This window comes from Ictalurus punctatus, chromosome 9 (genome assembly GCF_001660625.3).
Source record: "Ictalurus punctatus breed USDA103 chromosome 9, Coco_2.0, whole genome shotgun sequence".
Classification (NCBI taxonomy): Eukaryota; Metazoa; Chordata; class Actinopteri; order Siluriformes; family Ictaluridae; genus Ictalurus; species Ictalurus punctatus.
In genome coordinates this window covers 15,686,762-15,830,940 of record NC_030424.2, presented here as the reverse complement: position 1 = coordinate 15,830,940, position 144,179 = coordinate 15,686,762, and the positions used below count along the sequence as shown (strand labels likewise).

General features: G+C 38.6%; 8 protein-coding genes across 12 annotated transcripts in view; 4 read left to right on the top strand and 4 right to left on the bottom strand.

The window, feature by feature from the left end:
* si:ch211-163l21.10 (basal body-orientation factor 1) overlaps positions 1-5,843 on the bottom strand; it is a 20,179-nt gene extending 14,336 nt beyond the window's left edge. The window contains exons 1-3 of one of the 2 annotated variants that reach the window (XM_017476104.3): positions 5,210-5,843; positions 4,846-5,085; positions 4,438-4,690 (exon numbers count right to left, since the gene is read on the bottom strand). In XM_017476104.3, the coding sequence (XP_017331593.1) occupies positions 4,438-4,690; positions 4,846-4,889 (297 nt within the window). In that variant the 5' untranslated portion in view covers positions 4,890-5,085; positions 5,210-5,843. Of the gene's footprint in view, positions 1-4,437; positions 4,691-4,845 lie in introns of both variants that reach the window. The other variant, XM_047157648.2, reaches the window with a different exon arrangement.
* A 2,502-nt stretch (positions 5,844-8,345) lies between these two features.
* entpd5a (ectonucleoside triphosphate diphosphohydrolase 5a) lies at positions 8,346-19,196 on the top strand. The gene is made up of 13 exons (XM_017475353.3): positions 8,346-10,545; positions 11,446-11,525; positions 11,937-12,080; positions 12,544-12,619; positions 13,435-13,470; positions 13,912-14,000; positions 14,145-14,224; positions 14,317-14,378; positions 14,494-14,595; positions 15,369-15,512; positions 15,615-15,671; positions 16,676-16,791; positions 17,000-19,196. The coding sequence occupies exons 1-13, from the start codon at positions 10,263-10,265 to the stop codon at positions 17,081-17,083; spliced, it is 1,353 nt and encodes a 450-aa protein (XP_017330842.1). The 5' UTR covers positions 8,346-10,262; the 3' UTR covers positions 17,084-19,196.
* Positions 19,197-24,968: 5,772 nt separating this feature from the next.
* Positions 24,969-40,925, bottom strand: coq6 (coenzyme Q6 monooxygenase). Its single transcript, XM_017477026.3, has 12 exons — positions 40,462-40,925; positions 37,967-38,101; positions 34,908-34,966; positions 32,967-33,093; positions 28,743-28,873; positions 28,547-28,654; positions 28,348-28,410; positions 28,067-28,174; positions 27,005-27,207; positions 26,643-26,758; positions 25,763-25,929; positions 24,969-25,094 (listed from the first exon to the last, which is right to left on the bottom strand). Exons 1-12 carry the CDS (start codon positions 40,646-40,648, stop codon positions 25,065-25,067), a joined length of 1,434 nt encoding a protein of 477 aa, XP_017332515.1. The 5' UTR covers positions 40,649-40,925; the 3' UTR covers positions 24,969-25,064.
* Positions 40,926-41,042: 117 nt separating this feature from the next.
* On the top strand, positions 41,043-47,922 carry fam161b (FAM161 centrosomal protein B). Of its 2 annotated transcripts, XM_053682774.1 has the most exons (10): positions 41,211-41,519; positions 41,632-41,754; positions 42,497-42,816; positions 43,171-43,643; positions 43,921-44,258; positions 44,886-45,007; positions 45,185-45,352; positions 46,113-46,212; positions 46,336-46,514; positions 46,810-47,922. In XM_053682774.1, the coding sequence occupies exons 2-10, from the start codon at positions 41,725-41,727 to the stop codon at positions 46,892-46,894; spliced, it is 1,815 nt and encodes a 604-aa protein (XP_053538749.1). In that variant the 5' UTR covers positions 41,211-41,519; positions 41,632-41,724; the 3' UTR covers positions 46,895-47,922. The 2 variants fall into 2 exon arrangements, with proteins under 2 accessions (XP_017332512.1, XP_053538749.1); XM_017477023.3 differs by lacking the exons at positions 41,211-41,519; positions 41,632-41,754 and adding an exon at positions 41,043-41,201.
* A 1,685-nt stretch (positions 47,923-49,607) lies between these two features.
* ngb (neuroglobin) lies at positions 49,608-53,562 on the top strand. The gene is made up of 5 exons (XM_017475501.3): positions 49,608-49,940; positions 50,087-50,334; positions 50,908-51,016; positions 51,110-51,229; positions 51,379-53,562. Exons 2-5 carry the CDS (start codon positions 50,237-50,239, stop codon positions 51,529-51,531), a joined length of 480 nt encoding a protein of 159 aa, XP_017330990.1. The 5' UTR covers positions 49,608-49,940; positions 50,087-50,236; the 3' UTR covers positions 51,532-53,562.
* Positions 53,563-65,231: 11,669 nt separating this feature from the next.
* On the bottom strand, positions 65,232-96,888 carry tmem63c (transmembrane protein 63C). Its single transcript, XM_017475421.3, has 23 exons — positions 96,783-96,888; positions 82,813-83,080; positions 80,573-80,652; positions 78,579-78,666; positions 78,025-78,062; positions 77,357-77,499; positions 75,934-75,985; positions 75,707-75,815; positions 75,123-75,196; positions 74,894-74,974; positions 74,550-74,670; positions 74,229-74,362; positions 73,943-74,065; positions 72,737-72,890; positions 72,508-72,614; positions 71,416-71,502; positions 71,254-71,319; positions 70,984-71,146; positions 69,652-69,757; positions 68,705-68,872; positions 68,399-68,514; positions 68,151-68,225; positions 65,232-67,923 (listed from the first exon to the last, which is right to left on the bottom strand). The coding sequence occupies exons 2-23, from the start codon at positions 83,032-83,034 to the stop codon at positions 67,699-67,701; spliced, it is 2,532 nt and encodes an 843-aa protein (XP_017330910.1). The 5' UTR covers positions 83,035-83,080; positions 96,783-96,888; the 3' UTR covers positions 65,232-67,698.
* A 138-nt stretch (positions 96,889-97,026) lies between these two features.
* Positions 97,027-100,872, top strand: zdhhc22 (zinc finger DHHC-type palmitoyltransferase 22). 3 transcript variants are annotated; one of them, XM_017475508.3, is made up of 3 exons: positions 97,027-97,530; positions 98,577-99,134; positions 99,225-100,872. In XM_017475508.3, the coding sequence occupies exons 2-3, from the start codon at positions 98,591-98,593 to the stop codon at positions 99,509-99,511; spliced, it is 831 nt and encodes a 276-aa protein (XP_017330997.1). In that variant the 5' UTR covers positions 97,027-97,530; positions 98,577-98,590; the 3' UTR covers positions 99,512-100,872. The 3 variants fall into 3 exon arrangements, with proteins under 3 accessions (XP_017330997.1, XP_017330996.1, XP_053538810.1); XM_017475507.3 differs by having other exon boundaries at positions 98,577-100,872; XM_053682835.1 differs by lacking the exon at positions 97,027-97,530 and having other exon boundaries at positions 98,554-99,134.
* A 6,071-nt stretch (positions 100,873-106,943) lies between these two features.
* pgfb (placental growth factor b) lies at positions 106,944-131,253 on the bottom strand. The gene is made up of 7 exons (XM_017477225.3): positions 130,796-131,253; positions 119,247-119,283; positions 112,114-112,310; positions 109,136-109,215; positions 108,894-108,923; positions 108,735-108,797; positions 106,944-108,610 (listed from the first exon to the last, which is right to left on the bottom strand). The coding sequence occupies exons 1-7, from the start codon at positions 130,859-130,861 to the stop codon at positions 108,589-108,591; spliced, it is 495 nt and encodes a 164-aa protein (XP_017332714.1). The 5' UTR covers positions 130,862-131,253; the 3' UTR covers positions 106,944-108,588.
* Between the last annotated feature and the right edge of the window lie 12,926 nt (positions 131,254-144,179).

The window sequence follows — 144,179 nt, the reverse complement described above, 5'->3', positions numbered from 1 at the left end:
CTTTGCAAAGTTTTGCTCCATAATTGTGTCTGTGTGCTGCAAAATATATATATATCTTAGTAAGTGACGATATCTTTAATAAAGAACAATTTATCTAACATTTCTCATGATGAGATTATTATATAGCAAATATGTTTCAACCTAAATTTGTCTTAATTAATTAAGATCCTAAATTAATTTTTCTTCAACTGGCAGATATTTCTGCTTCTTTTTAGAAATTAATGCTTGAAATAAACGAATTAATCCACCAATAAAATAAAGCAAATTCCAGCTTGAACTGAGTAAAAATGTATATGTATAAATAGACTAAATAATGTTACATTTGTTTAAAAACAAATCTATTAAATATTAGTTGAAATTGTCTATATTCAAGATATTTTCTTGCTAAGATATAATTTTTTTTTGCAGTGTGACAAATCGTTAAGTCTAAGCCTTTGTTATCCTGTTTACAAAGTTAGCTTAGTCTGTTTACCAATCACCTGACCATTTGCCTGTCTCACGTTTCTGAGCATTACCTTCATGACAGAGAGTCTGTTGGCCTGTTATGATCATGCAATTCTAGTTGATAATTAATTGTTGTTAAAATACATTTAATGTCCTATCAATGGGATGATTTTCATATTATATACTATATGTAAAATCAACTACAATATATTACAAGTAAAGAAATTTTAATGGCATTTCATAGATGATTAGCTAAATATTAAGCAATCCGTAAGTGTCTAAAGTCGTTTAAAACTACGTGCAACCTGCACTGGCCATCAGCTAAATGGATGGATAGTGGGATGGACTGACTTTATTGATCTCCAAGGGGAAATTTGGGACTGTGAATAACATGAACATGTAAGAAAGCTTAAAGAGAAACAAAAGTACAACGTACTGTTAAGCGTAAGTTTCCATATTCAAATATGATAATTTGATTTTGTGCAAGTTCAGACAAACATCTACCCTGTTTGTGCTATATTTCTGTGCGGTATGGTAGTTTGTGTATGCAGTGTAAGTTGGTATTATTGCTGTTTTGTCAAAGGTATGAAAAAGAATCTATTATGCTAGATAATGGAAATTAAGCTGGCTGAGGTAGGTGTTGGTAATGATTTTGCAGGGTGAAGGAGTAGGTCAGATCCTTGTGCATAATACCTTATAATCTATTTTGTTCTGTGTATATAAAGTATATGGCTCACTATATTAGAGTGTAAACAAATAGCACCAGACAGCTGCTGTCTAAAATAAGCTGAATAATGAAAGCAAGTTCTACAAGACCCTGTAAGTTCATATAAGAGCATATCAAAATTGGACAATTTAATTGCCCTATAATGTATCTTTTTAATATAACTTTTTAAATGTCCCCCACTGCCTTTTTCCTCTTTAATTTAACAGTATGTTTAAATATTTTATCTATTTAATGATTCACTTGAATAACTGCCACATTACTAAATGATTTGTTGTATTTTTTGTTATTGAGTACACAAGATTGAGTACACTTCATTAAAGTGGTAGTATAACACATACCATAACTATGATACATCCATGTTTTGAAACCATGGTTATACTATGGTTACTATGTTGTAACTGTGGATTTGAAACCAAAGTTGTAAAACTATGGCTGTATTATAGCACACCCAGTTTCCATAATTTTTGGCATTGTGAAAAAACAAACAAACCTGGTTTTCAAACCATGGTAGCTATGGAACAAGCATTGTTTGCAGATTAGAGTTATAATCACACTAACCATGGTTAAACCATATTATCCATGTTAAATCCATGGATATTTCTTAAGGGTTACCACTAGCAATCTTAGCATAACTAACATTAACCACTATGTAATCAGGCTATTAATTTCCTAATCAATATTTACCACTAAAATTTAGCTATCGTTGTAAGTACATAAATAACATTAACCACTAGCTGAATTATAGTTAGTAAGATTACTTGGCTAATGTTAGCTAGCTAACTAGAACCAAAACACTAACTGGTGAGCTAACGTTAGATCACTAACTATATATAATGTAAATATTTATTGGACCACATTATATCTTCTGTGAATCTAATCAGCAAACATACCTAATATTAATGGATTATGACTGAATCATTTCCATCCCTTATACAGTGTAACGCCAACTTTATGGCATTTGCTCACGCCTCCATCCAACCTGTGGCTTGTCCAAACTGAGGTTTTGTACAGTACAGGGTGGTCATTTTTGAAGGGACACTTTGCTCTCAACACTTTTGCTTGTAGTAAACAGGCTTAAGTGTAGGTGAAGTCAAGTAAGAAACATATTTAGTAATATTAAATTAGACTTAAAAGGAATAAAACATCATTATATCAGATACAAATCCAACAAATGGCTGCTACTAAGATTGCTTTTACATATGTAGTGTTTAGTCTTTTGGAATCAAACCTTGGCGTGTTTCCCTCTCAATGCAGTTAATTTAGGGAGGTATGAACACAGCAATCACAGTCAGATACGGGCCAGAGCAATCCGAGAATGAGTGGTGATGCAGTTCGTTTGCAGTAAAAAAGCAATTACATGCTGTTAAACTGACTTGAGAGATAAACTGAGCCAAAGGACAGTGCTGTAATGCTGTAGAAATGTGGTGTACTGGATAATTGGACTAACAAACAAAAAGAGAAAATAAAATCTGGATGTGATACACAATGTTTAAAAGTAGTTTTATATAATTATCCAATCATTTATTTAGCACTGTTTCAGCATTCTCAATGCTCGTGTCATTTTGGTGAAAGGTTTGTTTACATTGTTCTGTCATCAATTTTGACCAGTTCATTAATGACAGTGTAAGTTTTTCAGCCCTACATGCCCCTTAATCTTCTTTTTGGTTAGTTTAAAGCCAATTTTAAACTTGTGAGTTGAGATTTGGTCTTAGAACATAGCATGCAACCAAAGGCAGCCAATGACAAAGTTCTGGCAGTGACAGATCTAATATAAAAGCCACAAATAGGAGAACGGCGTAGAATTGTGTGAGGCCCACAGCTACAAATACAGTAGTGGCAAAAACGTAAACACACACACAAAAATCATCTTTATGACCTCAAGCTCACGTTGAGGATTGTTACCCCATTTTATGCATGAGCCTGGATTGCGCTTTAATGGCAGGTTAGAGGATCTTCATCGTATAAGCTGACATGGAGAACACATGCTATTGCTCCTTTCCAATTGCTGGTTATTAAAGTGACAGTGATTGTGTGACAATAAAACACTTTTTTTGCCTTTCTAAAATTATGGAAGCACTAAGTGGCCATTATTATAATTTTTTTTACTCATGATCATGACAGATTTTTCGTGATCTTGACATAACAAACTGATTGTTTTCTTATTATATCAACCTAGAAAAATGAAGTCGTGATCACGAGAAAACAACGTTTGTTGTGTGCTCGACATGACATATGTTGTTTTTATTGTTCTGGAGGCAGCAAAAGCTTAGCGCAATCCCTCAGCATCATTGATGAACAAACTCATTTTTACATTGATCCAGAACTCACTCGAGCTGAAATAGCTCTATGTCTGTCAGTGATTGACGACTTCCATAATTAATGTCCGACACTTGAGAAGAGGACACCCCTCCCCCTTATTGCGGAGATAAAGTCCATCCCTACAGCAGCCAATTATTACATTTATGATAGTGATGCGAAGATGCCAACATTTATGCAACACTAGTCTCATTCACAAGGTGAAAGATTTTCTCGTAATTAAGTCGTAATCATGAGAAAACAAGAAAGAAAAATAATAATAATGGCTTCTGTATAAAATGACGCTCAATTACGTTCTTAAAGCATACCTATTAGGGTTTTGAAATGTGCCTAATTTTGTTTTAAAGGTCTCATACAATAGACCTACATGCATCCTAGGTAAAAAAAAAAACACTTTAATGTGCTCACAATATAAATTGCAGCATTACCTTTTTTTTTTTACTCTGCTCTGATTGGTCAGATGTCCCAGTCTGTTATGATTGGTCTACCTGTCAGCGTTTAAAAAAAAAAAAAAAGGAAACCTCCACTACCATAACGAGTATCAGCTCCATCTGTTCGGGAGAACCTCATGAAGACCAGAGCTGGGGCTTTTTGTTACAAACCTACGTAGGTTAGTACAGGAAGTGAAGTCTGGAATTACTAACTACTCGTTTCACCTGTTCAGAATCGCTTCCTTCTTTTGGGAGTTAATAAACCCGTTTGCCGTGCACTTTGATTTTTTAAACTTTGCAGACTTTTTACATTCACAAACAGCTCTATAACACACTACATGAAAGGTAATATTTGAAAAACCATAATAGGGTTTCGACCTCTATAGTGTGGACCCTTGGGCGTGCTCACGGTGAAGGGTGGAGCCTACAGAGGGAGTAGGGCACAGTCTTGATGGAGCAACCTCACGCACCTGTACACTGTATAAAGCGCGTGCGCTTATCTGCGTATCAGAAACTAACCTGTGCTTCTTTCTCGAGTTCTTTGTTTTTCAGAAAAGCCACGATGTCAGCAGTGGTCTTCTCGGCTCTGTACTGCTGGTTTGTGAGCTCTTCGTTTGCTCGGGCCAGTCTGCGAGCAGCTTCGCGATATTCCACCCGCGAGTTTTCCGTTAGCTCGAGCCGGGCCTCCCACAGAGCCGCGTTAGCTTTAGCTCTCTCAGTATCACATTCCTTATCCACAATGCAATTCGATTTGCTTTCCTTCTTTACTTTTCTAGACAAACAAGATTGGATATTACAAACTTAGAAACGGTACTTTTCAGGAAAAAAGGAAATATGTCAGAAAAGTTTGCTGTAACTGCAGTGTTTGATCACATTCAAGAGGGAAAAAAACGTCTTTAATGGACTTTTGCATCATTGCTCACTCACCCTTTTCCCTTCTTTCCTCCCTTCTTCGCTTTTTTCTTTGGCATACTTCTGCTTTAGTTTAGCTTTAGTTTATCACAGTAAACAGTGTAGGCTACACAGCACGTCTCAGCTTTTGTGCCTTGTTTCAAACTATTACCATGGAGACAGGGCAGGAGGCGCTAACCTGATCTCTGTTCCTCATGCCGTTTTCATGACCTCTTCTCATTATGTAATCGCAACAAATTGCAACCTGTTAGCAAACTTCAGATAAAAACAACATACAACTCTGTCATAATTTTTTCCCGTATTTTACACCTCAAAGGGAATTTTGAAATGCTTCTACAAAAAAAGAAAAAGAAAAAAAAGAGCGTAATATTCCACTCACTTCAAATGTCAGATCAGATTCTGTATTGTCCCATCGAGGGCGTATTCCCATCTCACACCCAGTGTTCCTGGGATATGGGCTCCTGATCCACTGTGACCCTGACCAGGATGAAGCGGTTACTGAAGTTGAAGGAATGAATGTCCATATTCCATAAATATATCCCTCAAACCACATGTAGTTCTTAAGTAATGTCATGCAGATGTGCTTCAGGAGCATAAAAATCGATTGAAATGCTTTATTGGGCCAGTCAACTAGGATTTCTAACCACATTCGTTCCCTAAGTGGTTTGTATTGGCGTTCCCTTATGTAGCTGGTATACTTCAGAACGAAATGTCTTTTCTTCAGGACCATAGTGCAACACAGAACAGTACGCAAGACTACATAAAATGCACTACACAACAGTGTGAGCTTAAATTTGGAATAGTGATTATCTCTGTTCGGGGGACATGGTGGCTTAGTCAGTCTGTACAGGATTTTGCAGAGTTTTTTTGTGCTTTTTTGCGGATTGCATAAAATTATTTTTCGCAGTGATATTTGTTGGTAAATGAAACCTTTTAGCTATGTTGATATTCGATGCACTTGAATCGAAGAGGGCTTTGACTGAATGCATGTTGCGATGACATCATGATGCATCTTGGCCCAAATCTGCTGAACATCTCCGGTAATTTAGAAAAATTGCAAGTTCCTCAGAATATTGTGGAGTTTGCTTCATTTTGTGTTCATTTCTGTGATCACAAAAACCTGGAACGGTCCAGGAGTGATTGCGGGTTCAAATCCAAAGACATAACTGCCATTATTCATAGTGTGTCAGTGGGTGAGCGATTGTGCCCTGCAATGGGTTGGCACCCCGTCCAGGTTGTCCCCCGAGTTCCCTGGGATAGATTCCAGGATCCCTTCAACCCTGAGTAGGATAAGCGGTATGGAAAATGGATGGATGTATTTATAACATAAATGGATGTTCATATTATCCAATATGAAAAGAAATGAGATATGAGATAATCTTGATTTATACCATTTTCTAAAGCATATATAGGAAGATTAGGGTATGAAGCAATGCTGAATTATTTCTATAATTTGTATTACATCTATGTGATTGTTTCTGTTATGTTGGCAAGATTTTGAAAGTGAAAAGAACTATAGTTTCATTTGAAAAAGGCTGGTGGATAAGAGGTTTATACAAGCAAGCTGGGTGAATCTCCCATCAGTGTCCTGAGAGGAACTCTGCTCAGTCAAGTGATAGATTGAGTCGTTGTGTAAAATGGAAATATAAAGAATGATTACATAAACTGTGGACTAGCCACAGAAGTTAAAACAAAATTGTAGTTGATTTAGCATTCTCAGAAAGCCAAGCCCTCTAAAATACAATATATACTTAGAGCCGAACATTGCTTTGAATCCGTCCAGCAGCACCCCGCCAGGCCTCACATGCCTGTACTCTTCCGGCCAGCCTCTGGACTACTCGATAATCTGTGCTTGTGCTCCTTTCTGACGTAACTGGAAGATGTCCATACAACATTCCACAAGCAGAAAAACCTAAACGAACATGTGGTAAAATGTTTGGGTGGAACTACTGTAAATGTATCGGGGCAGTAGCATTAGCACCGTGTATGCCATGAGGCAACTAAATTTAAAGCTAATTGCTATGATAGATGAAAGTGACCCATCCCCCCAGCCCCTTCTCCCTATAGACATAACTGTGAACATTTTCAAGCTGTCATTATCACCAAAATTGTAATTGCAACGTTTTGGTCTCTTCAATGGGAGTTCTTGGGTAGGACACCCACAAACTTGGCATTTCTGTGGCTGCCTATGTAGTATATTTATAATAGATTTCTGGTTTGGGAAGGATCAACTTATAAAGCAGGGTGGATGTATTATATGTTGTTTGGATTTTCACATTGAATCAAGGATGTACAGTAATATACAATGACCCATAACATAGTAGCGCTTTATTACAATGTTGAACATTACATAGGCTTACACTTTTTTGTGAGGTTCAACGAACATTATATTTCTAATTTGATTCTTTAAGAGCTACCATCCACTGTCATTTGTTTTGTGACAGCAGTGATGTGGCTAAGTAATTTCCACAATCTGTAATCAGTGTGGATATTAAAACATTAAGGTTATGATTTACTAACTATAATAGCTCCAGTTAACACATTTAAGTTCAGTGACACTGAAACATGACAACTGCATTTTCAAGCCAACGGCTTTATTACAGGTTTTGCACATCGGTTTGCCTGAATTTTTTTCCCCACCCCACCAAACTCTTCATTTTCCTTCTGATTGAAGTCATATTTCTTTCAATATTTAAAGTAGTGTTTTCACTGCAATGTAGATTACAGGATGCTTCTAGCTGAGCAACAAATTATTAAAATTGCGATTCTTTCTACGTGGCAAAATATTTGTCAGTCTGTAATGCCTAAATAGGTTTTTAAACTACTCAAGCTTTGTTTCTCTCATTCCAGCTCGTTTTTCATCACATCAGTTAGATAATGTGTAGCAATCCCTTGCTTCACTCTGTAAACACAATTTAAGATGTGAGAATCCACAAAATGCTTTGTCAGTAATTGTCTGCAGTGATGTGTACACATACAGTAATTACAACTATGCTTCTTAGTAAGCCGGTGTCAGAAAACAAGGTGAGCGTACAGTCTAGTATCACATGGTAAATTTTAATGCTTACATAATTCTCACACCATCGAGGACTGCGTGGGATTCTTTATGGGTCATGCAGTATAGACAGGATAGAATGGCTTTGTTCAAGAGAGTGTGAGTACATTTTCATGACACTCAAGTGTTAGTCAGCCACTTATTAAATTAAATGAGCTCATAGGACACAATGTTGTTACTATGGCACAACCAGGAGTGTCCTCTTAAATTGTCAGAAGTCAATGAGAGGTCCAGCGCATGCATGCTTGGCAAAGGAGAAAAGACCATAATGGGGTACCACAGAATAAAAAAAAAAGTAGTGAAAGAGGAAAGAAAATGCTATATTTTTAGTTCCAAATTACAACGTTGGAACAGTTGCCCTGCTCGAGCTGAGTGGCTCAGGACAGGAATGGCATGATGGGAGTGCAAACAGTGCCAAACTCCACCTTTGCTCCCCCCCCTTCTCTCTCTTTTCTGCCCTCTTCATGGCACTCCTCCCACCTCAAAATGTTAAAACACCAGCCTGGGATCCTCCTCAGTCCATTCCAGCTCTTCCCTTGCTTCAGTCAGTGCTCGCATCACAGCAGTGATGAGAGCCGATCTGAAGCCACACTGTGTGGTGAACCACATTCATTTGTTGCAAGGAAGAGAAGAGGAAGCTTGCGGTGGCCCAGCTTCTTCAGAGCTGAATTATGTACAAGTTCCACAAGACAATTCTTTTAACAGTGTATGCGGCTCCTGCCTGGGCAGTGGAATTTCATATTAACGGGGTGGAGAAAACCCCACGGTTCAGATAAGGTCTTCATCTATAGACGCTTCTGCCTTAAGCACTGCACAGCAACACTTTGCATGCAAATGTCTCACATCTGCACATGCTCAGTGCAAATGAAGAAAAATCTTATGAGAACTGCAAGGATGGTTAAAACTGTTTTTTTTCCACCCACCTAAAGAGGAGAGTCTAACCACTCATAGTTCTCATACTTCTTTTTAAGCAAGCCTGTAGATATTTTCTCCTCTTGCTGAAAATCCTGTGGTTGTTGAAGCAATGAGTGGGAGTTAAATGATTTTTCACATGCTTTTTACTGCTTATACCAGTTTAATGCTTAGGCTGTGTTCATACACCTCTCAATTCTCTTTTTGTGAAAATCACTTTATGCATTTTAGTTAAGAAATAAGAATTTGGTCATTTACATTCCAATAGTAAAACACAGAGCTATAACTTTTTATTTTACTTCTGAATGGTCCTTAAGTTCACTTGGTATAGAACCTACATGCACTCTTCAGTGAAGGCAGTGAATTAAAGTAAAATATCAAGAGATGGTAAATGAGAAAATACAAGTAACCCCCATTTCCCCACAAATACTCACAACCATGCATGCATCTGTCCAAGCTGTCTTGTTTTAATGTTTATAGTGCAATTTTATATCCTCATTTTAAAGTCCCGCAATGAATTTGATAATGTCTGCATTTCTTTGTTCTTCCTTTATGAACAACCAAGGACAGAAAAGCTCCACATTAAGAATTTATGAGCTGAAAAATGAAAATTAGTTGACTTCATTTGCTGTTGCTTTGTGTAAAGTCATTTATGATTCTTTAGTAGCAGATTTATGTCTGTACTACTACTACTACTATCTCTACATAAGGGAAAAACACAGAAAAGTCTGACTTAAAGTAATTTGAAGTTTGCAAGTGGACGGTGAAATGGTTGTCAACAGAGATAGTAGTTAAGTAACAAGATTGACTGTAAGTAGTAAGTAAGACCAAAGGTCTTAATTAAGTACACCCATAAAAGTGTATTTTAAGACCACTGCTCCTAGTCTTAGTAGTCTAACCTGTTTTGAAATCCTAATATATACTTCTTTTAACTTTATAGGAATCGTTCTAGCTGCCTTTAAGCCACTTCAGATGAGGATGCCATGGGTTGCTACAGCTATTTAGGAGAAAGAGGAAAAGAAATTGTGCTGTGTAGCAGGTATTCCACAAGTTGTTTTTTTTTTTTTTTAAGGGAGGGGAAGAGGATGGTGGGGGATGGCTCCTGGAGGACTTGAGATGGCAAGCCTCAGGATTGGTGGATGGCGTTGCTTGGCATGGCCCCCTGCCAAGCCCTTATGTCTTTATATACTGTTAACAGAAGACCATCCAGTCCTGAGTGTGTCTCTGTCTTCACCCCCCTCTCTTTCTCTCTATCTCTGCTACTGCTCTTCTCCTCTCTTCAGCTGCTCACCTCATCTGCTGACCTTCATCTGCATTTGCATGCTCCTCAGCTTCTTTCTCCACAAGAGCAAAACACATCTTCAAACGCTTTCCTCCTTTAGAAATCAGCTTAGGAGATATTAGAACAAATTTGAAAGAAATCCATCTCTGGTTGTTGATAGTACTTCCGTGCAAAAGAAAAACCATGCCACAGCAGATGTTTCTTCTGTCAGTGGTGTCCATGTGGCTTTTGGCTGGGTACTTCCCAGCTGAAGCAACATACTACAACCATCCCTTGTACAACCGCCATTTGTACAATTACCGCCACCGCATATTCAACCACCATGCCAGCATGGACAATCTACTGCCTCCAGAGGTACCAGCAGAGGCGGAGGTACTACCGCCTCGCACCTTTCATGGGATCATGTTTGACGCCGGCAGCACTGGCACCCGCATCCACATCTACAAGTTCATTCAGAAGGACCCAGGTGAGTGCGTATTCTCTCTATTCCCTTTCACCTCTGCTAATAAGTCCATACAGAACATCTGAACCTAGCAGCATGTAAGTGCCTTTGTCAGTCTTCTAGCTGTTTTAATATTCTCTTCTGCAGTGGCTCCATCGCTTCAGTCCAGTCACCTCCATTTTCAGGGCACAACATTACAGCATGAACTCCGAATGATCCTGTGTAGTCCTGCCTTGTAAACTCAGTTGACTCCTCTCTCTCTCTCTCTCTCTGCCTCTCTCACCGTGTCTCTCTTGCTTTCTCTCTCTCGTGCTAGAAAACCCAGTGCTGTCTCTCTGCAGTGTCTGGGTTTACTGCAGGATTATTCACTGTAAGGTGCTAAGGCAAATAGAAACATTCGGGTGGGAAGAGAAAGAGAGCTTTGCAGGCGGAGAAAGTGTGTGTGTGTGTGTGTGTGTGTGTGTGTGTGTGTGTGTGTGTGTGTGTGTGTGTGTGTGTGTGTGTGTGTGTGTGTGTGTGTGTGTGTGTGTGTGTGTGTGTGTGTGAGAGAGAGAGAGAGAGAGAGAGAGAGAAGTGTAAGAGTTTGCAGTTTTGACATTGAAGCAGTTTCAATCATCAAAATTGGGAAGTCTGTTCAAAATGAGTGGTAGAAGTAATTTTTAAAAATGTTCTTCATATTGAGACATAGCATCACCCGTCATGATGTAAACCTTGAGTCCGAAGGAACCGGTAATTTGTCTGTCTGGAAAAAACGTTGTGGTCACAATTTTATGGTTACAATAGCCATTTACAAAGTAGACAATGGCCAAAAATCTAAGTACAAGCACAGTTGACGTATACGAGTTGAAGAAGTTAACTTCGGTAGATACCTAATGGTCTTCTAAACCAATTGTTTCATCTGTCATCTGTCTCTGTGTGTCTCAGCTGGGCTGCCGGTGCTTGATAATGAAATGTATAATGCAGTGAAGCCTGGACTGTCAGCATATGGAGATAATCCTGAAGAGGTAAGCCTATATCATTCTCATCACATTTTTATGTGATAGACCTAATAGACCTCACTTTTTCCACCACAGTTTTAGCTCAAATTCCAGATGACATTTTTGTTATTTCCATTGATGGATCACTTGATGATGATAAGATGGTCAGTAGTAGAATTTGGATTCCAGACTTTCCACCAAAGTATTGCTTTACTCTGTGACAGCACAGTTATTTTCATAGTGATATATGTACTTTTCCAATCTGGTGTTAACCACAGGATGGGACAGGCTGATTTGCCTTATGCCAGTAATTATTCTGCCCTCTATTTCCACAATTGTGTCCAGTAGATAGATTTTGTTAACAGTTTTCTGTTGTTAAGATATTTGTTAACTGCTTCATGGTCAGTGGATTCACCTTGGTGAAATTGTTTGCTTCAGGGTGGAGAGACCATCAGACAGCTGCTGAAGGTGGCTAAAAAGACCATCCCCAAGGAGGAATGGTGGCAGACCCCCGTGTTACTGAAAGCCACCGCTGGCCTGCGGTTGATGCCCAAGGAGAAAGCCCAAGCTCTGTTGGACGAGGTAAGGCAAGCTGTCTTTTTCACTGCCTTGATTTGTTTCTCCCATCTCTCCTCTCCTCAGACAGTTTGGTGGAGAAACCAACTATTCCGCCAAAGACAGGGAGATGTTAACCACATTGTGTGTGTGATGGAGAGAAAAAGTAAGAAAAAAGGGATAGAGGCTGCTATTGCATAAAAACAGCTGTTTTGAGGCTGTCTGGAACATTGGGCTAAACTGGCCTTTGAATTATTTTACCAACACAGCAACCACAGACATGGTTTCAAATTCCCTCAGTTACAGACAATTTCAATTGATTCACTGCATTTCCTGCAGATAAAAGGATTTGGCATGAGGTTTATTTATTTTATTTTTTTTCATACAGAGTATATTTGAATAAATTGTTAATCATTTGAGATTATAGCTGTACAGCAGTTGCATTATGTGTTAAAGACTGAAATTATTATTCAAATTTTTATGTTCACAGGTGAAACATGTATTTGACGAATCTCCTTTCTATGTGCCAAAGAACAGTGTCACACTCATGAATGGCACAAATGAAGGTATTAAGGCTTCATTTTTCACTGCTTTTCCCATTTAGCCATTATTTTATTTTCCTCCAAAATAATGCAGCCCTAGATACTTAACTGTATGCCATGCTGTAATTTTAAATATGAAAGCCACATCATGGCAATATTCTTTAATGTTGAAAGCTTAATGAGTTTTTCATGTATTGTTAAATACAATTTCTTATTTTTTTAATTTAGCGTTACACATTTTTTTTTTTTTTTTTTTTGTTATTGCAAGCTCAGATGTACAAGTCATTACCTGCTTTTATGAGCTGTGAGTAATATCACTCAGACATGTCTGAATACCTGGGCTGAACCCTGATGGCCAAGAAATCAGGACACTCTTTATGAAATAAGATTTGACCTTAATGAAGAAACATGCAGTGCATGTACTTAAAATCCGTCTGAGCTATCTGGCAGAGCCTAAAACCACTAATAGCAGGTGGCAAAGTTATGGCAATGACTCAGTGGTGGCCCCGTATCCCAAAATAGGGCGTAGGCTGCCAGAATAAAGAAATCATACCTTGGTAACTTCAACTTTCAAGTAATAAACTGTTACTGCTTTCTTGAAATTAATGCTTAAGAGGATTATTCAAAGCAGTTCATACTAGAAGACGCTTTGTTCTAGTACAAAAGTCATGTTAAAAGGGGCTGATACTTAGTTCAGTGTATTAAAAGTGTTGAACCTGTCAAGTGTTATCTGCCCAGATGACTAATTCTGTAAAAAAAACAAAAAAAAAACAAAAAAACAACAACGCGACAACTCAGTATATATTATAATCCCATGGATTGTCTCTCTTGCTCTACAGGAGTGCTGGCCTGGGTTACAGTGAATTTCCTGACAGGTTAAGTATTGCTCATGTTTTGCTAAGGTGGTGTCAGAGGTGGATGGTGGCTGGTGGTCTGTGGTCGGTGTGGAGTCTCAGTGAATTTTTTAGAGAGATAAACTAATGGTGTCTCCTCTCTGCTGTACTGCCCATGACTCAGCTTCTACAATCCGCCTCTGACAGCCACAGTTCTCACTTTGGGGGAAAACTCCCATAGAATGAGTGATTTATATAGCTTAAAAAAAAGAAAGATACCCATAAACTATGACTTAAGCTCTCCTAACTATTTCTAATATGCCTTTATTGTCTGCCCTAGACAGAATGAGCTCTTGTGTTGTTTTATTAAAATATGGCCATAATTGAACAGTACTAAATGTCATGATAAACCTTACATCTGCCTATAATGTTGTGATCTTTAAATTGCATCCTTTATATAATTTCGCCATACTTCTGTTATAGGTCACTTGTATGCCAATACCAGAAAAACTGTAGGAATCTTGGATCTGGGTGGAGGTTCAACCCAGATCACATTTCTCCCAAAATCAAAGGTTTGTCTATGATCAACAGATTATGACAGAAATTATATATATATATATATATATATATATATATATATATATATATATATATATATATATATATACACACACACATAGGCACATCCTCATAATTATCTTTTTTTTCCTCTGCAGAAAACAGTGCAGAATGCTCCTCACGATTACATTGCGCGCATCAACATGTTCAACACTACTTACGAGCTTTACACCCACAGGTATTTTACTGGTGCAAAACTTGTTCTATGTTGTATTGATAGAACTAGAACTGAAAAATTCATCTATATACCAACGTTATTTCCTTATCTAGTTACCTTGGAAATGGACTTGTTGCAGCCCGACTGGCGACTCTCGGTGCGCTTGGAGCAGATGGTAATGGTTCCTGATGCTCCTTTAGATAATCAACACATTTATATTCAAACATTAATCTTTCAGGATCAGGATCCATTGATGGTTACAATACTGTACCAACATGTGTATCCTCCAGGTCTTGACTACAAGGTTTTCACAAGTTCTTGCCTACCTAAGAAGTTCAGAGAAGATTGGACCTTTGGTGGGATCACCTACAAAGTCAGTGGAATCCCAGATGGTAAGAGCTTAAGAAGTAACCTGCTTTTCTTCTTTTTCCCCAAATTCCACAACAGAAAAAAAGTATCAATGTCAATCCCAGGTCTCAGAGGAGATAACGATCTATTGTCAAGTAATTATTCAGTTCCAAAAATGTTCTTGATATGAGTAACTCATTACACAAGGCTGAGCAAAATTGAGTTTAAGACATTAATTTGACAGCATTTTAGTGAGGGTGTAATTGTGTAATTGAGGAGCCAAACAGCATATTCAGGGTTTTGCCAGTTCCGTGTAATTGTCCACCTCTCAGGCGTTTGAACAATAATAATACTGCAAACATTGTATTTAAGTGAAGAGAAAATTGTTAGTTGAGTCCTCAAATGATATAACCCTCCCTTACCGCAGTCATGTAGCCAAGGGATACTGGTTAGGTCACATGCTTGGTATTTTCCGTTTTACATAGCTTGCAGCTTTATCATGACCACTCCCAATTTCATAATATGAAATCGCTAACAAACTTGGCTTCTGCTCAAAGTGTAGACTCTGTCAGCACATGGCTTCCGCTCAATGAGCCCATACTCCTAGCTTAATTAAGTATGTAGCAAGTCTATTTTTAGCTTCTGAGGTAGGACCTCTTAAATCAAAGGTCATTTTGTAGTATTGTATTTTGCCTTGTTTTTTTTTGTATTTGGCAACATATAAAATGCACCCACTGAATGGTTGCATAACATGCATCTTCTGAGAAATGGTTCACTTAAAAAGCGCATCACATCTCATTGGATCTTGCCTCCACAGGTTATGCAGGATATAAACTGTGCTACCATGAAGTGATGCGTGTAGTGAAAGGGATCATACACCAGCCCTATGAAGTCAAGGGAAACAGTGTCTTCTATGCCTTCTCCTATTACTATGACAGAGCTGTGGAGTCTGGCCTTATTGGTAATAGACTGCTGCTTCTGTTCATTTAGACCACAGTGACACTGACGAGAATTTTAGGAGAATTTCTGTAGCCGATTTGTTCTCTTTCTGTCTCTGTCTTAGATGGCTCCAGAGGCGGTGTTGTTGAGGTCAGAGATTTCAAGAAGAAAGCCAAGGAAGGTAAGGCGCCAGCCTTTGGAAGTTTTCCTTCCTTCCCAGGCACATTCAGGTCAAAGCCTTACCGTACACACTGTACAAATATAAACTCTCAGTGCTTATTTGCATTTGAGACTCCCGACAATCGCACAACCTTCACAAAATGACAGCTTTGCCACCGCGTAAACACACCCTGTCCCTCTCCCACACAAATACCTGACCCTGTGTGTTCTACTACTTCTGTATCTGCACAGCCCACTACTGTACCGTGGCATATTTTAGTGCCCACCAAATAATGGCCTAGCTATTGTAATAATAATATTGTAATGTATGCTACTGCAAACACTGGGACGTTGACTATTACATGAAAGTCAGCCTTCCAAAAAAAGCACCAGACTCCTGAGATTGATTTATAGTCTTTGGCTTACTACCGAGAATCTGTCAAATAATAAATATCACCGAAGTGCTAGATTTATCTTGGGCGCAAATGAGTGGGTATTTTATCTAAGGATTTTATTTGTGTAGTGAGAACACTGTCGTGTAGTTCCTGACGAGCTACTTTAGGCACGTGGTGGACCTCCTCTTTCTCCTCCTCCTCTTTGACTGTCATGCACTCGTTGCCAGATGTCTAACAAGAGGAGCTATGACTTAATGATGTTCCCCATACAAGAACACTTGGCAACCAGTCACAACTTGCCCCTTGCGGCTTGCCACCTCTTTATAACATGCGCAACCTAAGCCATGAAACAATCTATCTTACACCTCAGCTCGAGAAAAAACGGTCAACATTGTACGTGCCTCTATTTCGCGGTGTTGTGGCAGACAGGCAAACGTGACTTCCATTAGTATTTTGGTGTGTTGCGTAATTCTTCACAATAACTTATGCTGCTTGGAGGGTGCGTAGCTTTCTAAAAGTAAATGAAAAATGACTGCCTATTTTGTTTTCTGTGTTTAATCCATTGATGAATATTTTATTTAATAGACATAGATTACAGTGTAAAATGTATCCTTTTCCCTCTTTTGTTAAGTTTGCAACAAGATGACTAAATACCGTCCTATCAGCCCTTTCTTGTGCATGGATATGACCTATATCACTGTCCTTCTGAAAGAGGGATTTGGCTTCAAGGATAACACTGTTCTGCAGGTGGGTATTTCACTCTCAGGTGTTTATGATGACTCAGCAACTTTCTTACTGTATAAAAATGCAAATTAGACGGTAGTTTAAAGTGTAGTTGTGACTGTAAAAAATTAATACAGTATATTTCTATTTATGGTTTATGAACTGCAGAAAATTAGGCAGTTTGAGCAATTTAATGCTAATTCTGTGTCTTCTGTCCATTTATCTCCTACAGCTTGCTAAAAAGGTGAACAATGTTGAAACGAGCTGGGCCTTAGGGGCAACTTTTGATTACTTTCACAACCTGAACATTCACTAAAGCCCGCAGACTTTTTGGTGCCACTGGGTGGGTAAACACAGGGTCAGAGTGAGGAACCTCGCCTACGCCTCACACTCCTCACTGAGCTTCAAGCAGCCCTGCACTGTAGCCGTGCTCTTCTCCTTCCCTACCATTCAAACACCTAGAGCGTTCTTTCCGCAACGAAATGACCTGTATTTCTGTAAAAATGGCCAGGCCAACCTCATATTCCTACTGTATGCTTAACCCAGGAGTAGTTTATTTTTGTAACTTGGGGCGTTTACATTTTTTTTCTCTCCTTCTTTCGTCTCACCTGAGGCGCTGTCTGTCTATTTTGGCAGTCTTTGAGTTTGTGATGGGTAGTGAGATTTAATACAACCATTCACAGCTTTTTAAGGACCTCGCCTTGTGCTGCGTACAGAAATTTTTTGCGGGGGGGGGGGGGGGGGGGGGGGGGGATTATGGAAATGAATTGGAAGTCCCAGTAAGAATGATCAGGTTTCTGTGCATTAACGATCTGTTAGTAATCGCCAGTCATGTGTTTACACATTACTAAAAATAAATGGATCCAATCTGTAAAACTTTTTAAATCATATTGCAGTACAAATTCTAAAAATACTAAACCCTATCACAGCACAAATAGTTTAGTTGTAGCAGTTTATTTACTGTTGTTTATGTTTGTAATTATTGGTGGAAAACAGGTCGAGATGGATACAAGTGTACAATCACCTCATCACTGAATTTGGTCAAGTGCATGAATGCTGTTGTATGAATTTATGTACGTGTGTATTTATGTATGTCTGTTCGTATGCTGAGAAGCTTTAACTTTAAATGTTGGACTGGAACGTCTAGTGCTACAACAGAAATCTTGCAGATATTTTGGACATGTAAGTATAAACTTGAGATATTGTGAAACTTGCCCAATTGTGAAAGCATTACTGATTTGTCTACTCATATGAACTCAGGTTTCTACCTAAATTACCCAGTCATCTAGTGATGTTAGAACACTGTTTGCATTAGCCACATTACAGGTACCCCAGCATAGAACATGAACACCTCTGTGGGAATGTGTGTTTTCAAAAAAACAAAAAACAAAACAAAAAGGCTTTTGGCTCAATGCACTTAATATGCAAAGTATCTTTTGTGAATTATTGTATAAATATAAATATTTATTACATATAGATATTGTTACTTAAATGCACAACAGTGCATATTCAACATTGTTATTAATTTGTATGTATTCTAGTCATGACCATTCCTACTTTTAACATGCCTATGTATATACACATTACCCATGACTGTATATATCAACTAATCATCAATAGGATTATTATTCATAATTATTTTGTGACAGAAATAACTGATGTGATCATGTGCATAAGTTATATGAAAAATGTTAATGATTATCCTTAATACTCTCTGCTAAACACAACAGATGCTATAAATATGCTTTAACCTGTTTCAGTCATTGTCGATTATGTACCGTGTGAATAAAAAAATAAACAAACACTCATTGTTAAAGGCTTTTAACCTTGTAGTTACATGACATGGTATACTTGTGGATTGTTTCTAAAAACAATTAATCATGCTTAATAGTTCTCTTGCGCTGGTAGATCATAAAGTAAAACCTCTTCATGCAAACTATGATCTATAAGGAGTGCCTCAAGGCTGCATTCCCGGTCCACTTGAAATTTTGCAGGGAATCTACAAATGTTTTTATTTAAGAACTCAATGAGCTTAGGAAGTTTGTCTATAAAATATGTGGTTTTCTGAGCCACAGAGACAAACAATTTACAACCATGCAAACACCACCAGCAGCTCAAACTAATTTCTGTTTATATGTACAACATACATATATACATGGTTTGTAATTTAGATGAAATCACTGGGTTTTGAGTTTATTTACAACTAGAAAATAACTACAGTAAGTCTTCAGAGATTCGCAAATCTTCACAGGGCTGGTGTAATTAAATCAGCATAATTGTTCAATAAACACTGGCAAAGCAAAAGAAAAGATAACAATGAACATCATGAATTGTTCAGCAAAAAGCTAACAAGAAATTGGATTATTTATTTCTACAAACTGAATACACTGCCAATTGTGAACTACTTTCATAGTCCCAGAATGATAATTTAATGAGCTTCTGAGCTTCATTTCAGTTGAACATTCTATAATATTTATCAGATGTCTTTGATTGGATGTGGTATAATATGTGATACAGACAAGGGATCAGATTTAATGGAGATGAATTCTAAAGATTAGGCAGCACTGCACTGGAGGAATGGCCACTCACAAAAGAAAGACCATTCACCGGCAGCAGATGATCTTAACTAATGTGTGTATGGGATGAACAGTTCAACTTCTTAACCTGGAGCATAATCATTTAAGGCTATGCAAGTGAACAGGAGGATTTTTTATTAAAGATGATTAGAGTTGGATAAACAAATGGAGAAAGTGGGCTGATAGTGCAAGTTTGGTCCTAGCCAAGTTCAGGTCTTCCTTAAAGGCATTGATTAACACAGATCAGGCATGTTAATTTAGGGAGGGAACTAACATTCCAGATAGCTAGGGTAGAAACATGAGACATTTACTTCTAGCAGTTGAATTTTGAATACATTCCAAATCTGTCACAATCAGAGGTCTGAATGCTCAGATATTAAAGATTTGGGACTAATCAGAGAAAAAAATATGGTAATACAAGCAGAAGCATTTAAACTGTGAAAAGGAATGGAATGGAACAAGTACAGAGTCCTGAGGGATACCTCACATAGCCAAAACAAACCATCCATCCATTTTCTGTATCTACACAGGGTCACTGGCACTCTGAAGCCTATCCCAGGGAACTCGGGGCACTAGGCGGGGGACACCCTGGACGAGGACCCAACCCATCGCAGGCGACACATTCACAGACACACTACGGACAATTTGGAAATGCCAATCAGCCTAAAACGCATGTCTTTGGACTGGGGGAGGAAAGCGGAATGCTTAGAGGAAGCCCCCAAAGCACAGGGAGAACATACAAACTGCACACACACAGGAACCCCCAACCCTGGAAGTGTGAGGCCAAAACAACCAAATTTGTTAAATGATGGACGTGAAATTGATCTGAAGAATTTTATTTCCTTTTTTAATAACACTGTTTGCATTATAATATTTCTTTTGTTCATTTTATTATTTGTGATTTTCCTTGCTATTCTTGTTAAAATAGTCACTTAACTTAATTTGTCTGTTTAAATGTTTGTTAGGAATTTTGTGATTACTTCTTCACATTTCTCAGGTGGATATAAACATAATATTCTGTGCAGACTGTAATACGTACTGATGTATTGCCAAAGTCTGATTTAATTGTGTAGAAGACTCTGCATTCTTTTTCAGTGACAGTGTTTACAGCCACACCAAATTTCCCTGCAAGTTAACCCATTATAAGTCTAAGATGTTCTCAGATCGAGTCTTCTATGCAGGGCAAAGTGATCCTTGTTTCAGTTTTTTTGTTGGTTTCTTTTCTGAAAACCATGTCTGGTAGTGTTTATGTAGGATGTACTGTAATTAAACGTGTTGGGATGGAGTGGCACTAAGTCATTTACACACAGCAGGAACTTAAATTAATATGATACAGAGGAAGAACAGGGCGTCATGCTCTTCCTGCACTAAGTTTAGTTTAGTAATGAAGCTACTGAATAAAGTTAAATAGCAGTCTTGTTTCATCCCACACTGTTGTCTGCAGAATTCTGTTCAATGTTCACTGTATAGCTACTGTCACATCAGAGTTTTTTTTTTTTTTTTCCTTCAAATGTTTGACAGTTATGTTAATAAGGGCATGGAGAGAAAAGATATAATGTGCAATTTTGATAGGAAGCCAGTCTGGTTCCTACTTAGGATGATATGTTTTAAAATAAAGGCAACAATATGCTTTTCTTTTTTGATTTGATAAAAACTGTTTTTAAAGCCACTTCAGTATTGCAGTCCAAGCGTTAATCATGATAATAATGATAATGAGTCTTCATTGGTCACATATACATATACAGTGAGGGAAAAAAGTATTTGATCCCCTGCTGATTTTGTACGTTTGCCCACTGACAATGAAATGATCATTCTATAATTTTAATGGTAGATTTATTTGAACAGTGAGAGACAGAATAACAACAAAAAAATCCAGAAAAACACGTGTCAAAAATGTTAAAAATTGATTTGCATTTTAATGAGGGAAATATGTATTTGACGCCTCTGCAAAACATGACTTAGTACTTGGTGGCAAAACCCTTGTTGGCAATCACAGAGGTCAGACGTTTCTTGTAGTTGGCCACCAGGTTTGCACACATCTCAGGTGGGATTTTGTCCCACTCCTCTTTGCAGATCTTCTCCAAGTCATTAAGGTTTCGAGGCTGACGTTTGGCAACTCGAACCTTCAGCTCCCTCCACAGATTTTCTATGGGATTAAGGTCTGGAGACTGGCTAGGCCTCTCCAGGACCTTAATGTGCTTCTTCTTGAGCCACTCCTTTGTTGCCTTGGCCGTTTGTTTTGGGTCATTGTCATGCTGGAATACCCATCCACGACCCATTTTCAATGCCCTGGCTGAGGGAAGGAGGTTCTCACCCAAGATTTGATGGTACATGGCCCCGTCCATTGATGCGGTGAAGTTGTCCTGTCCCCTTAGCAGAAAAACACCCCCAAAGCATAATGTTTCCACCTCCATGTTTGACGGTGGGGATGGTGTTCTTGGGGTCATAGGCAGCATTCCTCCTCCTCCAAACACGGCGAGTTGAGTTGATGCCAAAGAGCTCCATTTTGATCTCATCTGACCACAACACAGTTCACCCAGTTGTCCTCTGAATCATTCAGATGTTCATTGGCAAACTTCAGACGGGCATGTATATGTGCTTTCTTGAGCAGGGGGACCTTGCGGGCGCTGCAGGATTTCAGTCCTTCATGGCGTAGTGTGTTACCAATTGTTTTCTTGGTGACTATGGTCCCAGCTGCCTTGAGATCATTGACAAGATCCTCCCGTGTAGTTCTGGGCTGATTCCTCACTGTTCTCATGATCATTGCAACTCCACGAGGTGAGATCTTGCATGGAGCCCCAGGCCGAGGGAGATTGACAGTTCTTTTGTGTTTCTTCCATTTGCGAATAATCGCACCAACTGTTGTCACCTTCTCACCAAGCTGCTTGGCAATGGTCCAAGCCCATTCCAGACTTGTGTAGGTCTACAATCTTGTCCTTGACATCCTTGGAGAGCTCTTTGGTCTTGGCCATGGTGGAGAGTTTGGAATCTGATTGATTGACTGCTTCTGTGGACAGGTGTCTTTTATACAGGTAACGAGCTGAGATTAGGAGCACTCCCTTTAAGAGGTTGCTCCTAATCTCAGCTCGTTACCTGTATAAAAGACACCTGGGAGCCAGAAATCTTCCTGATTGAGAGGGGGTCAAATACTTATTTCCCTCATTAAAATGCAAATCAATTTATAACATTTCTGACATGCGTTCTTCTGGATTTTCTTTTTGTTATTCTGTCTCTCACTGTTCAAATAAATCTACCATTAAAATTATAGACTGATCATTTCTTTGCCAGTGTGGCAAACGTACAAAATCAGCAGGGGATCAAATACTTTTTTTCCCTCACTGTATACAGTGAAATTATTTTCTTCACATACCCCAGCATGTCAGAGCACAGGGTCTGCCATGATACATGGCCCCTCGAGCAGAGAAGGTTAAGGGTCTTGCTCAAGGGCCCAACAGTGGCAGCTTGGCAGTACTGGGGCTTGAACCCCTGACCTTCCGAACAGTAACCCAGAGCCTTAACCGCCAAGCCAACACTGCCCCAGTGTTGCTAAAGTTTGTCTTTGTGTACTTTTCCATTATATTCTTCTTAGGTGTTGTCTTCATGAAAGTCCTGTTAGAATTTGAGATTAGGAGTGACATTTTACGGCTTTATTTAACCGAATATGGACGTCATCCGAGAAAATACTTCAACATCACTTTTGTTAATGTTCAGTTGAATTTCTTGTAGCTTTGGTCAAATAACAGAGTTTAAGCACTGTAAGCAAGTGTCTTTGTATGTGTGTGAGGTATAGTATATTTAGCCAACTGTCAGAGAGGTTGTGACTTTATACAGTTGCGGTCGGGCGTTTACATACACTGATCATGAACATGAATGTCACAGCAAAATTGGGCTTTTTTCAATAATTTCTTTGAACGGTTCTTTTTCTGGGGCAGAATGATTGGACAACATACATCTTTAATGAAAATCAAAAACAAGAATATGGTTCACAAGTTTAAATTTATTTGGGGTTTTGTGTAGTCAACACAAGGTCAAAATTATACATACAGGGTCAAAATTATACATACAGCACATGTAATATTTAGCTGAATGTCCCTGAGCAAGTTTCACCTCGAGCAGACACTTTTGGTAGCCATCCACCAGCTTCTGGCAGAATTCTGGTTGGATATTTGATGGCTTTCCTTGACAGAATTGGCAAAGTTCAATGACATTTGTTGGTTTCCTGGCCCTGACTTGACTTTTAATCACAGTCCTCAAATTTTCGATAGGGTTGCGATCAGGATTTTGGGAAGGCCATTCCAAAAGCTTAATGTTAGCCTGCTTTATCCATTCCACAACCAGCTTTGATGTGTCATTGTCCTGCTGGAACACCCAATTGTGTCCAAGTTTCAACAGTCTGGCTAATGGTTTGAGATTATGCTGAACAATTATAAGGCAAGTCGTCCTTCTTCATTATTCCATCTACTTTGTGCAATGCACCAGTTCCTCTGACAGCAAAACAGCCTCGGAGCATACTGCTACCACCACCATGCTTAACAGTTGGTACAGTGTTCTTTACACCTCCAAACATACCTGTGGTCATTGTGGGCAAAGAACTCAATCTTTTCTCCTATGACAATAAAACTTTCCTCCAGGAGGCTTTTTCTTTGTTCATATGGGCAGCTGCAAACTTTACACAGGTTTGAAGGTGTCAATTTTGGAGCAGGGGCTTCTTTCTTGGACGGCAGCCTTTCAATCCATGGCGATGTAAAACACGCTTGACTGTAGGCAGTGACACTGATGTCCCAGCAGCTTCAAGTTCATGGCAGGCCTGTGCCTTGGTGGTTCCTCGGTTTTTCCCTGACCTTCCGAACCAATTTCCCCTCAGGGTGGACAGTTTGGGTCTTCTTCCAGGGACCTTGGAAGTGGAAGTGGCTACACTTCTCAATAACTTGTACTTACATACACTTGTTTGAACTGATAATCTTGGAAAGTGCAACTGTTTAGAAATGGCTAAGAGAGACATGCCTGACTTGTGTAAATCCACCATCCTCTTTTTCAGATTTGCACTGTACTACTTGAACTTTGCTACAGAATAGTACTGTGTGTTGGTCAATCCAATGAGTGCTGTCAAACAAACCCTTTTTATGTTGGAACAGAGAAGCTGCCATAGTCGATCATGATTACTAACAGGAAATTAAGAGGCCTTGGTCTTGGCACATTAATGGGCATTTGTGTATGTATGTATATTTTTGAACCTGTATGTATAATTCTGGTCCTGTGTTGATTACAGAAAACCCCAAATGAATTATTTTGTGAACCAAATTCTTGTTATTTTTTTTTTTAAATTAAAGATGTATGTTGTACAATCATTCTGTCCCAGAAAAAGATTAAAGAAATGATTGAAAGCCCACTATTGCCATGATATTCATGTCCATGATGAGTGTAAACTTCCAACTTCAACTGTTGTGTGAACTGCTTTGTCAGACCAAGCTGTACATCTGTAATTGTGCAAGCCTTGCTGGTGTGGTTATACATTAGCAGTACCTGCTTTGTAAAAGGTATAATGGGAAAAATATCATTTCATATCCTGAAATGAATAAAACTTCTACACTTGTGGCAAAAGTAAACATCCCATACAAAGATGCATATGACTTAAAATAGAATTTATTAATTTATACTTTTACATACATTCTGTAGACAAAATTTCCATGCCATCTTGACCCCCCAGCCTTTGCATGTCATTTACTTGCTGGCATATGCAATAATCTGCTCCTGTGGACATAAAAAACAAAATATATACCTAAAAATATATTATGATTATAAAATGAATCATTGGTCAGTCATACTGCACATGCAATTTACAAAACTAAGAATTTTTTTTCCCTGTTGGAAGTTGAAGGAAAATTATAGGTAGAAAAACAAAAACAAACAAAAACCCTTAAGCATCTACTATGTGTGAGATCGCCTCAAAGACTCCCAGGACAAGCCTTTACAAGAAGATATGGTCTTGTTGGTAGATTCTGCTTAGTAAAGGAATCGGGCTGTTTCATATGAGCAGCCTGTAATAAAAGGAGTGTGAAAACACAAGCCAATACCGCTTGTGTACAGGCGTGCAACCCCACCCACACTTTCAGTAACAGTAAATTTGATGCTAAACTTAGCTGTAGTAGTACCTCTTGACCATGTAAATTACAGACACAGTTCAGTGTATAAAAGCATGTAATCAGAGGACAAGATGGGGGACCGGGTCAGAGAGGCGGGGAGAGGGGGAGATCTCAGAGGAAGTAAAAAAATAAGGACCCCAATTTAACTGATCCAAAGTAGAATTTAGCTGCAGTGAGATGAGAGTCTGAGATAACAGCATCACCTTTCATATTAGAATCATTTTGAGACAATGTGCTGGACAGGAGAACACAAACAGCTGTGCAAGGGGTTCTTACTTTGAGAGGTGGCAGTGCGTTAGTGGCCTGGAGGCCAAAGGTTCTCAGCAGCACCAGCGGGGCAACATTAGTGGAGTAAAGTCTCTTCATGAGATCAACGGCTGCCATCATGGGTAGATTGTGCCGCTGGCGCTCAGTTTCATACACCAACAGGTGCTGCATCTCGCCTGGAGGCCAAAGCATAAAATACTAATGATGTAGTCTTGTATATGCAGTAAATATATAAATGTATATACAGTATGATGTATATACAGTATAAGATAATAATGTTGTTGTGCCTGAAACTGTGCAATAGCTATATATGTGCTACTTCGAAGGCAGTGAATGCATAGAAAAGCACAGATATCAAAACAAAACTTGACTTCAATATGTGGCTCTTTTTTTTTTTAATGATTTCCATTTTAGGTCTTGGCAGCAGTGTGAAATAAAAAAACATAAAATTAACTGGTTTGATATATAATAAAACTATGAAGACTTTTTCCTTGTTTGAGTAATGGAAAAGTGCTTAGGAAACCATGCACTGAGGATTATGTTTAGAAACATGCTGATCTCTCAAGTCTGAGGTCTAAGGTATGAGGTCTTAATATCAATTCAGTAAGATAGGGGCAGCATTTCCGACCACAAACCCTCAAATGTCTTAGAACTTTCCTACAAATTTAAATGGTTATTCCTTATGCAATGTGTATGTGAGATGTGGAATAGCATCCTTGGATTTTACCTCGTACGCAGTCAATTCACAAGGACATTTCTAGCTTGGTACTATTTGTTTATGCTTATTAAATAAAAACACTATATATTTGAAACTATGAATATGTGGCACATAAAAAATGAGGGTACACAAACTGACATCTATTCCAGCTATTTGTTTTGGAACACTTACCAAGGTCTTTGCCATTGAATGCTGCTTGGCTTAGCACCTGTGTCAAACAGACCACATCCCCAAATCCTAGATTGGCACCTTGGCCTGCCAGAGGGTGTACTCTGTGTGCAGCATCTCTAAAGGAAGAGAAATAAATAAATCATTGTGTAAATCACAGACTCAATAACTGGAACCTACTAACATTTAAATTAAAAAGAACAAACAAATAAATCATAAATTCATTGTGGCACACACATATCTCTAAATGGCCACAATGGAAAAAAAAAAAAAACTTTGTACACAGGCGGGTTTCAGCAAAATAATGTGGTTTGCAAAAAAACCCCCCACTAAACAGTTTTCACAAAGGTTTCAGATGCACGTACCCAATTAGGGCTACTCTGTGGCGGATGTACTCGGAGGCATGGCCCATTCCCAGAGGGAACATGACCCGGCTCTTAGGGCCAATAGCCGACACGCTGGGTGGAAGCTGGCGGCTGGAGGCGCCATTGGGCATGAGGACGGACAGGGCGTGGCGGAACAAAGAGCCGGCGGCCTCCACCAGGTCAGACTGGTTCTCATTACTCCACTGTAGAGAGTGAAAAAACAAAATCAAACAATTAGAATGGGAAGGGACCAATTGTACATCAAACATGGGTTTTGTGCTACACAGCTATCTGGCACAGAAATACTTATTGAGCATTTTATTCGTGTCCCTTTAATGAACAAAAAACCTTTGCATAGAGGACACTGCAAAGTTGAATACGGAGTAATGTGATTTGTTTGACACACAAAGTTAATTAATGGGCAGCAACAGAAGGGACATGACAAACAATGGACAAAGAGGGTGATGGGTTTCCTCCTAAACCCCAACAACTCTTTACCCTGTACAACCCTAGAATTACTCTAAAAATGTAGAGATAGTACTATTGTGAACGTATAATTGTTTCAACATCTATTCTTTTGCACTGCAACTCATCAGTCTTTTTGTAATTAAAAGGAAGACGCTGAACAGACCACAAAATTTTGTACATTTGGTCTAAAGAAATACAACAATGAACAACACTGGCAAGCTACAGGTTCAATTAGCAAAACCAGTCATAAGGGCAGGCACAACTCAAGCTCACGGGCTTATGACCAGTGGCCTCGGCAAAAATAGCCAGATTGGGAATAGAGATGCATTTCTGAACTATGAGGTGTGTATGCGCATGAGGACCAGGTTGAAGACGTTAAGCACTGAGGAACAGCCAAGCCATGACTACTCTAGCATTTTCCTTGAAAGGACAATCCAAAACCGTGAAACATGAAATGGAGAGAAAACTTAAAACAGACGTAGGCAAGACAACAATTCAAACTAAAGAACTCTGCTTACAGGGCTATACAAGAAATCTCCTTAACAAAGGATCCAAAGGATTCTCAAATGAACTTGGGGATGAGTGTGGACTCACAAATGCATTGTTAATAGCATCCACAAAACTCTCTTCGTCCATCTGAAGGAGATCCTCTGCATGGTGATGACTGGTGGACCAAACCAGAGAGCTCTGTGTGTCTGACAACTACATACCACACACACACACACACACACACACACACACAAAAAGAATGAAATCAATTAATGAATAAATGATTTTCTATTCAGCAGCTGTAAAATGCAGTTAGAACTATAATCCAGCTCCAACTGCCTGAACTCATATCAATCCACCTCATTCCACAGTCAGTAGCAGCTTACCGGCAACATTGCAATTGGCCCAGTTGGGAGGAACCTCTGCCACGCCACATTGTTTTCAGTAGGCTACACATATGAGAAAACATAAGATGACAGAGTCAACTCAGGCGAACTGAAATAGTTTAAACAAACCAAAGCACTCTGATTACAAACGAAGAACCGCACACACACAATGGAGTTTACATTCTTGCTCTCCACATACCTCGGATAAATGTAAAACTGCCACCACAGCAGACTGGTCATAATTCCACTTGATGGTGGGAATCCCTGCCTCTCTCCGTACCATGGAGTTGGGTCCATCTGCCCCAATCTGTCAGAGCAAGCAGCAAAGTACATTCTCTTTACAATACCTCACTTATAAGGCTAACACAAGCTAACGATCGCTGCATTATTCTCACCAGTAGCTTTGTCTGCAAGGTGCATCCATTGGCTAATGTCACCTGGACCCAAGGGATGGAGTCAGCCACCTGGAAAGGCCTGGGCCAAGTGTACTTCACCACCTTCGTTCTGTACTGCACTTTGACTTGATCTAGGCAAGAAAAGAAAGGAAATATATTAGAATGTTCAAGCACTTCAGAGAACATGGATCCCAAATAATGATTTACTTGTATAAACTACACCGATCAGCAATAACATTAAAAACCACCCGTTTAATACTGTGTAGGTCCCCCTTGTGCCGCCAAAACAGCTCCGACCCACTGAGGCACGAACTGCACAATACCTCTGAAGGTGTGCTGTGGTATCTGGCACCAAGTAGATCCTTTAAGTCCTGCAAGGTGCGAGGTGGGCTTCCATGGCTTGGACTTTTTTGTCCAGCACATCAAACAGAAGCTCGATCGGATTGAGATCTGGGGAATTTAGAAGCCAAGATAAACACATTAAGCTCTTTGTTCAGGAATGGTTTGAGGAAGATGACAATTTTTTGCAGTGTATTAGGGCGCATTATCCTGCTGAAAGAGGCCAATGCCATTAGGAAATACTGTCGCAATGAAGAGGTGTACTTGGTCTGCAACAATGATTAGGTAGGTGGTGCGTTTCAAAGTAACATCCACATGAATGGCAGGCCACAAGGTTTCCCAGAAGAACATTGCCCAGACCATCACACTTCCTCCACCGGCTTGCCTTCATCCCATAGTGCATCCGGGTACCATCTCTTCCCCAGGTAAGTCACACACACGCATCCGGCCGTCCATATAAAAGAAAACTTGATTCATCAGACCAGGCCATCTTCTTTTATCTCTGATGCTCATGTACCCATTGTAGCTGCTTTTGGCGGTGGATGGGGTCAGCATGGGCACTCAGCATGCGGCTATGTAGCCCCATACACAGCAAGCTGTGTTCTGACACCTTTCTATCATAGCTCTTCTGTGGGATCGAACCATACAGGCTTGCCTTCACTCCCCACACACATCATTGAGCCTTAGGCACCCCTGACCCTGTCACCGGTTCTCCGTGCTTGGACCACTGCATACCGGAAACACCCCACAAGACCTGCTGTTTTAGAGATTCTCGGATATCTTTAGATACTTACGCTTGCCCATGTTTCCTGCTTTCAACACACCAACTTTGAGAACTGACTGTTCACTTGCTGCCTAATATATCCCACCCCCTGACAGGTACCACTGTAACAAGACAGTCAATGTTATTCACTTCACCTGTCAGTAGTTTTAATGTTATGGCTGATCGGTGTATAGTCTGGGTTAAAAGAAAAGAAAGAGAGACAGATAGAGAGAGAGAGAGAGAACATAACACATTTCCCAAAACATAATTAAGCATCATGCAAAATACAAGACACAAACCCCAAAACCTTAAGGCAAACACATCAAAACCTTCTCTTCTCAAGCAGCAGAAAATAGAAAAACTAACAACCATTTGCATTTGGAGACTATCCGGTCCGCTAAACTGAACACTAGTGACAAATATTGGCTGCTTATTATGATTACAGAGAAGTCATCCAAAGCTAGTGGTGGCCAACAGAGCCAGGTTAAAACTAGGAAAAGTAGTCTATATACTGAAAAAGAAAGGTCCACTTGCACGTGAACAGACACGTGTTCCCACATCTACCGAGTGCAAAATATATATATACTTTTTAAAAGGCACGACAAAGCAGAGTGAAGATTTCATTTGCAGAGGCTGAGAGCTGCTTGGCTAATTGCAACAATTTGTTGCACCTAAATACCATCAGCGCTTAGAGCTTGCGAGATGCTCCAGTGTGAAATGTGGTTTTTGAATGGGTCAGTAGACTACTGCACGTGTCTGCATGTCTCGTGGAAACTCTATTTCTCATGGAAACTGTAACTCTAATCATGTGCTACATGATTGAAATAGCAGAGAAACATGAGCCCATCAAAGAGCCTAGGTTCTTAAAAAATCCAAAAGGAAAAAGTACAAATAAACAAAAGCACCGGGCAGGAAGGAGCAGTTTGCGGTGACTCCACGTGCCAGGGCAGCCGTAGAACCAACTGGATGCACTCCAGGCTCTGGTTCACAGGCCCCGTTAAGCACCACGGGAAGCTCTCGAGAGCAGAAGAAAAAAAAAACAGCAATAAACAACAAGCACCACCATGCAGTCAGTGGAAAACTACAGTGGAAAGGCTACAGAGTAACAGCAGCCACAAATCAAAAACCAAGTGGGAGAAAAACAATATTACAATATCAGTTTATAACTGATGTTGACAGGACACCAATTTTATTCTGAAGTGTTGGTTTATGTGCCTAATCAAATCCAAGGCTAAGCTGTCCATCTACAGTCCACTGCAAATCTACTCGAACGGCAGGGCCAATTCAATTGTTGCGCTATACACCAAAGACATTTGGGGATGTGTGAGATCAAAAGAAGGATATGAGAAGAGAGTTTAGAATTTAAGCTTTTATTTCCTGGTATTTACATCTTGACATGTTACACAACATGAAACACAGAACCCATTTATTAGTCAAGCAAAAGTATAGGGACAGATAAGTGTTGAAGTTAAAGTATTTAACACTTAATATTTGGTTGCATAACCCTTATTTGCAATAACTGCATCAAGCCTGCAACTCACTGACATCACCAAATTGTTGGTTTCTTATTAAGTGATGTTTTTCCAGGCTTTTAATGAAGCCTCATTCAGCTGTTTGTTTCTGGAGGTTTCTTCCTGCAGTCTCCTCTTCAGGAGGTGAAATGCATGCTCGGTTGGGTTAAAGTCTGGTGATTGACTTGGCATGGAAAAGTCATTTAACAGACCTAACCCCCCCCCCCCCCCCCCCCCCCATGAAGTCCTTTATTGTGTTGGCAGTGTGTTTTGAATCATTGTCTTGCTGCATGATGAAGTTCTTCCCAAATAATCTGGACACATTTCTCTGAATTGGCAGATAAAATGTTCCTGTAAACTTCTGAATTCATTCTGCTGCCACCATCATGAGTTACATCATCAATAAAGATTAGTGAGCCTGTTCCAGAAGCAGCCATGCAAATCCAAGCCATTACACAACCTCCACCATGTTTCACAAATGAGCTTGTATGTTTTGAATCATGAGCAAATCCTTTCTTTCTCCACACTTTGGCAGAGGTTAATCTTGGTTCCAGAACTTGTTACTGTATTGATTTGCAAATTCCAATCTGGCTTTTTGATTTGTACTGATGAATGGCTTGCATCTTGTGGTATGGCCTCTACATTTCTGTTCTCAAAGTCTTCTTCAAACGGTGGTTTGTGATACATCCATGCCCTGTGGAGGTTGTTGATGTTATTCACTGCTGTTTTGGGTTTTTTTTTTTTTTTCACAGCTCTCACAATGTTTCTGTCATCAGCTGTATTCCTTGGCCAACCCATTCTTTGGCTGTTGCCAAGTACTCCAGTGATTTCTTTCTTTTTCAAGACATTTCACATTGTTGTATTGTCTATGCTGTATGGCTGTTTGAGCAATGCCTCTGATTGATTTTCCCTCTTTTCTCATCTTCAAAATGGCTTGCTTTTCTCCTATAGACAGCTCTCTGATCTGCATGTTGGTCCAACATGAACAAATGCAGTCTTCACAGGTGAAACTGAGGGCTAAATCCAAGAGTAGATGTTCAAACCTATTTATTACTTAAACAATCAATCTAACAGGACACGCTTGGGTAACAAGAAACACCTGTCAGTCACATGTTCAAATATTTTTGCTCAACTACAAATCGGGTGGTCTGATACAAAACGTGCTACGTTCTACGTCATTTAACAGATCTAAATATTTAATACCGGGAAATAAAAGCTGAAATTCTAAACTCTCTTCTCATATTCATCTTTTGATATCAAACCCAAATGTTTTCAGTCTACAGCAAAAACAACTGATTTGGCCTTGGCGTTCCAATAGTTTCAGAGGGGACTGTATGTTACATTTGCTCATTTGGCTGACACTTTTATCCACAGCATTTTTTAAAACTGAGCCAGGATACAACACAGCAATTAAGCGCTAAGGGTCTTTGCTCAAGGACACAGTGGTAGCAGGTTGGCAGTGCCAGGAACTCTCAACCTTTGGCTCAGTAGCTTAAAGCCGTTAACCACTGAGCCAACACTTCCCCAAATTCACAAAACCAAACATAATTAACAGCAATTAATCAAAGATTTATACAAACAAACAAACAAACAAATAAATAAATAGGTTACCGGACAGTGTCTGCAGCTGCTTGGTAAGAGCGGCCACAATGACGTCATTCTCTACAATGTATGCCATCTCGTCCTGCAGATTCTCCTTATCGAACGTGATCAGGGCGTCAGAACAAGCATCCCAAACCTAAAGCAAAAGTCCAAATAGTTGTTATGCTAAATGTCACTCAGGTCCTATTTCTGGAATTCCAAAAGCATGGGCTACGCTAAACTAGAACACATCAAAGCTGTTCAACTACAGCCTAGAGTCCAGCCAAAAACACCAAGCATACGGGAATCTGAGTTTGGCAAAAAACCATCAACACCAAATAAGTTACTTGGTTAAATTGGAAAGTACTCTGAGGCAAAGAAATATCAAACAATTCTTTATGAGGGTTTACACCTATATTTATAGTCTGGCAGGTAGTAAATAATGAATATGTGAACATTGCTCTCAAGCTGACTTTTTTGTTTGCTGCAGTTTTTAAATGATGGATTGCTTTTTAGTCTGTAAAATATTATTTTTGCTTTTACACACACATGATTTAGGTGTTGAAACTGTTGCTCTTTTAAGACCTCAACAAACTTGTTACTAAGGTGGCAGTGAACGGATTTTTTTTTTTTTTTTGCAAAGGATTTTATCTTTTTAGTCATAAAGCACTTGGGATATGCCCATACTAAAACCACTAACAGTGTTGGGTTTGCACTTTTTCAAACACGGTTGGGTGGACGATTTAAAACGTGACCAAACCCAGAATTACAAGGATTTTACACATAGGAAAAACTCTGCTGTTGATAACTCTCATGCTGCTGTGTGTTGCTATGTACTTTTAGTCACTGCCATCGTTAACAACGAGCATTTTCAGCTATTGTTGCTCCAGAGATACCCAAAAAGGTACAAGACACTTTGGTTATCTGATAACTCCGGAGGGAACCTCCAAACCTTTAAAATACACTTTCTGGTAGCTGGCATTTCCCAAACCCATTTTGGTCTTTTTTTCCTCTAACCACTTGGTCTTAATTGGAGGGTGAAAGAGAATCTTGTTAGGTTGACCTCAGTCCATTGCAATTCTTTCCCTTGTTTGAACATAAACACATACACAAGACAGAAAAGAGTGAGGTTATGGGGTGCAGAAAAGGTACAGCGAGTGAGGGATACCATATAGTGGCCTCTTATGACAACCCTTCTCTTGCCCAGAAACCACAGGATTTCTTTTTGCCTGGAGGATGGCCACATCTTACGAGGTGGACCCGCATATCTAGAAGAGTGTAGAAACCAAGGGTGCTTTTCTGGTGACCTCTGGGCTCTCCGCAGCTTTTTTCCCCTCTAGACCCTGTTTTCCCAATGTAGTCTCCTAATTAGTAGACAGGGAACTAGTCACTAGCTTAATTTGCCATGATTTATTGTGACAGGACATTAAATGCACATTAAATGTAAGGCCTGCTGCATTAAGGCAATACAAATTTTGTGGACTATCTTATAATCACATTATAGTATATTTTACAAGAACTTCATACTTTGTTTTTGACTTGATGCCCAAACAGAAAACTTTGTGTGCCTTAATTTCATGTGAAGAGCATAAATGTGAAATAATTATGTTTATTTCAGCATAGCATTATTTTAATTGCAACTCCTGAAAATGTGTGTCATACCCTTTCAATTAATAACTCTTATTATTATAAGTACAGTAAGAGCACATTTATGTTCGGCCACATAATGCTGGCTCACTTCTTTGTCAAGTGGCTGATTTCAAAGTTGGAACAGGTGGAAAAAGAAGGGAAGAAGAAAAAACAAAACAAAAAAAACAAAACAAAAAAGAGTTTCTCACCACTGTAAGAACTCATTGCAAAGAACCCAGAATGTTTCATCAATATGGTATATATTGATTTAATTTTTTGTTAACATTTTCACACACTCACACTCATTTTGTTTACATTGATTCGGTCAGATCGTATACAAACCTGCATTTTTTGATAGGGTTTGCATCTCAGATTGACTATATGATCCCAAGCTCCAAGACCTGTTATATAAAAAGACATAAGCTGAGTCACTGCGTGAGTAAGAATTCACATGGTTTAGTAAAACAATCAGGCTTTGCCAAATGCTGACTCGATCACACCTACACATGTGAGTTAATCTGTTAAATGACTTTTCCATGCACTGTAGTTAAGCCACTGCTTTAAAATGAGATGACAAATCTGAGTTGGGGCAAGCCAGAAGGATTAAAACACAATGAGCCTGTTGTTTTTAGGTCAGAATGTAAAGAAGAAAAACACTGCATCATACCATCATTAATTATTGTCATTATGTGTTTCAACAAATTTAATCTGTATTTACGAGCATTTCCTAAATCAGTCATACTGATTTACAAATACAAACGCAATTTAAAAACCCTGTAATATGCTGTATTTCTGGTTTTAAAATGACTCTTACTTAAAGCAGACAAATCATACTGTCCACATATACCGCACATTCTCTCAAATTGCCACAAACAAGCCACTTTGAATATGGCAATGGAACAAAATGAATAGGCACAATGGACATCCAAATTTCAGAATGTGCTGTGTGCAAGTCTCCTTTATCCTTTGACCTACTTCCTGTTGAATCTTCTATCCACAAGCATTGCTGCAAATAGGCTTAATGACAGCGTCCTCTCTATGAGCTTTGCTATGATTGGAGCAGATGTACTTTCTTCCTGCTGGGAGCCCTTTCACTGTATAATGCCCCTCAATTAACCAGAGAGCTGCCTCTAAATGAACCCTTACATAGTTCATCATGCGCTAAGAAAGACACATGACCAGTTATGGTGCGGTGCAGGATGACTCAATTTAAGGCTTGCCGCTACGGCAAAAAATATCTGTATAATGTCATGATATGTAAAGAGACACTATACATGGCTATAGTTAGTTGTCCTGAGGTTTGCTGACGAGCTGAAAGCAACACAATGCATCAACAAAACAGCTGTACCACATTCTAAAACATCTACGGAAAAACTGAGTTCATTTTCTGTTTACAAAAAAATTTAACAAGGATTACATCATTCAGACCTGACGCACATCAGAAGACTCGTCTAAAGTTGTGCTTTCCGTCATTGTATGGCAAATTCAGCAATTTGGTCTCAATGCTTAGTATAAACTTATGTACATTTTTTAAAAAATATTTGTTTGACATTTTGTATAATTTTGAGTTATTTTGTCCGAGTCTGTTATGTCACTCAGGCAGGCAAGCCATGATGTGTACAGATACAGCTGTAAAACATCAGTGTGTGAAACAGACATGCACTTTACTTGACAAATCACATCATGCCAATCCATAGTATGCAATAATCAAAAAAAAAAATCAATTATTTCAACCATTTGATATTTATTATAAGTACCCAACTGAAATAAGAACATTTCTACTGAATAATATGAAGCTATTAAGCTGTCTGAATACTGACTATATAATATTAAATGTGCTGATAGTCTTGGTTACTATAAATTTTAGCTGGATCCATGGTTTGATTGGGGGCCTTGTTGTCCATCTCCTTTAGCATCTGCTGACTCATAAGTCAGCATAATTTGCATAGCATTTTTTAAACAACAAACACAAGGCTATGCACTACCGCACTCTGCAGGTCTGCTCTGTGAGTTTGCGTGGTCTACCTCTTCGTGGCTGAAATGTTCTTGCTCCTAGACGCTTCCATTTCTCAATAATAGCACTCACAGTTGACCGGTGCAGATCTAGCAGGGCAGAAATCTCATCAACTGACTTGTGGGAAAGGTGGCATCCTGTGAGATGACAGTGCCATGTTTAAAGTCCTGAGCTCTTCAGTACGACCCAATCTGCTGCCAATGTCTGTGTATGGACATTGCATGTCTATGTGGTTGATTTTATACACCTGTTAGTAATGGGCGTGGCTGAAACTCAATAATTAGGATGGGTTTCAACATACTTTTGGGCATATAGCGTATATTAAGACAAATGTCTAATCCTCACTCTAGTTTTACACATGCACATATCACTTAAAGAGCTTGCCAATCATCAAGCAATTTAAACTTAAACTCCTTGTACCATGGTATGAGAGTTCACAAGAATCTGCGCTTGGAGTTCAATCTGTTGTCTGTCTCCCTCTCTCGCTCGTTCTCCCTGTGACAAACACTCAACCCGAGTGAGATTTATTCAGACACCTCTGATCCACACTCGACATACTGAGAGTTCCAGTGCACTGCCAGGAACAGAACAAGCTTTAGATGTACTAACACACACCACAACAAAATGATGTCTATGATATAGTGAGCTTGCCATCATCCTGGACTGAACCTGGATTGCTGAAGATTGGAAAAAGACCAGTTGACCTTTTTCCAATCTTCAACTGTGCAGTTTCTGTGAACCTGTGCCAATTGTAGCCTTGGGTTCTTGTTCTTGGCTGACAGGAGTGGAACCTGATGTGGTCTTCTGCTGTTGTAGACAATCTGTCTCAAGGTAGGGTATGTTATGCATGCTGAGATGCTTTTCTGCTCCGAACAGGTGTAAAGCCTGGTTATTTTAGACATCATAGCATTCCAGTCATCACAAACCAGACTGGCCATTCTCCTTTGACCTCTCTCATCAATAAGGCAACTGTAGAACTGCTTCTCACTGGATGGGTTCCCCCCCAATCATTCTGTGTAAACTCTAGAGACTGTTCTGAGTGAAAATCCCAGCAGATCAGCAATCTCTGAAATATTTTAATCAGCCTTTCTGACGCCAACAACCATGCACAGAGTCAGTGAGATCACAATCCCTCCCTCGCCCCCCGATTCTGATGTGAACATAAACTGAAGCGCCGATAATTGCAGGTGTACAAGTGCTCCTATTAAAGTGGATGGTGAGTGACTGTAATGAGAGAATTACACAAAATTTTCTAACCCAGTCAAACTGAAATGAAGGAGATGTCTACTAGACTCATAGGTATGATCGATGTCTGCCCAAAACGGCCTGAACAGAGGATTTAATACCAACAAAGGTTTAAAACCAGGTGTGCTGAGGTGTAATATACCACTGAGGAGTGTTGCTGAGCCCGGGCTGATAGAGCTGACCCGTGTGCTGTAAACCTCTGGCACTTTGTCCATCTCTTTCTTGGGGCCAGCTTCCAGTAAAAGAATCTTTCTGCCTTGCAAATTCGGATCACAGCCTGAGGAAACAAAAACACAAAGAAAAAAAACCTTGTAAGATTCTACAGGGTGTCCCCAAAGTCTCCATACATAGGAGAAATTAACACACACAAACATACATACATACATACATAGATTTTTCAGATAGCCTTCAAGAATGCCTTTGACAATAGAAGAACGTATTGAAATCATTCTCATGGCTAGAAAGCTGTTGCAAGGCTGCGATGGACTTTAACAGCTAACATAGCAACAACACAAACAACACTGTTTGAAAAGACTGGAAGTGTTGCGGACCAACCGAGGAGTGGACATCCACAAACATCCACTGACTTTTGGGAAACCTTGTATTATTCATAGTTTGACTGAGTGCTTTGAAGATTTCATGAGGGAGGAAGTGTGTTAGCTGAAGGGATAACAGACAGAAGAACTATCATACACTTGTTTCTGGTTAAATTCATGGAAGTTAAGTTATTAAACAATTTATAAGTTATCAATCAAGTTATTATCACTCACACTGCTAAACTTTTTGTTTTTAATCCATGGTTTCATTTTGGACCCAATGTTGCATTATTCATTTTGTCATATCATTTACTGGATTTTTGAGGCAGAAAATTTGCTCTTATTCCACACAATTACAGCATGAGCTGCAACAAAAAAAGTTTCTGTTGAGGAAGTGTATCTCACTATTTTTGACACCTCTTTTCTCCAACTGCTTTTAAAGAATTTAGATTCTCTTAAAGTCCCAGTGAAGTGCCTTGAAACATGCATCGTTATTCAAGGTGTTGACTTAATTTCCACAGAAACAGGAAGTCAGGGTGGGAAGTCAGCCTCACATTTTTTAAAACAGTCAATGGCATTTAAACATGGATAAAAGGACTCTCAGCCCAGGCTAAGCTGCACTTGACAGTTACCCTGCATCCCAATTCGCCTACTTATACTATGTACTAACAGTACGTACTCTTTTTGTGGAGTAAGAGTATGCAAATACTGGGACGTACTAACATGTCATGTAATGGAAGAGAGCGTTGTTGCCCGGAAGAGAACACCATCACTGTAAACAAACTCTGTTGCATTTACTCTGTTGCAATATATTCCTATATATATATATAAATAATATTATACATTTTTATTTACTGTACCCCCTGATTTATTTTTCCACATTGCATTTCTCTCTAAAATGTGTGCTTGAACTCGCAAAACCAAACGTCACAAAACTTTCTCCCTTGCACAAGGAATTGTGGGCAATATTAGCTGAAAAAAAGTGTCCACGGATCTACACTAATACATTAATTCTCATCTGGGATACTATTTATGATGGATAGTATGCGAATTGCGATGCAAGGAAAGCACCATGGATTTTTATAACGTCGGAGGCGGGGCACTTCAGATTCTAGACAGCATTTAATTGGACAGAAAATCTGACGAGAAGCTGAAGTGCAGAATGATGTCATCAAAACTGTTGACCCGTATTGGTGGTAGAGAGACTGTAAATTATGAATGCATATATATCTTCTAAATGTGAATTTCGTCATTGTTTTTGAGCACACTAGCTTATAGATAACCTCAAGGCCAACATATTCATACTAAAAGCCACAAAACTTCATTTTGATTTCATGGGGATTTTAAAGGCGGCATACTTTGAGTGATTTCTGTTTCACAAACTGATGGACACAGGATGGAGAACTCTGCTCCAGGGGCGCTGTATCATGGCTGACCCTGCGCTCTGACCACAGCTTCCTGACAGGCTAGGGTATGCGAAGAAATCAATTTCACTGTATATATGACCAATAAAAACTATCATTATACCTGTTCTCATCTAATTGGGGGGGGGGGGGGGGGGGGGGGGGCTTTAGTTACTTAGGCTTTAGCTTTAGTTATAAAAGGTTAAGAACCACTGCCTTAAAGCAATTACAAGTCTCTTATAAGTTACTTCAAACACTTGTGCATATTTGGATTTGTAAAAATTGGCACTTTTTTCTGTATGGTAAATCTGTGCCCATTGCAGTTTTGCTGGTAGAAGGGAGAGGGTTGTTTCTGGTGAAACTATTTATCCAGGGTGACATTTTGCAAGAATTTACTTGGCTTTTCATCAGAGCTGGATGTTGATTGCACCTTGGGGTATGTGTTTTTTCACCCCAGGACCCCAGTGTGTGTTTTCACTGAAACCGCAATTGCAGCTTTAACATGTAAAGCCACTCATTCGCTGCCTAAACTAAAAACTTCCACCCAACTAAATGAGCACTTCATGTTGAGAAAGGCTGGAGTCAGACAGAAGTGAAGGAGGAAATGAACATTTTGACCACACTGTACTCAAGCCAATCACAGGATACATCACACAGAGAGGGAAGGAGCGTGAATTGGCTTTTTTGCGGAAACTCACCTAGCGAGCATGCCATAGCAGTCCCCACCATTCCTCCACCCGATATGATGATGTCGTACACGTCGTTTCCCTCCTCTCCATGCTGAGAGGACGAGTGTCCTGTGCTGAACGCCCTCAGACTCCTCACACTCCAACACTGGCGTCCCACCACAGCTGCAGCCTGCTTCACTTTCGCCAAAGCAAACATTTCGAGATACTAAGCACGCGTTAAACCACACAGTCTGGTCGTTTGAAAACGCTATCCTGTGGAAAACAAAGCAATTCTCCTTCAAGCCGCCATGTTATTGACAATAACGCAATGTTTTCCCTCATCGAGCCATGTTGATACAAGCGCTCACGTAAAAGTCCACCACTTCCTGTTTTACGAGTTAATTATTTTAAGAGCCAAGGAATTTTTCAAGGAAGTCCTTTCAGTGGACATATAAAAATTTTATGAATGGCAGTTGTGAACGATCAAGGATGTTACACTAGAATATTATGCTCGTGTGAGACCTGTGGGGAAACTTGCGCCATCTGCAATAACATGCTTATTATGTTTAGCGCCATCATGCGATCTGGAGGAAAAGCGCAGTGCATAACGTGAAGGAGGTTCCGAAGAGCATTGCTGGTGATTACTGCGTTTGAGACACAGCCATTGAGATCTTTTGGAAGACATGAGATGTGAAATATAAACCCATTTGGTTAGTGTGTGTTCTGTGACTGCATCGTGCAGACCCGCCGCTTCGACTCAGATGTCGCCGGTGAGAAGACTGAAATAAACTGACTGAAATAAATTGCTTTAGAATCTCTTAGTATAAATGAATACTCATTATAAAATATTTTTGCCCAAATTGTAAGGATACGTGAATGCTTTGCATTTTGATGTGGACATTGCTTGTTTCTGCAAGATTTCCGCAAAAATAATGGTGTGTTGTGTGTCAGCGTCGCGGTTGCCATAGTAACGGCAGCCACCTTGTCTTTCACTTGAGAAAATGTAACTCACGAAGCATGTATGTCGAATCTTTTCTGGTGAAAATCTTCTGATCGACCTGCTAACTGCTAAAAAAAAATTAACCCAGGTAATGGCATTACTTAAACTACACGACGTTTTATTAGATACTAAGCCTTATGTCAACCTGTTGATTCTCTCTACGCCATCTATCTATTTTTCTACTCCATTATTTATTTCAGCACAGCAGAAACAAATGGTAGTGAATACGATAATCAGATCAGACCCTGCCATGGTGCAAGTATGAACAGATTAGACCCAGCCATGGTGCAGGTATGAACAGATCGGACCCAGCCATGGTGCAGGTACGAACAGATCAGATCAACCAGTGGTGCAGGTATGAACAGATCAGATCAAATACTGGTGCAGGTACTAACACATCAGGTCCAGTAGTGGTACAGATACAAACAGATCAGATCAAACAGTGGTGCAGGTACAAACAGATCAGATCCAGCGATGGTGCAAGTGATAACACATTCAATCCAGCAGTGGTGCAAGTCAAAAAAAGAAAGCTAACTGCATTCTATGGTCAGAAACAGATGCTGAAAAAGCACTAGAGGACTACTAACCCATGCTGTGAATGATGAGTTATAGTTCCTAAATGTGCACATGCATGGTACACCTAGGGAAATTTGTGTAATAGAGTGGACATTAACTGTAAACATTGTATAGAAAGGCCAGAAATGCTGCTGTACCTGACACTTTCTCCAGTCCCACACATGCATCTGGTCTGTGGTGGTCTCATGTTGGTACATTTCCACTGGTGGACTGTTTAGAAGAGAGTTGTCCATAAACACAGTCAGTAATTGTGTACCTACAAAATGGACAGGTATGCTCGGTGTGCGTGATAAAATTTCCAACGAGTGTTTCAGGTTATAAAGTACATTGTTATATTTTGATGCACTTCCAAAAAATTAAAGGTACAAAGTTTTTTTGCTTCCTGTATTTTAGTTGCATCTTTGCATATGCACCTGCTGCTGCTTTCCAGGCCCCTTAGGTTTTTCTGTTATAAAATCTAACATGTAGCTCTCCTCCTCATCTTCCCAGACCTTTCCCCCCTTAGAGGATTCTGAGTGTGAAACAATAGATGATAAGGAAGTCAGAATGCGAGCTTCAGAAAACCTTCAGTCCTTCCTAGAGGACAGGGATAAGTCTGACATCCTTCTGGAGCATTTAGAGGCTCTGAAAGCTTCACACCGACAACAACTCGAGCAGATCAAGCTGCAGCACCAGGCTGGTCTAGAGAGCCGGACTCTACAGAACTCATTGCTCTACACAAACTTTAACACTCCACTGAAGACCAACAGACCACAGGGAAATCTCCATAGTGATGAAGGCAACACCAAAAGCAGGGGAAGCATTTACATGTAAGTTCTAGTTCTTCCGATTACAGGACTGGCTTGTTACAGATATTAGCACGGGATCATTTGTTTGGTAATACCCATTAACTCTCACATTCTGTTCACCAGTTAGCTTGCTAAAATCCCACTAATCCAGGCCATCTCTTGGTTTTATAAGAACAACAAAACCTGTTTAAAAGTCACAAATGCATTGTATCATAGTCTTAATAACTATTTCAAATGGACAAACAAAACTCCTTCACATACTTTAAATGCTTTATTTCACGTTGTTACTGTCTGGTTGAAATGAACATAATTTCATTAATATAAATATAATTTTGAGGCATGAGTTTAAAATTACTTCTTGTTCTGGTTTAATAGACCACAGAGATCTTCCTCCACACCTGACCTGAGCTCCAAGTTGAGCCATCACAAGCCTCTTAACGCTTCTGGAACCTTGAGATCTACCATGACCCATTCACAAGATCCCTGCAGAAAAACACACCTCTGTGCCAAAGAGCCTAAACAAGTCAGAGTTGACAAAGAAGAACTGGACTGGGATGAGTGTCAGAAAAAGTTTCGAGTATCACCTGTACCAGAACACATCTTCAAGCTCCTTTATGACGATATTGTACAGGAGCAGGAACGTGTGAGGAAGGAGGGACGGCAGCAGAGGAAAGAATTCCTTTTATCCATTCAGAAGCCATTTAGGTTTCACCAAAGGGAGGAGACTAGGGGCAGGCGAAAGCCAGAGACCAGTGCTGATAAACTGAGTGAAAACAAAAAGGATGATGAAAAGAGGAAATGCATACTTAAAGCTGTCATAGACCCAGCAATCTCTGAAAAATTGAAAGGTGTTTTTCAGACATTTTTTTCTACCTTATATATATATATATATATATATATATATATATATATATATATATATATATATATATATATATAGAGAGAGAGAGAGAGAGAGAGAGAGAGAGAGAGAGAGAGAGATAACTTTGGATTACGCTTAGTTTATAATTTATGGTCACTTTCCTAATTATATAATACTAAAATGATTCATATTTACCTATTTTTAAATGATTGGTTCTCAGCCTCATTATTATAAACCCTTATCTTCCATTATCATCACTTTAGAAAAGGAGCACCAGAGGAAGATCCGCATCCAGGCCAGGGCTCAGGAGACTCTCAGGGCCTCCTCTGCCCCCATTCAGAGCTTGAGTACCAGAGGTGAGCACCAGGTCCGTAGCTCACAGAGAACCAAGACCAAAGTACTGGCATTCTTAGCGCAGAGTCCATCCTTCAGACCAAAGACAAATGCTAAGGTGCCAGACTTTGATAAGTTGCACCAGGCCTTCCAGAAAGAGGTGATGGAGAGAACAGAAAGAAGAGAGGTCACCCTCTGCCAGCCGTTCCAGCTACGAACATCAGCTCTTCAACCACATCGCAGCAGAAGAAGTACAGACAAATCACCAGTTAGTTTAGTCATTTTCTTATTTAGCATTCAGTTTTGAATTTGATGTTTTAATGTTTCTGTTAAAATGGTTAACTCTTTGGATGGTTGATTCTGAATATATAAGTTGGCATCTAGGTTGTTAACACATTTCTTAAAATTTCAATCTAAAAATATCTCAGTACTTCCCATACACAAACTGATTTAGGAAGTCTTACATTTGCGCAAACTATAGCTAATGTAAATGTTGACAAGGGTGCTATTTTGACACATTTGGGAGCTGTTTAAAAGAAGCTGAGAATATGAGAATCAAATGTTTCATACTAAAATGCCACTTATGTTTACGAAAGTAAATGCAAATTTACCAGCTAGTGCACTAGCTAACAACTAAGGTAATGTTAATGTTTAATCAGACAGTCTTGGCTACTGCTAAATAAATCTCCAAGGGAATGACAATGCAAATCAAGACCCTTAATGAGAAATTCCACTCTGTAATACATGTGAACCAGTGTACAGGCATCTTTGTTAATCTACAAAGATTGTTTTTTTTTATTTAATAGTGTAAAATTATATGTTCGGAGATAAAAAAAAATAAAAAATTATTGTAGTTCTTTGACTGAGAAATGTGCTGTTTTTCATTTGTCATTAGAAATATACTGATACGAACATTTTGAAGAGGAGCAATTCATTTAGTGGCTTGACATCATTATCCAGAGATACTCTTCCAACTTATATGACCGATGCTGCCAGGAAAAGGTCTATGGCCATAAGGTGAGCAGACTTTGGATGCAATTATAAAGTTATAAAGTTCTATAACAGCACCCCTAAAAATGGCTTTTTATTCTGGACCATTCCTAATATATTACTGTATTTGTGGCCTATAGGGTTGTTGCAATTTGAACTATTTCTTATTTCTCTCACTTCTGATCCCCCCCCTACACAATGCAGAAAGTCTCTGGAGCTGAGAGAGAGTAAGGAGCACCAAAGTGCAGAGTTGATGAGACAACACAGAATGAACTCTCAAGCCATGAGCAGAGGAGTTGTAGCACGGGCCAAGGCCATGGACCCCCACAGGAGTCTGAAAGAGGTCTTTCGGGAGAAACTCAAGCAGCACAGGCAAGTGTGCTCTATGTACACTTCTTTTGACTGCAGTGGTTATATACAGTAGAAGACATGTTTGAGATATGTCAATATGGCCACAACATTAGTTCCTAGCTTGAGCAAAAGTCTCTAGAGTCTGCTATTAAATGTAAATGTAATTTGATAGTGTAAGAGTTCAAGAGATTCTGTGTTGATATATTAGCTCACCTTAATTTAAACAGGGCCAGTGTGATCATAGCATGGTTCTCTGTAACTAATCAGATTGCCATAGCACTGCTAGTTTCCAGACAGTGTGCATTTTGAAACAAGCTTAGAGCTAATTCTGAGTTTGTCAGTGCAATCAGGCTGTGATGGCATTGTAGTGAACTGTGGCCTTTGAAGGCGGGCAAAAATTCAAGTAGTGAGTAATTAGGGGGAAAAAAACACTGAGAAAATGACCCCCCAATGTGAAACGACAGCCTTCATCACTTATTCATGCATGAACCCTTTAACCCAAACAGCTTACAGCTTTGATAAGCAGAACACTCATGATAAACTGAAAATTATATATTTAACAAGACTAGTCAGAAGACAAGTGGAAAGTAAAGGTCCAGCTTTAATTGAAGCCAGCCTCAATGTAGCATAGCTGTAGTGTCTGGCTGATTTCGGTCTGGCATTGCCTGCTTCTGAGATCCCCTGCAGTTCCAGTATAAATCAAGTACAGCTTTTTCATGTCATCTTTAATGATATAATTAATACATGACAGAACATTATATATTTTGTCTTCTAACTGCAGACAGGCTGATCAAGAAAGGGTGACAGATTATAAAAAAGAACTGAGGGAGATGAAAGCTCGGGTCTCAGCACGTCCTTACCTCTTTGAACAGGTGTCACAGGTACTCTAAATGCCATAACTAAATAATGCATGTTTAATCTGTGTACATACAGACAACCAAAAACCTGCAGTTATGCTGTAGTATTTTATTTCCAGTGTGAACTTTAAAAACTCTTTCTCGTAGAGAAATGCTATGAGCGATGCCGAGCGCAGATACAGAAGTACTCTAGAGCAGGAAGGACTGGATGAAAATTTTGTAAGATCCACGGGAGAAACCAATGAAAGCCAATCATCAGAAAATACGGATGCTGATGGCAACAGTAATATTGGTGATCACAACTTTGAAACTGACACTCAGCACAGGTATACAGTCAAAATATTACATATTTGTATTGTAATTGAGTGACTTAGTCCATTACCATCATTGTAATGCTGATGACATTGAGACTTATATTTCAGTTATATGTATATTAATGGATTTTAGTTCCTGTTTTATGGCCTGTAATGAAATTAAATTTAAACACACATTAAATCTATGTGTACAATTTTTTTTGTAGATTTATACAGTTATACTTTTAGGGAATGAAAGCATAAACATACAATGTTTATGATATAATACTGTATGAAAAGAGAGTTTAATAAACTGCTACCGCTGCAGAGAAAGAAGTGGGGCCAACAGCGTCCGAAGAGAGGATGGAACAGAAGACGAGAGCGTGAAAACCAAAGGAAAAGGAGTCAGCTGATAGTGAGCGAGCAGTTGGTATTTGGTTAACATAGTGTGTCATGGTCAGATACAAGAACACTGGCACTTTCCTAGAATCAATTCAGTATTTGAGTCTTGTTGAAAATGTGGTAAGCCATGTCAATCTCAGAAATATAATTTTTCTTTTTCATGGCCTGTGTTTAAAAGTTTACATGTCATGTTTGTAAGGGATTTTTATGGGATGTGTATGATTCTACGTTAACAAGATGGGTTCTGGCTGTGCAACGTGCTTATTAAGATGAAAATGTCAAAGAAAATTTGGGACTTGTGGATCTAAATTTGTTAGGGGGTACAGAAAGACACTAAAAAAAACTTCACAAAAAAAGAACACGAATATTAAAGGTTTTACATTTGCTTGTCTTCTGTTTATTGAGCATTATATAAATATTTACGGCCACACAGATGCCACTGCATGTTTTAAAACCTGTGGTGATGGGTCTGGAAGGTTTGTACAGTGGGATATTAACAAACAGTAAACAAGGGGAAGTTTGCCCAGAGATTCAGTAAACAAACTTTCATTCCTCCCTTCTGACAGCTGCAACATGAAGGTGATGATGATGGACAACTATACCACTGCACTACTGTACTGTAATTATTACCTATAACTGTCACAGAGGAAAGTGATGTGAATAAATACAGGAATAACACAATTTGACAAAGTTCCTTTTAGGACAAGGCACATCTGAAATTCACATTGCTGAGATGTAAATCTTGGGGATGAGGTCTGGCTATTTTGAGAACCACAGCACCACTAAAGTCAATGTTGGTTATTTATCTATCATAGTAAAAGAAACCCTCATGTCACTGTGCTGCCCCAGCTGCCTGCCACATCAAAAGCTTACAGACTGACCATATTTACACTGAACACTCCCTCCAACCTATTTCTAAATGCCTTGGTGATATATGTTTCATAAATTAAAAACATAAAAGTTCTAGCCAATTTAAAAAATCTTTTGGGGTTGTTTAAATTACTTTCCATTGCAATGTAATTGGAAATAAATAAATAAATATAGCACACTAAAGGCTTCTTTATTTTGTTTCTTCTTGGGAATAAAAGTTTATCTTTAGGGTGTTAAAATGGAGGGTTTCCCTTTCAGAAAGGGGTCCAAATAGTACCCCTTTTGGAATCTTAATGATTCTAAGGAACCCATGATAAGCCATTAAATGGAGGTTTGGAACACTCATTGTTTTAAAAATATATTGTATTGGATGAATGCATGAATACAGGTATGTACTATACTGTATAGTACATGCATAAGGAAATGTTTTTATAACTTTTACACACACTTAGACCAAAACGTTAAATCTATAATCATGAACGTTTCTTGACCTTGTGCCTATCTTTTTTTTTTCGGGGGGGGGGGGGGGGGGGGGGGGGGGTTAAGAACAATATAGAATCCATATAGATCAATATAGAATAAAGTCACTAGCTAGCCAAATAACCCCTGACGGACCATTTCTTGTGAGTGTAGCTTTTAAAAATATCTTGATGATATAATACTGACACATTTAAATTATTGAACAGATTTAAATGGAACATCAGAGATTTGTTGAACATGCTAATGTTGCATATTTTACTGACTGGCCCCAAGGAGCCGAGTGTCACACATGGTTCCATAAGCAACAGATTCAAGGTGTATCTGCGCATGCATTCAGTCAAGGTGCTGTGCAGCTCGGGATCTGAGAGACATGTTTGGCCTGAGTGTTTAGCATCACATGATGGAAAGTTCAAGGGCTCCTGCAAGGTCGTCATGGCAACAGTGCTCTCTCCTGCTACCCTGTCATTTCCAAGCACACTCAGTTTCCTGACAGATTGTCCCTTACGATGACAGCACTTCACTCAACCTAGTGCACGCAGTCGATTTGTCTTTTGAACTCTCTGACGAGGAATTCCAGTTACTACACAAATAATTCTGTACCACATAATGCTCTGAAAAAACATGCAATGAACAATTAATGCAAACATGATGAGATGTGATCTTTTGAGGTTTAACACTGATTAAAATCCATTTCTGAATTTTTACTTAAAATATGTATCAGATGTCAAGCAAAGGCAGTATTCGATGTTCTCTGCACACACATCACTCCTGTGCATTAAGTGTGTGTGCTGCTCCTCCTTAATACAGCTACAATTCAGTTTTACAGGTTTCCGTTCGGTTACAACCCCCTTCATCTTAATTGGGGCAAAAGTAAGGGTGAAATATTTTAACAACACAATGTCAGAGATTATTATATATATATATATATATATATATATATATATATATATATATATATATATATATATATATATACAAAATGCTATGATGTGGGCAACGTGCTACTTGATGTATTATTGCAATACACATACAAAACATATAATACGCTTACGTAGGTTTTTGTTTGACAGGATAATGTGCTTAAAGTCTTGTTATGGATATTGTCAATAATTTGCTGCCATCACTATGTGCAGCTGATATATGAATATATGAAAAATATGAAAATATTTTTTTCTTTCAGTTAATGGCCATGTTCTCACCTGCAGGAGGAGCTGTGCCTCATAACATCTTCATCTTACTAATGCTAGGAACATTATGAGCCACAGATTCTCTCTGTCTGTTTGTTGTCTATCTGAGCCCACTGTATAGGAGGACAAGAACATGTAGGAGTCTTCAGTGTGCATGTGCAAAAGCCAGAAAGATGAGAGAGCTTGATACAGAAGGGCTTATAGCAGATATCGACTCCACAACCTTGTCATCTCACTTTGACTGCACATCAAACTAGGCTGTGTGAGGGCACAAGCTTCAGCAAGGGGAGAGGGAACAGAGAGTGAGTGAGTGAGTGAAGGAGAGAGAGATAGAGTGAGAGAGAGAGAGAGAGAGAGAGAGAGAGAGAGAGAGAGAGAGAGAGAGAGAGAGAGAGAGAGAGAGAGAAAGAGTAAACGCAAGGCTTTACATGCACATATTCACACAGAACACCCTGAATTCCCAAAGCCCGAGAGGGAGGCACAGAGAAAGCAAGGTCACTCTAGAGCAGAAAAATCAAAGGTATGTTACCTGAACACACACCATGCACTGCTAAGATGCTAGGTCAATTTAATTCAGATATTATTCAAGACCATTTTTTATTCCAGAATTTTTTTTTCTCTTTACACTTCTTTTTCTCATCCAAGACTTTTTCCCATGATTTCCAGGTTGACCAGAAGTAAAGATCCTTCTTGTTGTGGGATTAAGGAAATGGGAACTGTGGATCAGGAAGTCCTGGTTTGATTCAGAGGACACCAAATTTGATGCAAAATTCTTGTGCCAGTTAAGGCAGAGCAACACCTTTAATTAGTGAAAACATGGAGAAACTCTCAGGCAAAGACAAGGAGCTGATCCGGGACAGCTGGGAGAGCCTCGGCAAGAACAAAGTCCCTCACGGCATCGTCATGTTTACCAGGTAGTGTATCCATGCTTAACATCTACATTACTGTATGCTCAGAGACACATGCTTGGTTTAGGATATCTATGAACTAATGTTTTGTTTTTTTTTTAGAAGTGAAGAATGAAAACATTTTTAGAAATGCTATTCTGAGACATAACTGTGAATTTCTTATTGATCTAGTATCACTGTTATTGACGAAAAGCAGAGCATACACTATTACTTCTTTCACCGTTATCTGTGAGTTTGCACTGATTTAGTGACAGCTCATTAATTTATTATTACTGAATAAATATGGTAGCTCAAATGAACAATACAAGACATTTGAGCACAGAAGTAGTTAAGCGTGCTGTATCTTGAAACACCTGACGTATCCAAAGTAAACAAACACATCAAACATCCACTCTCATCTTGTGGCTGCCTGGCACTTCAGCCGCACTTCAACCAGAGGCTTGACTTGTTGCTTGGCGACAGGCAAATGCAAGATCTCTATTTCAGCTCAAATCAGTTGCCTGAGAGCTGCAGAGGTCCACCGGTGTCAATAATGCTGGCCAATACATAGCTGATATAAAGTACCAGTGTGTCTTATAGGTTGTTTGAACTGGACCCAGCTCTGCTGAACCTCTTTAACTATAAAACCAAGTGTGGAGTAGTGCCCGAGTGTCTGTCTAGCCCTGAGTTCCTGGAGCATGTCACCAAGGTGAGACCAATGGCCTCTTCTTCCTTTACTATTGATTTTGACTTGACTTCTTGATTCTGAAAAACAATCAAAACATTGACCATTTGTGTCCAGGTGATGGTGGTGATTGATGCAGCTGTCAATAATCTCGACGACCTGGATTCTTTGGAGGAATTTTTGTTGAACCTGGGCACGAAGCACCAAGCTGTTGGCGTCAAAACCCAGTCCTTCGCTGTAAGTATTGGAGTGCTCCAAACATAACTGTGTTTGCTTGCAAATCCTCTGGATGATGGTCTTGTTCTTTAACATAAATAACAGCACTAGAAGTAGTCTAAAGAAGTCTAAAGAAAAATTCAGTCAGACCTCATGTCTCTGTTGGTCAGGTGGTTGGAGAGGCCCTGCTTTACATGCTGCAGTGCAGTCTTGGAACAGGCTACACAGCTGCACTGCGCCAGGCTTGGCTCAACATGTATACTATCGTGGTGGCTGCCATGACCAGAGGTTGGGCAAAGAACGGAGAACACAAGTCCAACTAAGCAGTGGTAGAACATAGAGAAAGATTTAGCCTAAAGTTGGGCCAGAGACAACCTTGTAGTCAGTGCTTTGGGCCGAGTCGTGTGCTCACATGCCAAGTATCTCTAACATATGACATCTGATATATTTGTAGTTAAAGTGGTTAGAGATGATGAGTACTATCGGTGCAATAATTTGTAGGTTTGATCGTTTGAAATACAGACAACACAAAGATGAAACAGTTAAAGGCTGAGGCTTCACAACTGGAACTTGCCTTGTATATAATGGCTTGATGTGTCTCCAATCTCTAATGGCTGTTGTGCTGTTTTTGATGTTTCTTACATAAATGTCATGAAACAGAGATTTGACTATGCACCATCAGCCTGTTCAACTTGGAGCAACAATGGCTCGACTGTTTTGTCTCTTGAAACTAAAACCACATCCCAATCTACAAAGCTTTCTGATTGTTGTCATCGAAATGATTAGAAACCTTCGTATGATTCATAAACATTCTCTACTTTTTCCCAAGTGTGAAAGTATAATGTTCTCTGTAACAATATGGTAAGAAGAAGTAAGCAATCAGTAACGGTTTTCAGGAAAAAAGGTAATCTTCAATATCAGTATTATTATTACATGTGAAAAACCAATGCTAAGAATCATTACAAATAATACGATTTTTAAGACTGTTCGTTTCTGTGCCACATATTGATCTTACATTTTGTTATTCATTTTTTCGTTATTCAACAAAACACGAGAAGAGACTGTTACTTAACACGAAGAGACTGTTATGTCATATACACTGATCCAATTACACTGATCCAGCACTGATCCTGCGTAATTGATCATCTCACTGACAATAAGTTAACCAGTACATTACAAATTAAGTTTGTAAAAAGGTTTTTCATTTATTTTAGCAAGCACTGCTTTTGAAAGTTATTTATTGTTGAATGACTGTTTTAAATGGCTTTCACGTTGCATAAACGGCAATGGTGACGGACGCCTTTAAATGTGAGCCCTAAGATGTTAAAAAGCGATGATTTCCTGTTTGCTGCTATACATATTTTAAAATTCTCTCAATAGTACTACAGAAATATGGTTCTCTTTATATAAGGAATATTACTACATTTAATAATAATGCCAAGCATCTTAACATGTGCCAAGTTACAATGACTTCATGTAAACCATTACGCGTTATTCTGCACAACTTTATATTCAAGGTACGTTCATGTTGTGTGGTTCTTCTTTCTTGGTGTTATACTAACTACTGTATTTACAGCCTATTTTTGTATTTTGGTGTATGTGAATAGGTATTGATATACTGTTACTATTACATGGTGGTGCAGTATAACATTCTTGTGTAACATACTTTTTTTCACTCTCAATTCTGGACTGCATTGATTCAAAGGGATGTACTGTAGGCTTTGAGATGTCACTGACACTGACAGAAAATGATCTGATTTAATTGAACCTAAATTAGACACATTTAGACATAATTAAAATGTCCCTTTACTGAATCTTTTTAAATGTACTGTTTTAACTCCTTGAACCTTTGGTAGTGTTCAACGGTAACCTCTGGGTTATTATAGAGTTGTTCTTATCTTAAAGCTTAAGTATTCAGTAACTACAGTGAAATTAATAGTATTATATGTAATGATGGATATAAATCTGGGCCTGTGGATGGTTCCTGAGAGTTTATGGGGTTAAAGTGTAAATATACTCACAGCACTATAAACAAACTTGTTATGGTCTTTATCTATTTATCCATGAACTGTTGTTTGAGTGTATTGCTATATTTGATGCAGTAATGTTCTTAATTTTCTCGATATTCTGTAACTGAAGTGGATGTCTACCTCACTCATGTAGCTGCTGAGAACAGCGATGATATGACCTGACTCCTCAACCAAAAAATACTCACGCTTCACAAGCACTGTACATCTTGTGTTCCTTCAAACATGCTGTAACACACATTAGTGGGCTCTGTCAATCTTTTCTGTCAGGATTTGTTTAGAGCTCATGTGTTCAAATGACATGAATAAAGAATACTCAATGTGTCATTGTCCTGAAGTTCCAGCATCTCTTTCCAATGATGAAGCAATTGCTTAGTGCTGTTTTCCACTCTGTTTCTATTCAATTATATAACATAGTCTTCCTTAGGGAAAGACGAAACGTCTGAATAGCCGTTGGCCCACATCATATTTTGCATCGGTTCCAAGTATTAAGGGATTCAGAAGTAATAATGTGCTTAGATTGCTCTTGCTCTCTCTCTCTCTCTCTCTCTCTCTCTCTCTCTCTCTCTCTCTAGTAAAAAGCCAATCCATTTGACAGTGACAGTGTTAAATATTTATTATGGGTTGAATACCCAAGGTAAACAACACTCTTCACTATCTCTGTGGATCTGTTGAGATGTACCTATAGATTCAACCATACTGCATTATTGTAAATGTCACCTGCAGGGCTGACTGTCAGGTCTAGAAACAGTCCCAGGTGGCCACACAAGCCCAGATCTGCGTCCCTTACATTTCATTTCAGTTTCTGCTTTCTCCTCCAGCATAAAGACATCTACAATAACCCCAAGTTCTATCTTAACATTCCTTATTTCTGAATTTTTCTCTGTGGCCTGAACATAGAATGTTCCTTCCACAGACTTAAAGAAAGGTGCTATATACAGGAAATGTCTGGTAACGCTTCACATTAAGGTTTTCATGATTAATATTTTAATGCATTAACTAACCATAAGCATCAAGTCAGCAATAGCAAAAGCATAGGTAATGTTCACAAGATTTAGTTAAGATTCTGCAACGGTAACACATTAATTGATTGTTGAAGTATTAACTAAACACGCTTGAATGAAAGTTTACGTCAATGTTTATTCCAGCCATAATTCCACATAAGTCCACATAAATTTACATGATGTTACTAAATACTGATAATTAACTGAACTCAGGTCTCTAGGAGGAAATATTGCACAATAAACATATTACTAAACTTTTTAAATTGAAAATAGTTTTTTTTTTTTTATTAATATATATTATGGCTGACGTATGTTATATTAGTTAAATTGACTGTCTGTTGAAGTGTGTTATAGTATTGTTTACTATTTAGTCATAAATGGGCAGGTATGTAGTCTGCTGTACTGTGTTTGATAGGCTTGAGATAACTGTGCAGTACATGTATTAAATGAGTAGTGAGATATAGATGAGAGGAGATGAGGCCTTGGCAGCAGCTGTGCCACAGACAGACAATCTCATTAGAAAGAGAGAACATTAACAGCACGGACCGTAAGGTGTCAGCAGCTCCGCTTCACTGTGGAAGGTGTTGCTAGTGTGATATAGCTCATGAACCTATAGCATGACATGCAGAATTGCACAGCTCTGGCATATCGTAAGTCTACGTGCACATGAAGTGGATTAACGCATCTGCTATGTGCTACTAAGTCTGTTGCTCATTCTCGCCTGTTACTTACCATAATTGGGAAAGTATGCATAGGAGTGAGCATTAAGCGGACACTTAAACTGAGGGCTGCATTGCAGAGAGAACCCTCCTAAAAACTTGGAATAACACAGCTGCCTTCAACCCGAGTACCATCATAGATCAGATAAGTCAGTATGCACTTCAGCTATACCAGCCCTCCAATGCCAGCATGCCCTTCACCGGCGCCCTTCAGACTCTAATATAGAGTGTCAGTCTACAGAGATACAAAAACCCCACTTCAGACTCTCTTGTGCTCGGCATCGCAGGCGTTGCTATGGTAATTGCCGGTGCCCTGCTTCCAAAACATGCTGCAGACTTTCTAAAAATAATTATCCCTTGTCTGATTTATTTCTTTTTTATTACTGTCTCCTCCCTTTACCCAATCAAACATTTGGGGACAGATATAGCATGAGCATGTCCGGGCTATATAATACTAATACTAATACTAATACTACTACTACTACTACTACTACTACTACTACTACTAATAATAATTATTATTATTAATATTATTATTATTATTAGTAGTAGTAGTAGTAGAAAGTAGTAATATTATTAGTATGATTGTTGTTGTTGTTATTATTATTATTATTATTATTATTATTATTATAGCTACACCCTATGTAACCGTTTTCCTTTTGCACGATGCATTAAGAATCTACCCTACAAACTCCATATGTGAGTAGCAAAAACAGAGGTTGAAATTTAGTGCAATAATATATTACATCATCTTTATTATTATCATTGCAAACACACTTTAACATCAACCATTTCCATCAACTTAGAGTACCAACTCCAGACTATAATGTACAAGCGATAACTGTTTTAAGCGACAATGATTTTGGTTACACTGTAGACTTCTGCTTTTCTGCTATGAAGTCGTATCATTTTTGCGGAATCATCAGATAGTAGCACAGTGTATGAGGGCTTTTCTTTGTGTAACATTTGGGGAAAGCTGCACAGTGTAGTCCACTGGGACTTCACCTTTAGCAGGCTTTAAAGGCTGCCTGTTAAGAAATGTTGCTTAGGAGACTGAGGGAAAATGTCAAGCAGATTCCCCCCCCCCTTTTGTGTTGACACTTTAAGCATGCTGCACATATGTGTTTGAGGAATCATGTGAGAGATGGTAGAGTTCTTTTCATTCTTCTGTGTTGGAACAAAACAAGAATAACAAGAATAATAAGAACAACAAGAACAATAATAATAATAATAACAATAATAATAATAATGATAATAATAATAATAATAATAATAATAATAATAATAATAATAATAATAATAATAGGGGGGCAGGGTAACTTAGAATCCTGTCTCCAGCCTGTGCGCATAGAGATTGCATGCTCACATGCTTTGGGGGGTTTCCTCTGGGTACTCCAGTTTCCTCCCCAGTCCAAAGACATGCATTGCTGGCTGATTGGCATTTCCAAATTGTCCATAGTGTGTGAATGTGTGTGCGATTGTGCTCTGCGCTGAGTTGGCACCCCATCCACTGTGTCACCCACCTTGTGCCTTAGCCCAAGTTCCCTGGGATAGGCTCCAGGCTCCCCTGTGACCCTGTGTTGGATAAGCGGTATGGAAAATGGATGGATGGATGCATGGATGAATACGTAATAATAATAATTCAAGGTATCAACTTCTGTAATTTTTCTTTAAGTTTTCCTCTGACAGCCACTTTTGAAAATGGGACACACAGACACACACACACACACACACACACACACACACACACACACACGCACAGTTACTTAATAAGGTTGCACGCATGCAACACTCAGTCTCGAGTGTTTAGTATGCAGACACACTGCTCTAGCAGAACAGATCAGAGAGCCGAGCACCAGCATAAACTCAGCCACATTTGAGCCATGCAGTAGGACCACAGCAGCCACTGGGGAATTGTAATTCAGCTGAGGAATGATAGTTTGTAGAACTTAGAACTTATTTCTGAACACGTAGGTCCGTTTTGACGGACATCAGACGCCTCACATGAAGGCTTGTGAACTTCCTCATGAAACGCTGTAATGCAGTATAGGCTATTTCTAGCCTTGCTCGCACGCTTCCCTAACACTTGCATGACACTAAATGAAGACTTGGGCTTTACTGAACTGCTCTCATGAAAGCGACAGCCTGGGTTGCTGCTTGTCGAGTTCTTGCCTGTGGTAAAGTGAAGCAGAAGCACAACCACATCAGTGGCTCTCGTTAAAGGCCTGAATGGTTTTCAGTTAGCAGCACTCCCACTAACTGTAAAGTTGGGTGCCGCTGAACTCTTGCACTCCCTCACTAAATGGCGACAGACATATCTAGTAACTTGAAAATGCACTCGACCATTTCGGTGCGAGTGTGTGGTGTGATAGGGTAAAACGCCTGTGTGAGTAATGTCCTTCCCTACTACTGTAGTTAACGGGTACAGGAGCCATTTCAAAATGTAAGAACACAGCAGTTATCATTTACTTTAATCTATAATCATAGCCACAACAAAACCACCATCTTCACAGTTAGGCAAAGCAGTATGGAACGGCCCTCTAGGCTCGAGTACCATTTTCCCGATACCTAGGTGAAAAACAACAGTCGATTAGTGATCCCTATATTTAGTAAAGCCTATGGCCTTATTGGTACTCACAGTGGTGGCTCATCCACAGGGCAGGTGGGGCAGAGCCCATCCATATATCAGCCATTCAACGAATGTTAATCTTCATAAAGTCCTTATTCACAACTCCATACACTTTAAATCCAGTTGAAATTCTAATTAGCTCTTTTGGTAATTGATTTTTAAATTATTTTATTATTTAATCATATAGCATATATGTAATATTTATTTGTTTATTTATTTATTTATTGTTGCACCTACTGTAAAAAGTACAACAAGCACTAACAGAGGCCCACTGGGGCAGAAATCATGCTGCACCATGCTTGCTCTATGAAGATTATGTTTGTGTGTGTGTGTGTGTGTGTACGCGCGCATGTCTGGGGGAGGGGGTGTTATGATAAATCCTTTGTGTTCCTCTCTGACGATGGAAACCACGCTGTATTAAACAGTTGCATTTCTTTGTAAATAATCTTTTATGTAAATTTTCAACCATCAACCATGTAGTCTTTTTAGACCACAGTTTTCAGTTTGATTAGAAAGAGATGTGATTAGCAAGTTAAATCTACACTGCTATCTAGCTAGCTATGAAACTAGCTAGTTTTTAATATGTCATCTTGCCTATTATTTTCCTTATGAATATAGAATATATGAAAGTTGCACTTTTTTATTTAGATTACGGAAATAAATGTACTTTTCCACGATATTCTTATTTTTTGAGATCCACCTTTGTATATATCTGTATAGATACACATACAATGGTGCTCGAAAGTTTGTGAATCCTTTAGAATCTTCTATATATCTGCATATGACCTAAAACACAATTCGATTTTCACACAAGTCCTAAAAGATGATAAAGAGAACCCAGTTAAACAAATGAGACAAAAATATTATCAGGCTCATTACCAGCTCATCAGGCTGGAAAAGGTAACAAAACCATCTCTAAAAAGTTTGGACTCCACCAATCCACAGTCACACAGATTGTGTACAAATGGAAGAAATTCAAGACCACAGTAACCCACACAGGAGTGTTCAGCCAACAAAGATCACTCTAAGAGAAAGACGTGTAATAGTCCACAAGGTCACAAAGGAACCCAGGGTAACTTCAAAACTTCTAAAGGCCTCTCTCACATTGGCTAATGTTAATGTTCATGAGTCCACCATCAGGAGAACACTGAACAACAATGGTGTGCATGGCAGGGTTGCAAGGAGAAAGCCACTGCTCTCCAAAAAGAACATTGCTTCCTGTCTAAAGTTTGCTAAAGACGTGGACAAGCCAGAAGGCTATAGGGAAAATGTTTTGTGGATAGATGAGACCAAAATAGAATTTTTGGTTTCAATGAGAAGGGCTATGTTTGGAGAAAGGAAAACACTGCATTCCAGCATAAGAAACTTAACCCATCTGTGAAATGTGGTGGTGGTAGTCTCATGGTTTGGACCTGTTTTGCTGCATCTGGGCCAGGACTGCTTGCCACCATTGATGGAACAATGAATTCTGAATTATAACAGCGAAAAATGTCAGGACATCTGTCCATAAAATGAATCTCAAGAGAAAGTGAGTCATGCAGCAAGACAATGACCCTTAGCACACAAATAGTCTATTAAAGAATGATTAAAGAAGAATAAAGTTAATGTTTCCTAATGGCCAAGTCAAAGTCCTGACCTTAATCCAAAAGAAATGTTGTGTAAAGACCTGAAACAAGCAGCTCATGTGAGGAAACCCACCAACATCCCAGAGTTGAACTTGTTCTGTACTGAGGAACGGGATAAAATTCCTCCAAGCCGATGTGCAGGACTGATCAACAGTTCCCACAAACATTTAGTTGCAGTTATTGCTGCACAAGGGGGTCACACCAGATAATGAAAGCAAAGGTTCACATACTTTTGCCACTCACAGATATGTAATATTTCATCATTCTCTTCAATAAATAAATAACAAATTATAATATTTTGTCTCATTTGTTCAGTTGGGTTCTCTTCATCTACGTTTAAATCTCGTGATGTTTTAGGTCATATTTATGCAGATATAAAGAAAATTGTAAAGGGTTCACAAACTTTCAAGCATCACTGTATGCATGTGCATTTTAGTCACAAACCTGAGAAAGAAATTAATATAATAGATTAAGCAAAACTGCCAAGTTCTTACATAGACAGTAAGATGGACATTTAAATGAACAAACATCAACTGGCCAATAAATGCAGAATCACTTTTCTCCAGTTATTATTATGAACGTATGCATATTTCCAAAGGCATTTCTTGCTGGAACACATGGAATATCATTTGTCTTTTTTCAACTCTATCCTTATATTTTTGGAAATTTCCATCACTTGCCACTCTGGAAGATGACTTGTCTCAAGTACTTTTTATGGTAACCTACTGTTGTGGTGACCATTTAAAAAAAATGAAGGAACACATATTTATAGAGGAAGAAATCCTGAATAAAAGGCCATGAAGCAAGTCAGTGAAGCAGAACTTCTGAGTGCACGTTTCAGTCGGCTCACCACTCTGTCCTATAATATTAGCTTCTTCTATGGTAACAACACATAATGTACTGTGAAAGCATAATTGGTAGTTCTGAGGCTTCAACTTTCTCAGAAGGACATTCATTTAAGAACAGCCATTTAGTGTTCTAAGAAACACATGACAAACGATTTTGACTTTGATTGCTGCCCCAGTGCATAAGGCCAAAGTGGAAAAGGGTATTACTGAGGAAACCTACAAATAACTGCTAAAATGTCAAGGCAATTTTAGCATAATTTCCAGTTAACACATTACCTTCCATTTTGTGATTATTGTCATTTTATGATTACAAATTAAACATTGAACCCCTAGGACTCTCGAAAGACTCTGGGAACTACATATTTTTACTATTAGCTTTACTGTAGTTACTGAATAATACGATACTTGTGGAAATAAATTAATTAAGGTAAATAACTAAATAAAAAAATGAGACTTTAGGAGGATTAAACAACTACCATAAAGGTATCATGTATTCATAATATTTCATATACAGTACTGTGCAAAAGTCAGGCATCCTATATTTTTGTGCAAACTTTGTTATGGATTTTTATTTTATGACTTCTACATTAACAGCAAAAGCGATTATTCACCAGGTGAACAGTAACTGGTAAGTGTTTCTTTCTGGATTTTTTTAGTTGAAACTAGTTTTAGCACCGATTGTCCGATAGAAACTGTAACTACGCTTCCTTGTTGCTATGAGCTGTGTACGCGTTGCTAGATTAAAGCTAATTCCGGTATTCACATTCGGTTTCGGTCGGGAGTTGCTTGTTCACGCGACTACTCTTTGTTTTGATAATTAAAGAGGCGTGCTCAGCTGTGAAGCACCGCAGTATTTAAGAATTAAGAAATGCTGAGGCCGAAGTGTCAGCCCTTGTTGTGTGATGACCAAGCTCGTGTAAAGACCTACGGGTCTACCTGCGCGAGTCCACCAAGCAAGGACACTGACAAGACACCAGTCGTGCTGCTAAGTATACTTTCTTTTCCCCCTTTGTTCCTCTTGCTGTTTACTTGTTCACACAGGTACTAACACTAACATGTGTCATCAGTTTATCCCTGTTATTTGCCACAGGCGCAGACTGTGGCACACTCCCAGAAGAGTACGCAACTTGGACAACCTACACTCTCTGAATGTGGCCTCTGCAGATTCCCTCTTATTCCCTATCGGACTTTGGAACTGCTAATCTGCTGTCAACAAGGCAGATTTCATTCCTGCCTTTCCAACTCACTCCAAGTGTGCTGGCTCTGACTGAGACCTGGATCCATACTGAGAACACTGCCACACCCGCTGCCCTAGCCTCCAACTTCAACTTCTCCCATACCTCATGTCCCAACAGACGAGGGGGTGATACAGGTTTGCTTCTCTCCAAAACATGTAAATTTACCTGTCTTTCTCCCTCTTGCTCATACACTTCCTTTGAATGTCATGCTGTTACAGTCACTGACCCTGTCAAAATGCACTTTCTTGTTGTTTACCATCCTCCAGGTCAACTGGGGAAGTTCATGGATGAATTTGACACTCTACTGTCCACCATTCCAGATGATGGAACTCCTCTTCTAGTCCTTGGTGACTTCAACATTCATATATACAAGCCACATGCAGCTGTCTTTCTTGCTCTCCTTCCCACATTTGACCTCAAGCAGTTGCTGACCACACCAGCAACCCACAAAGCCGGCAAACAGCTCAACCTCATCCTCGTATGTAATTGCACCACACACAATCTTCTCCTTACTCCTCTCCACACCTCTGACCATTTCTTTATCCAGTTCTCTATTTCTCTCCCCTCAACCCTTTCACCGTCTCCACCCTCTATCTCTTTTCGTCGCAATCTTCACTCCCTTTCTCCCTCACATTTCTCCTCCGTTGTCACAACCTTACTTCCCTCTGATAGCCATCTCTCCTCACTTGACTTAAACACTGCAACTGACATGCTATGTTCCACCCTAACATCTTTTCTTGACAGCATCTGCCCAGTAACCTCCAGACCTGCTCGCACATCACCCTCTAGCCCTTCGCTCTCAGAAGCTCTGCGTAACAACCGGGCCAAACTAAGAGCATCTGAAAGGAAATGGCATAAATCTAACAATCCAACTGACCTAACCAATTACCAAACACTTCTCTCCTCTTTTTCCAATAGCACCTCCACTGCTAAAGCCACATACTACCAACAGAAGATCGGCAGTTCTCCCAACACCCGCACTCTCTTCAAAAACCTTTTCTTCTCTTCTCTGTCCCCCTCCTCCATCTTCCTCTCTCACTGCAGATGACTTTACCACTTTCTTTTCCAACAAGGTTACATCAATCAGGAACCAGTTCTCAACCCCAGACATGCATAGACCGGCTCCTCCTCCGTGTAACTCCCAACTGACTTCCTTCTCTCCCCTCTGAGTCTGAGGTCTCTAAACTCCTCCTCTCTAGCCATCCCACAACCTGTCCTCTTGACCCTATCCGTTCTCACCTTCTTCAGTCCATTTCTCCCACACTACTACCTGCACTCACACACATCTTTAACACATCCCTCTCTACTGGCACATACCCTACCTCATTTAAGCAGGCCCAGGTTACCCCACTGCTTAAAAAACAATCACTTAACCCAGCTGTGGTTGCCAACTACAGATCTGTTTCCCTCCTCCCTTTTCTTTCCAAAACTCTTGAAAGAGCCATTTTTAATCAACTTTCCAATTTTCTCTCTGCTTTCCGTCACTGAAGCCTTACGACTAGCAAGAGCAACCTCTAGATCATCTGTCCTCATCCTACTTGACCACTCTGCTGCTTTCGACACTGTGAACCATCAGATCCTCCTGTCAACTATCTCCAGCCTGGGCATCACTGGAACAGTTATGCGCTGGGTGGAATCCTATCTCTCTGACAGATCCTTCAAGGTATCATGGAGGGGAGGTATTTCTGAAACTCAGCAATTCACAACTGGTGTTCCACAGGGGTCAGTTCTGGGTCCACTCCTCTTTTCTATCTACACTACATCTCTAGGGCAGGTGATTGAGTCTCATGGCTTCTCATATCATTGCTATGCTGATGACACCCAGCTCTATTTGTCCTTCCAGCCTGACGATCCATCCGTCTCTGCACGTATCTCTGCTTGCCTGTCGGACATCTCGGTCTGTATGAGGGAACACCACCTTAAGCTCAACCTGGCAAAATCTGAGCTTCTCGTCATCCCAGCCTGTCCCTCAACAACCACAACCTCACTGTACAGCTCGGCTCAACCACACTCAAGCCAACCAAGACGGCCAGGAACCTTGGGGTGATTCTCGATGACAGCTTGACCTTTACAGACCACATCTCAACAACTGCATGGTCCTGTAGGTTCATCCTGTACAACATCAAGAAAATCAGACCCTACCTCACCGAACAGGCTACACAGATACTAGTCCAGGCTCTTGTTATCTCAAAACTGGACTACTGCAACTCAGCACTCTCGAGCCTCCGGGCCAGCTCCATCAAACCCCTTCAAATGATTTAGAATGCTGCAGCACGCCTTGTCAACCGGTCCAGGAGAACCCATGTCACATGACTGTTCATCTCCCTCCACTGGCTTCCTGTAGCTGCCCGCATCGAATTCAAAGCGTTGATGCTCACCTACAAGACCTTGTCTGGAACAGCACCCTCCTACCTCAAGTCTCTCCTGAAGGCTTATGTTCCCTCACGCAATCTGCAATCAATCAACGACCGACGCTTAGTAGTACCTACTCAGCGTGGCTCAAGGTCCCTTTCAAGAACATTCAAACTAACTGTTCCTCAGTGGTGGAATGAACTTCCAACCTCAATCTGGACTGCAGAATCTCTCACCATCTTCAAAAAACAGCTAAAGACCCACGTCTTCCGTGAAAACCTATCTAACCCATTTGAAAAAAAAAAATTACTCTGGCACTTACACCTCTACTCTGCACACTTTGCTTCTTCTGGAACTCAATTAATGGATCTTGTATGTTAGCCTAATTGTATTGTTCTCTGCTTGATTTATTGCTATTTTCTCATTTGTAAGTCGCTTTGGATAAAAGCGTCTGCTAAATGAATAGATGTAAATGTAACTTATCGAGTCAGGCCAAAAGCATTTTAGATTCTCAAACATTAGTTTTCTAGCACAACATTAAATGTTAAAGAATGTTTGTATGTCAGTAAAAAAAGCAGCATATTATGAAAGCATATACTTTTCAGAAAAAGACACAATGAAGGCTGATGGGTTTTGCTGCAAAAACTAAGAAGCAAGTATGACAGTCAAGTCTCCAGAAGAACTGGCACTGGTTCTGCAAGATGCTCAATAAAACATACAGCTCATTTCCTTACAAAACTATGCTAATTATACCGGAGATTACTAATATAATTTAAATTTTTCAAATCAAATCAAATATTGACTTTGTTTCATCTACTACTATTTACTGTATTTTTTTTTTCAAAATGTAGAAACATTTAATTTCATTATTTTGAAGGTATCTTTGCTCTACAGCATTTCTTTCCATGTGCCAAAAACTTTTGCACAGTACTGTAGTTGAGTATGGATGAGTTTGGTGAATCTAGCCTCCTTTATAAGTGTTGATTTGTATCTCTATAATAAATGCATGAGAGCTCTGCTTTTTCCTTATCTACCGTAGGGTGTACTCTGCAACCACTTCGGCTTGCATAATTCTGATATTTTTTGTGATTTTAATATACTGAATCATAATTTTTTTTTTTTTTTACTTTTCATATACATTCAGGGGCATTCATATACATTTTTTTAAGTGCATCAAATCCATAATGGCCTACAGACTTCATACTGTGGTTTTTCTGAATACCAAATATGGTAACCATAAAAAAGTTTGTAACCCTTTGTGTCAAGCCAAAATACTGTATTACTAAACGTACCGTTATGTCTGCTTTTAGTTTATCATCTAAAGGCATTTTGGTGGAAAAACAATCCACTTAGTTTTTGTACATTACCCATAACAGTATTTTACATGCACTTTCTCAGTCAATGCTGATGATGTGTTAAGGATGCATCAACAAAGCAGGCTGAAAAATATCAGCCCAAATGGAGATCAATGTAGGGATGAATTGAACTTTGTGTAGTCTGAGCCAGGAATAAATCAACCCCAGACTCACTTCTGCGTATTTTCCCTAAATCCATTGGTGGAGCGGTTGCATGTGATTCCACAAAAGACCAAAATATTCTTCCTTATGAGATCATAACAATAGATAATAATCTACTGTGGATGCCAAACTGAAGCTCCATATTGATGTCTTCAATAACCCCCCACTATTTTCTCAAAAATTTGGTCACCTGCCAATTACCACCCACCATCCAGCTCTCTGGGAGGGGGAAGGCTAACAAGTGCTTCCTCTAAGAAAACAGCCAACCACATCTTTTCAAACTGCGACTTGAAAATGCTATCTACCCTCTTCCACATACATGAGCTCGCAAACATCCATGATTGGCTAGTGTCACTGTGATTGACATAGGAGAGAGAGTATACCGTCCCTCCCGCACAGAGTACACGGCTAATTTTTCTTCCTTAGCTCCCAGTCACAGATGGCTGTCTAATTCACAATCTCCTGGTGATAGGCCAGACATTTAATTCTTTTTATATTCAAAAGACAAAGAGGGGCTTAGCCATGCTAGCCAACTGATACCAGCCCCCAGTGGCATGTATAAAACATATTAATAACATCAACTCATTTTGACAAACAAAACCCCCAGATAGAACCTAAAAATTCCAATGATGCTCAATCATGTGACTGCATATGTGCATGAAGAAATGTATAAAGTACTTTCATACTGTTAATGAACATAACGTTGATGTGTTGTTTGGAGTTTTATTTTATTGTCTTCTGCTATAGTGCAGTGAGATACGGTACAGTGGGTTACAGTACAGCAGCTCACCCTGTGCTCCCTGTCATACATAGAAACCTCACAACCCACAAACCTCCACTGCGTAAACAAAACAAATTCTACACACTGGATGCTAGTAAATACAATCAGCACAAATTGATCAAATAAATCTAATTAATATTCAGTCTGCATCTCTCAGGGTGTTGTACTGTTTATCTAAATAGGACTGCAGAAAGGAAGAAAACTAGATGAATGTGGATTTGAAGCTGGATGTTGTGCTTTATGAGAGAATTTATGATTTCCTTCTTAAGTGCTAAGGCGATTTACGCAACTGCATAAATGAAGTACGTACTGGACTTTTTGGCACTTTGTAATCTCCTGCTCTGTTTTCACCAGTCCATGCAGCATATCACAGGCCATGCTGGATTGTCAGGTACTTTAAAAGGTAAAAGTTTTTTTTTTTCTTTTTTCTTTTTCTTCAAATCTCTCTTCAAGGCACCACAAGAGAGCACAAAACAAACATTCGGTTGCATTCAGTTTGGCAAGAAAACCCTCCCACCCCCATCTCAACCAGTCATATAACCACTAGCAGCAAAGAGCATAGTACAAAACTTACAAAGCGCATTAGAGTGTTTTAGTAGCTGGCGTAACACATCACCAGGTTGAGAGTGCTGCAGACTGAACAGAATCATGTGTAAGGAAGGTAGTTGATTACATGCTGACTACATTTGATTACATGCAGTGTTGGAGACCCTGGGCAGTGATGCCCGAATGCAATATTAATATCAATGTCCGTCTGATAATACCCCCCCCACACACGCACACTCTTAGTGTCTAATTAATCAAATGCTGAGAGAATACACTCATTTTGTAAAGTAACAGATTGGGAATTTTACTTTGGTTTGCGTTTCCTGTTCTTTATAGTACTGTATATTCCAAGATTCTCTGTGTCCTAGTTTGTCCTAGCTGAATACATTAATTTGCACTGTAGGCATAATTGTGGCTTTTGTTCCATTTTGTACTACAATCATGAGTATGCAGCAAAGGAAAAAAAATAAACATAGCTGTAGCAGGCAGATTGAGGATTGATGGAGATGGGTTCTGCACTCTTGATGCAATAAAAGATTAAGACAAAAGATTAAATGCTTAAAATCCCTCCAAATTACACAGTTAAATATCCCAAATAATAATAATAATAATAATAATAATAATAATAATAATAATGCACAACATTCCTTAAATGAACAGTGATACTGTACACCTTCATATAAACCCCTAACAGCAAGTAAAAACAGTCTTATATAATAATTTTTAAATGAAGATTAGTAATAAGCCACTAGCAACAAGTACAAACGTATTCCTTCCCGTGTCCAATTTCTCTGACATCCTGCCTAAATAGAAGTGCACTGGGTCAAGCTTTTGGGAGACACAGAGAACAAGTACAGAAAAACACTAAAGAGAGGACATGGCCTTAGAAATCAGCAGAGCCAAGGAAAAGCTCCTCCAAAGCACAGGGTCCAGTTTTCCATACTTCCGTCAGCAATTGTGCCAGACGCCATCAGCCTCAAGAAAGGCCCAAGAAAAACAGAAGAGAACAGAAGAAGACAGAAGGCTATAGAGCAAGAAAGATTGCAAGAGAAAGAGGGAGAGACTGAGTGGACACACGTTGTGCCAGATCCACTCCTGAAACAATTTTTGGAGGGGGAAAAAAATGCAGCATTGTGCCTCAGTAACAGCCTCAAGTTAAGATGAGGCAGGGGGCTTTTAATTTGCTGGTAGAGGTGAGTAGGTGTCACTGGTAGTCCACTGGGCTGTCCATCAGAGAGCTGGAGCAGACAGGTCCTGGTGTGTCCTCAAGCTCCGTCTCCACTGTCTCCTCCGCATCTTTCCCAGTTGCCCCCTCTTCCTCGTGCACCGAAGCCTGGCAATTGCCCATGGTGCCATAACTCTGATGGGCAGGAGAGGGCATGGGTGTCAGACCCAGCTCCGGCTCCAATAAAACCGATGCTATGAAGAGCTGAGCAGAGAGGACGAGAGAAAGAGACAGGATATTATTGTTTTCAATACCACTTTCACCTTGTGCAGTAAAGTCTATAAAGACTGATTTTGTTTGAGTGAGAAAGTGGTGAGTAGGTGGACACAAAATTGAATGATTGCTATATTAAGTGGTAATAAAAACATTTTTTTAGCCAGTATCAATGATATTTTATGGATGCAATGAAACGAAATGCAGTAAGCAGATACATTCGCAGTAGTTGTGGTGGATGCAGTGCTTCTCTCCATATCATTATAGGCTCCTTCTATGGTTGTATCAGACATCTGAAAAATGGGTAATGCATGAAGGTTATGTAGCATGTAACCCAAAAAACACTCATAGCAAAAAGGCATTACTTCTTAACAACACAAGTTAATAACATTTCATCACAAACTTATTACGTGAAAATGTACTTCAGCCCTAAAATACTAAAAGGAGATTACATATCATATCTCACCTGATACATTGTTGATCTGTCTAATTGTAGTTTTTTCAGACAGATTCCAAAGAAGGAAAAGATGATACACAAAAGTACAGAGATGAACGTGAACAGAGTGATGGGTCGCATTGGACCTGAAAACACACCAGTTACACAATGAGGCTATTACACAGTTCACAGTTCTTCCTCTCTCAGTAAAATCACAAAAAGCCTAGGATATTATTATACAACATAAATATATAAACTAATGTTGAGAACGTGTCAATTAATGAGAATATTAAGAGCGAACACATATGAATCGTGTTATGTTTACTGGCATCTTACCCAGTCGGAGCACAAAGAAGAAGAGAAGCCAGAACATGCAGAGAATTGGTGCCACAAGCACCTGCCTGATAGCAGCAGAGTGGATGTGCTGACTCAGCTTGGTGGGGATGTAGGCATAGTAGATGTTATAGCGGTCAACCATGTGTTTCAGAATCAAATACAACAGCCCTAAAACAGGTAGATCACTCCTATTACTAATATGGCAAGAAATATTTCACTGCATCACAGGAGATGATGCCTGTTTAGGAAATAACAGGAAATGTTGAAAACTATCACACGGAGAAATAAGGATCATAGCTGGATGGATAAAGAATACCCATCAACTACATTTTGAACCAACAGCACAGCCCAGAAGTTGAAAGCAGATGCCAAATGACCTCAGTATCAAGGGGGAAAATGATGATTGTGGACTGCGGCGTAGTAAATAAACAGTCATAATGTGTGCTGGTGACAGAGCAGGTGTGGAGTGGGCGTCTGGCTCGCGGCTAGACGGTTCGGATGGTCTGGAAGACTAGAGTGGTGTTCACACCTCACAGACACCTCGCGTTACACTGAGATACTGTCAGTGATACGGCTCAGACGCCCACACACTCTGCTGAGGAGGAGAACCAGAGGACAGGAGTGGACTGAGGCAGCATGAACATGCATATATAGCAAAAGCAGGATATTGACCACAGGAGGAGGAAGAGGATTGGAGAAGAATAAAAGAAAAGAGAGAAGGGATAAAAAAAAAGAGGAAAGAAAAGCAGGACACAAATGTCTTTGGGCAACAGAAAGCAGATGAAAAATAAAACTAGAATAGGCAAGAAAAATAATTTTTTCAAGGAAGATTTATGTGAATAGTACTTGAAAATTTAGATAAGAATAACATGAAAAGTAACAAGAAAATAGCTTAAAATAAATCTCAGTATAACGTTTACACTGGTAAACCTACACTGCAAACTCACCAAAGGGTACGATGATGGGGCATGTAATGCTATAGGTCATACTGACAGAGAATATGCACATAGTCCAGGCATACTCTAACCCAAACTGGAACTCATAGGCCTGACTCTGCAAGGTAGGACAAGAGATTAACGTTAAACAAATTATTCAGCATAGTTAACTTAATAGTTCTTATTAGTCAGCCTGTTTGTGGTTTAGAAGTATATGTATATAGATGTATATTCTCTATCAGGAGTGCAGTACAAATGCAACTTAATGAACTCACAATGCATCTAAAACAAACCCTTTAATATAGTTATGTACTACATAAAATATACTACAGTTGTAGCTCATAGCGCAAACCGCACCTGGGAATGCCTACTACATGTGTTCTGCATGAGGCACATATTGCTTTTAAAAGCCATCCTTGGCCACCCTTAGTGTTGTCAAAAAACTCAGGACTAAAGAGGAACAGCAAAGGAAATAAAATGATAATAAACCATGTTCTTATTAAATAAGACTCTTGTGTCAGAACAAGTGTGGAGAGAATTAATGTCACCAATATACCCAATTGTTTTTAGTGAAAATTGTGGTATACGCCTATAGAATAGTAATTTGGATTAAGATATGCAAATAAATGATATTGCATTTTTCTTGTGGTAGACTGCATCTTCTATAACATTTGAAAAAAAAAGTTCTGAACTCTTGCACAAGTCCTGATTAATGTATTGAAGTGACAAATGCGCCCTAAATGACGAGCAGTATTAAAAGAAAGTTCCCCTGAAAATTTTTTTCACCATTTCCCCAAAATAGTCTTGCATTACTAAACATAATAGACAACAAATATCTATGAGAATTAATAAAAACACTGACAGTTCAAAAGTAGTACTGCAGGAAAATCATGAGCTTGGCAACACTACTGCGAGCAACACACATCATTTACATCTAGTTTTGGGAGGCAGGAAAAAAAAAAAAATCACATGCAAAACTGGCAACCACTAATTTCCCAAAGTACATCAAGCTGAGTACATAATGTGTCACAAATCCCATTTCACTACCCTATTTTGTGCAACCCTGCTTATACAAAATACAAATACAAGAGTATTCAATAGAGAAGCACGCTTTGCATGTTGCTACGTGCACAGTGTTTAAATGACATTTAGGCCTGTATGCCAGTTTCACTCACTGAACTTACTGAGATTCCATTGAACTTCCACTGAACTCAATAAGTTCAATCAGAATCTTTTGAATAATAGCCCCTTCCCTGATACAGAGCAACATCATTACGTATCCTTAAATGATATCATTCAGTTCATCTGGAGCTGACAAGTAATAGAGCAGTTCCTCTTACTCACTCGTTTAACATGGATGCGCTCCGCTTTGGATTTTGCAAAGCAAAGACGCAGCGAGTAAACCAGTAGTGAGGGAATCCGCAGCAGCTCCATCGCCGTGCCAATCAGACTCGACGTGATGACGTAATTCACGAAGAAAGCTCCATTATCAGGCAAGAACACACATCTAAGAAATTATCCATAATAAACAAATAGGAAAGTATGCGCTCTAGTTTTAAATTTGTAGAATAAAACAGTTTAATCAGACTTCAGTTACAAGCAGCTTTAACTCACTGGAACTTTACATCTTTCTGATCCAGGAAGTGAGTGTCAAAGAGCCACCTGAAGAAAAAATCCAAACTAGAGAACAGACAAAAATGTGTTATACCAATATATTCGTAGATATAGATATATTTTTTTGGATATGCACTATGGCATCGCTACAAATGAATGTACCTGGACAGACCAAGTGAAGGCAGAATGATGACCATAAAGACCAGAAGTAGAAAGCACTTGTGCATAGTGATCTGATTCTCACTGGACCTGGAAAATGACAGCTATTATTATGATAAGCTTGATGTGTATCTTGCGTTTGTTATTTCAACTATTCACAAACCCTGAAATTGCAATTCATCTTCCCTTGAAAATAACCTGTACAGAATGTACTGACTGTGTAAATTTCACTCTACAGTATATTATATATATATATATATATATATATATATATATATATATATATATATATATATCTCCCATACTCATGTGGGCTGCTTCCTGGAGGTGGATTATATCCTGAGTTGGGTAAACTGTGCTGTCCTCTGTCATTCTTCAAAATTTTGTTTTGTTGCCCAACCTGACTAAAACCTGATTTTATAGTACAACCATGTGAAACAAGTATAAAGTCATTTTTTGGGTGTAAAAATGCACTTGAAAAACTCTCCTGCACTTCATTTCTTCTTCTAGTCCTCATACAGATGTACCATGATGACAGAAAAGTGTTATAGGATCCAGATCCAGACAGGCCACCACTGCGCATTCATTATTCCCTTATTGTCATCACTATGACAACAAGACTGAAGAGGTTAGCTAAGAATGCGACTGATTGACACACATACAGAGCAGGAGAGGAGGATGCGTGTGTATGTTGGGTTGGGTTGGGTGGGGGTTGCTCTGCTGTTATGTAATATGTTTGTGCACCACACTGAATATGTCACTGCAGTAGAAAACACAATGAACAGACATCCACTGGCACACAATAACAGCTACTCATTAAGATCTAATGTGTTAATGTTGCAAAAATAGCTTCGGGTAATCCTAAACAGTGAAGTCGTACGCATATAGCAACAGTAAGTAGTGGCTTTGGCTTTGAGGTTTTGTTTCTGTTTGATGGTGCTACACTGTGCTGCATGGTTTAATCATCCTGAGTCAGTTGTAATTATTGTGTTTTGGAGCTAAGTCTGAACACTTGTTAGTAGTCTTTTTAAGGCTAGTGAATGATAACTGTTGTGGGGAGAAGCTTTTAAAATTCCATCCGTGTTTTCTACCCACCTGGTCCAGTGATACTCAAAGAAGGCAGAGTAATATACGACGAAGGGGAGCAGAACGGAGAAAGCCCATAGGAGCAAAGTGGGGAAGAACTGGGTGATAACTGGATTCTGTAGAACAGACCAGAGAGTTTAAAGTCATTTTCAAGGTGAGAGAAATCAGGTTTTGATTTTACAGTAAGTAATCATACAGTAAAATGTACATGAGAAAAGGGGATGTAGTTGGCACTGACCCGAAGGCTTTCCACAGGTCGAGTGACGTTGAACTTGTCCATAGTGTTGACAATAATGGCAGGAGTGGTGAGGAAGAACAGCAGGAGGAAGAGCAGGATATTAAGCAACACACACCGAAGCCACCAGCGAGAGCCACTCACTGACAGGTTCTCCCTGCAGAAATACACACCGCAAATTTGACTGCTGCTGAAGATTACTGGGACACTGAACTAATTCTCAAGCAGAAAAAGGGATGTGCAATAAAAATATAAAGTAATAGATTATGTGTAATATTTTGCACTTAAGTACTTGGGTCTAGTATGACTAGAAAATGCACCCAAGACAATCCCACACTTGAAGACGATAACGTCATTTTTTAATTTATATAGATTTTCCATTTATATTTATTTTTATTTCAGTCTGTACAGGATTTCACTGAGCTTTTCTGTGATTGTTGCGACAAAAAAGCTTGATTATGCAGCAGCTTTTTTCAAACTTTGCGATGCAACTTACAGAGGTTTTTTTGTGTTTTTTTTTTTCACGGAAAACGACTTGAATTGGTGCAATCACAACTGCAGGAAATTGTTTTGCACGGCCTTTTGCAGTGATGTTTGGGGATAAATGAGACATTTTAGCTCTGCTCATGTTCGCTGTGCTTGAATTGAAGAGTGCTTTGGCTAAATATGCGTTGTGATGAAGTCTTGGCCCAATCTGCAGAAAATCTGCGGTAATTCTGGAAAATTGCGTGGTCCTCAGAATATTGTGCTGTATCCTTGCTTTTGCATTCATTTCTGTGGTAGCAAAACCACAAAATCCTGGAGGGACTGATATATCTCTACCTGGAGGATTATCGTGAAGATGCAGGCATTTGAATTAGCACAGATCAGGAATAAGTGAGACATCAACAACTTGAGGAATCTCTTTAATAAGAAGCCTCAATATAACGCAGACTCCCAGTCGGGTTCTTTCTATTTCAGATTCTTTCAATAAAATATCTACTCAGAGGATAAAGTCTGAAAAAGAAAAAAACTCACATGGACAAGCAGCATTCAACCCATCACAACAAGGAAGCTTTTTTGCTTGCACTCTCAGTCAGGTTTTCTAGCCTATGCGTTTTGGATTTACAGAATATGTTTGTTTGATTCTTCCAGCAAATTTGTTGACTACACCTTAAATGAAAAAGAAGAGAGCTGACATTCATGCCAGTTCATTCTCTGTATACATACCAGATGATGTCATTGGGGGCAGGGGCATAGCGTACACCCCACTGGTGCGAGTGCACGACCGTAGTAATGCTGGACTGTTGCGGTTTCCGACGGCAACGTGCCCTCCTGTAGTCCTTCACAATGCTACACAAATTCAACAGGTATCTTTAACCTCATATCAGATCTTTTTTCTGCAAGGTATGTCTGTGAGAATTTTAACAGAACTCTCTTGTGTTACTGATGAGCAGGCAACTGCGATATCGCTGTACTATGACCAATCAGTAATTGAAGTCCATGTAGTGCTTACACTGCAGTCATCCTCTCGTCTCTGAAAGTGACAAAGGCAATGCCCAATCTCTTCATGGTAATGCGATTCTTTTCTGCATTAAACTCATCTGTAAGCTTCTCCTCCAGTTCACTGTAATACTGCTCTGCATCGATCTGGAGAAGAGAAGACAAGAGTAGACAAGAGAAGACAAGAGAAGTTAGTGTGCAGTGGTCCCCAGTGGCGAACTTGAGGAGGTGCAACGACACAGAATGAAACAAATTGTGTATTATTTACCATCACTATGATATTGTTTACTGTCATAAACACAATGTATGATCCAATCACTATATTACATTGTACCTGTTCAAAGCCACATAAATCACAGCAGAATATCTGAGCACAGGGATGTGTCTTTATCATGATCCTCCCTTCCTTCTGTGATTTGGTAGTGAAATACAGCCTCCCCTTCATTGCTTTTCGCCTGCAGGAGAACCAGACAAATGAGGATTTGAAGAGGAGAATAATTTGTGCCACCATACGAAATCATTTTGAACCTAACACTGCAATCCAAAAGTCAACAGTGTTCAAGTGTTCTTTAATCAGCTTTCTTTTGTGTGTAACCCCTGAGTCACAATACAATGATTAAAAAAAAGTAATGTTAAAGGGTTTGCTGTGGTTGGAATGGGAATGAGGGAATTAATTACCTCTCAGAGTCCAGCTTCATTAACTTTTGTACGTTGAAACAGAAGCAGATGTCCGTGACTGTACAGCTCGGATAAGCTTCGCTGTTCAGTTATAGAAATAAAAATTCCAATATACTTAATACAAACAATTTATTTTTTGTGATGTCCAGAAAAATTAAGTATGCAAATGTAAATGTAAATGAAAGACTGGAGTTAGCAGGATAACAGATTGGCTCTTATCATTACTCACTGGAGGTGTTTGGTAATCAGGCCAGGGTCAGAAATCTCTCTGGGAATGTTGGTGATCATTAAAGTTCTTGCCACCTGTAAGGACAACAAATGGAAAGAAACAAACCACTATATTACCTCATCTGTACACCTGCTCATTCATGCCATTATCCAATCAGCTATTCATGTGGCAGCAGCACAAAACATAAAGCTCCAGTTAATGATCACATCAAATATCAGAATGTAGAAAAAATGTGATCTCAGTGACCTAGCCTGTAGCATGGTTGCTAGTGTCAGATGGACTGGTTTGAGTATTTCAGATACAGATGATCTCCTGGGATATTTATGCACAAGAGGGTTTACACAGAATGGTGTAAAATGCAACAAAACATCCAGAGAGTGGCGGAGGAGAATGGCCAGACTGGGTGGAGCTAGCAAGAAGGCTCAAGTAACTCAAATAATCATTCTTTACACCCATGGTGAGCAGAAAAGCATTTCAGAATGCACAACACTTTGTGTTTGAACCTTGAGGTGGATGGGCTACAACAGCAGAAGACCACACTGGGTAACACACACACACACACACAGACGGTGTACCATACTAACCTTCTCATCCTCTTTGTATTCCAACTGTGAGGAGTGGTGAACCATACAGAGTACAGTAATTACAAAATAAAGTAGTGCAAAGATGCTGTGTATCCACAGAAAACTGTTCCTGTGGTAGAGAGGGAGGACTGGTTATAACCAGCAACATGTACAGTATGCTTTGGTTAATTTTCCCACATAGTATGACAGTAATGCATACATTCAAATAAAAACATATGATAACTTACTGTGCTGCTATGTTAGCCACAGTTGTTTGACCAAAATTCTTAGGGCTGTCCTCTAAAAAAAAAAAAAAAAAAAAAGAGGTAATAATTTACATAGAACACACAGAGAATAATCCTGAAATCTAATGTCTCACTGTGCAAATGAACGCATCAACTATTGTTTACTGACACCATAGAAATAGTGCCTACTTAGTGTACTATTTTAGGTAATAGATAAATAATCTGTTGGTTCTGGAGCATTTTCTTGACCCGTATCTGAAAAAAGCTTGTCTGTATGTACAGATTTACATTTACTCGCTTGGCACTTTAATCCATAGAAGAGGAAGAAATGCAAGCAATTGATGTTTGAGGCTTGGTTTCCTGGTCATTCTGGGATTTGAGTTCTCAATCTTCCAATCACTAGTTCAGAACCTTAACCACTGAGCCACCACAGTCCAGACGTAATGTATATGACTACATTTTAAAATCTCTTTCACTACAAAGCCAATTAGGATGCCATGGGAAGGTGAACATTTCCCCCACATTTCTCCATATTGATTTTTTAAAAACTATTTTAAACTCTGACTGCAATGAATCCAAAGTAAATAAATAAATAAAAGATTTTTTTAGGGCATGTCCAAACTCTGAGAAGTGCTTTACATGACCAGCTCCTCTCTAAAATGGGACCTCATATTCTTGTTTTAAATCTTATTCCTTCTCTTTACTTTAAATGGATCAGCGTTTAATGTATTATAGTCCATTCTGGTTGAGGAAAGTTCAGCTATGTGAATGTGGGTGTGTGAGTATGGGAGGCTGCTTTTCACAATGCTTTTCTTGGGGTGAAGACAGTCAGGGCCTTTCCCATGACATCCTGTGTTTTGCTTGGATTCTCTAACCCCCAGTTGCCACTCAAACCATCTGCAAACACTATGGGGTGGTCCACACAAGAACTTAATGCTCATCCACTAATGTCTGGGTATAAGTGAAACCTAAAACTTCCAGAAACCATTTCTAGCAAGTAATTCATCAAAGCTGAACCCTGTGAAAGACTATCAAAAGAAACATAATAGTAAGTTACATTATGTAAGTCTTATCTTTATATTTATATCCCTGTCATGTATATGTTTATTTAAAGGGAAAGAAAATGTATGTACATGGCATGCATGCTGTTTTTACTCTCTACGTTGAATCATTTCATGGCTGTATATACTGTATGTATGATGTCAGTTAAACGTGCTCCTAAAAGCACAACGAACTTATCCAGTGTGTAAGCATTTTATGATAGTATTGACAAATAGATTACAGAAAGAAAGCTCCTTTACTGGTACAATGTCTTGAAGTAATTATTGTGGACAATAAAAGTGTTATATCTGTTGTCATGGGTCCTTTATAGTGTTGGCGCTCTACAGTTAAATAAGAAGAGATTTTCTAGGCGAGTTGATATTACCCAGGAGGCTCCCAGAGAGGTTGACAGGCAGGATAACACTCAGTGAGAGCAGACACACTACAGCAATGAGAAGGATGATGTGGCGCTGAAATGCCAGGTATGTAACTGCATCAATGCCACACTTACTACGGATCTCTTCGTCCCTGCAGAGAGAAAAGGGAAGCCAACATAGTCACATTTGTACATAGCAAATGAGGGCCTGAATAAGAGAAACTCTCACTAAATGCAGTTCAAATGTGTACGACCTACAGTATAGCTTGTGTGTGTGAGGGCTTTTCTTTTAATTGTACAAACCAGAAAAAAGACACATGATTATATAACATAATAAATAGATGTAAAGACATGCATGCACACACGAGCACACACCCTGAGCCTCGCCCCACATATAGTATGGCCTCCCAGTCTCCTGCTGACAGGACCACCATCTAGATGTTCTAGATGGTTCTAATGCAGTCGGCTAAATATGGCGCTAGTGTGCCAACCTGACCGCCTAAATGACATCCTGGAAACCATGGGAACAGAGGAAGTGGCCGCTTTAAGGAGCACGCCAAGCTGTGAGAGTGAGTGGCAGACCGTAGGCTTGCGTTTGTTTTCCCTGCTTAATGAGATATAACGGAAGCGAGCCAAACGCTGAGTGATGTCATCACCACTAGCCAGTACACACTTACTTCATGTGGTAGAGAGATGTGAGCCAGGAGCAGAAGCCCTACAAAGACAAGGAAGAGAGGACAACGAGTGCGTAAAAAGGTCTAGAACAAATAAAAGTGAAAAAAGAGCATGTCTGTTGAGCTAAGCATCTGTCAGAACCATTTGTGCTATAAGAGAACGCAGAAAGAGCTATATAAAAACACATAACGTTGATGAGTCTGTGCTGAAACATCATGCAGTAAGTAATCAAGGGGGCAGAATGTCGTCAGATACGGAAAAGGTGAGTCATAGGCATAATGTGACAGACGTGTAAAGCAAATACTGTAGGCGAACACAAATGTGTACCCATGTGATGGCTCCTCAGGTCATACTGCTACTCCACTACACTTAATTTAAAACAAGCACGCTATTACATGCTCAGTTTTATTTAGTTTACAAAAAAGAAATGGTTTAAAGTATTATATGGAACTGTATCACTTTCTACCATTTGTTTGGCTATTCTCTCTCTCTCTCTCTCTCTCTGTGTGTGTGTGTGTGTGTGTGTGTGTGTGTGTGTCTGTCTGTGTCTTCTTACCATATCTTTGGTCTCTGAGTCTGAGGGACTGGTTTCAGAAGGAGACTTCTCTTTCTCACTTTGCTCTCCATAGAAAAGTGATGTTAGGCTAAGAAAAAACACAAAGGAATTGTATCAACAAATGTAATGTTTCTGTCTACGCCAGTTTTCACATCTTTTGAGTGTGAGTGCAGTATCATAAATGAAACTCTAACCTAAACTACACTCCCCAAACAGTACCATGAATTAACAGTGCATGTAAACTTTGCCTACATCAAAGCTTTTATCATTAAACAAAAGGGTGTGGTGAGACTTTATAGTAAATTTACCGAGGAGAGGGATGATGACTAACCCAGCAGAGTGATGAAACAGATCTGCAATCTAAGCAGAATAACCTCTTATACGCAGTCTGAGTGTATGCGACCTGCACATAGGGCATGTACGTTTATCTGTCACCTACCTAGTCTAATTACTTAAAGACTTTCTGTTACTGAAAAAAAAAACACAAATCTTTTTAGATTTTGTGCAACAACAGTTGAAAATATAGTCCACAACCAAAAAATATCAAGACAACAGTTCAGAAACTGTCACTGAGGAAGGTACAGAAGACCATTAACACAAATCATGTATGGTAGAAGATAAGCTATAGACTCTAATGATAGACCTACAGTACAAGCTGCACCAACCAGGACAGGTGTTCCTAATAAAGTGACATATAAGTGTACACAGTGTAGAAAAACCCCACCAACTCTACAGTGCTAAGTAACCGATGTTAGCGCCACACACACACACACACACACACACACACACACACACACACACACAGTCAAATCAGTGTCAGTCCTGTGCTGAGAATTATATTCCCATGTCATTATCATCAAGTCATATTCAGACTGAGTAATTTACACAGGGGAAAGTTGCACATAGTAAGAGACAAATTACATAGTTGCTTAAGTTGATTTTCTAGGCTCCCCATTCAGATGATGCAAATTATCTTTGTGTAGTTCAAGCCTCTCAGGTTGCCAGTATTGTCTTGAGTAGAACCATTCAAGATAGGATTTTTCAAAAGTCTTCACACCCCTGCCTTTACACACAAGCACTTGTTTTTAAGCACAAGAAAAAAAAAATCTGGGGATAGAAAATACGGACTGAAGAAGAAACTTTCCCCCCCATTGCTGTCATTTATAGTACAATGTAAAATAAAAGCAAGAGACAATTTAAAAAGAGAAAAATACAAAAAAATAATAATATAATAGTGTATGAATGAGATACATTACATTAGTGTAACGTTGTTACACTAACACAGCAATATGGGCTACAGTCAATAATTGTATACATATATGGTGACCTATATAGTAGGTTTAACTCATACGGTGGACTGCATATATGAAAAGAAAATATCACCATACTACATATATGTCTGGTATATAAGGAAATTCAAATGACATCGATGTAGATTTGTAATGGTACTTATAAACAGAGCCTTGAGAAATGCTTGCCATCAGGAGTATCACGCACATTCTCCACAAGATGGTGCCAGAATCTCACCCATACTCACCAAAAGCGATGGCACTGTGAGGGCCACAGGCATGCTATATTGCTGTATGCTACAACAGTGTTCTTTAAACTGTGTAACATATGACTAATGCTTTCAATTATCATATGATCATATGCTATTGAATGTGTATATGCTACATGAAAAGTAGTTGGGGATGTAGAGTCTGACTCCAAAATCTTATAATCAATACCATTCTTGTAACATTTTTTCTTTTTTTTCCCCAGGACGATACACATACACATCATACTCACATTATTTCGCTGCATAAATGTGCTTTTCATCCTAAATGTTTATCACTGGGCATATGCGTTTTATTGCTGTTGTGTGTGCTGTTTAGATGTGCATAAATATGCAGTACAGCTGGCCAGAATGTGGCATTCTCTGCAGACCTTACCATAATCAATGTATCTCTATAGTAGAGGATGTGACAGAGTGCTCTTAGTGGAGGTTGATGTACCTGTCATTCTCCATCAGCAGAGCCAGACGACCGTAATCCCATGCAGCCTTTCTCACACAGGAGAAAACCAGCAACAGGAACTACAGCAAACAGCATGAAAAGATCAGGCAGAAAAACATTATTTCATGACCACATGCTACACACTGACAATTTCTAATTAAGTGGTGGCGTGATTTTTTTACGTTCAATATTATAGCTCCTTTCCAAAAGAATAAATTCTTTCTTTTTTATATATTCAACAGGGGAAATAGACACTAATCAACATCAATAAGTATGATGTAAACGTCTCAGATTAAGCAAAATGGCTCATTTTCATCTGTGTGGACTAGAACAAATAGGACAAAAACAAGTTCCACATTAAAAGAACATGGTTACATAAAACACCGCACACACTAAACCATTAATTTACATGAGCATTAGAAACATTCTATATAACTAAACATTATGTTGGTAACATTATATTAGCTCTAAGTCGACTAACAGCTTCAGTTGACCTATTTGTGATTTAATATACACTGGAGGAGCAAGACCATAACATTAACTAATACTACATCTGAGAATTTCTTTAAATTGTCCCAGTTTAAAAATCCATATTTAGGTAAAAGTTACATAGATGCTGTTAATTTGACCTTTTTTATGTTAAACCTTTAAAATCTGTTTATATGCTGTCTCAATAGGGGTAATAAGAGTAGTACTCATAGCCTATAGGTCTGTACCCAACTGGTTTGACAAAAATCATAGTGTGCTAAAACAATTTAGCTGATTCTATACTCAAATTATCTACCTAAATTTACCTATTTATATTTCATAATATTTAAAGTTTTCTTTACATATTTTAACGGAGCGCTGTGAGTCTATTATAACCTTTAGATATTTAAACTCATGTACTACCTCAAGTTTCTTTCTTTGTACAGATACTTGCATTACAAACAAACTGGCAATTGTGTATATACATAAATACACAGTGTTTGAAGAAGACTGAATAAAGTGTTTCTTGCATAAAGGCCTCCTGTGCTCTAGGCCCGTATGCAGTAGTAATACTGTAATTAGCCATTTCTTTAGAAAGCGAGAGAGGAGGTGAGTGGTTGTCTTGGAAACTGACAGGGAGTAAGGTCAGTATGCACACTGTTCATGTAATGACTCCAGCAGGAACACATTCAATGACTAGACAACGAGAATACCTTGCTCTTTCGTAACCAAGCCTGTAATTTGAAATTGCATAAAATATTTCCACTGACGCTTACTAAATATGTTCTGCCTTCAATTGGTTAATCAACCTGTTTTATTATTTTAAAAAAATGCAGATGGGGCTGTACATGCAGTAATACAGGATTTTTTAAAAACATACTGTATACTACTTCAGCAATAATAGGTAAAGTTGGTATAAAATGCAAAGTGTTAAGAATGATAAAAGATTTTTATTTTATGCCTACTACATTGTATCAGTAGAAAAGAAAAAGTTTTTTAATGTTAATTTCTGATTTTATGGCAATTTTTTTATAGTGTTTTAAATGATATACTATGTAACACATCCTATTCTGATAAACACATCATCAAGGCTGTCTGATAGTTTACCTGAAGAGACTAAAGAAGCAAGTTAATTGTTGAATGTATCTTCGTTTTACAGAACTGTTTTTTTTTTAGATGTGCCTAAAACTTTTGCACAGTATTGCATATATGAGCAGCAAAGAATACACAGAGACTTTGTTGGATAATGGATAACCTAACTATCTACACCATCTTACTAAATACATGAGACAGTAATTCAACAGATCTTGGTTAGGGAATTAATTTAATATACTGATAAATGTATTAATGTATAACTCTGTATTATGTTCCATTGTTATCCACACACTATAGACCTGAGGTTCTCAAACCATTCCTCTAGCCAGTCCATTTTTGGTTCTGTTCCAGTTCCTTCAATGCCTATAATACCTGCTCAGGTGTGTACAGTACATTCTTGGAAAAAAGGGTCCCTCAGGGATTCTTTGGATAATTAAGGATTCTCTCTCTTCTAAATGGGCTTCAGATAATCAAGCAAAAATTTTTTGGTCATTTTCTGCATAGAACCTGATGAACTTTTGAATCCTTTACAGTTCTAGATTTAAATCTTTTTGTCTTTCTGTATGGAAGCAAAGCAGTTCAAAAAACAAACAAACAATGACCTTTTGCAGGTCTCTGAAACCAATATGGGGCCTGTTGCATGTTTATAAACAGCAGCAGAGAGAGAAATACTGTACCAGCCAGAGGACGAGGTTGATAGCGAGAACAGTGGGCACTCCACCAAAGGGCAGCCCCTGAAGCACACTGCTGTGAGAGTGTGAGAGGTAACACCTTTCTGCAGTGCTATTCTCCTCAGCCACAGAGCCCAGCAAATGTAGGACATCCAAATCCACTGAAGCTGTGGACCATGGCTCAAACGCAGGACTAGCCGTTCCCAAGGAACTGGAATACAACGCCATGGCAATGGCCTGGGTCTCAGCAAGCCTGCAGACTGTCAAAGCATCGCTAGGAAAGGAAGTCAATACCAGACAGGAGTGATTTGATGTTCTGCATTAGTTGTGCACAATGATTCTTAAAACAACTGAACAATGAGAGCTAGAAATTTGATCATTAATAGCTTTGTTAAATAAATAAGATGAAGTGTTACAACAACAAAAGTGTCTGCTGGGAGTTGAGCTCACTTCTGGGACAGAAAAATGTAAACAGAAGTCTGAAATGAAAAAAACAAGCCAAGATTCACAATATCCTGTTTTTGACATTATGGTCCCCTCTGAAACTATTGGAACAGCAAGGCCAATTCATTTGTTTGTGCTATACAGCAAAGACATTTGGGTTTGAGATCAAAAGATAGATATGAGATGAGATTTGGTGTTTCAGATTTTATTTCTGTATTTACATCTAGATGTGTTAAACAACATAAAACATAGAACCTATTGTATAAGACCACTTAATTTTTATGTGAGCAAAAGTATAGGGACAGATAAGTCTTGACAATAATTAAAGTAAATAACACTTAATATTTGGTTGCATATCCTTGCTTGCAATGAGCGTATCAAGCCTGCATCTTGCGGACATCACCAACTTTTCCAGGCTTTTACTGCAGCCTCTTTCAGCAGTTGATTTTTTTCTCCCTTCAGTCTCCTCTTCAGGAGGTGAAATGCTTGCTCAGTTGGGTTAAGGGCTGGTGATTGACTTGGACAGTCTGAAACCTTCCATTACCCCCCCCCCCCCCCCCCACCCCCCCTTGTTGAGTTGGCAGTGTTTTGGATAATTATCTTGCTGCATGATAAAGTTCCTGCTGCTTAATTTGGATGTTTTTCTCTGTAAATTGGCAGACAAAACTGTACCATCATGAGTTACATCATCAATAAAGATGATGTGAGCCTGTTCCAGAAGCAGCAGAAGCAGTCCTGCAAAGCCAAATCCGGACACTACCTCCACCATGTTTCACAGATGAGCTTGTATGTTTTGGATCATGAGCAAATCCTTTCTTTCTCCACACTTTAGCCTTTCCATCACTTTGGTAGAGGTTAATCTTGGTTCCAGAACTTTTGTGGCTCATCTCTGTATTTATTTGCGAATGCCCGTCTGCTGATGTCACTCACTGTTGTTTTAGGGTTTTCCTTAACAGTTCTCACAATATTTCTGTTCTTAGTCGCTGTTGTTTTCCTTGGCCGACCCATTCGGTGTCTAACCCTGCAGTGTTGCTAAGTACACCAGTGGTTTCTTTCTTTTTCAGGAGATTCCAAATTGTTGTAATTGCTATGTCCAGTGTTTGAGCAATGCCTCTGATTGTTTTTCCGTCTTTTCTTAGCTTCAAAATGGCTTGCTTTTCACCCATAGACAGCTCTCTGAACTTTATGTTGATTTATCCTTTTTTAACAACAAATGCAGTCTTCACAGGACTGTCTTCAATCTAACAGGACACAACTGGGTAACAAGAAACACCTGTCAGTCACATGTTCCAATATTTTTGCTCACCTACAAATTGGGTGGGCTGATACAAAAATGTGCTTCAAATAACGTTCTATGTTGTTTAACACATCTACATTTTAATATCAGGAAATAAAAGCTGAAATTCTAAACTCTCTTCTCATATTCTTCTTTTGATATCAAACCGAAATGCCTTCAGTCTACAGTAAAAACAACTGATTTGACCTTGCTGTTCCTGTAGTTTCAGAGGGGACTGTATATGATATGGATATTATACGATATTGAATAAATCATATGGTTATTACACTGTATGCCTAGAAACACTTCAAACAGAAACAAACTACACCTTTTCCTAATCTTTACAAAAAAAGAAAAGAAATTACAGCACATTAAAGCACATCATTTATATACTATATTTTATAGTGCATAGTGGTTTTGCACTCTAGAGGCAATATTTTTCTGAGATTATTTCACCTACAGAGCTGATTAAGGTAAAACCTTTTAAGCATGAGTAATAATATCTGCAGAAAACAATAGGCAGCCAAATAGCACCCGAGTCTTGAGCCAGGACTCTGTCATAGGGGCCATTCAGGGACGCTAAGGAGAACATTTGTACTAAGCTCAGGGAAAAAAAAGCTGGGAAAGAAAGAGAGAGAGAGAGAGAGAGAGAGAGAGAGAGAGAGAGAGAGAGAGAGAAAGAAGGAGGTGTGTGGTGTGTTGGGATCACATGCACGTTCACATGATAACCACACAGGGTTCTCTTAGTCACTGCAAAGATGCTGTCATTTGTGTTGTTTGAAATGTCACTCAGATGGCTGTTATGGGACATTTGTGCTAACACAAATCAAGCAGCTTTTATAAACACGTTCATCAGCTCACTCATGTAACAAAATGAGAAAAAACGAGGCGGCACGAGATAATTATAGACAGCTCACAAATTCAAGGAAAAGCTAGCGGCTCTGTTATGCTGTGTGAGGCATTTTTGGGTCCACTTAGAGGGAAGCATCACTGAAAATCAATACAAAGCTATTCTGACTGATCATCTTTGTCCTCTGATGAGACACTTCTCTCCTGATTGGAGTGCTCTCCTTCTGGATGACAATACCCCTATCCACAGAGCATAAGGGCTCTCTAGATGGTGTGATGAGATGAAAATTATGTAAATCATATCCTATGGCTATCAGAGTCACTAGATCTCAACCCAGTTGAACAGCTATGGAAGATTTGGACTGATGTGTTAGACAGTGCTCTCTACCACCATCATCAAAACACCAACCGAGGTAATATCTTTTGAAAGAATGGTGTTCGTTCCTCCAGCATGGTATCTATGTTAAGGCTTAGGCTTGTGGTGACCTCACATCACGTTAAGTTCACAGTTAGATTTCTGCCCACAAATCTACAAGCTAGACTGTCAACACAAATCTGTCTCAGACAACTCTGAGTCAGCAATTCTGTAAGTAGACTCTACCACTCTCCCTAACACACACACACACACACACACACACACACACACACACACACACACACACACAAAATAAAACTTACATTGGTTTAATTACCATAACTTTCTTAACTAATATGCTCTTATTTGTTCATTATTGGTTGCTCTAATTAGTTCATTTAAAGGGGACCTGGTGTTTGAACATAAATGTGTCACGGCAGTATGCACACAACCACTCTATAATGGTAAAACTCCACCAAGTTCTTTTTATATATATCACCATCCCTTCATTGATAATTTATCAATAATGATTATGCCCTATTGCGTGCTATTGCTTAAATATTCCACCTAAACTCATATACAGACAATGCATGTTTTGGTAGCATATGCTCATTCAAAGTTCATACATTATAATTGAAATTTTACACTGGGATGGAAAACATCCGTTGTACCAATTCAACATTATACTGATGATCACACTGTACTAGCTGATGCAGGAAATCACAATTTAGTCACAGGGAGGTTTTCATTTTGACTTGGATACAGAACCATATCTCAGTGATCTATACACACAGCACAGTGCAACACTCCAGGGTTTTGATGAACAGCTGAACATGCTTGCACCTGGGTTTCTGATGAGGAACAAGAAAAACAAATAGAATTTCGGGAATATATGAAAGAACAGTGCAGCACAAACGGCAGCTGGGGTCCACCCCCAAGCAGAGATCGTTCACATCTGTTCACTTGCAGAACATCACTCATGCCCAAACGATCACCAATCATGAATCAAGAATCCATCAGGCATTCTCTGAACAATATTTATACAAGTGATTGCCGGGAACTTAAAAATATTCCTTAGATAAGAATCAGACTTAATCTCGGGTGATTAAAAAGACAATGACTTCTTTAACATCTAGTAAGAAGAAATACATTGTATTAAATATTTGAACAGCTGCATTACTGAGTTAAACATTGATAGATCTGTTATAACCTTACTTATAGTCAGCCAAATACTCATTGTGTGTTTGAGCAATCAGATTATTCTGAAACAGAACATGGAAAGAAAACAACAAAAGCAACTAGAAATGCAACTACTGTAGACTACATGGACTGCCAAGGATGAATACATTAAAACTCTTGTTCTCTTCCCAGGAGGCTTGTGTAATCTTTTGTCCTCAATGGCAGCCCAGTGACAGTCTGAGAAGGTCAAAAAAGGGCTGACCAGTGAAGCTGAGTTCAGGGTGTTATTTGTGGATCGTTGTTGATGCAGCACTCTTGTTTCTTGTTAGGTTTGTGCTGTCCTGTAAAACAGCTTTTTGTGACTGCAAAGAAAACTGGGCTACATTGGTTTCTACACAGCACCCTTCAATATTATGTTCAGCAGCCAATTATACATGAGTCATTTGATCATTTTCTTCCATGCTGAAAAAGTAAGTACGTACATTTTTTATATAGCACATTTAAACACAGCAAAACTGACCAAAATGCTGAACAGAGTAAGAAAAAGTAAAATAGAAAACAGAATAAAACCAAATAAAGACAGACAATAGTAACAATTAGATTAAAACACCCGGGAGAAGAGATATGCTTTCAACCTCTTTTCAAAAATGATAATAGAGGGTGCAAGGTGGATGTCCATTAGCAATTGATGCCATAAACGAGGGGCGGCAACTGGAAAAGCTCTATCTCCCTTAGTTTTTAAACGGGACAGATCAAGGGACATACAGAAGAAACCTATCAGAAGATCTTACAAATCTGCTAGATCAATGTGGTGTAAAAAGATCTTTGAGATAAGAAGGAGCTCGATCATTAAAAGTTTGAAAGACAAACAACAGAATCTTAAACTGGATCCTAAAATGGATGGGGAGCCAATGGAGCAATGCTAAATTTGGGGTGACATGATCATATTTATTTGCCCTGGTCAGCAGCCTTGCAGCTGCATTCTGAACCATCTGGAGACGAGCAAGAGATGACTGAGACAGACCCAAGTACAATGAATTACAATAATCTATCTGTGATGTGATAAAAGCATGAATAACCTTCTCCAAATCTTGGAAAGACGAAAATGTTTTAAGTTTAGAAATAATCCGTAATTGATCAAAACTATTCTTAACGACCAAATTTATTTGCTTGGTTAAGCATAATTCTGAGTCTAGGATGATACCAAGGTTCCTAACCTGGGAAGAAATTGAGGGGAAATGATTACGAAGCTCATTAATGAGACCATCTCTCAATCTCGGGGGACCAAAAACAATTATTTCGGTTTTGTCTTCATTATGTGGGGAAAAAGGGAACACATTGTAGACAATTTCCTAAATGATAAGAGACATTGTACTGCTGGCAGTTATGAGGATTTTGTACTAAGTAAAATGATATGTAGAGCTAGTGACATCCTTAAAATGCAAATGTCATGATGGGAGTCCAGAGAGGCACCTACAAAATGCAGAACTCCTTTATTAGGAGACAAACATGGGGAACAGGCTCAGGAAAACAAACACGAGGAATAAACACACTAGGAACCAGGGTGATCCGAAACTTAGCACAACTAGGAAAGAAAACACTAAATAAAAACAAACAGCGCAGAAACTGAAAAATAACAACTGTGAGAACTCAGAAACAAACATAACCTAACTTGATGCAATGCTCCAGCAACTGAGGAGAAAAACCAGCGAACTTAAATAGGAGCACTAATCAATCAGGAAAATGAAACATACATAGGAATGGTTAAAGCACACCTATTAGAGTTTTGAAATGTGCCTAATTTTGTTTTAAAGGTCTCATACAATAGCTTTACATGCATCCAAGGTCAAAAAACACTTTAATGTGCTCATAATTTAAACTGCAGCATTACCTTTTTTCCTCAGTGTCACAAACGACTCGTTAAATGATCCATTCTAAAGGATTCATTCTAAACTCCTCCTTTCAGAGAGCATACTCTGCTCTGATTGGTCAGATGTCCCAGTCTGTTGTGATTGGCCTACTGCTGTTAGCGAGCAGTCAATGAAGACCACAGGCGGGGCTTTTTGTTACAAACCTAAGTAGGTTTGAACAGGAAGGAAGTCTGGAATTACAAACGATTCATTTCAGCTGTTCAGAATCGGTTCCTTCTTTAAGGGAATCAATAAACCCGTTTGTCATGCACTTTGATTTTTGAAACTTTGCAGACGTTTTCACATTCACAAACAGCTCTATAACACACTACATGGAAGGTAATATTTGAAAAAACATAACAAGTGCACTTTAAAACACGAAATGGGGGAAGACAACAGAAGAAGTTCTGTAATGACAATCAGGGTGCCCTCTAGTGGCCAAAGATGGAATTGTTCCTGGGGGCCATAACAGCAAAGGAACATAACTTAAAGTATGGTTTGTGTGAAAATACTTCACATTGAAGTAAGGCAGTTTTTCAACATTTGGGGGCCCTAAGCGACAACTGACTCAAGCATGCAGAAGAGGGTCGATAGCTCTTTCATCCGGGTGTGTTTTGCTGCCCTGATGCAATATAAGTGGCAGATCAAAAAGATGCAGTGTCTAGTTTCATATGTCTCAGATTAAGACATGAAGAATTCATCTGAAGTCTTTCTTATGATAAGGCAGAGCTGGCTGGTGGGTGGGAATGGACAAAAACTAAATTAGGTATAAAATGGGAAAACTCACTTTCAGTTGTTTCTAATGCTGATGAAGCCCCAAAATATTTCCTGAACCTGAAAAATTATCATTACACCATTAGGCTACTTAGCATAGTGACAGGATTGAAATCATTCTTCACTGGTTGTGATCATGTGTAAGTTGCTACAGTTCTGGGAAAAAAAACAAAACAAAAAAACAGCTGAGCAGTGATTATTTTTTAATGTCAACAGGATACTGCTGTCATAGCTAGTAATAACTTAGTGTGTGTGTTAGCCTAACGTCTCTTACTCTAGACATTAGCTAGCTTGCTAGTCAGCCACCAACTTTTTCCATTTAAATTACATCAACAAGTGGAAGCAAAAAAGCAGACAAACTGACTAAATCCAATTAATTGGCATTCATTTCTTAAAGGTGTTCACGATTGCTGCTTCTTTGTGATAGGTTAATGTTAGTTACGTAAGTTACTACATAGGGGAGAGCCGGACACAACCTTTTTGTTTTCTCAAGTTTGTGGAAAAGTACTTAGGGTTCAAAGTACTTTTCTTTTTTCCATATTAATTTTACAAATGTCTGGTACAAATATTTGGTCTTGTTTTATGAATAAACCATTAGTTAATCGGAAAGAAGAGAAGTGAAAAGTTGTAACATGTGAGGGGTACAGTACATTGTAACATGACCATATGACAGCTTAAAATTCACTTCTAACAACTGAATCTGATTTAATTAAAAACAACATACAGGATAAACTATGATATTATGTCAGTAAAAACATTTCTTAACTTCTTAACTTATAAAATCATAAAGTCATGAATTATGTCAGTTTACATACAACAAATTGTAATCCTTGACAATGAACACAGAACAAATCCAAAGCGAAAGCCAATATAACTACGGCGAAGAGATAACACACGTACAGGTACGCCCTTGTCTGTCTTCCTTGAGCTGCAGTAAATAAAATCATAAAAAGGAAATGCAGAGCTGAAAATTAACACTATGATAAAATGATCTTCCCTTGATATCTTCTAAAGTCGTTTGACACATAGTTGGTATGGCAACCAGTAAAGACAGGAAGTTTCATCATACCAGTGTACATGGAAACTACTAAATAAAGTCTGTTAGAATGTGCCCCGAATTAGGTTGTGTCTCGCTCTCCCATACAGTAAACCTTTTCGCAAAATGATATTAAAGTGGTCTGTGGGCCCCAAGCCATTGCTTATGCCACTTGAAACAAGAACTGCTCATGCACAGAAATAAATCTTTACAATTTTACTAAATTAAAATTCTCTATAAATATTAGTGCCGAGCCCTAATTAGAGCCGACAATATGTGCTACTGTACTAAAAACTCAAAAACTGGGTTAACAAAAAGAGAGTGTCCTCACATGAAGTGTGATTCCCTCTCCTACATGTCTGACATTTTCCCAGTTGGAGGATCAGGTTTCTGGGCTAACTGAAAATAGAGCAATCTCAGAACCCACTGGTAGGTCCAAGTGGAAGTTTGGTGGCATGGCAAATGGCAGATGATGCGAAAGGCTCTTTGAGATGAAACCTGAAACGATAGTATTAAAGTGGCTTCAATAATTATACCGTCACTCTGCGCAGGAATTCAGTGTTGTGGCTCAGAACAAAAGATTCCTTTCCCTGAGACAGTCTCTACTGTCGTTGAACCTCAAGAAGCCCTGAACGTCTAATAGACTTATACGTGCCTAATTAAGGTAGAATGGATGTGACGGACTGTAAATACTGTCTGTCAACAGTAATCAAAGTGATTGTGCTGCCAAAAGACACAGGTTCCGACACAGGATTAGAGTCAGGCGGTATGGCTATACCTACGCCGGGGTGGCTGTGGCTCAGTTGGTAGAGCGGGTTGTCCACTAATCGTAGGGTTGGCAGTTCAATTCCCGGCCCACATGACTTCACATGCCGTAGTGTCCTTGGGCAAGACACTGAACCCCAAGTTGCTCCTGATGGCAATTTAGCACCTTGCATGGCAGCTCTGCTACCATTGGTGTGTGAATGAGACACAGTGTAAAGCACTATATAAGTGTGCCATTTACCATTTGTGCATTCATTAAAATACAAATTAAATGCATGGCAATATAGATTCTTTTCACATTTACAGCATTTAGCAGAAGGCCTTACACAGAGTGACTTAGATAAATGCTTTGTAATCTCCATCAAACCTATAACCAAATCAGGGTCTTGGGAATTGTACTGTATCAAGCCAAACTCTGTTAGAGTGGATATAGTACAGCTTTAGAGCGGATTTAGTACCGCTTTAAATAGGAGTTAGTACAGCTTTACAGAGGAGTTAGTACAGCTTTACAGAGGAGTTAGTACAGCTTTACAGAGGAGTTAATACAGCTTTACAGAGGAGTTAATACAGCTTTACAGAGGAGTTAGTACAGTTTAAGAGAGTAGTACAGCTTTAGAGAGGAGTTAGTACAGCTTTAGAGAGGAGTTAGTACAGCTTTAGAGAGGAGTTAGTACAGCTTTAGAGAGGAGTTAGTACAGCTTTAGAGAGGAGTTAGTACAGCTTTAGAGAGGAGTTAATACAACTTTAGAGAGGAGTTAATCCAGCTTTAGAGAGGAGTTAGTACAGCTTTAGAGAGGAGTTAGTACAGCTTTAGAGAGGAGTTAGTACAGCTTTAGAGAGGAGTTAGTACAGCTTTAGAGAGGAGTTAGTACAGCTTTAGAGGGGAGTTAGTACAGCTTGAGAGGAGTTAGTACAGCTTTAGAGAGGAGTTAGTACAGATTAAGAGAGGATTTATTACAGCTTTAGAGAGGAGTTAATACAGCTTTACAGAGGAGTTAGTAGAGATTAAGAGAGGAGTTAATATAGTTTAAGAGAGGAATTAATACAGCTTTAGAGAGGAGTTGACACAGGTTTAGAGAGGTGTTAGTACAACTTTAGAGAGGAGTTAATACAGCTTTACAGAGGAGTTAGTACAGCTTTAGAGAGGAGTTAGTTCAGCTTTAGAGAGCAATTAATACCGCCTTAGAGAGGAGTTAGTTCAGCTTTAGAGAGGAGTTAGTACAGCTTTAGAGAGGAGTTAGTACAGCTTTAGATAGGAGTTGGTACATCTTTAGAGAGTAGTACAGCTTTAGAGAGGAGTTAGTACAGCTTTAGAGAGTAGTACAGCTGTAGAGAGTAGTACAGCTTTACAGAGGAATGAATACCGCTTTAGAGAGGAGTTAGTACAGCTTTAGAGAGGAGTTAATACAGCTTGCATTCAACTGTTCCTTAATCTAATTACTGAGTGTCATATGTGTTCATTAACAGCAAAACCTCCCAGGACTCAACGGTGCATTTAGTCTCACATTCCTCAAATCCCTTTCAATGATGAATAACCACATAGTTAGCTTGGAGTTTAAGGTGTTAACTTTTTGAGATACATGTCAAGAGTGGTTTTAAATAAATGATTTTAAAGCAATCTCTTATTAGTATAGACAAGAACAACAACAAAGCATGTAATACAGATTATTTCAAGCATAAAAGGAAGTGATGGATGTAAGGATTTATAGTAAATCTAGGGAAGTGATAACATTATAAAAGCAAAACAATATTTATCTCTTTATAGCACCGTGCTGTTGAATGCTAAAATGTGATTGACTGGTTGGTGTTTATTCATTTTCTATAATAGCAGCTCTAAAAGTAGTGCTGACTGTAATAAATCAGAAGCATATATTAATGTGCTTGTTTTAATACTTCATCGTTTCTATAACATTCCACATAACCTAAGCCTAATAATAAACAGATTTTTTTAAATGATATATTTAATGAAGAAACATGTAATTGTTGATATGGTGAAGGTTTCTGTAAGTAGATTTATTAAAGGAGTCACGGGAGTCAGCGCCTTGTAATTTGTCAATAAGTGTTACCCCACAGGAAAGTTTTCAGGACAGAGGACGTTGCTCAGTAACAATACAGGTTGCTTGTGCTGCCTCATTAATATCAAGAGAGGAAAAGAAGAGAAGATGGTGAGGGAATGACTGTTTATTTGTTATAATGCAAGTAACAGGAACTAACTTGTCTTGTGGACATTCCACAACATTAATTATATGTAACTATAAATGGTTAAAGATGTAATGTGTCTATTAATAACCTAAGAATTGTTAGCATTGGCAAATTGCCAGAGAAGTAAAAGACTTTGGGAGTTGCTGTTATTGTAAAATAATCATCTATTCCACCATTGATTATTTTCCTATAACAGCAAACTGTTTTTATTATCTTATTAGGAATCCCATTCTTGAACAAATTATAGATCAAATATTATTCTAAGCACAGGCACAGATCCACAGTGCACTGTTTGTTCCCTTCAGTCTCCGTGAACGCTTGAGATTGCAACAATGCAACACAACATCCTATTGCCAAAAGCTACCAATCTGTCACCCACATGGCCATGTGTTTTCCCCTCAATAAACTTGTCAGTCTAAAACTGAGGTCAGTGCATTAGTGCCAAAGCTTTAGAAGCTGTATAAGGAGTTTCTGACTGGATGTAGAGCAAGAAGCCCATTTTTTGAATAATGAAGCTACATTAAGGGTTTGGCAAGACCATGAGGAATGAGTTCACTGAGCAAGGAACACACAAATCTCCCAAATCTCCAAAGGAGAGCATCAAGGCACCAGTAAACAAGAAATAAAATGTGCACTTGCCAGCTGTTCAAACATTTCTAAATGAGTATTGCTGTGCAGTCGCAAATCTGTGGGACCTGAGACTCCCAGCTGACTCATATGAACTTGTGAATTGGTGCAGTGTTCAGACCACTAGCCAGTGCCTTTCCACCCTCACACACACCTCCTGTGGCTGTGGGTTTACTGCAGAAGGATGTATCACTTTTCAATCTCAGCCAAAAGCACCATTAAATATTCATGCATCTGTTGTGTAGTGCTGCCCAATACAAAACATTTTGCCTTTGACTGTTTGCTGGATGCTCTTATGTCTTCCTTTCAAAAAAAAAAAATGCAAGAAGACCATTTCGAGTTAACAAAAAGCTACAAAACACATTGTAGAAAAACAGTAAAAAAGTATGCACTAACATTCCAGTTACTAATTCTATGACCCTTTTAATACATGCCAAAGTAGAGGAATGACATAACAGAATGGAAAAAGAAAAGGACTTTATAAACAAAATAATTGGTGTTTTTGGAGGACTGTCTAACTGTATTATATGTATAATCTCTATTTTACCTATATATTCTCCCTCATGCAACAAATTTATGTAGATAGTTTTTGTTTCACAAAATGATACAGCTCACTATGATACATGTATATATGCACTATGATAAATCATTACCAAGGACAACACAAGAAACAAAAGCCACCAATTGACGATTCTACCACACTGCACCATCAGTAACAGGAACAGCCTCACACTTCCACATGAAATGATTAATGAAGCGCCTTTCTATCTCTGACACAATAAACTAATTGTGAGAACAACAAATAGATTCTGTAATGTTAGCAAGAGTTGAAAAAGTTGTACTCACACAGTGTAATCTTGTTATGATGTACTAATTACATGGCAATCACACTTCTATTGTTTATCCTATAATAAAACGTGTTGTATGTACAGTAATATGAGCACTTGCATCTGTATCAAAAGGCTGAAATATAAAGACTAAAAAAACTTAATTGAATCTGCACCAGAATATAGAATTCCCTAAATCAGGAAGAACCCCTGAAAATGTGGATGTGTGCTCATGCCAAAGGCAGCATAAATCAACGCCAAGCTTCCCCTGCATTCCTGAGCTACAACTAAAATAATAAAAATCATTTTAAGACCTGTAAGAGCATTTCTCCAATCTTTATGAGAAAAGAATTTTACTGAGCTGAAGAGCTAAATACGGAATGAACAGCAGCTGTTCATTCTCATGCTTTATTCATGACAGTCCAATTATGAACCACTATAAACATTCTGACATAAGATAAATGACATTTTAACCTGTATTCAATCCTTTTACAGACACCTTGATCAGACATGGCAGTAAATGTCAACCTGGGACACATTATGTAGCTACAGTATGCATGATCTACCGTACACATAGCACAATCAATTTTAGGATAAAGGAATTTGCCCTTATGCTTAAATAGTGAATGTGCTTAACTTTACCAAATGGATGGGCTTCATATATGATAAAGGCTGCAAATGTCACCCATTCACAGTTTTCGCTGAGGTCCAAACTAAACACTAACTCTGGCATTTGACAAAAAAAAAAGACTTGGAACAAAAGCACAAATTCCACAGAGACTTTCAACAGGATTATTAGAATACTTTTTTCATCAGAAAAAGTGTGTAGTTGGTTAGTAAGTTATGACGTGTCAGGAAGATGGCAAATAATGCCTTTTTTTTTCTCCCATTACTACAAACAATATAGTATGACAAGGACGAAACAATTTTAGAAATTTATTATGCAAGTTGTAGGAGGAGGTTATGTGCCAGAAGATTCATTTGTAGGCTATTGGTGCTGGTGTGATGTGTGTACAGCCCTCACCACAGGCCTACACATCAGAGAAGATGAATGGTGAAGTCACTCTCTTAATCCTGATAAACCAGAGCAATTTCTCTGGTGAAGTGTCAGTTGACAAAACCACAAGTTCTTTAGGGACATTCAACTTTTCACTCACGTACTATACACCTTAAAGTACCCAGTCTCTCTGCACAATACAGCTTACAGTGCAGACTCAAGAAAGATCTAGAAACCTCTTGAGGTGTAAACAAACCAACAGATATGAAAACGTATCAACAGTGAACTAATGAGTGAATTGCTATTCAGGCGCCTACGCAAAATTCAATTCATTGCTATGCTCTCTCTCTCTCTCTCTCTCTCTCTCTCTCTCTCTCTATATATATATATATATATATATATATATATATATATATATATATATATATATATATATATATATATATATATAGGTACACAGCGATAAACGAAACCAGAAAGTGCGCCTTGAACCTCACCATGTACAGCACAGTAGTGCTGCGGCTGCTATACAAATACTAGTCAGAAATCAATACGCCCACTTTTCAAAGCCGTTCAACTTAATCATAATAAATAAATACGCTTTCTCTATTTATGTATTTTTTGCTCGTCTGGAATCGAACTAAAACACACTCCACTGGGTTGTACATGTATTACAGAGCAGTTTAAATAACAATAATAATAATATTAAAATCTTAACAATAGCATATGGCTCACCTTCTCAGTGTGTCATGTAGTGCAGGCGATGTCCGGTTAGACGCTTCTGGCTGGCTGCATCAGCACCAAGGAACAAGGGGAGCGCCCATCTGCTTAGGGAGCGTCTGCAAAGTTACACCACTTTCACATGTTAACGAGCTACGTGATTTTTTTTTTTTTCTCCCATAATGCGTTGCTTTCCACCATTATCTCTTTCTCCTGTAACAGTCTAATACGTGACTTTACGCAGTTTATAGGCGTTGGGACAAAGATCTGAGGAATTAACGTTAAATGTAAAACATGGAAAACGGGGACGCCCTTAAAATTCAGTCACGTCTGTTTTGGATTGTGTAGTGCAGCGCATGCAAATAAATTGCCTAACATACATCCTACTTGATGTGCTTACGAATATGCGACCCCTCAAACATAAAGACTATATTTATATATAGAGAGCTATAATTATCTAACTGGTTTGGAAGCATGTGTAGTGGCTATAAACCACAGATGGCAGATGGGGTTAATTGTCCTTGCGTGCTCCCATGCATCCGCTTGGTGTTTTCCTCCTGATAAGGTTGCCACAGGAGGTGCTACACTATCTGCACACAACGGAATTATGGTATGGCATGGCAGGTGCACACATATCGTCTTGGCAACCGGTATTTCTCTCCTGCTGTTTTTTCTGAATGAATTATTTCACTGTTTAACGCGCGCGTGAGACATGAGCTGCGGGACTGAAAAAACAGCTCAACGGATATAATCATCAGGCACGGTAAAGCTTACATGGACCAGAAATGGTTCTCCTTATGAAATCTTATATAATGTAGATAGCGGCATATAGTGTGTGTGTGTGTGTTTGTGTGTGTGTTTGTGTGTGTGCGTGCGCGCGTGCGTGTGTGTGTTTGTGTGGGTTGTCCTGCTTAAGCTGTTAACAGGAATGGAATAGACATAGCCTCTAGATTTCAGAGTTTCTGGTGTGCTGCATTATGAAAGTACAGTGCAGATCCATTTACACGTGAATAACCCCGTTTTCTTGGCTGCGACAGAAAGGTTGCATTATATTTTCCCAGTGACAGGATTTCTGCCACATATAAACAACAACAACAAAAAAAACTCAAATGGACTTTGAACAACCTATTAGGCTATTAGGCTTGTGTGCAATTGATTAGATTATGTTCACAGTCCACATTTTTGTATAATAATAATAATAATAATAATAATAATAATTATTATTATTATTAGAAACTTTTATTAATTCATTTTGGGGAAACTCTCAGAAATAAAAGTGCCAAAACTGTACTTTTTTGTTGTGGTATCATCAAGGATGCATGCATCTTTTACCTAGGAAAATGCATGTGGTGTACCTTTAATTAGTTTTTAGTGTAGTGGTCCAATTATATACCTTAAATTATTTTAAACACCCCTCCCCCCATCTAAAAGGAAAACATAACACTATGGTACCTTTATTTCTAAGAGTGCAACAGCATTGCAGTACGAATTTGGTCATGTGAAATCGTAATAAAACACTGGGTTCTACGTGTATTACAGAGCAGTTAAAAAAATCTTATAAACAATAGCATGACTCACCTTTTCAGTGTGTCATGTAGTGCGGGCAATGTCCATATAGATGTTTCTGGCTGGCTGCGTCAGCACCAAGGAACAAGCCACAAAATACAGATTTTGGATTTAGGAAGTTCTTGAATAAATGAGACAACTGCATCACAATACTTGTTAATAAACTTTGAGAGAGAAAAAAAATCTCAGCATTATTTAACTGCCGTTGTGTAACCAATATTCTGTTATCTCATTTAACCACAGGTATAATTGTCAGGATGCTGAAACTGCGAATGCTCAATGCTATTGCGCCAGCCTACTTCTATACTGCCACAGCAGTCACCTTTGTTCTCCATTTCTTCCTTTTCATCCCCACTATTTTCCAAACCCAAAATGTTACACTGAGTCCTGTCATGCTGCTCCACATTACTATTTTACTATTTTTCATGCTCAATGCACTTGGTAATTACTCAATGACTGTATGGTTTCCAGCAGAGAGTGCCAATGAGAACATTATTCCAGTCTGTTCACCTGACTGTCCAGACAGAGTGGATGCTCACTACCTCCTTAATGGCCGGCACTTCTGCAAACTGTGTAAGAAAGTCATTCTAAAACGGGACCACCATTGTTTCTTCACGGGAAACTGCATAGGGAACAGGAACATGCGCTATTTTATCATGTTCAGTATCTACACGTCCTGTACCTGCCTATACTCTCTGGTGCTTGGGGTAGCCTATCTCACAGTAGAGTATGCCATCTCCTTTGAAAACCCTTTGACCTTCCTCACACTTTTACCCCTCTCCACAGGTTACTTCTTCCTCGGTAAGTTGTTTTTATCTTCTCACAATGTGGAGAGATCTATTCCCCAACCACTGCCTGAAGCATACTTAATTTTCTCCCCTCTTTTTCTAGGTGCCATCTCAGGCCTTCAGTTCTTTCTGATCATCATGCTCTATGTATGGCTAGGCATTGGTTTGGTGAGCGCTGGTTTCTGCTGCCAACAAATCTTGCTTGTGGCCCGTGGACAAACCTGGTGCCAGCTACAGAAAGGGCAGCTAGTGGAGAGCAGAGGAACATGGCAATCTAATTTGAGTGATGTATTTGGTTCCCGCTGGGTACTGGGCCTCTTTCTACCGGTACAGACTGTGGAGACGACTCCAGGAAACTGGCATAGTTATCATGACCACAAGCATAACTGACTATATTTATTAAGTGCTTAGATATGAAGACTTCATACGGCATCTGCTGTTCTAAGTGATTTGCAGGATGAAGAAATGATGACATGGTTGTAGAGATTAGGTGGCATTTCTCACTTAGAGTTAATACATCTATTGATGTTCATCAGTGTCATTCCGATTAAATGGTGTTTTTTTTTTTATTGAATTCCTAGACCATAGTTTTGATTAGGAATTATCCATTTGATAAACTAGAATTAATAAGGGATTTATACCTGATCTTATAAGAAACCATCACAACCATGGTTTTAAGTAGCAAGACTGCACAAAATGAAATTTGATGACCCTATGGCATCATTACACATTTCAAGTAGATAGAAAGCTGCACTAAACCTTTGAACATTATAATAAGTAAAGCAAATGTTTTAGACACATATTTGTAAAGGATGTGACTACATGAGAGTAAGCATTAATACAGTATTTGCACCTCATGCATTGATTAGCAGTGTTAACAAACATTCTATACATACCATTTCACCTGCAGCTGTGCCTTTTTAAAATTAGTAATAACAGGTGATAATAATGATAATAGACAGTTTTGGGCAACATTGCAGTGACCCAGGAGTGTTTATTCTAATCACTCAGTGCATGCTTCTACACTTTTAACCCCATGAGTCATTTCATACCCCGCCCACTTGTTGCTATACTCCTAGATAAAATTATGGAATGAATGCATTCCAGCCATCATTTTACATCCTAACTGGATCAGGTCTTTGTGGAAGATTTAATTTACGGTCATTTTGTGTTCAGGAACTGGAGAACTGTTTCCGAGTCATTATTACATTTATTTATTCTAAAGCACATTATTATATTAACTATTACAATTTTTTCAGTACAGAGCAATGAATAGGAATGGTAGTTACAAGAGTGAGGAGTCTGGACCTGCTGATGGACCCTGAAAGTCAAATGTTAACAACCCAATAATTTAAAGTCCCTTCCACTGTGCTTCTTATGAATTTATTGATTAATATTTCAGCAACTGTTTATTTTACTGCTTTTCCTCATTTCTTTGCTTAGTGCTGCTTATTTAGTTTCGTAATTTCAAACCAATTATCCCAATGTTAAAAGCTGTAGTATTTAATATTAAGTTGGTCATTTGTGTATTCATAATCCAAGAAAATGTCAGTCACAATGTCAATTTACTTTTTCTTTTCAGAATTTAGCAACAACTTCAAGGGCTATTCAGTACTCGGAACTTCTGCTGTGACATTTATATCCAGGCAAAACACCTGAAATATGTTGGTGTTTTTAAAGCACAGTTATCTCTGATCTCCATCAATAAAAATCTTAGATTATACTAAATATGAGTATTACTGGGGGGAAGGGGAACCCAAACATGCTTTTATAAGTAACTTACAGGTATAATTGCATTGCTGCTTGTATAAAGAATTACAATATTCAAGTACATATTTGACAATATTGAGTAATAGTGTCCCACCCAATATTACTTACACTTGCTATTGCACTGCCTCAGCCTGCCTTGCTAAAATTTGAAACATCAGTGTCTCATCACTATTTCCAAGCAAACAGCCCAAAATTTTGACTTACAGTGGTGCTCGAAAGTTTGTGAACCCTTTTGAATTTTCTATGTATCTGCATAAATACAACCTAAAACCTCATCAGATTATCACACAAGTCCTAAAAGTAGACAAAGAGACCCCAATTAAACAAACGAGACAAAAATATTATACTTGGTCATTTATTTATTGAGGAAAAATGAACTATTTCAGCAACTGTCAGTGTGTGTGATGAACGACCACTATGACTCAGACAACCACCCCTCGTCATCCTGAGCTAGCTATAGAGAGCTAATCTGCACCACTAAAATGGCTCATTGGAGCCTTACATGCTTCCTGTATATAAGCATTTTACCACAGAAATAGTCAGGGTAAAATTTAATTACAGCTCTTCCACATGTCCATTTATGCTAACAAACTGCTGAATAAATGGAAATAGGGCAGAGGCTCAGGAGTATGAAATAACAACTAACAAATATGAGAAGTCAAATATGCAGAATGTCTCTGTTCACAGAACAGAACCAGATGCACGTAGCAGAACATTTGGAGCCTACCTCCTTGGCCCACCATCCCATTCTAGATCAGTTGCACATCAGTTTGGTCAGAATCACTTATAGGTACCTCCTCCTTATAGGATTAACAGAAATGTTAAACTAACCTTTACAGTTTAAAAATGATTCTAAAAATCATTTTCAAGTTGTTTCATTTTTGATTAACTCAGGAGCTGTTAGTGACCTTAGTTAACTTAGTGACCGATCCCTATTCTAATGGGCACTGTATGTATGAATACATTAATGTCCTGATCCAGACTTTGTCATGTGTATGCAAAGACAATTGTCCTGCATCTCTACAAGTATTTTGCATGATGACTCTGCCTCCTAAGTATAATAACCAGACCTTGTAAATGTGTTCATTAAGACCAGAGCGATGAAATTAGCAAACCACTGGTCCTGAAACTACATCACAAAGCTGCTTCTTCCCTCTCCTGGGTATATCCGCAGTCTGTGAGGGATTTATTAAGCCATCAACTTCTTGCATGGCAGCAGGTTTTCTTTTTTGATGAAGACAATGTTGGCAGTCTCTACTCATGATATAGACCATTGATAATTCAACTATGCCTCTGTTAACAACAGCCTCAGAACAACTGCAGGGAACTAGGGAGTTAACAAGATTATATTTTTTGGTCTGACTCCCAGGAGCTGAAGACTGCATGGATGAATGAAATACCACCTCTAGCCACTTTGAGTGTCTGGTAATAACTTATGGCCTTGTTAAAACCCCTTCTGTATTCTCGGCATTGTCAGTACAGTCTGTTGCATTGTGTACAAGTCAGCATACACCTACTTCACTGCTGGCTTCCCTGGAGAAACACATCAACCAGGTGAGGGCAGTATTAGCCATGCTTTTTTGGAGCACATATTTTATTATGCGGATAGTCCTATCACAACTGCTCGCACATAACATAATCTTACACAATTGTAACATAATCTTAGCACAGTTCATTGAGCTTAGTGTGTATTTATTTGAGCGGATTGTAATTAAATGTGGTGATTGCAATACATTGGTGCATTAAACAATCATTTTTCAACATGCATAAATATAGAATGCATTAAATAAGTATAGATTTAATTTTCAGTTAGTTTACTGATGTAATTTTTCACATTACCATGTATTTTCATCATCATTCTCAGTAAAAAATGTAAAAAAACAAAAATAGTACAGCAAAATTTAGTCAGGATGTATCTGTTGCTAAAACATGTTAGATAAAAAGACACGCTGATACATTAGCTCCAGGGCCTATAGTGGTATGTTTATTTGAGAAAAGTGGAAGAAATACAATGGAAAATTCAAGTCAGTTCCTTAATCACAATTATGTCAAATGTGACAGACTTTGCTGAGGAAGAATAAACTAATTTCCACAGACCCCTGTAACCTCTGTGTTATGAAAGGATAGCTGATGGTAGATGGCCAAGTACATGTAGTGCTCAGCCAGCTCTGAGAATGTACAGAGCTGACTGGTATTATCAGCCCACCCATCTGCTTGAACATACTGTGGGAACTGGATGGAGGAATACATTAGGCCAGTGCATCAGGCTGAGGACCTGTGGAGAGAACTTATCCTGAGTATGCACATTACCTGCTACCAAGAATCCTGGATCATTCCATACATCTCCTGTACTATGTGTCTTGGCTGAGGTGATTACAGCCTTGCACTTATATCCTTATATACTTATATATGTGACAGTGAGTTGTATATCCAGTCACCATTCCTCAGGCTAACGATCAGAGACAACAGCTGGACCAGGACCTCAGCCACCTGGACAGCTATTGCACAAAACTCATCTGAATATGTATTCTCAGGGATAAGTGTACAAATGTTTCCATTAAAGAGAAGAGAACTTGTGTCACTACCCACTGCAGGCCACTGACAAACACAGTAAGAACCCTCTAAATATAATTTCTACAAATGACATGAACCTCCAACTGCATAGCCTAAAGGCCTATTTAGCATTCCTGCTTCAACTAATCACAAGTCACATGACTGTAAAATTACAATAAGATGATAGCAACTTGTATGGGTTTCATAGGAAACATAATAGCATCATGTCTCATCAATATAAGCTATTTCTACATTTTAATTTATTTATTCATTTTCATGTGATTCATTTACATGTGATTCATTTACATGTGATTGATATTCATGCGATTCATTTACATGTGATTCATATTCGTGTGATTCATTACATGTGATTCATTACATGTGATTCATATTCATGTGATTCATTTACATGTGTTTCATTTTCATGTGATTCATTTACTGATTTGCTTCTCTTTAAATCCAGTTTTAGACTGTGATATTACAAAGGTCTTTCCAGATTATTACTTGCCACACTGTATGAGATAACCCCAGTGAAATTGCCTCAATTCTATAATATAATTTGTTCACCATATTAGGTTTAAATCCTCTAAAAACAGATTCGCAATTGACTAACATTACTCCGTTCCAGTTCACATCCTTCAAAGCATTGGCATGTTTTGTTTACTCTCACAATCCCCCAAACACACACACCCAAAGTCTCCATAAAAAAATGAGACAGCAGTGTTTCCCACAATAACCAAAAGTTGTCCACAATGTGAAAACAACTCGGAGAGTAAGCTGAACTAACCAACAAAATTACCAAGACAAAAAGTTCCAGTAAGAGAAAAATATAAGATATTTCTAATTGTTTTTAATATCCAATTCTGATTTAGGCTTGCAATCATATTGTGATCAGAATTGTGGACAGGTAAGCAAATGCAATTAAATATAGATGCTATATAAAAATTTAATCTAGATGGGAAAAAAGTATGTTGTGCATTATAACAATTATCAGATTTGATTTTTTACTTAAACAAATAGTCTTAATTTCAGCTCTAAAATGTCAAGAGCTGACTATCAAAACACGTTTGCTTTTGAACAGGACAATTAATTAAGTAAAGAGAATGATATAATAGAACTAAAGTGCTATTGTCCCTTATATACATGCCCCTTATATAAGAGGCTCTTATATACTGTGAGGTGTGATTGTTCTCGAATGTGGGTGATTAGTAATCAGGTGAATTTGAACGTGACAGAGTCTGTTGGTGGGAAGTGTATTTCATGGCGGCCCGATTCGTAGGCCATGGTGTGTTCTGGGAAACAGAGTTCTTTGTGGCTGTTTGCCTGACAGGCATAAGCTTTGGCTAGTTTTTTTCCCCCCCATAAGGTTTTCATGAAAATGTCATGACTAATATATGACACATATTTACGATACCTAAAATGTATTACTGTAACAAAATAAGTAATAAGTTATAATTGATTCATATTCAAGGAATCCCAAATGACCAAAAATGATTTAGGTAAATTGGGACAGTTTTAAAATGTAGAGAAGAAAAGTGGAGAGATATAATAGACGCATGAGTGGATGCATGAATAAATAATGCTTTGATTGATTTTTTGTGCATTAAATAGTGTTTTTATAAAGCATTTAATAAGCAGTTGAATAAAGTAGACTGATAAATACAGAACAATGCTTAAGTACAGAGTGTGCAGAGATTTTTACTAGTGCACTGTGTTTATGTACTTAAAGAATGTTGTCCTGTAAATGTGATTTACCTTTTTGTGGTGGTTAAACTTAATCTGTTCTTACCGAATTTTTAGAAAAGATTGGATATGAATTTGGAAAATATTCTAAACCCTGCAATCCATTATTTACTGCAGTAAATAATGGATTGTAGAATGTTAATTAGGCCAAAATCTTAATATGTTTACTTAGTCTACTGTTTTCATAAAATATAAGAATATGGTGATGATGAATTTGGACAAGATTCTATATGTTCTGTTACTGAAATTTGATTTATAGCTGCAGAATAATTATGTTACAAATAAATAGCATGTTAAACGTCATTGAGGATGAAAGTAATGACCTAAACAAATGAAAATGTACCCTTAAACCGCTTTAAAATCATTTTAAAATCATAAAAATGCTTTGTTTTTCTTGGCAAAATGCATTTCTTTATAAATTGGCAGACAAAATGTTCCTGTAAACTTCTGAATTCATTCTGCTGCTACCATCATGAGTTACATCATTAATAAAGATTAGTGAGCCTGTTCCAGAAGCAGCCATGCAAATCCAAGCCATTACACAACCTCCACCATGTTTCACAGATGAGCTTGTATGTTTTGGATCATGAGCAAGTCCTTTCTTTCTCCACACTTTGGCCTTTCGGTCACATTTCTTTGTGAATACCAATCTGGCTTTCTGATTCTTACTGCTGCTGAGTGGTTTGCATTTTGTGGTATGGCCTCTATATTTCTGCTCTCAAAGTCTTCTTTGAACGGTGAATTATTATACCTTCACCCCTGCCCTGTGGAGGTTGTTGGTTATGTCACTGACAGTTGTTTTGGCTCTCACAATGTTTGTCATCAGCTGTTGTTTTTCTTGGCTGACCCATTCAGTGTCTGTTGCTCAGTACACCAGTGGTTTCATTCTTTTTCAGGACATTCCAGATTGTTGGATTGGCTATGACCGATATCTGATTGATTTCCCTCTTTTCTCAGCTTCAGAATAGCTTGCTTTTCTCCCATAGGCAGCTTTTAACAACAAATGCAATCTTCACAGGTGAAACTGAAGGCTAAAACCAAGAAAAGATGTTCAGAGCTATTTATTGCTTAAACAGTCATTCTAACAGGACACACCTGGGTAACAAGAAACATCTGACAGTCAAACGTTCTAATATGTTTGCTTGCCTACAAGCTGATACAAAAATGTGCTATTTTCTATGTTGTTTAACACATCTACATTTTAATACCAGGAAAGAAAAGCTGAAATGAAATTCTGAACTCTTTTCTCATACATCTTCTGATCTCAAACCCAAATGTCATCATTCGACAGCAAAAACAATGTTTCAGAGGGGACTGTATCCGAATTCAGCTTATATGTCAATTCATGTGGCATAATGATATACATGTCAGTTTCCTTTATAAATCTTAGATACCACATTAACTAGAATGGAAATGCATTAAATTGTACCACATTGTATTTTTAAGAATAAAAAATCTCATTTAATTTTTGGCTGATTCAGTCCTATTTTTGGATTTCCATTTGATTTTATACTGGAAAATGGCTTACACACACACACACACACACACACACACACACACACACACACACACATATATATATATATATATATATATATATATATATATATATATATATATATATACACACACACATACATATACCAACCCTATACAAACAACTCACGTGGATCTTCTATTTTAGAGTACGCCACAATAAAACACAATAAAATAAATAAGCCATTTACACAAAGTTCCTTTAATAAAGGAACAACAATTTAGATAACGTATCTCTTTATTTGCAATGGCACGATAGCAATACATTATCAATATCATATATAAATATGTACAATATACATGAAAATGAACATAACTTTAAAACTCTTGACCCATGATGGCAATAAAAATGAAAACAATTGCTCTTCTGTTCACACTCAGCAACACAACGAAAATGCTGCCAGTGTAAGTACAATACAATCCTATATCTGGTGATGTGCTAATAAAATCTGGGAAATGAAAGAATTTACACAATACTAAATTCATAAATGACTATTAGTCACTGTTAACTGATATTGTCACTTTTGTTTCTAAAGGCCAGGTAGTATTAGCAGCAGGTGTTGTTTTTTGATTTATTATTACTATTATTGTTAATACTATTATTATTATTTTTGGGGGGGTTGAGTCTCATCATGTTGCTGACCTGAACCCATTCCTTTTTTGAACCATTTTAATAGAGAAAAATAATATACTTTTATTTCAAACTTCAATTTATGTTCATTTACACTCGTCTCTCCTATTGCAAAATCAAATACACTCTTAAATTCAACGACACGTCCATGATCTCTCATTATTTAAACCATAAACAAACACGGTTTGTTTATGTGTAAAAAATGACAATATATTGAATTGCTTTCTTGATACCAGTAGAGGTCACTACGTCAATGTACGAACCATATAAGAAGTCACTTTGAGCTCGAACGCAGTCCATGTGCACAATTGTCCATGTAGACGTGTTCAAGCTTGAGAATTTGTTTTGTGGCCTGAATGTTTGTAAGAAAAGACAAAACTCAGAGATGCTCTACAGCTAGAATGCTAAACCAACAGACAGTCCACTAACAATACAAGCGTGGAGGGCTCATAGGGAACAAGGAGGAGACAGGGACTGAAAACTCTTCACACACACTACTGTGTGTAAAAAGGGAATATATTAGCAAGGAGGGAGGAGTTTCTTGGTCTTTGTCCCAGCTTTAAATTCTTGCATAACTATCAGCTTTCAGTTATTGCATATGTAATCACATTTACTCTGAGAACTCTTTAATACAAGAGTAAAGAAGCTTATTGCTTATCTCGGCTGAAGGAAACATGAGAAATGATGATTGTTGGTTTTCTGGCAAAACCAACTGTCTTTGGCGATTAAAGTTTTATCTTTAAAAAAAAACAAACCCAATTTGTACTCATGCCAAATTTCAGCAGAGTATTCAGTCAAAAACAACCAAACATGCACTCTCTTCTGGTTTGCAAGCAATAAATAAAATGATGTGATGTCAGATAGTGTGCATAATAATAATAATAATAATAATAATAATAATAATAATAATAATAATAATAATAACAACAATAATTATAATAATAATTTTTACTTTATATAGCCAGTGTCCTGTGGGCTCATGTTCTAGCTCAGACACTAGGTCTGGCCCACCACTGTTATGCTCCTCAGGAGTTTTGTGAGATGAACGTCTGAGGGTATCACCTCACAAAAGGCACTTCTTGTGTATGAAATGTCCCCGGTGATCTCCCCATCATCATGACAATGGTGCATCTTGGATCTGGTGCTTGAGGTGACGCAGGATGCTGTAAGAGGCTGGCAGTACACTGAAGGGGCAGGCAGTACAGGATGGGCAGAGAGAAGGAAAGGACTGCGTTTACCTTCGAGGAGGCTGGCACCTGTGAGACATTTACATTTCAGTATGCAGACCACCATCAGGGAACAGTACACTCTGAAAAAAACCTTTTATATTATATCTGTTATTAACTATTATATGTGATTTGTAAGAAAATAGATCTGTACCTATCACAGTCTTTTACTCGCTGTTTCTCCTTTCTTTTTCTCCCCCTTCCTCTTGGCTTTGACCTACCGTGAATAAAAGATCAACTCTGATAAATTTTGAAGTAAAACATGAAACTGCAGTTATTACTACTTATGATAAAGTGTTGCAAAGAAAGTTACCTGTCATGTTTTGGTGTATGCTTTCTTAGTCTGTCCATCACACCACATAAGAAGAGAGAAACAATTAGTTACAAGTGTTAGGTTCTTATGGTTATTTCAGCTGACGGTCTTGTGGTACCGCCAATTTAATAACTATGTCACGACTAGCATTATGATTGGACAACACGGTTAGGATTAGAGAACACATTAATGAATAAAACAGAACAAACCAGACTAAGTGTTTTTTTTTTTTTTGTCCTTACCTACATTCACAGCTTTTATGCTCCACAAACGTCATCTCCACATACTCCTGTCCCTGCTCTGCTGGCTTCAGCTTTAATAACTGCACAAAAATATGAGAGTTTATTTTTAAATGAGTTAAGTTAAATTTAATGTTAACTTTCTTATATTGCAAAACCTTTGACTAGCCAACAACAGTGTGGCTCAACTGGAGCCCATGGCAAAAAAAAAAAAAAAAAAAAAACAACCCCTGACAACTTAGCAAGTGAAAATATTTGAATACAGTCAAATTGATCTAGTATTTCCTGTTATAAGATTACAATAAACCAAATAAAATGCATGATTATTATACATATTTCTAGATATAACTTCAAGCCTGACATAGTTTTGTTCTATTGACAGATTTTTTTGCTAATTTTAAGCATTTATTTCTATAAACAAGCTAAATTATCTGCCCATATAATAACAAAATGTCAGGAATCTGTTGAGGACAGGTACTCAGTGTTTTTTTTAATTGTTGCAACCAAAACAAAAGACAAACACGTGATCCAAAAACGTGGTCAAAAAAGGTAAAAAAGAAAAACGTAAATAATAAGCACATGATCCAAAACATGTAAACAAACATGATATCAAGGATTGGTATCGAATTGCATAATGACACAGAGCATATACTGTACTTCACAATGAATATGAATACTGAGAGTCCTTTTAAACTGTAAGTGTGGTGAAGGTGATTGAGTCCAGGGGTGCTTCTCAATAGTCAAATTGATGCCTCCTCGCTTTCTCGCTCCTCCGTGCTCCAACCTGTGACCCAGAAATTGATTGATGTCAACCATTTACATTTTATGGCATTTGGCTGACATCCAAATGCCATAAATATGCCAATATCCAGAGCGACTTACATTTATCTCATTTATACAACTGAGCAGTTGAGGGTGAAGGGCCTTGCTCAAGGGATCAACAGTGGCAGCGCTGGGATTCACAAACAGTAGTCCAACGTCTTAACAGTGCACCTCGAGGAGGCGAGTAAGCTTTTAGAGGAGCTAGGAGCGAGGATACACAGGTGTATCCTATGCGGAAGTGTTTCTTACCAAAACCTGACACGCGCATAAATTCCTCATCTGCTTTACATGTGCCAGAAAATTTATGTATTGTTCATTAATTTATTGTTGAATAACCCAGATGTTTCACATACTATACTACTAGTGCATTTTGCTTTATTAAGAATATCATTATTAACCAAGTTCCAACAACATAATGGCAGATCCCTGAAGAGTGGTGAGGTCATCCAGCTGAGCACAGTCATCAATAATTGACGTCGCTTTGACTCTTGAGAGAACGGGGATATTCCGTTTGACTTGCTTCGATTCCTCTCTCCTCGCATCTCATCCTTGCATCCTATCCTCACATCCTAAGGAGGTGGAGGTAAGATGCAAGGAAAAGAAGCAAGAAAAGTAAATCAGGATGCACAAATAAGAAATGAGAAGCACCCCAGGTGGGTGTAATCGGTGATCAGGAAAGTATGTACGTGAGAAGGTCTGGGTGTTGTAGTTCTCAGCGGCCGTATTTGTAGTTCTTGGAAGTGTAGTTAGATGCAGATTCTGGCATCGACATGACAAAAAAAATTAAAGCTTGAAATGAGTAAAAATTTCTGGAAATAAGTTTAATAATCTTATATTTTGGTTTATCGTAATCTTAATAATAGGAAATAATAGATTGCATTGAGATCTCCTCAGCTAATATTTTTTGTTAGTGTAAAAATGTACCAATCCAAAATCAAGTGTTGACACTGGAACTGAAATTCTGGATAGGTTTTGCATTCGATTAAAAGGATCCAATCCATTGACAAATGTAGTGCCATGAGTGCTTATATATGCATTGATGATCAATAATGAAAATACAAGACATACATTGTCACCATCACAAATGTGATGTATTGTATAATTAATCTGGCAACAGATGCACACAGAGACACATGGTTACTAAGAGAATGACAGTACTAGCTGATCCTCTGTTATCTGATTTCAGCACAATACAGATATCCACTGAGCTCTGATACAGTGTGTGTTGTATGTATTGTATTAAAAATATAAAATATGGGTCCAGGACATGAGATAAACCAATGAGATAAACTAAGTGGGTCAGAACAGGTTAAAAAAAATAGTCTAGAGTACTGGTTCTCAAGAAAACGTAAAAGCCTAAGTAACTTCACAACCCTGTCTGTGACTACACATTAAAAGAAAAAAAAAACCTAATTATTATAACACTCTTATTTTGAACACAGTAAAACTGGTCATGTGCAGCTGTCCACAGCATGATTTACTTTGATCTGTGCTGCATGTTTTTAAAATGAAGACATGGCAGACTTCTGCCGGCAATTACTGCGCAATCAGCGTGTCAGCAGCTTTTCATTTCATAGACATTATTTCCTAAAGTAAGAATGCTTTCATTCATCGACAGGGTGTCCAAAAAGTCTCCATACATAGGGGGAATGAACACTTTTTAGCAAAATGTCGTCCAAAATTTTTCATACTTAGTTTAGATTACGTATTTTTCAGATTTTGACTTTAAAAGTGTCTTTGACAAAAGAAGGCCATGGTGTACCAGGAAAAGAGGCAGCACAAAGATCATTTAAAGGAAGGCATTCGAATTGCAATTACATGCATAACACCAGATGTGTTAACATGATTGCATCGTGAGTGGGAGAGGGTGTGTGTTTACAAAGAAATGGCAATCATGTTGAGGATGTTTTGTAAACAAAGTTAGATTTTTGCTAATAAAATAAGTGTAGGGGCACCCTATACTAAAAGTTACCTGGATACACTGGATTGTATTAAATCACTTATATTACTATAAACAAGTTTACATGCAGAAGCAAATGTGCTGAATTAAATACAGTTCAGTCCAGCTGGTCACATACAGTGTGTTTACTTAGTTGTTGTCACTGTTAGTGACCACTGGCAGAGGTAGTCCACATCACTGTTATTGTTCTAGTACATACTTGCATAGTGACGTTAGAGGTTAGCGTGGGGTGGCACTCAAGGTTCTCGTCTCCACAGCAACCAGCACAACGGACCAATGGAACGCAGGAAGGGCTGTACATGTGCTCTACCTCCCCAGGATACTCCTGCACTACATCCACCAGTGTCTCGATGGTGCGGCAGAAGCTCCGTCCCCACACCTCCTGAAACAGGATTACTGCGACAAGGGCAAACAAAGAGGGGAAAAGGCAGGCATTATAGGCCAAAGCCTCACAAAGATTTGTGTTTTTCCTCTTCTAATACACCATATTTAGTCCATGAAATCCTTGGTAATTAGCCAGTGAGTTAAATAAGCTGTGTTATCCCCTTAACCTCAAATAAAGCAAATTATTCCATAACTGCTATGAGTTGTTCAGTGAAACTGATAAAGGTAAGTAGTTACAGAAGTGAAGGATGTCATTTTAACAACATTAACAATGGTTTTGACACTTTAGCATGACAGCTAGCTTCTCTTCTCTAACACAGGTGGTTGTAGAGGCTCTGAAACCTGCAGGCAACCAGAGGCACATGACAGGATTAGCAGATCATTGTAAGCTTTAGTCACTACACTATGCACAATTGCCCAATAAACATGTGCTTCGTTAGCTTGGTCTCAGATGTGTGTCCACTGTGCCTCAGTTTGGCGACCTTTCACACAAACGGCAGCATCTTTCCCAACATTCTCAACTAACTTTCTTTCTTTCATGGGGCCTTAAGTAGCTGCACGTTAAGCTAGTTACGGTCATGAACACTGGCCTATAAGCAGGCAGGAATTCCGGATGAGGAGGATTACTCCTCCCTGAGTTTTAGCATGTTCCACATAGCTTTGGCCTTTGTGTAATTATATTGTGTTTTTAAGCAAGTAGCTCATGTTGTCTGTACCAAAAGGGGGGGGTTTAAGGTTTTTTTTTTTTTTCCGAGACATGTAATGCTCCGTAAAACTGAAAATGGAAAAAAAATCAATAGAACAACTCAGGGTTATTGTTAGTGTAGTTTACTTTTCGTTCCTTTCTTGTTTTTGTAACAGCAAAATATGTTAAAAAAACAGATTGTTTAAAAAAGGCTTTACGCAATAGATGACAGGGTACAAGAAAAAAAATCTGGAAAGGAATGAAAGGAAGGTAATCCTAATTTTGGAGGGCGGGTGACCTGTAGTTCTGACTAACCAGATAGCTCCATATTATTGTCATGTAATCCAAAATGCGAGAAGAACAAAGGGGAAAATGCTGCAAATTTATAGCTAATATTGTGTCATACATTATTACATGACTATTGGAAGATCTCGGTACATATTCACAGACTCTTTGGGAGGTTTTCTAGCAGTTACAAGGGAGAAATAGAACTGTGTTCTTAGTAGTCTTACTTCAAAATAATCTTATGTTTCTACTCATTAACCATTTTCCATATATTTCTGTTACAGCCTACAAGAAGATTTCTTTAAATCTGTGCAGCTAAAATGTACCCAGTCACTAGTAAGAAAATTCATTGTAAGGATGATTCATTTACTTTAAGTTAGTATTCATAGGTCTGAATATAGAGATATTTCACTGCTCCTGTGGCCTTACTTCATTTCTGGATCAGCATCTCCTCCTATCATAAGAGTAACATGAGAGTTGCACGAGTGGGAGAGATAAGAGATGAAATTTCAAAGCTGCTAATCGATCTGCCACTCCCTACGCACGCCATCCAGTAATGAAAACAGACAGCACAGGGAGCTTCAGTAGCTTTAGGTTGTCCAGCAGTCCACTAAGAATGAAAAACTCGCATACGGAGGAACTTTGGGGTTAAAGAGTGGAAATCAATCATTCGATGAGAAAACATCACGCATCACGAGATCACCATGAAGGAAAATAATAGGGCCAATAAGAAATAGTGGGAAGAGTGGAATGACTACCCCAGGGATAGTCCACAGTTTACTACTAGAAAGCAGCATACACTTGCATGGAAATTAGTGGATATGGGTCAAAGACATTTGCAGAAACAAAATTCCGCCAACAGTTGCATCAGTTCCTGACCAAGATATTTTGACTTGAGCAATGATTTTCGACATGCACAGGTCCCAGCTTTGTAAACATTTCTAACACTTTAAATAAATTGTCCTAAATGTCAGATAACAGTAAATGTGCTGAAAATAACTTCTGGCAGAATTTGTTGGTATGACCCCAGCCTATTAGTAATGTGGTTAGATTAACACAATTTTTCCTATTTTCTGAACTGACGTTTGAAATATGCCGGCAGAGTGGTATTTTCAAACCTACTGTGTTGTGTTACTGCTTTTGAGAGCCTCTCTTAATGCACACACATTGGCAAGACTTTTTTTCAGACTATTTTCCAGACTTCAATCAAGTTCTACCTCAGTTCTTACATATTTTGTACGGTTTTACGTATGGGCACTATTCATGTCCAGTGTTTGAAGTTGGAGAAAAATAGAGCCAGTACTCACCTTATTCACATGTTGGCGTGTATCGGCCGGTGTCGGCTAATCATTAAGTATTACATTCTGAATTTCTACAGTTAATAAAATATTCTAGGAGATATCGCTGATGTTTTAATATAGAATAATAATATATAATAATTTAAAAATGTAATTTCTGTATTTTACTGTAATAATATAATAATGCAATATGTGTATGATACTATATACTATTAGTTTTATTATTATTATTATATTATGCATGTGTGTGTGTGTTAATCGGAAATTTGTTGCATGTAAACACCTTATTCAGAAAATCCACTGAAAGGAGATAGATGCACATGCTCAGTGCACAAGGAATTCTGGGCGTTAACAGATGCTTAGCTGTATTCAGGCATACTTACAACAACGATGTATACAGGAATATTTCGATGCTTGCACGCATATAAACATGGAATTCAGAATATGACTGCAACCTGAATACAGACCTTAAACAGAATATGATGTGCATGTAAACGGAGTCATTCTCTGACTCACGTGTTCTCTTTGTGTCCTTTTGGAGCCAGGCCACCATTATTTGCATTAACGTTACTTAGCATTTATGTTACGCTACTCAGACTAGCATTAACGTTATTTATCTTTTTTTTAATCTTGAGACTTGTCGAGAGAACAGGAACAGGTGAGCATAACATAGTGCCCCCTGGGTAATGTAGTTTATGTAAGTTAATTATGAATTGCCCAGAACCTGATATGGAAAAGGCAGAAAAGAGTAACACCAGTTTGTGAGAAGTGCTGGTATGTAAGAAAATGTCACGGTAAACCAAAGAGTAAAACATAGAAGTACTGGTACCGTGTACTGGTGAGTACCAGTCCACTTTGAGCACTGTTCATGTCACCCCTCATCATCTACTAACAAGAAATAACTGAATGAATTATTTTATCCAGAAAAAAAAGAACAACTCAGTTCTGTCTGTTATCATTAATGACTTAAAGAATATAAGTATCATTTCAAGAATGGAAAAATAAAACTTTATGTGCACATCATTGTGACTGTCATAGTTACTAAATATCAAGTGAAAGTGCAAGACCTCTTGCTTGCTCTGCTGTGATCTCATTTCCGATGCTGCGTATATATGTGAGCTTGCCCAGAAACTCTAGCTAGTTATCTCAAATACAGCATAGATACTTGAAGTACACTATATAGCCAAACATTTGTGGAAGCGTCACCATAACACAAATATGTTGGCCTTGCCCAAACTGTTGCCACAACGTTTGAACCACACAACTGTATTGAATGTCTTTGTATGCTGTAGCATTTAGATTTCTTCTTCACTGGAACTAAGGGGCCCAAACGTGACAGCATGACAATGCCCCTGTAAAGTGAGGGCATGAAGACACAGTTTGCCAAGGTTTGAGTGGAAGATCTTAAGTAGCCTGCACAGAGCCTTGATCTCAACCCCACTAAACACCTTTGGGGTGAATTGGAATGCCAAGGCCTCCTCACCCACCATCAGATACCTTACTTATGCTCTTGTGGCTGCATGGAAAAATCTCAACAGCCACATTCTAAAATCTAGTGAAAGCCTTCCCAGAAGAGTGGAGGTTTTTATATTTCACTAAATCTGGGATGCGATGTTCAAAAAGCACATATGGGTGTGATGATCAGGTGTCCCATCACCTCTGGTTGCATCTATCGTATGTATTTTTATTGCCTCTGGGTTCTCTGAATATTTTTAAAATCTAATTTGTGTATTTTATTCTGCAACCTGTCAAACATATCATGTGCGTGTCAGATAGCATTAGCACACTATGTGTCACACTAAATGCAGAGTAATAAATACACACTTTGAGACAAGCAGACAACCCAGAGGACACACACTTGCCTGATATAACTGGGTTTGCAAAACAAAAATACAGAGAAAGACACAAACTCTGTTAATCACTAGCTCACTATCATGACTTCTCTAGCTAAACAACCACACAACCAAGTAACCATACAGTGGGAGAAATAAGTACTGGATGCGTCAACATTTTTTTCAGTTAATATTTCCAATGAGACTATTCAGATGAAATTTTCACCAGACATCAGTGTTAACTCAAGAAATCCGGAAATATAAAGAATGACACAGGAAAAAAGCATTCAACATGCTGACTGAAATTTATTTAATAGTTAGTGGAGAAGCATTTGTTTGTAATGACGTCTTGAAGACGCTTCCTGTATGAAGAAATTAATGGGCCGCAGTATTCAGGTGTGATTTTGGGACATTCTTCTAATCTAAACATATTGTCTTTAAATCTTGTTCAACTGGATTCAAGTCAGGTGATTAACTGGGCCATTCTAAAGCCTTGATTTGTTTTCTCTGAAACCATTTGAGAGTTTCCTTTGCTGTATGCTTTGGATCGTTGTCCTGCTGGAAGGTCCACCCACGTCTCATCTTCATCATACTTTTCGATGGCAGCAGATTCTTCTCAAGAATCTCCCTGTAAAGGGCTCCGTTCATCATTCCTTCAATTACATGAAGTCTGCCAGTACCATGCGATGAAAACAGCCTCACACCGTGATGCTTCCACCTCCAAACTTCACTGTTGATATAATGTTTTTAGGGTGATGTGCAGTGCCATTTCTTCTCCAAACATGGTGTGTAGTATGACAGCCAAAAAGTTCAATTTTGCTCTCGTCTGACCAGACTACACTCTCCCAGTATTTCATAGGCTTGTCCAAATAAGATATAGCAAACTTTAAACGAGCTTCGATATGCCTTTTTTTTAGTAATGGAGTCTTGCAGGGTGGGCGTGAGCAGCGGAGTGCATTGCCTATTGTATTCTCTGTGATGATGGCACCTGCTGCCTCCAAGTGTTTCTGGAGCTCTTTCTGAGTGGTCCTTGGCTCTTGGGCTACTCTTCTGACTATTCTCGCTGGTCAGAAATCTTGCGAGGAGTGCGTGGTTCAACATTGCGTGCGTGGCTACTGTGCGTGGCCGGTTGATGACGTAGTGATGTTGCTTCCACTTGCGGATAATGGCCCCAATGGTGTTCACTGAAGGACTCAGAAGTTTTGAAATACGTCTGTATTTAATTCCATCAATATGTTTTGCAACAATAAGGTTGTGAAGGACTTGGGAGAGCTCTTTGCTTTTACCCATCATGAGATATTTCTTGTGTCACACCTTGGTAACGAAAAGCCTTTTTATAGACCATCAATTTACTAACCCAGCTGATATTAATTTGCACAGATAGGAGGTATAATTACTTACGGATTTCAGCTGGTTCCTTGCCTTGGAGAACTGCTTTTTCTTAGCGTGTTCAATATATTTTCCTGTGTCATTCCACTTTATTACACATAACTTTATTAATGGACTTTAACATTGTTATTTTTTGATTTAATACTGATGTCTGGTGAAAATTTCATGTGAATAGCCTTATTGGAAATATATTTACTGACAAAAATGTTGATACATCCAATACTTATTTCTCCCACTGTACAACTTCCACAACAAGGATAAATCTGAGTATCGTTCATACACTTCTCAAATAAACAAATGAGCACTTTGAATATTCAGCAAGAAAGGCTATGTGTACAAATTTCTCACCAATTCTCATGACAACCCTGAAAAAAGTGACTGTGAATTACAATGACAGGACTGCCAGGCAGACTCTCAGCAGCTCAGGAACAACATTTTACAGAGTTTTTTAAGGACAAATTAAAGAAAGGGTGATCCAGATTCAGCAATATTTTTCTGTTATTCTGTCTATACCTTGGGGTGTATTGGCCTGATATTGGCATTTTTGAATACTTGCCTGCTTTTACATACAGTTCTAGATTTTGTACTGTGGGTTTTTTAAATAAATAAGCTCGCACTTGTATCCTTTTCTCCATGGTTGTGATACTTCCATTAACATACAGTATCGATATAAAATCTTTGAGTGATTTTGCAATTTATGTCAATGTTCTTGTCAAAATATTAACAAGAAATCTATCAGTGAAATTTAGTCATATTGTTAGATAATGTCACTGCACTGGGCATATTCAGTTTTAACAGGGAACCAGAGGTACTGAGTGGACATCATAGCACCATGCCTAACTATCCATCCATCCATTTTCCATACCGCTTTTCCTATGCAGGGGAGACTGGAGTCTATCCCAGGGAACTTGGGGCACAAAGTGGGTATCAACCCATCTCAGGGCACAATCGCACACACATTCACACATTACGGACAATTTGCCAAATGTCAATTAGCCTACAACTCATGTCTCTGGACTTGGGGAGGAAACTAGAGTACCCAGCGTAAACCCTGGAAGCACGAGGCGAACCTGCAAGCTCCGCACGCACAGGGCAGAGGCGGGATTCCAACCCCCCCAACCTCGGAGGTGTGCGCCAAACGTGCTAACCACTAAGCCAGCATACCACCCCCCCCTAATGCCTGATCAAACCTCTTGACAATCAACTCATTCTAACTTAATGCAATTTACAACTGTCCTACTCTTCCTAGGTTACCATCTGCATCAGTGTTCATGAAAATATAAAAAAAAATTATAATGCCACAATCTTCTGCTTTATTATTGTGCTTCTGCCATTATTACGAACATAGAGCCTCTCTTTGGCCTATGTAGGCTGTGTATAATAGCAGCAAAGTGGACTGTAACAATTTTATACTGCCTAATGCACATAGATGAAAGGCTGGTTATGTTCATATTCTTACCTTTAGAGGTGCTGTTGGTAGTGCCTGAGTGGGAACACTGCAAAAGATTAAAACATGTAACAGATCAGAGATCATCAGATTAATGATATTTATTACAAATTAAACATGATTAAATCTGTTTATCATTGACACAATAATGTATGCAAACATGTGAAATGACACATTCTTTGCTTACAAATTAAGAAAACATTTAGCATAACTACACATAAGACGTGCAATTATGCTATTTTTTTGTAGTAACATGGATGAACAACCCTACAGATCTCAATCGCAACTAAAGCTAGATAATCCACAAACCATTTGTTTTAAGATATAGATCTAACTATATGTAACAGCAAGCATAAAAGATAAAATCTCTTAGCACACATTGGTGGTACAAGGCAGAGCAGCACATTTCAATCCAAAGTCACCCTGATGTGGCCAAGAGATTTATCATATTTCCATTTATGTCTGTTTAAGTTTAAAATTCTGCGGTGTGTGATTCATCTATTTATTTTCCTGTTCGTCTATCTCTGTTCTGTGGACACTCCCCATTAAGCCTTTGTTAAACAACATTACATTTTCTCTGGAACCTAAGAACTTAACAACCACATTAACTCTTTAGAAGGTCCAAGAGTCCTTCTACGTGATAAATTCTCGTTATCATTAACATTCCACCTTACTGTTTCCTTACAAAATAACACCATAAAGATTTAATAATGTGTACCTCAGTTGAAATGAAATAAAACGAACACTATGATAAAATGTGTTTTGTCTGCATTGAGATCCTGACCACCACTTCAGCTAACTAGAGAAGCAAATCCGCACAGTGATATCATATCATGATTCATTGGGCTGTGAAATTCCTCTGCCATGGTTCAGGATAAGGAGGCTCAGTGCTCAACAAATTAATGGGTCAGTGACCTACATTGCCTACCTCCACCTTACTCGTGTAGGTCACAAAAGGTCTGACATGGAGCAAACTTCTGTAGAATGAGAAATTACACTATAGCACTGTCTAATGGTTATGGAAGCTTCTTTTGAAAAATAAAAAAGAGGCATAATGACACACATTTACAATCACATCCCTCTGTCTTGCTACAAAACAATATTTATTGTCTCTATCACCAAACAAAAGTTTCATAAGCATGTAAGTTCAAAAAAGTATACAATCTAAACCAACCTAAAAAAAGGTTCAGGGGAAGGGTGTGTGTGTGGGGGGAGGGGGGAGGGGGGGTGTTAGTATGTAGTATTAGTATTTCAGGCAGACTATGTGTTAAGACTTCACCTCACCACAATGGTTCTTTTTGGCAGCAGTCTTGGATGCCTTTCATGGAAAGAATACTTGAGGTAGTCATAGTGGGGGAGGAGGAGGCTTTGGGGGAACCTGGCATAATGCACCTCAATCAGAATAAGGCACACACTCAGCACCATCAGGATCCCTGTGCCAAAGAGTGAGTTGCCTTTGTAAAATCTGGCAGATTATTGTGGATATGTGGAGGACCTCACGTAGCAACTGCTCATCCAAGTGTGCGTCAGCATGTGCGCTAGATGGGTTAGCATTTAGATATTTATATTTATAGAGGACTCTTATACATTTTGGCCAACTCCTTATGGTTTTCTAAGGATCATATAGATCATTAGAGACTGAAAGAGCATCAAAGGCGAGACTCTTAATGTTGACTCAGATCTTTTGGAGGGGTTACTGTATGTGGTGAAACTTAAAGAACCATAGATACAGGATATACTAGAAATGAAAATTCACTCTGATTGTTAAACCCATTGTGTTTATGGCAGGTTTACAAGACAATAAAAAAGGACATGAGGCACATAGAATGTTATTGTGTTTCTTTAAATAAATTCCTGAAAAGATTTCATTTCTGAACTCCTTCAACAGTTCAGGAAGACGGTCTCATGGTCGATTTGCCTGGATTTGGCCACTGTCCTAATTTTGCTCATCAGTAATAATTACAAAGACAAGATCTCTAAAATAGGTTTATACAAATCACTGAAGCACTTCTATGAAAATTCTCTTGTATCTTGTATAATATCTGTGGTATTTCCATGAGACTAATGTACATTTGCATGCATCAGTGTGACACCCTCATTTATGTGAGATTCACATCAGTTTTCTAATTGCATAGTCTGTGGGATATGGGGCAGGAAGTTTTGAGAGAAAAACAAAAGCAAACAAAATGATAACTAAATATTTCTGCAGACTTTTGGCTCCTCGCAAAAATGTGGATTGTGACAGCAACTGGGGATCTTACAAGTTTGAAATGAGAAAGCGTTACAGAGAAGTTGGTAGTACAATGGATGGGAAAGTGCTACAGAATAATTATAGTATAGGACATTTTGTTGATAATGCACACATTTTTCAGAGAAACAGGAGCGCTAGTACTTCATGGATGTATAATAGAACATGGCTCTAAAGTTAGTTTCAAAAAGGGCCAGACATACTACATATACTGATGAGAATGTCTGCATTGCACTGCCACTTTAATTCTACTCAAGTCTGCTGCTTGTACCTATGTTTACACCCACTGACCTACCACACTGCACTCTTACACTGTATTTAACATTATAAATTAAACTATATGTTTTTTATATATATATATATATATATATATATATATATATATATATATATATATATATATATATATATATAAATAAATAAATAAAAGAGTGCCTATTAATAAAGTTGATATATGCTATCAAATGACACATGAAACTGACATTTTGTAGTAATTTTCACAATTTAAATTAACAACAACAACAACAAAAAACAGATGGAAAAAGTAAGTACACCCATACATTTATCACTCCTTCAAATCCATAAAATTTAGTCAGGTGTTCAAGTTTGGGTGCCAGTGATTAGAATCTGCTTAGAGAGTGCAGGTGGAACCTGTCTTATTTATACCCTCTCATATCTAGTGTCTGGTGTTCCTTTGCTATTGAGGTGTTTGGTGTCATCATGCGAAGAACTAAAGAGTTCTGTTAGGCCTTTAGAAAGAAGCTGTGGATGCCTATGAGTCTGGCAAGGGATTTAAAAAGATCTCCAAATTATTTGAAATACATCATTCCACTGTGAGGAAAATCAACAGCAGTCATTTCAAATGACTGCCAATTTGTCCAGGACTGACCATCCATCTTCAACTGCTTACTCCTTTTCAGGGTCACGGGGAACCTGGAGCCTATCCCAGGGAGCATTGGGCACAAGGCAGGGTACACCCTGGACAGGGTGCCAGTCCATTGCAGGGCACACAGTCACACACACATTCACACACCCATTCATACACTATGGACACTTTAGACACGCCAATCAGCCTACCATGCATGTCTTTGGACTGGGGGAGGAAACCGGAGTACCCGGAGGAAACCCCCACAACGCGGGGAGAACATGCAAACTCCGCACACACAGAGCCGCGGGAATCGAACCCGGACCCTGCGGTGTGAGGCGAACATGCTAACCAAGACTACAGTTGCTATACAGCCAATGAGCATATAGGCAAAGACCAGGCCTTTTGGAATAATGTGCTCTGGACAGACAAATCAACGATAGAGTTGTTTGGCCACAGAAACAGCAGACATGTTCAGCGGTGACCAAAGACAGCTTTTCAGGAGAAGCACCTCATACCGACTGTGAACCACGGTGGTAGAATGTTATGGTTTGGGGTTGCTTCGCTATCTCAGGGACTGGACAGCTTGCATTTATTGATTCAACTATGAATTCTGCACCATATCAAAGTGTGCTTGAAGATAACGTGAGGCCATCTGTCCAAAAGTTGAAGTTGAACGAATGTGGACCTTTCAACAGGATAATGATCCTAAACACACTAGCAAATCCACCAAGCAATGGCTCAAAAAGAAGAACTGCAGGGTTATGGGATGGCCTAGTCAAAGCCTGGATTTGAATCCCATTGAAATGTTGTTGGGGGTCTTGAAACAGGCACAGTACATGCAAGAAAACCCTCAAACATCTTGCAACTGAAACAATATTATATAGAAGGGTGGTCAAAAATTCAAGCCAATGTCAGAGACTGGTGGACAATGTTTCCTGGGATAGGCTCCAGGTTCCCCGTGTAAGCAGTAGAAGATGGATGGATGGATGGATGGATGGATATATATATATATATATATATATATATATATATATATATATATATATATATATATTTTTTTTCTTTCTTATTTTGTTTAATTTATAATGCTAAATTACTTTTAGCATACTTCTAACTCTGTGCTGCAGTCATAGGGGAATTTCTCTCTGGGATGAATAAAGTGATTGATCGATCTATCTATTTATAACTGCTCTATGACACATCCTCTGCCTCTTCTCAGCTCCAGTTGGTGAAATTTTAGAAAGGGATAGGGCCCTGACAGGCAGATGCTGTTCTGTGAATCTATTAATCATTGATAATCATCCTTCTTTATGTGAATACATTATGGTCATTTTGCAATAGAACATTCAACCTCAGTATCTTGTCGGTCTTCAATGGACCACTTCCACAAGTGTTACTCAAACAGCCTTTTAAAGCATTCAGCTGGTGTAGATCTGTCACATTAAAGTCTGCTGAAGGAGTGAACTGAATGGCTGTATTTGCAATAAGTTAATGTGATACAATAAGTACTACAACGCCTTATGTCTTAAAGCTGATGCTCTCCAGCTGCTCAACATGTTAAGGTCAAATTAAAGAAAAGGTGATCCAGATTTAGGAGAAACTTGAGGCTGCTTTTCACTGATGGACGAGTGCCATAAAGTAGTCGGTCCTCTTCTCTCTATCACTCACAGTCAATCTGATCACATACAAACCAGCACTAGGAATTTCACCTGTGTTAAATGACACTGGGTTTGACTCGCCAGATCAAGAGCGGTGATGAAACCGGGCACCATACAACAACATATGCAAAGACAACTCATTGGCCCTACATATATGGCCCAGTCCAGGGTAATTGTGCTCTCTATTACAGTAAATGCTGCTGTGGGTGTGTAAAAGGGAATAAATTGCCTCCAGATGAGAGATTAAAGGCCACTGAGCAGATGACAGTCCCTTGAGTGCCACCAAAGGAAGGAGAGGTCCATGTTTCCAGATTGTGATTGCACTCTATGCCCTGGGCAATTAGCAGGCCTGTACAGGAAGAAGCAGCCCTCCTGTCACCACCACAACAGTATTTATGAGTGACTACTCACTAAGTGCGTGTGAACAAATTGTGGAGATGGATGCTGCAGCAACCAAAGGCTGAAAAGAGTCCAAAGCACATATTTTCATTGAAGGTGTTATGAAATTGCTTATAGTGTTTATTGACAAGAGAAATGAAACACAGCTGTCCCGAGGAGAGATATCCCTGTTTCCTGAACACAACCTGAAAACTAGCTTGATTCCCACAATCCATGTTTTATAATGTTTTTACTGATTATTGATTTTATTGAAATTATTAATGCATGCATTGTCTTTGATTGTGGCAAAAATCCAGTTAGTGCCTTGGCAATGCATTTGAACTGTATTGGTCATACAGATCATATTAACACCAAAGTAGTGCATGTTTACAGTTCAGTACGTCCCAAATGTTAACCATAAATCTCCAGTAATACAGTACAAAGTGTTACATATGCATATTCCAGTGTTGCTATGTATATGTAAATGCAGGATTAGCTCTCAGTGCTGTAAACTGAAATCACAGGTGTTTACACTGTCAGTTGCCTAGTCAGTGGCTCTTGCATAAATAGCACCTTCTTTCCAGAACTAAAGAAGAGGAAGCTGATACACACAGGAACAGGTGGCCAGACTCGAGTATTATTTTGCTCAAGTGTTGATAGAGAGGAAACACCTGTAGTGAATCATGTCTTCAAATTGCATGCTGAAGCACAGAAGCTACCACAGACCATGCTCTCTGTCCAACTCCTATTACTTTTAATAACACTGTGCTTTTACAAGGCTGATGCATACTCTTCCTCACTGCTGAGCCAAGATAGTACAGAGGGAGCTGAGAACACCCGCATGGGTCAATGTCATCATTATTGTTCCAGCTGTTTAAATGAGGCAGAAGGAAGGACAGAAGGACCTGGACAGGAAACACATTAAGAGAGCAGCAGTTCAATACAACCTCTCTCTCAGCATTCTGTCCCGTCTATCCTGCACAGGAAAGGTGAAAGCTAAGAATATATATAAAGGAAAGAAAAGGGAAACAGAGATGAACACAGGGTACAAACGAGGAAGGAAAAGAAGAATGGCACATCATATGACACTTAAGAGAGAATATGTGGCATCTGGGGCACAGTAGGAAGTGACAGAGATGGGAATTCACATGGAAGCACAACCAGTTTGAAAATAGCACAAAGGAAAATACATAAATACCATATGAAAGGATGTACACCTGCATGCTAAAACAATTACATAGTCAGGTGACTGTGGTATTTCACAGCAGTTTCCTGACAGGTGCCTCCATTGAGAACAAAAACATGCACTCATGTGCACAAACTAACCTGCACGTAGAGCCTGTATTAGAAAATTCCAACACAAATGTCTATAGTTCAAATAAATTTCAAATAGCTGAAATACAAAACCATGAATCGTGTGTGCAATATGACAAATAGGCAGAATAAACACCAAGAACAAAAACTAGCTTAAAAAGCAAAATAGACTAGCATACAAGTAGTCAACCTTTCTAGTTTTTTCCATAAAGCCTCTAAACTTAATCATATAGATTAAGTTTAATATATGTACATTAGTAAATTGAATGCCACATTGTTTAGGAAGACAAAGACCTTCATGTGTTTAGGAGCAAACAAGTTCAGAGACAATGAACACAGGCATATAAAAAGTATATAAAAAGTCTACACACCCCTGTTAAAATTGCAGGTTTTTGTGATGCAAAAAACATTAACACCAGATTAATCAGGTCAGTGATACAGCAGACAATATAATTCAAGTGAAAAACAAATAGAAATGTTTTAGGGGAAAAAAAGAAAAAGAAAAAAAAATCCCATACAATAACCTGGTTGCATAAGTGTACACCCCCTTTTATAATGAGGCATGGACTCAAAATGAAGCAATCACATTCAAACTCATGTTCAAAAGTCATTATCAAACATCCGCATCACTGAAGTATATTCCGATTAACCCAAGCTGCTGATTAACATCTTCTTGGTTTCATCCGACTACTGAAGCAATGGTCCACAAAGAGCTTACAAAGCATATACAGGATCTCATTGCCAAAAGATACTGATCAGGAAGTGTACAAAAGAACTTCCAAAACATTAGATGTACCAAGGAACACAGTGAAGGCCATCCCATCATCGTGTGGAGAAAATGGGCACCATTACCTGGCATCACCTAGAACAGGACATCTGTCCAAAACTGACGAATGTACAAAAAGAAAACTTATCAGGGAGGCTGCCTAGAGACCTACGGCAACATTAAAGGAGCTGCAGGGATATCTGGTCACTCCCTGTATGTGACAACAATCTCTCATATTCTTCACATGCCACTCCTACCATATGGGCTGGTGTCTTTTTGTGCATTCTTAATTCTAAAAGATGTGTTTGGCACAAAAACAAGACAACTTAGACAAGCTGGCAACCCAAAAAAATGGTATAGCATAGTGCTGGCAGCGTTTTGGCTCAAATTATATGCAGTTGAAGATGAAGAAAAGGGTCTCCTTCCAACAACCCAAAGTGAAAAATCAGCAAAGGAATGGCCTCAGAAGAAGATCAATGTTTTAGTATGGTCCAGTCGGAGTCCTGGAAGGAAAGTGGAATAAAAATTGCCAAATCAAGATATTCTAAGTTGGTGGACTCTTACCCCAAAAAACCTCTGCATTACCAGCAAAAGGTGCTTTGAAGGTGCATTAGTAAAGTTGTGTATACACTGTGCCCAGTTTATTTGAAGTTTTTTACCTGATGCCGACCTGACAATGACGCCCGTTTAGTAACAGAGCTGTTACAGAAAAGGTAGCAAGGTTTAAGACTTTGTTCAAGTTCACATCAGTTAATCAGATTAAAGAATATGTCAGATATGATCTGATATCAGTCAATAGACTTTCATGCGAGTATCAGCCCTGATACTAATACTCAAGTATATTGTAATCCTTTTGTTCTTCTTCTCCATATTACATATCCCAGGACAGCAGAGTGGTGCAGAGCTCAAAGGTTCCCAGTTCCAACATGCCGGTAAGTGGACAGCAGTCTCTAATGAGTGTGGACTCATTTATAAGATGGACTGACGCCCCATTCCCACTTCATTTCTGCCTCATGCTCAGTGTTCCGGGAATAGACTCTGGATCCGCTTCAACCCTGACCAAAATATGCAACACCTTCCTAAAATAAAAACAAATTAGTCATTTAAACCACCAGAATAAAGTAGTTACTGGGAATGTATGAATGAACAAGGTAAATGTGTCAGACAACACTGTGAAAACACTCAATATGCTCCCATGTTAATGATTGTGGCCTTTCTTTGCCCCTCATACTTCATATCAGGCCACCTGCATTACAGTAAAAACAGCCAACTCCTGAGACATTACTGTTAGGTTAAAATGAGGACAGAATTTGGGACAGTGGCAAAGTTTTCTTAAGTGAATCTGAAATCAGAGACCTCCATCCAAGAGAGGAGGGCAGGATAAGACATTTATTATTGGGTTTCCCCAATTGCGTGGCCAATATTTACTTTCCATTCTGTTTAGTTTTTCTGTTGGAGTGGCCAAGTAGACAAGACACGCAGCAAAGAAGAGACAGATAGTGTCAAGGAGAAATCTCAGGATAAACTGTTTGAGAGGGAATATGACTGATTTTCAAACATTTGCTGTGGAATGTTGAGATAAAGAAAAAAATAAAGATGACCTTGTGAACTTTCAAGTCTAGGACAAAACTGCATAAGGGACTATATTCAAAGATATTTTCATAAAAAGATGAAAAAATGCTAAGCAAAATCTACCACCCTGAAGGTTTCTTAGTTTTAAAGTAGAACCCTACAACAGAGGACTTTCCCTTTAGAAAAGGTTCCAAGAAAAATTCATTTAGAAAGGCCTTATAAAGAACCCTTGAGAAACACTTTTATTAAGAGTGTGTGTCATGTGGACTCTCCATAACAAGGAGATGGCTTGATGGTATCTGCCTGTTACCCACGTGTTCTCTTTTGTGGGACGTTTGTGTGTCCCTGAGACGATTTGAAAATACATTCCAATAGTGTATTTAGTGTATAAATCTTTAAATCTCATTTTTTCCCAATTGGATGGTCTCTCTTAAGCTGCTCAACAGCACCACCTACTTAGGATGCAGACATGTAGAACTGCTAAATCATTTTAACACAATAAATATCCTGGTAAAGGCCCATTTAATAAAAGGTAACCATTTATAGAGACCTGGTCTGGCCTCATAGAGTTTCAATAATCTGATACTGATCATTTCAGATTAGCAAAAACAAGTGATAGAACTCAATTATTGGTTTTGACCATTTTGACTTAGCACTATATGTAACAGATGCAAATTAAATATAACAATGTACTATATTTAAGTATATTTTGCTTACCCAGTATATACCTAAAAGATGGAACAAACTCTCCAACAGCTGGCTGGTTGATGCTTGACAGGCAGCTGTTCTCTTAAGTATGAGTGAGTGCTTTTCTAAAACCTCACTAGTGGATTTTACTCATGTTATCACCAAACATTTGTGAGCCGATTATACGGCTCCATAAACATAACATTGAGTCCCTACTTAATCAAGTGATATCGCTCATTACTGGCCCGCTTCATACAAATCCCTTTGAATTACAGCAAACTGGGGTTTCGCCACATCTCGGTGACAGAGAAAGGGAGTGTGAGAGCAGAGAAAACGGAACAAATGAAAGGGCTATAAGAGAGACGTGACGCATGTCGAGGGACATGAAGCAAAAGAAAGAGAAGAATAACTTAGAGTTTGAGGGAAGGGGGAAGGGGAGAGAGAGAGAGAGAGAGAGAGAGAGAGAGAGAGAGAGAGAGAGAGAGAGAGAGAGAGAGAGCAATTGAGAAGGTTCCAGTCTTTTGTGAGAACTCTTCAGTTAGGGTATTCAGGGAAGGATTCATCAATGGGAGGCAGTGAATGAACCTGAAAAACTTCTGCCATGTGTTAAATGTTCACTCCCGCTACAAGGATGCTTCACTGGAATTCTGTTTGAAAAAGCCAGTAACAACAGATGTTTGGAAACTTCCTGTATTTCAAAAAACTAAGGACAGTAAAAGCACCATAGACGCACACACGTTCACAGATAGAAGACACACAGCTGTATTTTGGTCAGATGTCTGAGATTGGTTGGTGAAACTTACATTTACATTTACATTTATTCACTTAGCAGACGCTTTTATCCAAAGCGACTTACAAATGAGAAAGATACAAGCAAAGCAACTTAGCAGTTTACTCTGAGCTAAGGACACAGGTGGACCTTGTTCTGTCCTACCAGATTTACGACAGAACACAGAAGATGTGCATGATGTCCTTTCACAAACAGTGAGCTAAAATCCATACAGACCCAGCTTGTTATTTACTAAATCAACTTGAAGCATATTATTCAGTAGGTACAATGACTTGTTGAGTAACTACAGTGACACTAACAGGAGTGTGCACACACCAGCAGGTCGTGAGAATGTACACGGTTTGTGCTACACATAACTAGGGTTAAAAGGTGAGCACATTTTTGATATCTTTTCTGTAATCGCCCGAATGTACAGAACGGTAGTAAAAAGATGTTTAGGCTGATATTAGACCTAGTCTTTATCTTTAAAGGAGTTCACAGGTTGTCTGATCTGATAGAGTTGCAGGTGGAAAAAAAAGAGAGAGCTTCATGAAAGGATAACCCAAACTGTTAACCTCAGACTCCCCATTAAAGCCCAGGTTCAGCTTTGTCGGCTGATAAAAGGCTTTTATTTGGACAATAAAATGTCACAACTAGACATAGTAAGCCATATTTGTGGAAAGGGGGTGAATGTTTGCACTTACTAAATGTACAATGTATTTGTACAACGTGCAATGATACGGGGTTTTTTTTTCACCCGTAAAAGCGCAACAGGAATAAGGCCACATGAACGCCAGCGTGAACTTCCAGGATGACGCAATCACCGCGCGCTTGCTTTGGGAGGCTTGTTACGTTTGACGGACACAAACTCACAAACCCGGGTTCAAACTGGGTGATGCAGTTGGTCACGTTTCACTTCATGACTCGACACTTTCGATGTGGCACCAATTCAAAAAGAGATCAGGTTATAATCTACAGGGACAATGGGGGTGTTAAATGAAAAAATCGCAACAGACCACGCCGGCTTTGCTGAGTATGATGTTTCACTGTGGAGCTTAGCGAGTTTAATGACCGTCACTCAGGAAGCTTACGTCTGTGTGAAAGCTGCACGTATTCGCTTCTTTAATGATCTGCGTGCACCACAACTTCTGCACTTACCGAATAAGTCCGTATAAAACGGGCCGGAAACGGGCGCACACTCACCACAAGCAGTGCACTTGCAACGAACAGGTTTCCTGTGTGTAATAAAGTGTGTGTGTGTGTGTGTGTGTGTGTGCGCGCGCGCGCGCGCGTGGTCTTACCTGACCAGGGGTCAGCGTCAGGACCGCAGCCGCTACGACTTGCACCAGTGACGCCAAGACGCTCATACTGGGATACTTCAGTGCCAAGACCTGAGTCCACTCACTTCGGTGAGCGAAATCCACTCAGGAACAACTACGACCAAAAGTCAGAAATAAATCCCACGAAAAGAAGAAGAAACGACTGGAGTGTTTAACACCGAACAAGATACGCGCGACCGTCCGTTCCCGAGTGACTAGATAAATATCAACTCCAGACGTTTCTCAGCACACCCGTATTAGATCTGTTACTGCTTCCGAAACAGAAACATCTCCAAGATATTGAAGACCCGTTCAAGAACTAATTACGATGCGTAGCCTTTCTGTCAGTGCTTTTTAAACGTGCGCTTTAAAGCTTCCTCCGCATGCTGGTTCCTCTACATGCTCACACACTTGGGCTACTAATTGGCCCTCAGCACTTTTCAGCAAGTTACTCGTTTAAATCTCCTCCTCCGGCGCCTTTCACACTCGCCCCATCCCCACCCTCTTTCTCCTGCTCCTTCTCTCTCCCTCCCTTTCTCTACCTTGCTCTCTCATACCGTTTACTGTTAGGAGTTGGACTCATCAAAAAAATAAATAATAACAATTAATAAATAAAATGTGCTGCTATGCACAGCATGAAGCAGAAAGAAAAAACCCCCCCACCAAATCCATTACATCTGTATGAGAACAGGTTTCTCCATATACATGATACTCAAAGGAGTATTTATTTATTCTCACTGAATCTTTAATGGACCTTTCTTCTTTCTTTTCGTTATATAGCTATACAATCTCTCCAGCTATTTGTTCATTGTGTACATTCATTACCTCTGATTGCTGTTATTAGTATACAGTTAAAAGTGGTCCTGTCGACATTTGTCCATTTACTGCTGACATGTGTGGTCAGAAGCCTCGGAATTCATCTTTTATTTTGAGTGAAATAGCAGGGGTGGACAGCAAGACCAGAATAAGCACAGTCTCAGAATAGGCATCCTGAGAAACAAACCACACCATTTTCTGGGTAAATTTGATTATGCCATTCCAGCGGCAAAGCATTACTGTGTCTAATTTTCAACCAGAAAACTCTCTAAGACAACTTCACAGAGGTAAATGAGCTAATTCATGAGGATGTTCTTTTCCACTTAGCGCTGTGTGTTGGGGGACGATCTCTCCTCCTTCCTGTCGCTTTCATTCTTCCAATTCCTCAACCAACATTTGTCCTCTATATAGTGCTGTGGTGTTTGCAGTAACGTTGGAATGCACAAGTTGGAGATCGTTGAGCAGTTTCACTGCATTCTTCCCCTTGTGTTGAATGACAGGGCTGTGGTGAGCTATTGTAGAGAGCACACTTAGGCAGACAGTGTGAGCAAACAGACAGTTTTCCGCTCCTCTGACATATTTCTAACATGCACTGGACGACGGTTTCACAAGCTAGCAGGTTACTGGGATGCTGTCATTTCACAGCACATTAAATTTGGATCGTATTATGGGTAATCCATTATTCTTCCTTTGGTGGTAACAATGTGGGAACAGTACTGTTTAATTTGGCATCCAACGGCACTATTGAATTTTCAAATCTGATTGGTCACAAGGTGTTGATTCGTTGTCAATAACAGCACGGATTATACCACAGTTCAGCTGCAACGTTTATTTTAATGTGTTTGGGTTGTTACATTATCATTTCTAAAGTTAGAAGTTACGTAGTTACATAAAAAGTTACATCAAAAAAATTCTGCACTTACACTGGCTCTTTCAACTCTACTCTAGCACTCAATTAAAAATCTTTTAAGGTACTACTGCTTGTATTATTCTCTGCCTGATATATTGCTTTACTTGTATTTCCTCATTTCTAAGTCACTTTGGATAAAAATGTCTGCTAAATGAATAATTGTAAATGTAAAAATGTAACATAGCTAACACCATCCAGGTAACACCACCTAAACAGATTTTAAATATTTGTAATTGCTGATCTGGTGAAGTTTTTGTTGAGGACAAATTTATTTTGTATTTTTGGAAGTGTCTGTTCTATTAAGTTTACTGACAAGGGAAAGCTGTCAGGACAGGGAGCTTTGCAGTTTCTCATTAACGTGACAAACTTGTTAACATCAAGACAGGAAGAAAAAGAGAAGGTGGTAAGGAAACAACTGTTTATATCTATTACAATGTAAGTGATAACAATAACTAACTTGTTTTGCGGATATTTCATAGTATTAAATGTAGCTATAAACAGATAGATAAGAGTATGGTATTCTTCTTTATGGAAAAAAAAGTTAGGCTTGAAAATTTGCTGTGGTATAATATGACTTATAATCAATTAATCAGCCCTTTGTTCATCATTTTCGACATGTCCTGCCATGTTTTATTCTTTACTTATTATATGGAGTTTTTTTTTTTATTATTATTTTTTTTTATAACATTCATAATGTTCATAACTGGGAAGTATGAATAAATCAAGTCTACACAGTAAAATCCCTAGTGTTGAATTAACACCCAGAGTGTTTATATGAGTCCAATGGACTTATATAAACATTGTAGGGTGTGAATTCAACACTGTGGGTGTTAAATCAACACTAGTGATTTGTCTGTTTCTGTTCTAAGGGTTTACTTTACATAACTACAGTCAAGTAGCTAGATCAACATGTTGTAAATATTTTCGAGCAAGGATTCATGATGAAATAAACTACCATAATTAACCCATTTTACTTTAATAACCAAATATACTGTATGTACAGATTAGTTAACAGTCTTCTTGATCCAAAGGAATCCACCTGTCTTTCACACACTGCTCCCTTGCACTCCCACACCAGTAATTACAAGTATCAGTCCTGTTTCTATAGGGTATTAATGGAAATTAAATTTCTTTGAATTATTTTTTTGTAGTTTTTCTGTTTTAATTTGGGATGAGCAAATAAACCCAAACAGAAATAAGTTGGCAGATTATAGGATTGTTCAGACTCGCTCCTGAGGGAGGAGACTCACAGAAGAAAGAAAAGCTTAAACTAATAGTGGCCATTGCAAACACAACAAGGGTTTAGCTTGTGTTTGTTTAGGGCCCAGACATGCTACATGAAGCATGTCTACATGATCTCTGCTTTGCTGCACTGATGTGTGCTTGTGTTGCTTCATATAACCTAGTCAGATTGTACATTGTCTTTAAATTCAGTGTTTCACTGAGGCAAGCCAATCCACCTATTGGAGTGGATCTTTATACTTGAGCTGAATCTCTTCTTTGCTCACAGCTGCAAGGAACTACACCAGGATGCTTACGTAGACATGGCGCATACCACTTCAGCTGCAGTTTAAATGTTTTCCTTTGGGTCCTCTCATCCGCTCTCAAACATCACATTTGAGTATATCCATTTGCAGAGAAGGGCTCGGTTCTCCTCATGAGCTCTCATTAGAGCCTTAACAACTGGTCTTTCTTTCCAAAGAATTAACTACATCAAGCACAGTCTTTTAGGTGGCCTGAAAGAAAATAAATGTAATTTCCAGGTCACCAGTGGTCAAGACAATAATTAGTTTCCTAGCAGGTTATGTTTACATTTACACCATTTAGCAGACACTCTTATCTAGAGAAATTTACATTTAACTCATTTATATAACGGAGCAGTTGAGGGTTAAGGGCCTTGAGCAAGGGCCCAGCAGTGGTAGTGCTGAGATTTGAACTCATAACCTTCTGATCAGTAATCTAATGTCTTAACCCCTGAGCTACCATATGTGTGCATGTACAGTATGTATCTATGTATAAGCAACTATGTATATACAGTATGTTTAAGCTATGTTTAAATATGCTGATATGACTGGTATCTGATCTTCACAGCGCACAATTTTGATTTCGCTCAACCATGTAATTCAGTAGAGGAGTGTTTCTAAGCACTGTGTTTAAACTTGTGAATTCATTCAAGTAAAGAGTCAAGTAATCATGTAAAATGTAATATTACCTCTGTATGACCTGAATTGAACTGAAATAGGAAAAGATAATCTTTCTCTCTCTTAAGCAGATTTATTTTGGCATATATCTAATCCTTAGCGTATTTAAAACATGGGCTAGACCTCAGAGTGTTTCACAGTGGGAAGCCTAAACAGTTTGAAATGCTCTTGTAAACATTGTTTATTGAAATGCCAATGAATATTTTATGAAGGGGAATTCTTGGATTATTTTACATTGCAATGTTTATACTATTGTAGTAACAAAGGCTTTATATATATATATATATATATATATATATATATATATATATATATATATATATATATATATATATATATATATATATATATATATAAATGACCTCTTGCACACGAGATGCATAGCTTCTGGTAGTGTTCCTGAGGGATCCTAGCCCATTCCTCATGAGCAATGGCCTCCAGTTCAGTAATATTCTTGGGTTTGCGAGCTGCAACCGCCTTCTTCAAATCTCACTAGAGATTTTCTGTGGGGTTCAAGTCAGGTGACTGTGATGGTCCTGTAGAATCTTCCAGGATGACTTCTACAACCAAGCCTTGTTGGAATTTGAGGTATGCTTGGGATCATTGTCCTGTTGGAATGTCCAATGACACCCAAGCTTCAGCTTCCTCACAGACGACATGACGTTTTCTCTCCTAGGATTTCCTGATACTTCAATGAATCCATCTTGCCTTTCACACGCTGCAGGTTTCCAGTGCCAGAGGATGCAAAGCAGCCTCAGAGCATCACCGAGGCTCCACCATGCTGTGGACAGAGTGTTCTTTCTTCATTCTTCTTCCTCCAGACATACCGCTGATCTATCGTGCCGAAAAGTTCCAGTTTTGTTTCATCATTCAACAGAACAGAATCCCAAAACTTCTGTGATCTATTTATATGATTTTGAGCCGACTTTTCTTGTGCTTTTGTCAGTAGTAGTGTACATCTTGGAGTTATGGTACTTGCCTTACTGTGCTCACTGAAACCTGAGTGCATGTTGACACCAAGTCTTGCTGCTGGTCTTTTGTAGTCACTTGAGTTTTTTTTTAACAACCCACCTTCTCAGAAGTCAAGTTGCAGCCATTTATAGCTTCTTTTTCTGCCCCGTCCAGGTATTTCATACATTTTCTACCCCTAGCCAAGTCAGGTATTTGATGTGTTCCAGCTCAAGCACACCTGGTGCAACTAATGAAGCCGTTGATTAGTTGCATCAGGTGTGCTTGAGACAACACCTGTTTTTCCTATTTTTACTGTTGTGAAGGATTCAATTCAGGGGGTTAAATAATTTGAAACTGGAGAAGTCATTATAAGTTGCATTTTCAGTTGAATTTGGGGAAACCACTTGAAGCATTCATTGTGTTGAACCATTTCAGTTGCTTTTTTTATTTGTTCATTGCTGAAAATTTTGACAATAAACCTGATTTGCAATGGGGGTTGAATTTTTATTGAATGGGGGTTGAATAATTTTTGCAATTGTATATAGTATATAAAGTACCAGGAAAGGCACAGAAGATTGTTTCTGTTGGCATAACCAGTAACTAGTTGTTACCTTATTGTAGTTATAAGTCATCTTCAAACTAGACACAAAGGGGAAATGGTAAATTTTGTTTACTGAATTAGTTTACATGAACAAAGTCTGAACTTCTCCATTAATACATCATAAGTAATGTTAACAAAGTAGCAAAGTAAGGTAACATGCATGACCTGATGTTTATTTAAATGGTAACAAAACACACTTGCACTAAATATTTAAATATTTATTCAATCCATGATTAAAAGTAACAACCTACAAACAGCAAAAATGACATGTTCCTAAATGCTGATAACTTACTGCCTTTATTTTACACAGTGATGGTATGAACATTGGAACATTCAGGTGTTGATTATTTGGCTCATTTTACTTATTATTTAAAAACAAACACAACAATTTTTAGAGTTGTTATGTTATAAAGGGTGTATTAATATTGATAATACTTGGATTGTTCACGTTAACTAAAGTGTTCAATAATGTCAGTTAAGGGAACCTTCACGTACAGAACTAAACATAAAACATGTAATGATTGGATATCACATATGAATGCAAATGTCACTTTAAGGTGCTTTTGAGGCTGTGACTGATGTGGGACACCCGAACAGCTCTCTAACAGGATATTACATCACTTTATATCCTGCCTTCCACGTGTCTTTTCTCAGTCTCCACCTGTTACCTGGGGTGTAAACACTAGTGTTATACTGAGGGAAGTGGTCCAGTCTGCAGTGAAATCCCCCGGAGGATGTCTGAGACACTGCGCCGGTGTGTCGTTTTCAATTGAGCTGCTTTGTGTCACTTCCTATTTATGCCTGAGATGACAGTCTTCATCACATCTTTAAGTCCAACAGGTGCTGGGAAGTTTCCTCTGACATTCTGCTCTATTGTGCGTGCGTTTTGTTTTTGAGGAAGTTGTGCACAATGCATACATTCAGTCACACGTACTGTTATCGTCTGAAAATTCATCTCACATGGCATAAAGAGTAGAATCAAGTAGCTGCTGTTTATCAAGCTGATGTCTATTATATGATACGATCCCGTTAATTACAATAATATGTTATCCATATCTTCAAGTTTGTTCTTCTAACTGATTTAAAAATCAGCGCAATGATTCATGGTTCAATTAACCGAGCAATTGGCTATTAGCCTGCATTTCATCATTCCCAGCTAGAGATAGGTCAAAAGCTCAAGGCTGCTTGGTCAAAATAATACAAGGTATGGAAAAGAGTGTTATTCTTGTGTAAAGGAGCGTCGTGTGTGAGCTTGTCCACTGGGATTTTGTAAATAAATGAGGCAAGGAAGAGCATGTGTTTGTCCATGTGGTCCCTGCACTGAAATAAATATTGATAAAAGTCAGGAAAAAAGATGGCTTGGGTCTGCGGGACCTGAAATGTTTATGTTTGTAAGATTTATATTAAAGTGTAACCAGTGGAAAATATAACACTATTGGACATATAAACCTTTAGAGAAATATAGTGTAGGTCCCATGAGCAGTACAAGACTGTTATATTACAAAACATTCATTAGTGATGGTTTCTATATTTGTAAACCAACAACAAAGGCAGTTATCCTTCTTCCCATCAAAATTATGATCTGTTAATTAATAATCTATCATCAGTTCAATTGTTTGTTTAGACAGCTCATCAAGTAGCTGTTAAATCTGCAGGAGTGCTATTGTTTATTATTAAAAGCAGCAATGTGGAGCAAGCGTATATATACTTCCTTAGGGATAAAGACTTTTTTTTTTAAATGTGCACACACACACACACACACACACACACACACACACACACACACACACACATACAATGCCCATTGTTGTCAGGACGATGTGTTCTTGAGGCTGCAACTAAGGTGTGTCTACTGATGATACTTAATATTTTAATCCCAAGCCCTTAACAACAAAAATAATTCTAATTATATGTCTTTGACACATCATAACACACTTTTTCAAGCTATAAATGTTATTATCTGTTTCTTAGATGAAGCTTTATTGCTCTGTAAGCAATATTTAAAAACTTTATTATGGGAACAAAATGAAATAAAGCCACTGTTGGATAGAAGGCATGAGAGCATCTAATTACAAGACTTTACTGTTAGATGTTGGGCCAAATGCAAGGTGAAATCCGCTTTTCTAATGTTTCCATGAACTGCAGCCAAGTGAAATGATTTCTTGAGGTTTATTTATGTGTGTAGAAAGACAGCTTCTTAGATAGTACTGAGAAGCGGCTGGCTTCTGTTATAGAACATGAGCCAGGCAGAGGGGTAAAGGTTTGTGTGTGTGTGTGTGTGTGTGTGTGTGTGTGTGTGTGTGTGTGTGTGTGTGTGTGTGTGCGTGCGCGCGCGCGTGTGTGTGTGGATCAGACTGCAAAACAGGAATGGCAGATGTTTTTGGAGCTGTAGTGAAATGAGATGATGAGATTTGGCACAGCCATGTCACCTAACCACAGCGGATATGTCTACTGGAGGAGTCGGTTGCTCCAGGGCTACTGTGCACTTGCTCAAGAACTGGCTTTGATTATGTCTGATACAGTCTATTTGTTATTTTACTCTGTCCTAGAATGGCCACTCCAGCACTATGTCTGCCAGGGGAAGGGCCGATCCCAGAGAAACACATGGCCCAAGTTCTGATGCCATTAGCAGTGGGATTGAATTAAATACAATATAGTGCATGCCTCATTAGGAAATCCATATGTAGTGATTTGAAGACATGCTCTAAAGTGAATAAGCAGTCATCTGAGCATTTTAGTAAATACAGATGCAGAAAAAAACAGCTAGTTGATTTTAAAAGCTATTGCCATGGATTAGCATCAGTCAAGCCAGAACAGAAATTCTGTCAGTTTTCATGTAAGCTGGTGAGAAAAGCTACGACTGCTGGTCCCAGCCCTCACCTTATCCATTTGCTGCACTTCATATGAGTTAGCTTACACACATTTATTTGAATTTGAATTCATATTGCAAGAACATATTGCATTTATTAGACCTTTCAATCAATTACTATTAACTAGGAAAGCAAATGAATGGGAGGGTGTGTCTGGGATTGTGAGAATGAACTGGGCTTCATCTCAGATTGATTCACTAAAAGTTACCTCTCCTCACTAATCTCTATCTCTCTCACTCCTCCATTCTCCCTCTCCTGCCTTTCCATCTTACCATCTGACGATGTGAAGGAAGTCCATGGGAATTGACCCTGAAGCATAGACTGAATAAAACAAAACAAAACAAAGCTGAGATTCGCCAGGCTGATAAGCAAAACCTAAAATGAATGACTGAGCCCAAAGGGCCTTGTAACTTTTAACATTACTTAACACTGCCTTGTAGAAGTATTCAAATAAATATATGTACAAATATATAAACAAACATAAATATACAAAAAAAAAAAAAAAAAAATGTTGTGATGCATAAGTATTTGACTCTGTTGCTGAGAAAACCCCTAAATTATACAAGCACAATTTGGCCCCTTCTTCAACCATTAGACATATTGAGTAAATAAAAGGGTAAATATTCCAATTAAGTCCATTTCAATTCCAGTTTTAAGGGAGTGAATACTTATGCAAGGCACTTATTCACAATTCATTACTGCATTATGGTCCCAAATGTAATTAGCAAACAACCAGAGCTTCCTGTAATCTGTGCTGTTCGACAGCAGAGAAGTCAGTTGACTGAGCCTTTGGATCCAGATTCATTATGAAGCTCAACAACCATCTTATCAAGGAAACAGGACATGCTCTAGGGCATCAGCAACTGCAAAAATGCACAGCCTCATACTTCTTCAGCCTCTGTCTGATCACAGAAGAGCTTAATTTGCATCAGACCACAAGTTTTAATCTTCAGATCATTTAGATAATGTGTGTGAAAGACAGGACGGAAGGTCAGACAGCAACAACGTACAGATCAAGAACTGACTGATTAACTGACTGTCAACAAACAATATTAAACAATTGTCTCTACCTTGGCAATCCAAAAGGTGACTGTGGTTCAGGTGGTAGAACGGGTTGTCCACTATTCGTAGGGTTGGCGGTTTGATTCCTGGCCCATGTGTCTCCACATGCCAAAGTATCCTTGGGCAAGACACTGAAGCCCAAGTTGCTCGCTATGGCAAGCTAGGGCCTTGTATGGCAGCTACCACTGGTGTGTGAATGGGTGAATGAGAACCAGTGTAAAGTGCTTTGTAGAACCGTTAAGGTAAAAAAAAGTTTTCCATTTACAAAGGAGAATGCAGATCTTCAAGCTTGAACTATTAACCTCAAGCATGTAAAATTCAGTCGAATTCTTTTGCAATTTATGTTGTATGTAATCCCTGCTTGGATGGATATACAGAGTGTGTCCTATGAGGGTGGAGTTCCGAAATTATTGGTCCAAAATAAGAGAACTAGCATTTTTATGCAAGTATGTCTCTGACATTAAGTTTTTGACTCTTTGGACTTGACTTACTTATTTCTATTAAATCAGGCAATACTTCAGGTGCAGTCACTCTGGCTCCACGTCACTCAGACGAGTAAAGTCTTAAATGATTTTACAGATGGTGCAATTGCACTGCTCATTGCATTTTGATATAATCAGACACACTGTACATCAAGCTGACAGACTGAAGAAAGGGAGGGAAAGGTTGACATTCATATTGTAAACTAGTGACAATTCATTCCTACTTTCAGTTGTGAAATCTTAGTAAATGAGCCTGTATCCACACAAACCGCACCACCTCTGCAACGATCGGCAATGACAAATGAGTAAATAAAATAACAAACAGTTACATTCAGCAATCACACAAACCCTAGACAGAGAAACAGCCAAGATCTTTTATTAAACCGAGCATCAGTTAATTAAGGAAGTAGTAATAGGTACAAAAGATACAGGGCAATGAGATCCCAATCTAAAATGAGAGGCCATTCTAGAGGTCCCAGAATAATCTTCATGATTTGGGTATTTTCCCATACCAGATGAGAAGCAGATGTATCTCTTACTCAACCCTCCTCCTTTTTCTCCTCACTTTGTCAACTGTCAGCATGGTTTGGCGTCATAGTACGTCCATCCCTCCTCTTTGCCGTCCTTTACCCTTTCTCGTCCACACACCCCTACTGTTTCTCTTCCAGCTTCCCCCCTCCCTTGTCTCACTATCTTTGTCTATCTTGGTCTCCCAGTTCTTCTGCGTCCTCCCCGTTCCCTAGGGTCAAGTGAAGGAACACAAGCACCATGGGAAGGCTGGCGGTCCCCAGACCCTGATCACATGACTCGAGCACCCCTCTTTCTGTGAGATGCGTGCAAGCCTGACATGAAGGTAGAGCTGTGAACTCTGTGGACTCTGTCCAACAGCTCCCGTAGTTTCTCATGGAGAAAGAAGCAGTTCTATTATAGTGTCCCGGTCCTGTAGATTCCCACAAAAATGAATAAACCCAGACTGCCACTAGGTTAAAAAAAAAGTCCCTGTGCCTAACCCTGACCAATACTTTTCCTGTGTTGATTTTGGAGATAGACTATGCTCTTAATGGGGACTACATAAAGACCCTCTAACCTTTAACATAAAAAAAAAAACCCTCACTGGTGTCTTATGCCACCCTACTGAAAAGCCATCTTACCTACGTCTATGTGTGTCTAATTATGTTAGTGGCCTTGCTTAGAACCTCAGTGGTGCTGTCCTTGCTCAGCATAAACAGATTTGTTTCACAGTGCACTCACTCTGAGTGGGTCAGAGGGCTGCCGGACAAGCTGTCTGTAAACATGAGGTTGGCAGAGGGAACAGGAACTCCCTATGGAGGGCATTTACAACGTTGGGGGGAGATGAGATACAGCATCAGGAGCACCAGATTTACAAGGCTGTGAAGTGTTCTTGATGTTGTATGTTGTTTCTAATCATTAAAAACTCGTTCTCTTGTGAAAGCAAGTATTATAGAAAATGTGCATGTTAGATGATCTAAGTAAGAATAAACTTAAATCACCTTACGGGAAAAACAGATTTTGCCTGGCTGCCTGTTATAAGATACAGTAGTATGATTTAAATAATTTGTCACTCGGATCTAATAATGCCTGAAGCTCCTCTTACCTCTTAATAACTTAGAACTATTGTAACATAGTAGTAACACAGGAACAGTTTCTAATAAACCCTTAATTTTATACTGTAGGTGGGCATTTTTGGCTACCATGCTGCTGGATTATCCTAGAGACCACACTCTGTACTCAGCAGTAGTAGGAAATTAGTAAAACATCTGGCTAACATCTGCGTCATGGACGATGAGAAAGTGGAACATAGTCCCATGAGATATGTAGTATAAGCCAGGTGCACCTCGCATTTACACTGAAATTTTTTTATTTTTTTTTTGGGGGGGGGATAGATAATGATTCATTCACAAGACTAACTCATTTAATGATTCATTCACAATACTCATTAATTTATCCTTCCACCAACTTTCCCCTTACATCCATAAACTCTCAAAATACTCTCTTCTCCTCTCATTTGTCTAATTGCATGCGATGTTAAAATAATTGACTCGTGTGTTAGTCATAACCATGTTACCACATTACTCCTTGATGAAGAGAGTCAAATTACCCTGGATAAAGACTGCACTGTTTTGACAATCCTTCCATTATCAGTCAATTTAATGACTCAGTTGAAAGCACTCATCACACAGGCAGTGACTTGCTCAAAGAAATAGTCCTGTGATTCTTTAGTTTTAAACCAATGTCCATGGCCAACATGGGGTCACATTAAACAAATGTATAACTGTTTGTAGACAAGTCATGCAGAAATATATGAAGGTTAAAGTTATAATTTTAGGTTAAGTTTAAGGGTTATTTACAAAAAAAAAACAAGGTACAAAATGAAGAAGATTATTTTGTACCTTGTACCTTTTCCTATTTTGTACCTTGTACCTTTTCCTATTATTTCATTAATATGAAATCAATCGAAATCCAGTGATATGTAAAAGTCACTCCAGCCTTTAGTATCCTTGAAATTTCAAATACACTGACCCTTGTTCTTACTATTCTAATCATCTTGAACAATGATTAACAGTAAGTTCATTTAAGATAATGCAACGTGTGTAAAACTATGTATGCCATATATTCTTCTGGAAGTAGACATAGGCATTTTGTGTTCCACTGCTTGTCTGCTTGTGGTCATACGATATCAGTAAAATCCATTACTCTATCATCACCTACATCTATCTATCACCACTGAAAAATAGCTTCACTGTGATACAGCTGTTAGGAGAAATGTTTGACTCAGAGAGGAAATGTCGGGTAGTCCAAGCAACATGGTTATTGACGAACCGGTGTTTTGTCATTTTGTAGCTTACTGCAAAAGGGTAAGGCTGATACCACCACACTGGTTCAGCAATCAATGCCATTCAAGACAATAAATCTTCACCATCAACACTATAAGCACCTAAGTTTACCATCAAATGGTATTTGGCTAAGCAACAGTTCACCATTTCATTAAGATAATCAGCCTTAGAAATACAGCTGTTGAGCCAGCACAAGATAGATAAGAACTATTCACATCTGGATATGTTTGTTCGAGCTTTAAGGTGAAGGAGAAAAATAAAGAAAAGTGGCATTAATCCATGTCATAATATGAAACTGAGCAGAATTTACGTCAAACCCCAAAATATCCAAAGGATATCTGGAACAGCAGTGCAATTTTATCTCTCAACATCTTACCTAGATGAAGTGCAGAATTAAATAGTAAGCATGGAGTGTTATAGATTTTTGCGATATCCTCATAGACTTCATTAGAACACTTGTGCACCACAATTGTTAAACTTTGCTGGCCATTAAAACTCATTTGTTCTCATCAGGGGCTTGAAAAAACATTCCAGACTTAATCTAACAATCTATAACACACTCTCTAATCCAAGCCTACAGCCTCTACCACTTTAGCATTTGTTTAAAGTGCAATAAGT

Coding starts and splice junctions, on each gene's coding strand:
- entpd5a (XM_017475353.3), top strand. CDS start 10,263: ATGCCACAGCAGATGTTTCTTCTGTCAGTGGTGTCCATGTGGCTTTTG. Junction 10,546..11,445: donor GTTCATTCAGAAGGACCCAG/GTGAGTGCGTAT, acceptor TGTGTGTCTCAG/CTGGGCTGCCGGTGCTTGAT. Junction 15,672..16,675: donor CAAGAAGAAAGCCAAGGAAG/GTAAGGCGCCAG, acceptor TCTTTTGTTAAG/TTTGCAACAAGATGACTAAA.
- coq6 (XM_017477026.3), bottom strand. CDS start 40,648: ATGTTTGCTTTGGCGAAAGTGAAGCAGGCTGCAGCTGTGGTGGGACGC. Junction 28,411..28,546: donor CAGTTTTACATTTATCCGAG/GTATGTGGAGAG, acceptor TCATATGTGTAG/CCTACTGAAAACAATGTGGC. Junction 27,208..28,066: donor ATGCTATTAACAATGCATTT/GTGAGTCCACAC, acceptor CACTCTCTACAG/TGGAGTAATGAGAACCAGTC.
- fam161b (XM_053682774.1), top strand. CDS start 41,725: ATGAACAGATCGGACCCAGCCATGGTGCAG. Junction 43,644..43,920: donor AATCTCTGAAAAATTGAAAG/GTGTTTTTCAGA, acceptor TCATCACTTTAG/AAAAGGAGCACCAGAGGAAG. Junction 44,259..44,885: donor GAAGTACAGACAAATCACCA/GTTAGTTTAGTC, acceptor ATTTGTCATTAG/AAATATACTGATACGAACAT.
- ngb (XM_017475501.3), top strand. CDS start 50,237: ATGGAGAAACTCTCAGGCAAAGACAAGGAGCTGATCCGGGACAGCTGG. Junction 50,335..50,907: donor GGCATCGTCATGTTTACCAG/GTAGTGTATCCA, acceptor TGTGTCTTATAG/GTTGTTTGAACTGGACCCAG. Junction 51,017..51,109: donor TCCTGGAGCATGTCACCAAG/GTGAGACCAATG, acceptor ATTTGTGTCCAG/GTGATGGTGGTGATTGATGC.
- tmem63c (XM_017475421.3), bottom strand. CDS start 83,034: ATGGCGTTGTATTCCAGTTCCTTGGGAACGGCTAGTCCTGCGTTTGAG. Junction 75,816..75,933: donor GTGGCTAACATAGCAGCACA/GTAAGTTATCAT, acceptor TCTCTACCACAG/GAACAGTTTTCTGTGGATAC. Junction 71,320..71,415: donor CCTTCACTTGGTCTGTCCAG/GTACATTCATTT, acceptor TCTGTTCTCTAG/TTTGGATTTTTTCTTCAGGT.
- zdhhc22 (XM_017475507.3), top strand. CDS start 98,591: ATGCTGAAACTGCGAATGCTCAATGCTATTGCGCCAGCCTACTTCTAT.
- pgfb (XM_017477225.3), bottom strand. CDS start 130,861: ATGAGCGTCTTGGCGTCACTGGTGCAAGTCGTAGCGGCTGCGGTCCTG. Junction 112,311..119,246: donor TACCAACAGCACCTCTAAAG/GTAAGAATATGA, acceptor CCCTTGTCGCAG/TAATCCTGTTTCAGGAGGTG. Junction 108,798..108,893: donor CATACACCAAAACATGACAG/GTAACTTTCTTT, acceptor TATTCACGGTAG/GTCAAAGCCAAGAGGAAGGG.